Raw genomic sequence first — 140,669 nt, 5'->3', positions numbered from 1 at the left:
TTCAAAATGATCTGTCAAAGCCAGGTGAAAGAAAACAATACTGTTTAAAACTGAAAAATTATCTTGCGGCTTTGTGGCTTAGCATTACAAGGGAATTATTATCAGTAGTTTAGAATTGAATGTCAAATCGAAAGATACGTTTATGAGGATAAAATTTCGTTCTGATAGGCATGATATTGAATCTTAAGGCAGTAATAAAAAGAACAGACAGCAACAAAAGAAAAAAAACTATAAATGAGGGTACAAACGGCATTATTTGCATCGCATGCTATGGTAAATCTAAGATATTAAGTATGGAATGACAATTCCAAAAAGTACTTGATTCATGACAGTTAGAAACATCATATCAAAGTGCACAAAAGTCATGAGAGAACTAATGCTTAGCGAAAATTTTCGTTCTTCTTTATTATTTGTTAGTAAATACCCAAAACGTGTTCCTGACGAGGAGAAGCTTTCCTTTCTCTTGTTTATCAACCCTTTGTTACAGGCTGATTTTCGGGTGTAATCTGCTTATTTATTTTCCTAATAATTTACATAGCGAGGGCAAAGTTATAAAAATGCAACTGACTCTGTTTCTTTTATGTTCAGCTTGAACATGTAATCACCTTTCGGAAAATTCCATGGGTATGATAATAGTAAGGTTTAATCATGTGTTCTTCAATCTTTTCTGGACCATTCTGCGTTCCTTATTCTGTTGGGAACGATTGTAAGATCCAAACAGTATTTCATTATCACTTTTAGTTTTTTTTCACGGTTTTCCCTTAAGTGCGTTATTTCATTTAAGAATGTTGGTACTATTTTTTCCATCCCTGGTGTAGAATCTGTCAATATAAAAGTGTTGTAATATCTTCGCAATAGTTTTCCAAACTGAGATTCATCATTCGATGGAAGTAGTTTCTCGGTTTGTTCGTTTCGCTGGCTGAAGGTGGTATTTCGTTCTAGTAAATCGCAGCTCAAAATCGCAGTCTAAAGCAAACCAAGCAAATTAATAAGCGTCCTTCGTTAAGCTCACTCTTTCCTTTTCTCTAGTTTTATTTTGAAGTTTTGTGTTTCGCAACTTTCCATTTTAGTCTTTGACTACTGAACGGAGTCAAAGGATACCAGATAGGGCGAGTTAAAATTCCCTTCCGCCGCAGAGAGTATAGCTATAAACATCAACTGAAGGCTTTTACATCTGTGACACATAAAATTTGTATTTCCATGTTTACCTCGTATGTAGACGGGAAAGGGTCAGAAAGGGGAAGTTTAGTCCTCTTTAGAAAGCTAACTTGGTTAATTTTTTTTTTTATCTGTAAACAGTTGCTGAGACGAAGAGTATAAAGAGTAAGTTTTGAATGCATGTCACAGAGGCTTCAGGTAAATTCTATAAATAAGAGTTTGTCACTCAGAATCTTAGATCCGTGTCAGCTAACTGTTGTGTTTGTAAAATAAGGTAATGGTAAACATTGACTTATCTGGGAGGAAATATTAAAACGGCCTTCTAACGATGTTCGCTTAACGAGCATTGAATGGATAATTATTCATGCCTTGGAACCCGCAGGCACGATTTGACCGAATTAAAGAACTTATCACACGATAGATTAAAATCTTTAGTTTGACTTTCACTTTTTCATGATGAAATTTTAATAATATTCCCTATTACATGCGTCTGTTTCAAAATTTTTGCATTTTTCCTTCAGCTTTTAGTCAAGAAAACACCCGTTAAACACGAGTTGATTCTCCTTTGGTGATGATTCAGAACGAAACCTTCAATGAAAGAGTTGCATTATGTGTAATATTCGAAGGTCTGCTCTGTACGTAGAATAGAATGGTCATACGAGTCTGAATTATAACAGATCAATAGAGACTGGTCGTTAACTTTACCAAACAACTGCAGTGCTAGACAGGCAAATTGGTGACTATGCTTTGTATTGCTTTTTAATCTCTCACGATCTCAATTCTATCATGAGTTCTTAGGCTCGCAGATGCCCCAAGGTTATCGAATACGCTCATTATTAAGGTTATATGTCGCATCAGGATAGAGAAAATTAGAAGTATTGAGAACTCCCACTTAATTTGAATCTGAGTGACAGTGAATATATAATGAATGAGACCTGCGGTTGTGTTTAACTGGTCACGAAAATAGACTGACAGAGTTGCTTAATTAATTAAGTCTTAACAATAACATTAAGAAGAATAGGAATATAAACATGGACTGCATTTGCAAGCGGGATTGACGTTTATGGCATAACTGAAAAAGCTAATGTCAAAACTCCTCCGACTTTAATATCTTAATTTTTAATATACTGCGCAGATAAAAACATCATATGGAGATCACTGGAATCGAATTAGGAAACCTAGTGATGGTTTAGGCTATGTTGGATTAATTCTTATGCACCTGTTGAAAGCTGATATTCATTCAAAGTTTTGGCAGGGTTACAAAGCCTTAGTCGTTTGATGTAAATAGGATCAAGATGACGTAATAACAATAACCCGAGGCATCATTAGATGTCACGCCCTATTTAAACCCGTCTCATGTTTAAAGAAAAAAGAGCTTGAACCGCGAAGAATCCTCAAGGTTCCAAGCACTGAAGGTTTTCCCAAATCCAGCTTTCAAGCTGATTTCATAACTGTCAAAACACTTACAACTTCAGGGATCTGCGCATGACGACAGATATTTGATTCCCAAACTGTGAGGTAAGTTTTTTATATTCGTGTACATGAATCAGAGAGAACTAAGAATTCACGAGGGTGATACTAAAGTACAACGTATGTTTAGCATCACACTATCACGAGATAAAAGGAATTTTAAAGATCGTCAGCATTATCATCATCTTGAGACCTTCATGATTATCTGATAAAACAAAGACTCAGGTTACCGTGGTGGGTAGATGTATGTATATATATATATAGGTCTTTAAACAACGTATCTGAAAAATGTAGATTTAAAAGTGTCTTTGTTTCTCTATTTCTGGAGCGGTCTTATGTCTCCTCGCTACTTTCCTATAGTTTCTATGGCCATATTCTGCATACCTGCAAGCATACTCGTATTCAGTATTTGATTCTTTTGTGTGTGGATGACTTCATCTCTTCCGAGCAGATTGAATTAAATGCATCTAAAGAAAATTGGTTTTTAGTCAAGATTGCAAATACTTATTTTCGCGAAGGTAAAGTTTCTTAAGGCTTTGTGTACAACATTGTCTGAATTCATCTTTTGTTGATTTCGAAGAAATTTTTAATAGGATTTCACAAGCTGCCAGTTAAGTTCACCTGCTCACCTCAATACAATTAAATTTATGCCGAAAACAATACGGCGCTGAGTTGTATTTGTAAATTTGAATATCCGAAGATCCTTTTTAAATTACTGCAGAATAATATTTGAGCATTACGAACCAGGTGATTATTTCTTGAAATTGTATCGTTCGTGAGCTTTATGAAGCGTGTATTCTATTTTTATTAAGGGACCACTCAGTAATTATCGCCTGGGGGGATCGAATAAATTTTATGGGGGGTGGAGTCACATGGTTTTAAGAGGAAACGGAGGAGGGATCAGTTGTCGCTAGCAGAGTATAAAGGAGAGGGGGGGGGGGGCATAGAAAATTGACTGCTTATGTGGGGGATCATAAGAATACTACCGAACCTCAGAGGAGAAACAGTGTTAAGGAAAGGTTGAATGGTTTAGATCGCTACAAGGATCAAAATCCGAGATTCCCAGATCTCTATAACAGTAATTTTGTGGAAAAATTACAGGATCAAAATAATAAGCCAAAAATCTCTATATCTCGTTTATGGCGTGCACCCCTATTCTACTATTGTTTCTGCTGTGATAATGACTAAAATAAATTTGAAGGCTTTTTTATCGCAACTCAAACTGCAGGTAATCCTGACTGCAGTTAAGAACAGAAAATTATGTGATTCTAACGGAATCCACGTAAACTTTGGAAGATCAGAATGCAATCACTTTGTTCTTGACCATTTATTGTAAAAAAAAAGCTACACGTATTTGGAAAATATCCTCCCTATTTTAGGATTCTATGACATTCCCTGATATCACTGAGTGATCAATTATTAAAAATCTGTAAGAAATCCATAGCCGTCGTGTACTTACCATCATTTTATAAGCTGAATTATTCGCGTGTTTTGATTGGTTCTTACTCATGATCTTTTAGAAGGCAAACGCATAGATGACTTCACCATTAAAAAATTTTTCCTCTTTGTCTTATAATCGTAACGCAGCTAATTTAATCTTTATGAAATGCCATGGGCAAAAATCTCAGATCTTCGATCCATTTTCAACGTGGAAGCTGTAAATGAGGGTCTTAATGGGAATTGATACTCAGCCGTCAAAGAGCCTTTAAGCCATGGTTACCACGGGGCCAATCAGAACACAGAAAAAGTAACACGAGGAGGTCAAACAAGTTTAATTTATAAAAATAGTCACACAAGTAGTTGGATTTAATGACTACTTGAATGAACTAAAGAGCAAATCAATCGGCAAGGAAAAGTTGATAGATAAAACTCAAACTTGTAAACAGATACCTGGTAGTTACTCTAGGAGATTCAGTTTATTCTTAGACTCCTAAAATTGACCTTCTCTGTGGGTTCTCGTCGTAATACCAACGAAAATGTTGATTATTTATCCCCGAGATTCGTGCAAATGGCATCATCTTGCTGGCCTAAATTTGGAAAATATATGTTTGAAATCATTATCAATCTTCTCCATCACCACTCTTAGCAATTTTTCTTTTTTATAGTCTAACCTAAATTATGTAATATTATGTGGTTTTATTTAAAACAGCAACAACAACATTGTCGATTAGACAAATATGAATTACTGCGATTCATGCGCGAGAAAGAGTCAAGGGGAAACACATGCAGAGTCGAGCACGTATATCAAAACTTCCTAAAAAACCGCTAAGATCTCACGCAGGCATTGATCTAGAAGGTTCGCTTAATCTTCGTTCGGCATCCAGCTCAACTTATCAAACTTCTCCGAGCTCAGCTAACGCTAAAAAGACGCATGTTACAGGAGGCGACGGGACAAATGCTCCACTGGATTTAAGTTACACTGTCGTTATCATTATCAACAGCATTGCTTGTCTATTAAAATTTAAAACGTGGTATGGGAAAACTAACAAAAGAAGAATTTCCCATTTTTTAATTGAAATCTTTGTATGATTTCACCAAAACATTTACAACAATGACAAGACTTTCGAATTATCTTTTATGCTCGGGTAATCTTACTTTCTAATCGACTGGCAGCCAGGCAACTGCCATAATTATAATCGCTCTTAAGAGCCTAGTGCGCATTTCGACTGAGATTTGAAAAAAAAAAAAAAAAAAAAAAAAACTTTGACGGTGCCGAAGGTAAAAGAAAGGTATGAACTAACGAAAAAATGCAATTAAATGCTGGACGCAGTTCCAAAACGGTCAATTTATTTGACAGATATTTTTGAATTCAATACCTAGTTGACCATTTCAAAAGGTAGCATTTATAGATAACACTCGAACTAAAAAAAATGGACTACATATATCAGGTTGGCATTCACGCAATTAATTCCAGTTGATGCTAATGTAGCTGACTTTGCCAGCCTCAGTTTACCAAATTATGTCAGATTGTTGTTCGTACGCAGTGAAAATTCTCACTGTGTTCGCCCATTCCAACTCCCCCTGTTTTTTGGTTACTTAACTTTTCTTCTAGCCTAACTACACATATATTTTGTGATTTCCAAGAAAATTGACCACTCCTTTAATTGTACAATTAAGACTCGCTGCAAATCACGTACGAGAAAAAGACAAGTGATAACACTTGAAAACAAAAGTGGTTTTCCATCAAATCGCTCGAAAGAAGGTAAACTTTAAAGGGTCGGTCCATGAGACTGAATAGATCTTTATTAGGCATTAAAATCATCATGGCCAAAAAGGTGAAGATTTTTTTTTATGTATACAATTAGAAACTTTTGTGAGTCATGGCCAATAAAATTAACAACGGCAGTATTTTCACATTTAGAAACCACTGCAATTCATGCTTGAGAAAACGTCGAGCGGAAACAAATGCACACTTAAATAAAACGGGTCAGAGTCTTAGCCGGCAAAAAAGCACCTAAAATCCAAAAAAATTGATCTGAAAGGTTCAGTTGATCTGAACTCAACATATCAAACTTCTCCAAAATCAATTTCCGAACTCTACAAAGATGAATAGCAACGAGGGCGATAAAACACACGTCTCACTGGAGGTTAGTTATGTTATCTCTATCATCATCAACAGCATCGCTTCTCCCTTTACAGTTCTACTTAACGTGCTAGTGATAAGAGCCGTGAAAACTAGACCTCGACAGCTGCGAACCAACAGCAACATCTTGTTGGTCTGTTTAGCGGTGACTGACGCATCAACCGGTCTCTTTGGCCAAACGTCGTTTGTTTTGTGGACGATATTTCTTATAACTGACATCAGTAGAAGTGAAACAGTTGAAAATTTACATCAAAATGTTATGGCTACAGTTGCGGCTGCCTCGTGGCTTCATTTGATGTTGGTTACTTTCGAGAGGTTAATGGCCATCAAATTTACCATGCAATACTCAAACTTTATAACTGATAATAACCTGAAGATAGCAGTGGTAGCAATTTGGATCACTGCCTTCATATGCGGGACTATAAATGCGTTCAAAATTCATCTTCGAATACTAAATCATATAGGAAGTCTTATCACAATTCCATGTTTCTTGTTCGTTGCATCAGTTTATGCGATTTTGTATCACGAAACCCGTCGCCATCAAAAGAAGATAAGAGAAATCTATTGCCCCAAGAAGAGGTGAAAAGATTCAAGAAAGAGAACAAGGCTTTTAAGACAACTGTCTTTGTAGTTGGTGTTATCGTTGTTTGCGTTCTTCCAGTTAGTTTCTGTGTCCTCACATCAGCTACAGGTATTTATGATATTTTCCCCTTCAAAGAAACACTCTGGCAAACCTGTGTAATGTTGAACTCGCTGGTTAATCCACTAATCTACTGCTGGAGACAAAAAGAAATGAGGAAGCTCGTATTTAGGATAAGAACTCAGGCCGTGCATCCAGCCATCCAGTGAGAAAGGGGAATACCGCAAAAACCTTGATAAATATTTAGGTAAACCCTGCTTACGCATTTTACATTTACTTCATATGCAAACCCTCTAGTTATTTCTTTTTAAGACAATCGTATTTTTCAGCTGGAGAGTTGATTCAAAATCTGATTCTTCAAACGACTACTTGAAAATGTTATTTACTTAGTAGTTAGCCATACCCTTTTCTTACAAAGAAAGCTTTAGGCGACTCCTCAGTAATTAGGCAAATATGCGCGCGCACATTCCAAGAACGTCGCATCTCTCTTGAATCAATGGGCGAGGTAAAGAGGTACGATAGTATTTTGCTGTGAAACGAAAACGTTGACCTGTATTTTTAGTTGCATAATTTTGGTATATAAATCATCTCCTTGAATTCGAGAAGTTAAAAGAATATTTATGGTAAGGGAAAAAATACAACTCTAAGAGAGTAAGGAGCCGTTTGCTCGAGGATGCAAATTATGACCTTGAAAGCAACGACGTGAGGAATGTTTTGATCCGATTTCGTTAAAAATAATGTTATTTTTCCAAAAATTATATACTACATGATTCCGTTCGCTCGATAATTTCTACCCATCATGATTTATTTTTAGTTTTATTTTTGAAAGCTCTTGCTTCAGCTACCGCAAAATTTACCGTGAATCGATAAAATAACGCGCGTGAAATAGTACCAGTACAGGCATAAATGGGGTAAGATTGGCCCATCATATCTCTTCAGTAGGCACCGTGTCCAATCTCAGATTTTACTGTAGTTTTGCAAACAGACATTGATGGGAAAAAATTATGGAAAGTTAAAAAAACCTTCAATGAATTTTTTTTCTGAAAAATCACCTTCAAAGATTTGAATTCTCCAATGTAATTTATGAGCGAGGGCCAGAGTGTCCTAAAGTCCGTAAAGTGCTTGAAATACTAACGTAACAATCGAATAAAAGAGAATGCTAAAAGTCTACGAGATACTGGGGTAACAATGAAATGAACGAGAATATTAGAAGTGCGCAAGATATATAAGTGATAATGATAACCAGTGCAATTTCTTCAAATGTGATTGGTACATCATCTGCTTTATTTTCACAAATCAGTCAGTAGATTAGTAATCGGATAGTGTTATTGGCCAATCGGCTTACTATAAATTTTAGCTCATCGACAATTATCTAATAAACGTCAAACGTCAAAGGCCCAGCAAATTAAGTGTTAACCGTCAAAGCTACCCGAATTGGACTTAAATGTTTTTGATCTTTATGGCTAATTAATTTATAATGGTAATTGAACTGAGTGGAGTGCAATTTGAACGAGCAGCGCGAGTTCGATTTGAAATCACAAGTATGATTTCAGACCAAAATTGCACGACACGAGGTTCAATTACCACTTTATTACATCTATTTTGAAATCGCCCAAATACAGGATTTGGTCAATTGAAATATTTAAGTGATGCCGTACTGAGCGGGTTTTAATTTTAAATAAAAAGTGGAACCGCAAAACGCTTTTACATCTTATTTTGTATGCAAAACAGAAAGACTTCGACATCATGTGTCAAAAACTCAGTCAAGTGTAAAATGATGCGATTTAGAGCAAAAAATCGGTGCGATTAGGGAATAAATCGCACCAAATAGAGCCAATCAGATTACAGGGACCACCAGTGATTTCAAAATGGATGTAATAAAGAGCTAAATTAGTTCCTAAAACGAGAAGCGTCTCAGTCTGATAACGGATTGAAATCACTTGAGATATTTGCGGATAAACAAACAAACAAACAAATTTCGATAGTTCTTAAATTTCATTCAAAACCGAAACAACTTATCACACACTTCAAACGCGTCACATGCTTCGAATACAAACGTTCGCGTGCGCATTTCAAGCAGTTCTGACAGTTCATAGCTAACATCACGACATAACATTTTCTTGATAATGACCTTAAAAGCACGTCGATAACTCGAGCTTTGAAAAGCATAGATAAAAGGATTTATGGAACAATTTAGAAGTGTAAGATACTGAGAACCAATTTGAAGGTGCTCATATGTGTGGTTCACTTTACTCACTTTCAAGATAAGCAGCAGTACATACGGAATAAAAGCTATGTATAACACTACAGTCAGCAAAATAGGCAGTGTGACTAATCTTCTTTTCTTAATCGTTTCTTCCCGCGTCTCACATCTTTAACTGTTTCTCCCCAAAACTGTGTTTTTAAAGTACATGCCATAGACGATCTTTGAGTAACAAAATGCTATCACTGCAAATGGAATCAACGTGAGGATAACGATGAGGAAATCGACATAGATCATCATTGTACGCTCTGCTTCACCAAGAGAGCAATAACGCATATATGAATCCCAGTCGAAAGCTGCAAAGACGGGAGTTCCTAACGCTATGGCAAGCAACCAGATTCCAGCTATTACGTAAACAATGTTGTCCATGTTTAGTCTTTCAGACAGAGTCAGCGGATTCACCAGAGCGTGATATCTTTCAATAGCCAGCATTGTCAGCGTCAAGGCTGTTACGAGAAGCGTGACGATTGAAACAGTATTGGTGAGGATAAATTTGCAAAGAAAGGCTGCTAGTGTTCTAGAACGAATCGGGGTATTTGTGGTCAAAATTAAAAATAAGATTGCTGAAAAAAGCAGAGTGTTGACGTCTGCCACAGCCATGCTAACCAAGAGGTAGTTAGTGGTTGTTCGCATGCTGCTAAGTGTCTTCACAACGACAATTACCAGACAGTTACCCATAATACCAACAGTGATGATCAACCAAAACACTATAGTCGCTATCAATCTCCTGATACTTGCACCCTGGTCAAAGTGATCAGGCTCTTGCGTTTCTATTGTTATGTTAGCAACAGAGCTGTTGTTCCTTAGCGTGTCCATCTTTTGAACTTAGGAGGAGCTGTCGACTCGGCAAGACGACAGAGAAAAATGCAATCAGGTCGGCGCAGTAAGTTCTGCTTAAAAGAATAAACAAGTGGAGATGTCAAAATCCATTTTCATGTTCATCCCCACTGTCACGATTAAAATCCATGACCGTGAACAATTTTTGACTTTGTGACAAATTTTCAGGTTTTAAGATCAGTTCATCACACATCAGGGACCAGTCTTTAACTATCACGGAAGCGGGATGGGAGGGGTAGAAAGAATTAGGTGGTGTTATAACAAAATTTAACTGATCCCCTCTTAGGCTGTAGTCTTCTAATGATCCTCCCCCTTACTGGAAGTCAATTTACTTTAGTCCCCCATTTATAATCTGCTAGCGTCGACTGATTCCCCCTCCATTCGCCCTAAAAAGTCCTCCAAATTTTCCCTCTCCACACTATGGCAATGAGTAATGTTTGGTTCTTTCTGCCCCTCTTAGAAAGAAACAGAATGACCTGAGTAGGAGCGTGTTATGGGAATCGAGTGCGTAGTCAAGCTTGCGAGAGTTTTCGTAATGCGTCAAATTTTCCATCGTATGCATGTGATTGCCTCACGCATAGCATAAATCTTATTCAAGAATGTAATGACGACAGTACTTTACCAAGCACGTGAAAGCCACAGTACCAGCCAATATCCCAGATGAAATGAAAATGCTATTAATTTGATTCCCTTTATTTATATCACGACTCAGTTGTGATAAAATGAAAAATGCTATCAATCAAAATTGTAATTTGAAATAAAATAGAATTTTATCGAGTGAGCATAATATGCTTAAAACTATTTAAATGCTTTATTTGAATGCAAACTTCATTTTCAGCGTAAGGCAGAAAATAAACGAATTAATAAAAATACTAGCATGAATTATTTATCGTTTTGCAGTAGTGTGAAAATACATATCAAATACGTTTAGCGTCTTTTTCGACATTCGGTTCTTTTTTGGCTTGGAAACATTTTCAAGTCATGTACAATGAAACATCGGCTTTTAGAAGACACCTTAGGGATGTTGTCATGTACTTCGTGTTTGTTTGCCTAGATCTTCAATTATTTGTCACAGCTAGTCATACAAGAAAGGTTCTCGAGTCAGAAAAAGTTTCATTATTTTACAATTTAGGGAAACATAAGGAGACCTCTTTTAAAGTTAAAACAAACAGCAAACCCCGCCTGTCCAAGAAACCGAAAGAGCTATGACATGACACGGGATTTCATTAAAGGCAGAGTTGTGAGATCAGATAAAATAAACATTACGTCATAGTCATCAATGAACCTTCAATGCAATATTTAAGTCTTCACCGCCTTTATCTATGATTACTTCAAATATTGGCCATCAAGGGATAAAACCCAATCATCATAATACACTTTGAATTACACTGATTTTATTTTTTTCTTGTGCTTTGTTAGCATTTCTCGTGATTTGTTAGTATGTATTTTCAGAAAGACGATATGCGTTTAGAGGATGCAAACTTGTTAGCCATGAAATTTCATTGGTAACATGCGCAAAAAAAAAAAGCAACACCAATAATAACAACAACAAAATAACCACGGCAACAACAACAACAACAAAAGACATCTATTTGATTTTGGTAAAATCTTTATTGTCGAAAGATTTCTTTATTTAGCATATAGGCAAGGAGAAGAGAGGATATCCTCTCTCAGCATGGACTATCAGTATTTTTGCCTGATCGCAAGTTACGTTTAGTTTCTTTTGAGGAGCTCACGCCTTTTTTTAAGCCGCTGCGGTATGACGGCAGATGTTTCCAAGTGAGCGATTGTTAAGGGCCGGTAGATTATTAAGTGCCCTTCTGAACAGTTTTCCTCGAACCTTATTAAAACCCATTTCGAGATAGGTTGTTTATCAAGTCTTAATACAGATAAAGGTACATAAATCTCAGTTCTATAATGCTTGTTTTAACAGAGTTGTCTTTTCTAAATCTTAGTTCAGTCATTCATATTTGTCTACACAATTGATTGTCAATCTTATTATCTAACCATTGACAACCGTATTGATTTCTAGCCACATGGAGGGCAAGCACTGCCTACCTAACCTAAAATACAAGAACACTGGATTTAGACTTCATTGAACATTAGCTCCTTAATGCACTGACCGGCACAATGCAGTCACAGTTTGTACTGCGATAATGCGAAAGCGTTTCTCTGTATAAATGTGTTTAAGAAATAAAAAAGAACATGCAGTGCATATACCAAACGGAAAAAACACAAGCTGAGCGCCTCACGGTTTGTTGCTTTGAAATTACATAAAATTTGCAATGGTAAAACTAATTGAACAGAGTACCTGAATTCAAACAAAAAGGGATAAAAACAATTTGTTACTTACATGCAAGGTAGGAGGTCGAACAAGAAAATTTGGTTAGCTGAGGTACTTTCTTTGAAAAGATCCTGTTAAAAATGGTTTATAATGAAATCAGTCACAGCTTTTGATAAATCACCGATATTATTTTCAACCAAACACCATCAATGCATCAATCTTTCCTTTCACCCGAAAAAGCCTTTTTAAAACAGATGCACATCATGTTTTTGACAAGTAATATCCATGTTCATGCAGTTTAAAAGGACCCTTTCATCATTTGAATTTTAACTTAGAAAACAAAAGACTTTTAAAATCATTTTTTGTCTTAGAGAATCATGAAAGAATAATGATAATTAAAAAAACGTCACTAATAGCGATTAGCGGAAGATGTTAAGGCGAGATGTTAGGGACAAAAAAAATTTTTACGCCAGGATGCAAAGTGACATACCCATCACTTGGCTGTCATTGTTAGTTCACGCCGGACGTAAGATTTCAAATTTTCTTTTAATTCTGGCAAGCTTTATCCCTGAAAGTCATTAATTAAAGAAACGATCTTTGATAAATGCTATATCTTCAGAAGATATCCTTTTACAAAGTTGATTGTAGGAAGTGATCTAGAGTCAGAGGGGATATTTGCCAATCCATAATCCAAGGTATCAAGGTAAACATAATCAGCTCGATTTTTTTCCATGTCCAGCTTTGTCTTATCATTTAAGAGAAGGAAGGTTATTTTTTGTGTTGCAAAGACGTATGATCAAATGACTTCTTTACTTTTAATGTTACTGTCTCTGTCCTTGTTTGATAGATAATAATGAATAATATGGTACATTGATTTCGTTCATGGCAAGGAAAAAACTATACGTTATACTTCACTGCATTACTTTGCAGCCTTGGAAAAACTTTTACAATGCTTTGGCAATAGATTCAAGAAATACATATATTACGCTTTGCTTAATCTTTGAAATAAGTCGATGTCTGATGAAGCTGTAATTTGATAAAGCTGTAACCACTAATTTGGTTCCGAGTTGCAATGAATTTAAGGATGCAGGATGGTACGGCAATGCTGTATGACCAACTGCTTCCGCTGAGATAAAGAGTCGAAAATCAGGTACGACCGCAGGTTATGTGAAGGTTGTTAATTTATTTAGGAAGCTCATGTCATGTAGTGACATATGAATTGTCCACACTGTCAGATCTATTTTCCAAAGTAAATAATATTTTTCTCCCTGTGATTGTTTGAAAAGCGTGATAAAAGAGTATATCTTAGAAACAAGCATGTGACCTGAAAAATCTGAACAATATTTGTAGAATACGTAAGCACACGAATCTTCAGGTTTTTGCCTTCTGTTGGTAAAAATTTAACTTTAATAGTAAATGAATAACTGAGTTATACTTCACTTCTACAAAATAAAGAGGCAAAGGTAAAGGCAAAATATAACTCAGCAGATAATTTACTACTCTTGCCCCCTAAAAGTGACTGCATCTTATTTCTCCTTACAATATCAACTCTGAATCACACATTTGGGAGAATAAAGGATGTGATCACCAGCTAAAGAAGCAAATTCTCCTTGTCAGTGCCTAACGAAATTTATGGAGAACAATATGGAGAATGAGCACACGAATGTGAAGATGTAATTAAAAGGGTTAAGAAGAAGAAGAAAAAGTAAATTTCAAATGATGAGAGAAATACTGCAAATACACGAGACACTCGAACCAAAGAGGTTTTAATAATAGGGATAATAATAATAATAATAATTATAATAATAATAATAATAATAACATTTATATAGCCCAGACTTCTACATGGCTATATTCAGTTCTTTTCCCACCAATCACGTAGCTCCTTTTTCTGCCTTTAAAAGCACACACAACCCACAATTCCCCTATTCGCTCCGACGAAGGGCTAACGCTCGAAACGTCAGCTTTTATAATCGTAACGGTGGCCAATTTACCATTTCAACTTTGTTGATATATTCAAATTATATTCAGTTGCTCTTTACAATATTGTCAAAATATAATTATGTTAAAAGCAACTAAAAACATAAGAAACTATAAAATACTACAAATCCATATAAAATCAAAGGCAGCAATAGCCTAGTCATTAAAATAGTTAAAAGATAAGACATAAAAAAATTTATTTGGAGGCTAAATTAAAAAAAAGAGTTTTAACAGTAGTCTTGAAAGTTTCCAGTGTCTTCATGTTGCGAATTGTCGAAGGTAATACAATCCAAGTGTAATGTCGAGGGGTTCGAATAACCGGAGGAAACGTGTAAACGATACTGTAGAACTCAACGATTTAATTCAACATGTTGAACCGAGTGAAACACATGGCAAAGAGCGCTCAACTGAGCATGCGCTGACTACATGAATGATTCATGAGATATAACACTTAGGATAAGGTGCAGCTGACTGGAATGAACGATCACCAAGGGCTGGACGAGTCTTAGTACTAGTTATATAGTCCATGAATGAACCCAGAAGAAAATTACCAAAAAATCCTTTTTTTCCACCATTAAGGCAAAACGTTTTAAAATATTTTCCCTTTAGTGCACCAACGGCGCCAAGCAAACAGCACGAACGTAAAAACTTTACCTTCAGAAACCAGATGCTTACAAAGTTCACTTCTTTTAAAGCTCTAACAGAAATGTAGGCAGTTCTATACTTACCCTTAAGTTCTCCGTTCTAAGCTTAAGCTACAAGCACATTCAAGCTGTGGAAACTTATCAGCTTTCTTAAAATGATATCGTAAACTCAGTGTCTTCCTTTTCCTGTTCAAGCTTAACATGTTAGTGATTGATATCGCGCATGGGTGATACGACTGACCCTTATAAATCGAAAGATAAAAGTTTTATGGCATCCTCAGTCGGTGTTTTGGGAGAAATAAAAATAACAAAGCCGTCCATCACACCTTAATCTCTCAAACTACCTATTTATTCAAGATGGCACTCGGAAATGTGTTAAGGAGCTTTTAAAGACTTTTGCTTATCTTACTGATGTGGAAGAAGCCAAAACAAATCCTCAACCATGAAAAGCCTAGATAGCCTCTGAAAGTATTAAGTTTAAGTCTTTATACAAAAGGTTAATTTGATTCAGTATCATTCAGGTTTTAGAGTGTTTCCAATCAACGCGTTTTGCCGAAAACAACCTCTCGCAGGAATATGACTTTCATGAAAATTCGCACCTTAAACCATTGTTGTCGTAGTTGTTTTTTAACTCAACTGAACAAAAAGGGCGCATCCGGTCCAGAAGATAAAAAACGATATAGCTTACCTCTTTTTAACACTGAATACGGATTGATACCCTACACTAATGTATGAAGACATGATTGAGACCTGTTATTACGCGGATTGATTCCCTACACTAATGTATGAAGACATGATAAAGACCTCTTATTACACGGATGTTACCATATAAGATCTACAGCAACAATTTAAACGAGTCGTACTCATAGTTCAACTTCATTCCGTCATTCTTCTCTTGTAACTCAAGAACTACCGTTTAAAAAAATCCACTGCGGCCTCGGTATATAAGCGAAATTACTAGATAGTCACATACATATTGATTAAAATAATGTTTTTTTTAAAGTTCATAAGAAGTCGCGATGCAATTGAAGTGCTGTCATTTAATTGGTGAAAATCATTGGAAAGACTGATTTGGTTAGATTAAATCTTTCAAAGACAAGGTTATTGCGATTAAAAATGTTGAAAATAACTTATTAGTAGCTTGATTGGAACGAATAAAAAAGTACCCAAAACATTAACAGTGTAGAGAAGATTTCAAAGTAAGTAAGTAAGTAAAATCTTTATTTAAACACAGTGGGGATTAAGACTTGTGACGCCATGTTAGGGTCGTGTAGGGTCTTCAACAAATGGACATAAAGAGCCTTAAGTGATGTAACATACATAAGTATAGCAGGAACTGATCTTCCTTAAAAAAAGTTGTTAATCAACTCCTCTGAAATTTACATTCTGGCCGACTGATCAATATTCAGTACAAAAAAAGCCGGTCTCTGAACTAAGTATTGAATTGCGTAGGTATGAAACAAAGCATTTTGAGAGTTTTAACAGGTTTCGGCGTTGCATACTAGCTAGGTAAGTACTATGAGCATATAACTATCGAAGTCAACCTGTTGTCACCTTATGTTTCTGAAATGACCATAAACATTTTGGCCGTCCGAAAATTGACCATTTAGCTTTATGCATTGCGAAGATCGTCTGCTTTAAAACGATAACGACCTTTATGCGTCGAGAGTGAACTAAAGTGCACAAAGATGTTTGTCTTTGTTACATTAATATGCATCGTAAATTAATTAGAATTTCCTTAGGCCCACTTTTCTAAACGCACAGGACGATTCGCGTCTGCCAAAATAATTACAATCACCATACCTACGTTAGATCCTTTGACTGCTCAATAAGCTGAGAAGTTTCCTCAAGAGCTTTAATGAGTTGTCCTTCTTGCACCGTGAGTAACTGACGCTACATAGAACTATTTCAACTCTTTTAAGTGAATTTGTTGTGTGATTTAAGTTGATAACAGTTTTGTTCGTGATGGATAAATTACATCGCAGTAGTATTTACCAATTCAAGTTCTCTGTTATCGCAGTATCAGTCGCAAACACTTCAGAATAAAAGCAATCGGATAAGAGTGAATGTAGTTGTCATCTGATGAGTCACAATTGGAGGAACGTAAATTTATACGAGGATGTTTTGAAATCATATGTTGTTTCATAATTAACAAATGGTAAACACCACAGCGTACACTATTGAGTTATGGATGCACGCGGGAGGTTGCTAAGCACAAAAGAAGCGTAAGAGTCGCTCGAGGCGATAGCCGAGAGCGACTCTAGCTTCTTGAGTGCTTAGCAAACCTCCCAAGTGCATCCATAACTCAATAGTGTACGCTGTGGTGTTTACCATTTGTTTTATAACATAACATTGATACATTGTAGCTAAGGAGTTCCCTTTTATTTAACAAATCTTACGTGACCAGAAAAAACAAGCGCGCGCGGAAAAATAGTCTTTGCATTTGCTCACGTCAGCAGCGTACACCCCTGGGCAAATGGGGGACGCTAAATTGACCAATCAGAGCGCGCGCTTTACTTTGGTTATGTTATACATAATTTTCTTGCATGAAGAAGCTCTTAAGGAATACTTTTATGATTACTGGTGCGTAATTGTATCCGATTCCCTCCGTCAGTAAAAGAGAAAAAAAAAAAAAAAATTAAAGACTGATTTTTGCTTTGTATCAGGTGAAAGTGGTTATTCTGATCCTCTTTCGATTACTTCGTCAGATAAGACTTTTCTGGTCGTTTTCATCAAGTTACACGCATATCAATAATCAAGAGTAAAAATGGAATAGAATTCGTATAAATTTGCTGAAGTTTAATGCCGGTTTTTATAAAATGAAAGGTAAAGTACCTTTACTAAGACTGAATGATGAATGCCACACAAAATGCATAATAAATACATACGACATACACAGTGCTATCTAAATTTTTGATCTTCATGCCTGAGGCGAATGTTTAAGAAACTTTGATAGTACAGCTGAACAATTCAGCGAAAAAAGACGATCACTTCATGTTGCTTCTTGCTACTTTCTGTTTTAAAAAAAGAATTTTTTCGAAACTTTTTCTATATATATTTGAGCTCCGCTCACTATCATTGCCGTAATCATTTTGTCATTGCCGCTTAAGAAATAAGTATGCAGCCCGAAGTAATTATCATGATGAGATTCATTAAGATTAACTTCACCATGCCCAACTTGATGCTTGTTATTCCGTGTCCTCAAGAGAAAATTATGGGAAAGCCAGGAAAATCACAATGTTGGCCGGAATATATGAGGATTTCAGTTATTAGGCTATTTTTAGCTTCGGGTGGAAAGCATAGTGGTTTCCTAAGGTAGTTTCTTATCACCGCGAGTCAGTTTAGTGTCAAAAGAACCAATCTCATCGTTGTTCGCCAATATGTCAATCTCCTTCTCTTTCCTATAATGTTTGCCTAATGTCCTCACATAAGCGAAAGACCGAGCTGTAGCAACAAGGGATTCAGCTTTCAAACAGTCGATAACAATTACTTTAGATTATAAATAACTCTTCGTGATACCGTAACATAAAACAAGTAGTGTTAATCAATGCCGCTGTAAAACTTGAATCTATACCTTAGCCGAATTTAACGGTGACGGTCTTTTACAAATGAAGATCATAAACGAGATTCATTGTCTTGAGGTTTTTTATCGTTTTTGTTGCAACAAAAACTTTCTAACGAAAACGGATCTGTGTATTGTTACATTACTTTCCACTCAGGCGCCATTTACCAGCTTGCTAGTCAGTAAATCAAATATTTACCTGCTAGGTAATGTCTATTCTGATTGTCGGTATCTAAAACATTGATATTAGCAAGGACACAAGGAAATGTCCATAATTGTTTGAGATTTAAAAGTTATTGACAGTTTAGAATACTTCTTGATACAGCTTGGAATATTTCTTGATAGTTTAAAACACTTCGAATTCTATTCCAGATTTTCAAACGCATCGAGGGGATCTGGGATTCATTCTCTGAATAACTATGATGATTACAAAACACTCTTCCGCACGGAAGGCTAACCATGGCCGTATAAATTGAAAAATCTCATCAACGGAGAAATATAAAGATATGATCCTTTAATTATTTCCAACTTTTCGACTTGTTTGCGTTTTCATTACCCTTAAAATAAGACAAGAATGGACCCAATCTGCTTCTAAAACTCGTCTTCGTTATCGTAAAATGTAGATGTTGAACGAGGGCCAAGTCATTAAGAACAAGGGACTCAGTACAACAAAACAAAACATTGACAAATGAGATACAAGGAATATATGAAGTTCATATATTTTGAACTGCGGTATTAGATACGTATGATGCACGATCTTCGCAGTAGATAGCGCAGTAGATAGGGCTATCTACTGCGAGGATCGTGCATCATACGTAAAACATTGATAGCAACTTAAACGCATAATCACTTTGCAAAGAAATAGAATTAACAAAGACGACAAAACAAAAAAAAATTATGAATCAGTAACGGTAGACAGATTCTAATTTGTGTCTGCATATTTCTGTTTGTTTATAAAATCGTCTATGGCCTCCTGGCTTTCGTTTATGGTTGTCTCATTTGAAATACTACATCACAAGTAGCTTGGGTGGCTGGAGGTTTTATGCGCTCTTTATGGTTTTGTGTTCGCCAAGCGCTGAGCGACGAAATCGCAGGCGCCGGGTAATAAACGATGTTACTTCCCAATTCTCGCGCAACTTCGCAGCTCATCGCTTTACTAAGCACAAAACCGTCAGCTACGCAGGCTAAATCACAATTTTTCACATCTAAAGGATAAAGCAAGCTACGTTTCGCAAATGGTTCTTTTCATAAAATACAGATCTTTTTTTTGCGAAAGATGAGAGTATTTTTCATGATCAATTTCGCAGTTTCCGATGCTAATATTGTGCAAATATTATATAAAATTTACCGGCATTCGAAAACACAATATGCATGACTGATGATCGTTTCCGAGGAAGCGGTCTGTAGAGCTCCTTATCTTAATCAACTTTACTAACGGAGGTAATATTGGTCTGAAATCGAGTTTCGAATGATATTAGGAATGCTTTTGATCTTCGGTTTCGGCACATGAAAAAGACCTTATCTCTTTGCGTGATCTCTTGAAAACTTCAAAAACATGTTTTTAATTTGATGTGCGAGTTTTTGCCTCTCCTGTGTAGTTTACAGATAAGATCTGTTTTGTTTAAGCATAAAATTAAGTGAACAATAATGGCACAAATTTGGTAAAATGACTTGATCAGTTTAAAGTTCTTTACGCCAATATCTAAACACGGTTTCGTTTGAATTCTGACTAATTGGATCGTGTCTGAAATGTCTCCACCGAGTAGACAAATGTCTCTGGGTAATGATTCAATTTTAATTAAAAGATGATCCCCTATTGGACAACGACTGAGGTGCAATAAAGTGTACTTTGGAAAACAGCAATATATATTTCTTTGCAGCCAGACTTCAATTAATCATCACCGCCTCAGCCTGCAAAATAACTTTCCAATGCTTTTTCGAGGTCTTAGGTAAGTCACACAAATCAGTATTTTACATTAAAATAAATAACTAACTAGTAGAACTTCTTCTTACTGGGCGAAGATTTGAATTTATCTTCCTTGCACCTTGCAGAGGATAAACGTTTTAAAATATCTTGAGTTGCTTCTTAGCTTTATTTCAGGTATGATACCAAATAAAACACTACATGAGAGAGTTCAAATTAGCTTTTGTATGAGAAGAGACGCAGAGAAAAACATGGAATTCCAAGAAAACAACAACAACAAAAAAACAACAAAGTAACAGGGAAACACCTTGTTTTTGCTCTTTCCATTTCTTTAATTTTAGCACGACCTTTTCTCGAAGGATTTAAATAAGGATTTTTAATTATTGTCTTTAATAATCCTTCAAGTAGAAAAAGGAATATAGAAATCAGATCTGGGGTAATAGGAACATAACTCGAAAAGGGTTAGGAAAGACATTTTTTAAAATAAAAACGCAGAGCGTATTTCATTATAATCCAACTGCTCTCATCCCAAAGGAAATTAATGTATAATTTCTAAAAATGTCTGACTTAAATGACAACGTAAAATGGTCCATCAAGAAAATTAAAATCATACTTCATTCAAAATTGAGAAATACGAAGCAGAATTTATGTCGATTTAAATAAAAAACGGCTTATGCCGAAAAACATCTGTCAAGTTTATCAAACCATCATATATATAGATGGTTCAGTCTCTGCAAAATTTACAAATAGACTCAACAAGTACTTCACTATGTACACTGATGACAATTTTTCGCGAATATTCGAACCATCCAATTTTACCTCTTATTGTATCCCCTTCAAAGTTTGTCCTTCTTTAAACGGTGAACCTTTTTATATCACTCCAAAGCTGTAAGTTAACTCATGAAATATCACTACTAAATATTGTGAATTAACGCATGAAATATCAAACCCTAATGAAAACATGAATGTCAGTTAAGTAAAAGTCAATGTATTCTTTCATTTGGCTTTCTCGTAATTGCAAACAAAGGTAATTTTCCTTAGTGTCAACTTTATCTTATCTCTTTCTACCCGCGATTACCTTGAATACCCGAATCAGCGAGAACATCATATAAAAAATTAAAGGTCCTATGTTAGGTAGATGGATCTCTTTGATTGGTCGGACATACATGATTGCTTTTGCTTGGCGTTTTCTCTTATATTTATCAGTAGATACTGTAGAAATATTTCTTGATTAGTATTTCAGTCTAGATTTCGCCGCCTGCCTTTCTGGCAAGTTGATTTTACTAGAGATGAGAAAAGCTACTGGGAAAAACGGAATTTGTCTTCTTCTCTTTAAAGGAAAAATCGATGTTTCTTTATACCTAATAGGAAAATAACTTACCCGCACATTTAATTTGTTACGTTTTCCCGGGCAATGTGTTAAGGAATAAGAATAGCCTTTTATAGACTGGGTCGCAGTCTGGTGGTTTTCCAAGTGTGTTTCAATTCATAAAGCTTCAAGTTCTTAATGGGTAATGAAAACTTTTAGCGGACAGTGAAAAAACAAAATATTTTTAAAATCTCTCTTAAGTAAAAAAAAAAGGTTCGCTTTCTGTGACTAAAAGCAGGTTTTGCAAACCTGTCAATAATGAGGACACATGCTCGGAAATTATCTTAAAATAAACACGATCCGCAACAACATCGAAGGACGTAATTCCAAGATAGAGCAAGTCGGAAAATGCTTCTTTAAATGATTCGATTAAAGCATAAAAAAGTCTCCAATATTACTTTTTTTTTAATCTTAGTCTTTTCTCGTACCTATACCTTTTACATTTACAACTCTAATTAAAACAATAATTGGTAGGCCTCTTGCATTTTCTGATAATGTTTTATGAAGATTCAAAATGGTACGGGCAAGCAAAAATTGCAGTCTCGCGTTTTTTACAATGATGTGAGCATGAACAAAGCGAGATAAAAGAATTTTGGCCGCATGTTTGTTTTTTTTACAGCGCATTTCTCATCTTCTGTCCACGACAAATGAAAAAAAAGAGAAATTTGAAATTATTGATATCACTGCGTAATGGACAGAGGCAGATGGCATCTCTTTTTCACCTGTGTGATCATTGTGTAATACTCGTCTGATGTCGCTGACGTTTCATGTTAGTTATCACTATCAAGGTCAATATAAGAATCAGATTAAATCAACTGAAAATTTCCTCCATCGAGTCCATTATTCGAGAACTACATCTTTTGAAAACGTCGACCCCTTTAATCCTCATGAGTGAGTGATCAAGACGGAATTTCTCCTTACAATATCAGTAGAGTAGCGAGCAGACAAGTGATGAGAATATAGAAATATATCAATTAGGGGATTATTAGTTGATCCAGTACCAAACTCTCCGGAATAACATTATAAAAATTGTATAGCAGATGGTTTGCTATCTTAATCGTGAAATCTTGGGCGTAAAAGGTTAAGGAGACCGACACCAAATTTGCAGCTGAACACAAACTCGCTTTCATAAAACCTTACGTCAAATTTGGACACAATAAAATAGCTACAAGTACAAAGCTAAAAAGTAGATCTAAAGCTCGCGGATAGCGTTTTGAAAAATGAGTCCAGGATTCATCCCACCCACAACAAATTAAGATACAAACAGGTTTTACTTCATTGAGACGACTGCAACGGAAACCTAATAGTGACAGCTTCATTTTGACGATAATTTTTTTCATTTATGTCTGCGACAAAAGGTTTAAAATAGACCCCTGAACGTCTTTTAATCATTCTATATGCCTCCCAATCATTTTAATCTACGTCATAAACATCAGAACCGTTCAACAGATACACAAATCACTCTTTTTTTAGTTCTTTGAGGCTGTATGACTAGAAAGCGAGTTAGCTCAAGCCCAAGTGTTGTTGATAATTACGATTAGCGTATAAGATGTTATTCTAGGTTAACTTTAATACGTTTCCTCGGTAAACTGTAGAGGAGAAAGATTTACGACATCAACTCCACTATGGGGAGAGGGGAGGTGGCATGGCGTATGAAATACGACGTGAAATGGTCCAAAAAAAAAAATTGTAGAAGAGTTTGAAATATTCTCTCTTCGTGGCGCAGCAAAATGGAAAATTGGAAAATTTTACAAGGTAACCGACCTTTTACGTCCCTACACAACAAACAACTGAATAAATAAATTAGCATCCTTTTAAAATTTGTTAAAAGATCTTTATCGCGAGTTCATGGCTACCTTAAATTGTTGATAATTTGAGACAGCCCTTAGTCTATTGTGCAACTGAGTTTTTAATTGTAGTGATAAAAATATTATCGCAAACACGCCTCCACAACAGGATGCTTTTGCTTTCACCCTCTTCTTTTTTTCTACCAATTGGAATTGTCGTGTTACTAATGAAGAAAAACGAACAATTGAGATGGTAAGTCCCCGTCCCCCGCACGCACATGACATGTATATTTCATCTTTAGATCAGAAAACAAACAACGGTGGGATAGGATTTGTATCTACCTGGTTGCCAGGTGTATTTGTAAATTTGGATTAGAGCCTCGGCTCTAGACAAACATTTCAACTTTGCCTTTGATAGCACGTTTACTTTAAACTGTGTTAGCCTTAAAACCTTAGAGAGGGAGAGAGAAAAAACAACGAAATCATTTCGTAGGGTGCCACGCTGCAATTTCAGCCTTGTCAACGGATACAATGAAGAGTTATTGTAATATTAAGCTCTGATGTTATTTTGTTACAAACTTTATTAAAAACACACACTTTACAGCTTAATAACCGAACCTTACAGTTCTTAATAATCAATCGTATTGTTTTCTCGCTGAGTTGTGTTTCCGGGAATTTTGGACCTTAATTTTTGGATGAATAAACTGGTTAAAAGGAAAGCCCAAATGGCTCCATGACTCAATACTGATTTTGTACGGTATAAATTTGTACCACTCGACCTCGAAAATAGCTTACAACTTACCATTTCGATTCTAATTATAACGTAAAAGATATCCGACGGATGCTTTCAAGGAAGTAAATAATAATTTTTTACCTAAAAATTTCCTTGAAACGCTTGAGAATAATGACACGGTAACGTCACAGTTTAAAAGCCTTTTCCAAATCATTTGTCATTCTAATTATTTTTTTCCTTTAAATAAATGTCGTGCAAACATCATACCGGCACAGTTGTCTCTTTTGGGTGACTTGACTTTGCTTATAATGATGTGTTTGCTAAAGCAAATTTTGTTCGATGAGACGTGTTCGTGACACAGTTCGTGTTTCACTTTGAATCTCAAGTAGGCAACGGGTATTTTAATTTCTGTGTCGGCTTTCGCTGGGGCAGCGCTATTTGTAGAACTGAAAGCGTAAGTCTTGGGAACTCACTTCGTAACTTTTTAAATAGTCGTTGATACTATCGTAGCAAGCCTCGACCGTGAACTTTAATTGTGTCTTCTGTTGGTTATTTCAGGCTAAAATTAATTACATCCAACTCCGCTGCAATAATTATTTTCGGAAGGCGTTCGTGTTAGCCAAATACGAACAGCGGGTGAAGCCATGCTTCGTATTGCTGCATAAAACGGCAACTGATGAAAAACTGTTTTGATTTTCAGAAACTGAAACTATCAGTCCCTTTTGAATAGCACATTACCGCCATCCTCCAGTGGTATTGTGAGAACCACTAAAAATTTATCCGATGGCATAGACAAGTGAGGTGGTAAGTACTCATGCATTTTTCAGTGAATGTGTACACCAAACCGTAATTACCACGAAGTGACTGTAAGTATTGGTAATCAGTCGAGGTGCAAGCCAAAAAAAACCCTACCACTTTCTGTGAACAGTTGACATTATTAAAAGCATGTGTTCGCCAATTGCAAGTAAATCAATTTTATAAAATAATCAACATCACAAACATACCAAAGAAAATCATATTGAATGTTCAGTTTGATTATTTATGAGCTGGGTTAGTCGCCGAACCTTTAAAAATCCGGAGTAAGGAGACAAGTATTTTGCTCAACGAAAGATCCATAAGGATTATTTTTGGTTCAATGAAAGATCCACAAGAAAAGATGAAAAATTTTCTTTAAGAAAACTCCAGACAATGGATCAGAAACACGGGATAAGTCAAGTACTTGAAAGGGTTGAATAATTTAGAAAAGTAGTTGTCTAACGACTCTAGCGTAGTGAAAAGAAAGAGAGAGATGCCTCCATAAAGAGCACGATTTTGGTCTTAGAGGACGTCTCATTCATTATACCATGTTATAATTTTTATATCATAATTGCTGAATGAAAAAAGAGCGTTATTTCTCTTCCCAAAAATCTGCGAAGACCAAAACCAGGCTCTGTAATAAGGCATATCTTTATTTCTTGTGTTGAATAATCTGCCGATTAACCAGCAAGACTAGTACTCGTCTAAGATTCGTAAGTCGCTTTGGAAAGGGGGTAAATAAACCAGAAACCGCAGAAGAATCTTTTTACTTTCCCGCAATAAGCAAAGACGATTAATTCCTCCTTACAATGGAGTATTGACAAGATTGCCACCTGGCTCCAGGTTGTACCGGCATTGTATTCTATGGTTTTTATTGCCTGTAAAGAAAACAAGACATCTTTTTCCTTTATCGTACGTGAGACAGACCTTTTTCCTTTAATAAAAATAATTTTTTTTTTACTAAAGAACTTGTTGCTTTTGAGCAAACACGTTGCCATTTACGTCAGGTTTGCGTCTAAATTTGTCACCTAAACGGTTGAAAATTAATTGCGAACGTGCAAATAGAAACAATGATTCAAGGCTACTTATAGAAAACAATTTAGGTTAGAAACACTCCAGTCAAACGGTACTATCATCAAATACGTATTCTAATTTTTGATGTCTTTCCTAATTTTTTTTCCCGAAAACACGGCAAGTAAAACATCGACTCACCTCTTACACCTGCAAAATTCAATTAGTGAGGACCTAATCGCTATTGTGCGTGTTGTTGGAACTTATTTGCATAGCTGTGAACAAACTAAATGTTCCGCGACCACTAAGGGGAAGTCATATAAAATTTACAACCAGCATATCTAAAGACCACAGAAACAGCTGCTGTTGTATGTCGACTATTTTATAACGGCTACTAAACTTCCGTTGACACAACAGCCAATCCATAGCTTCACGGTTGTTCCTGTATCCCTAAAGTGCAAATTGCGATTATCAGTTTAACAATTCAAAGTAATATTTTGTTGAAAGATACATTATGTGAAAAAGGCACAAGTTCTCCTAAGCAAATTACAGTTGTAGGCCTCAAAAAGTTCTTTTATACTTTCTTGAGGGCCCTTACAAAAACCACTTTGGCGATTTGGGTTCATTATTATTATCATTCATTACTATCTTGAAATGTTCCTAGCAGCCCAACAACGAAGGAAACATTAAAAGACGAAATTAATAGAACTATCAAAAATAACCTTATTCCTTGAGCCTGAATTTGCTCCATCTGCTGTCATGTCCGTTATTAAGCCCTGAGGGGTGACTTAAACCGCGGTCCAATGGGTTCAGCTGATGAAAATTGCAGTTTTCAAGGAAAAAATGATCTGAAACGCCGTCTCGTGGCAAAATTAGTGATCCTAACTTACATCCGTTGTCACCTCCGTTATAATTTCCGTTTCAAGTTTTTGGCGACTTGGGCCCGACTGATGCATTGAAAGCGTAGAGCTTTATCAAAATAATGCTTACCACTTAAGAAAAATAGCAAACTCGAGTTTCTTTACGGTTAATAACGGTGCAATTAAAATCTGTTTTTTATTCCAAATGGAAAACTCGCGCGTGACTTGAATTGTTCAAAAATGCCTTATCATTTAAAACAGAAATAAGTGGGCTTCTACGAAAAGCGTGTGCTCACTGTTCATGAATGGGCACCAACGAAGCAAATTTCCGAAAAAAAACTATCAAGTTGAATCGCAATCTATCTATTTTTCATTTGTTTGTATGATGACGATTTCGGAGTCTATTTCGTTTTCATTATTCCATCGGATCCGATGTAAACAAACTTAAATGTGCCAGTGAATTTATTGTTCTATTCCATCGGCCTAGGAAACATATCGTAAAATCTAACTGTTTTTGGTTGACTTTTTTTCGCTTGCGTTGATATTTTCTGTTTGATACGACATAAGAAATCGGCGAAATATCAAACATGATTCAATTTCTTTTTTATAATTAAATTCATATCCAGCGTTAAAACGACTGCGGATGACAACGAAACTGTCATCCACACGTACTTCAACTGCGCTCACAAGACAGATGTCCCTCTACGTGATCCCGGATATGGATCCCAACGTGATCATTTGGAAAGTTCCTGGATGCCTGATGCTTATCATGCGTGACGATTTTTGTTTAACCAATTGTAGACCTTGCTTTTAATAAAGAGAAAGAGTGTTTTCTGTAGGGATGTTGACACCAGATACATCAAACCAGATATACGTGATTGGCATTCCAACTCGGCCGCTTTGTAAAAATGACATAAGGGTCTGACATTCTACACAATAGATTATAAAGAGTTCAACTTCATCTAAGCAAATACACTTCCTTTGGGACTAAGTATTACTGAATGCAGAAACATAGACGAAAATTCTGAAAGGATATCCTCGCGATTATTCAATGTACTGGGTCAAAATTCTTGATTCATAATAGCCAAATCGAGTTCTGCACTATTTTCAATTTTACCGCGTAATGTTTTAGGAAAGCGAGGCGGGAAGCCAACGTTTTTGTGAAAAAAGGTGATCATAGAAAGTGCATGGACCATATTCAAAGCTGGAGGATTTTCTTTGAATCCAGGTAAGCTTGTTCAATTTTGTTTTTTTTAACACTAATCGCGGTAAATAACCTTCTTCGGCTTAAAGTGAAATATCTCGAAGTGTTAACGTGTTCGTTCGATAACCTCTGCGAAATATGTGAGTGATTTTTCGTTGCAGTTTTAATACGGTGTTTGATATAATATTTAAGAGAAATTTCTCAGTAGATACTCAAAATACAACTAATTTCTCCTCTCAGAATGGAAAAAAGCGTTCGTGCTCAGCACTTTTGAGGCTCAGATAATCATTCAAAATGAAAATCTAATTCAACTTTGGTTACAAAGCAATTCTCCTCACCCACTTAGTACTTTTCTTAGCTTCTAGTTATGAGATTATCGCGTTACATCAAGTTTTCTATTGAGAGAGATCATGATGAAGTGATACTGGGATACAAATCGCATTGCAAAGAATTTAATCAGGCCCCTGTTTATCATTGCGGTTTGTATGTTTGTTTCTGTTCTTTTTTTGCTTTGCGAAGTAAGTATTACAACTTAATCAACTGCCACTACTACGAACTTACAGCTTTTTATTATTTTTTTCCTTTCGTTATCTGATTTAGAGATCATATCTAAGCCACGTTTTTGGATTTTGTAAAACCTTTCGTTCAATTTAAGAAAGAAACCTGCAACTCGCCATAATCGTCCGCGTTGTACTTAATCCTTTGATACGTCAGCAAACTGTTCTTCGACATTTTCTTCTTGCAATGTCAACTTTATTTTTGTTTTATGTCGGGAAAGAAAAGATGTTTATTTTTCTGTTAGAGTCTGCTCCTTATCTCAATATTTCGTTCAAAAGTGTTTGCCTATTACTGACTTCTAACGCCTATGGCTCTTCGGGTCCTCAGTTTGTCAAGGTCAGTTACGACAGCTAATTTAATTTTACACAAATAACTATTCTTGACTGACGGGTTTCAGTTTACGAAAGAAAAAAGAAAAAAAAAAAAAAAAAAAAAAAAGGCCAAAGACCTCGAGCAAAGATCTGAGCCTCATAATCGCTTCTTTCCATCCAGCGCCCTCTTTCGACTTGTATCACTACAGGTGAGTCCAAACATTTGTTAAGTCATGATTGACGTTTCCTGACGTTCAAAAAGAAGAGTGTGAAAACTGGATATTTGCTTTAAGATGTATAGGAAATAATCAAGCCCAGCTAAACGGTTTTAGCGGTCGACTGTTAAAATCTTACAGCATAAAGAAGGGCTAGTTTGGTTTACCTATTTGTTCAAATTGAAAACTTTTCTGTCGTCTCAATCGACCGTACAGTGATTTAACTTCCCATGAAGATATTTTTACTTATCAGGCAAATTCCTATAAATTCTCAACCGCTGCTTCTACCGCAGTGGTATGTCATTAGGGTGACAGTAACATAAACGAGTCTATACACAGCGGCGCTGGTTTAACCTACCATTGCATCTCATCAAGCGGGAGAATAACCTAAGTCGCCTAATGCTAAAGAAACCGGTTAAGCTCCGGCGCAAAAGGTCACTTTTCACGAGTGAAGTGAAGGCTTTATCAGATCGATTTCCATGCGCAGGTCTCCCGTTATCATAAACAATGTAGGCAACGAGAATATTTGCAATCATCGATGGTCGTTTGACTCTCAAGAATATCAGTCCAATATAACTGATTTGTAGCACTGAGTCCGTTGTGTACAGAGGGAAGATTAAAGAAAACTTTATCAGTTGTCTGATTGATCCGATCCTTTGCGCTTGAGACGAATTCATATTATCACTCTAAAACTTGTGTAAAATCTACGCTTAAGGCCAAGCTCAGTTTTATTTCTTCATCAAAATTTTATAACATTTAGATTTGAAAGCTTAAAAATGAAGCCTCACCCGCCTAATCTTTACTTTCTATTAAAGATCAAATCAAAGTCGTAGAGATATCAATGCTTCCGGCTCTAACAAGGTGAATTTTGTGGATATAAACAGACTTTACAGAGTATCTAAAGGTAAAAGTGAATTTAATTGTTTATATTCTCTTTTCTGGAACTCTCCGGAAACTACTCGTGTAAGTTTTCAGGAGAAAAATTACTGGATTTAAACCCGTGCTGGCATAATTACAAAAGAATTGTTTATGTTGGAGTTTAAACAATTCAAGCAATTTTCAATGTTAAAAGATCAATCAATATGTCTTCTCCGTTCCCTTTACCTACCGCTGTGTTCTTGCCTCGCAGAACTAGCTTCAATTTGAATTTACTGTGTGAAATAGTTTTTTAGTTTTCTTTAATTTTTGATCTGTCAAATTATATCAGGTTGAGATTTCTACTCGCTTTTAACATAAAAGTTGACCTAAATGTAAAATCTGACTTAACAAATTATTTTGGAAAAATAAGGATTTGGTTTTTTTCTTTCTTTTTTTTTTTTTTTTTTTTTTTTTTTTTTCTAGTAGACAATGGGGTTAGTTGGTTCGGTCTTCGCGTAAAAGCAAAGTATAATTGAAAGTTTCCTAGATTTGATCGGGGCACCTGAATCACTAATAACAAAATTGCTCTCAAAATGCAAATGTATTCTTTCAAGCGTTGTGTTTTCTATATAAAGAAAAGTAGAAGAAAGCAAACATAAGCGCATTAGTACGAATAAAAAAGCTTTTTTCTCTTTTATCTTATTTAATCTTATTGGTTCACAATCAAAGAGATCAAATACAGACCACATCTTAAATCTTCACTACCATGGTCTCATCGGATATCGATCAAGGTTGAGATACGTAGATGGTCACACAGAAATGCTACTATTCTATGGTTTCTTGAAATTCTTTCTTAAATATATAACTAAAAAACTAAAGATAGTAATTAGATGCGAAAGCCAGTCGTTTCGCCAACGTGTCATTTCGCCAACAACCAGTTGTATACATTGGATAGAGATTTTTGAGAGTGAAACTGAACGGACAATTTCGAACACCCATAATACACCAAAGGTAAAATTTTATTCCTCTGGTCATTTGTAAATACATTTCAAACCTTTTTCAAAAATTATTTTGGACGTTGGTGAACTGACATATAAGCTTTGGCGAACTGATCCAGGACATTGGCAAACCGACTTCATACGTTGGCGAACTGGTCGTTGGCGAATTGACACGTTGGGGAAACGACTGATTACCTTAAAATCAACTACTTCTGCGCATTTACAATTTTAAACTAAGAGTAAGTTTGCCGTCTGCATACAATCCTCGTTAATCTTTTGCATCATATCCATTCTCTTTCTATTTAAGTTAAGCACCTACTTCTGTATATTTCCTTCCACGCGTAGGTGTTCATATCACACCATGCATTTATAAAATGGTGCTTGTTCCTCCACAGTTTACAAGCATAGAGCAACAACAACAACAAGAACCCTCGTGTAATTTATTGCGCGGGTTTTTTTTGCGCCATATCAAGGATATACTCAGCCATCGAATAGGGAAATACTTAAATAATGGACAGTCAAGATTCAGTTTTCATCTAAAAATCGTTCTTAGCTTCGGAAAATCATGTACATATCTCGTCGGTTAGGGTGTCCAGTTTCTTTAAATGGATAGTATGAACAGCATCTGTTCTGAACATAGTCAAATCTTCGGAAAAAAATTCATCCATCAAATTGAAAGTTTATCAACAAAATTACATCTGATACTGTGACAAATAAAGGATCTTATTGAAAATTCGGGGAGTTTTCACTTCAAACAAAATTGCGAGATATCAAAATTATTTTACGGAAACCTGAGAATTAAATTTATCTTTTAAGATGAACAATTACCAGCAAAGAGGTAATTTCAGCCACAACAAGACAAGTTTTGTTTAACATTAAGAGCATTAATGCATTTCAAAAATGCTAATGAGCTTACGTGGAAAAAAACTCTTTGAAGAGTTACATTACGATTGAAGACATTATCTGCTGTGATGAAAGCACCGAGTGGTTGTCATGTGAAAATACATTAGAGGGAAGTAAGTTATTTATGATTTTAGGCTAATGTTTATGAATTCTTCTCCAAGTGTTGAAACTCTCTTGCCACGATCTAGGAGAGAATTACAAAAGCAAGGAAATTGTATTAAAAGCTGTGGACGAAAAGGCTGAAAATACAAATTCAAAAGTAATAAAGTAGTGGGATCCCTTAGCGCGTGATGGAGTCTTGTTTTCCAGGCTAACAAAAAAAAAACTCATTTTCCACAACTTCTCGTAATGATTCGGCAGCTTTAAAATTTCATCATAAATTGCGACCTGTCGGTACATGCTGAGTTGAAGACAGCAACCACGGGCAAATTTCATGAACATTTCCGCCAGATCTAATCATCTATATTTTCGGCCCATTTTGCTCGAGGCACTCAAATGGCAAAAATCTCTTTGTTTTCAGGAAACTTAAAGAATTAAAGTGACGGAGATTTTTTTTCCATTGGCTAATGCTCGGGAAATGCAGCTCAATATGTGCCGCTGCAGTAACTATGATTGCTCATAACGACAGAAGAGGCATCGGAACATTGACAAGTTGTCCCCTACTTCCTCCGTTAATTAAAACGCTAACATGTTAGAGAAAATTTTCATTTATATTGAAAGCAAGGGGATGGAATACGTCTCGCGCATGCAGATACGAACTTCGCAAGCTTTTGGTAAAACGAGATCTAGAGGTAACATTGACCCAGGTATTGTCTTGTTTTAATGGCATTGTCGCTAAAACAATTTGATTTAATTTAGGGATAGATCTTGAGACTCTAAGCAGATTCTAATAGAGCTGGAAGCAAAATGAAAGGCTTTATGACTGTGCGTCAGAGGAACTGTGCTCTTAACACTTAGAACTCGTTGAGTGATGAACTTTCTGATCTTATATTCTTTCACAAAAAGCTTTACAGAGTCCATTATTGAAATCAGGGATTATCGCCGATAGAATTTATGGATTTAACCTTGGTTTTTCACTTTGTACATGGCAATAAGCTAGCCAGAGGGGTTCGCTTTTCGATGGATACTCAGTTCAAGTCATGCGCCATAAAATGATTGTCACAAATATGAAAAATAAAAAAGAAAAAAAATTCACCTCTTTCATCAAACTTTTTAGTTTTTACGGTATTTTTGTCAATCGGATGTTATCATGTTTTGACCGTGTCGCCGTTATTGAAACCGTATGTGTGTAAGTACGATCCATTTGAATGCTATGTCCAATATATTTTTGCTATCTCAGTTCGTAATAGTAAATGCTTAAAAGATAATTACATTAACTGCCAGCAGATAAACTTCGGGTGAATACGAACGTGTTTATTTTGCACCACAAATCATGATACTTACCATTGTTTCTTTTTTAAAAACGAAAATAATCATTACTACTCAGCTTTACAGTGAGTAATGCGAGTAAGCGGTTCTAACTATCTTATGAATTTCACTCAGTTTTTTAAGCTCCTTTATTCAAAATGGATTAGCAAGTGTGTTTTTCACTCGCTTATTTTTATTTTTCGCGTTTATAAGTTAATTTTTTTTTGTGATTATCGAAGGTCAAGGTAGAATATGGATCTTCCAAACGTTTGTAGCTTGACCCTGAACAAGAAAACGGAAGGGCTCATTCAATAGCCCATTTCCGAATTATCCTTGGCCTCTTTTTCAAAACGAGGCCTGGTGCTCAACCATTCTTGTGAAAATGAGTTTCATTTGCATGTGAATGAAAAATTATTATTATCATATGAAAGGATGAGCACCAGGACTCGTTTTGAAAATGAGGCCAAACGGTAATTCGAAAATGGGCTATTTCCTCGGAAGTAACCCTTTAACTCCCAAGATCCGATTGTTGACTCTCCCCTCCTCTCCAGTTGCTATATATTTCCTTGAGAATGAATCACGAGAATTTGGTGTTAGATCAAGATAGCAACTTCTTCCTGATAAGTTTGATTATTCTCACTACCTGTTAGCTGGATAATGTAGGGATAGTAAAGGGAGAAGTTACAGGTTAATCACATCCGGGAGTCAAGGGTTAAAATAATTGCAGTATCATTGCATAGTATGTGGTACAGTAGCTTGATCATTCTTTAGTTAAAACTATAGATCTACCATTCATTGAAGAATACCTTTCCAATTCAGATTTTAAATGGAAATCTTCATTCCTGCTCAAATAATCTTTTAAATACCTGAAGGGTGTTGAGAGGTACATCTTCCAATTTTTTTCGAAAATTTTTATTTTTCGATGCAATAATTATAATTTTAAAATAAATATAAAATAAATTATTTTCGATGCAATAATTATCTCACGAGTTGCGCCGTATTTTGACGAGCCCATAGGACGAGCAAAAATACAAACAACGAGTAAAAATAATCAGCAATGCTACACAACAAAACATCTAATAAGAGATATATTATCCAACTCGCCAAATTGTTATTTCAGTGCGGGCGAATTTCGCGGAGATTTCTGGAGTACAAATATCGCGTAATATTTGTACTCGTTCCGCGCGTTACTTGTACTTTACGAAGGGCAGTTCGATAATAATGAGTTTTATTTATCAATAGAAACGACTCCAATTTTTGATCCATCCTCAAGCGAATAGCGTACGTCAACATACGCCACATTGTGCAACCTTTCTGGTCTCTCCTTCCCTCCCTTCCCAAGTATAGATTTTTCATGAAGGGATCTGTGATCATCTCGACTTGAAAAATTACAACATTCAGTGTTGAAGTCCTTTGAATGACCCGGATTCTAATTGATATGTTATTCCCCACTTTAGATTTTGCCGCTATGTAAGTCAAAGAATCCAATTGGCCAAGCCTTTAGAATTGTTCTGTGTCAATGTGAAGGCTAAACTAAGCATCCCTACGTACTGACTATCTTTACTTTCATGTTAACACTTTGTTCCAGATAAAACTCTTCGAATCCTCCGCCGCAGTAGAGAAGTGACAGCTGAAGGAACACAATGTCTTCCATATCAAATGACAGCTTCACGACAAACACAAACGTGTCAAAAGATCATTCGTACCCGTCAGGCCAGTCCACTGTAGACGTTGGTACGGTCATCTTCTGGTTGATCATCATAGTTGGTATTGCAGGCAACTCACTTGTCATAACAGTCATCAAAATGATACGCAGCATGCGAACAACTACTAATTTCCTTCTGGTAAATGTGGCAGCTGCTGACATCACTACGTTACTGTTTACGGCAATCCATGTTCTCGCCAGGAGAATTCGTCCCACCTCACCGAGGGCACTTCTCAGTTTTCATTGCGCGTTTATTATCAACAACACCATTGCCATTGTCACACTCTTAGTGAATTCATTGACTATGACTCTTCTAGCCATTGAAAGTTACAACGCTCTGGTGAAACCGCTCATCAACTCCACCAGGCTCACTAAAGGTAACGTTGCTTACGTCATTACTGCCATTTGGGTCGTTGCCACAGCATTGGTGACCCCGCTGTTCGCAAGCTTCTCTCATAATTCAATAACGAATGTTTGCAGTGCAAATTTAAAAAACTTGGAAATCTACGTCGATTTTCTCTTTATTGTTGTGACTTTAATTCCGTTCATCATTATCGCGTATTGTTATTCCAAAATTGTATACGGCCTCTACTTCAAGAAAACAATTTGCAGCAACAAAAGTGAACGAGCAGAAACCCTAGAGGAAACAAGAGAAAAGAGAAGATTAGTAATCCTGCTGATCTTGTTAACTGTGTTGTTTTTCACAGCTTTTATACCTTACGGACTTATGATCATACTGAATTTTAACAAGGTGAAGATTGCGTATCTAAAACAACTCCGGCATTTTGCACAGTATGTTACACTTCTCAGCTGTTCAGCAAATCCGTTTATCTACGGCTTTCGAAGCTCAAGTTACAGACGCAGTTATAAGTTCCTTGTTAGGAGATTGTTTCGCCGTGACACCGCAGTGGTCTCCTTAGAACTAATTCAAATGCGCTCTTGAACGTCTTTGAAAACTTTGTGATGGAAGTGACGAGTTTCTCGTCGCTGACTTTTTTAGATTTAGTTATAACCCCGGAAGTTCTATAATATTGCAATGATCCTTCCTCATTTCCCATTAATTTTCTATATTTTTCACTCTACGCTCTGTTAGCAAAGACTGATCCCCACTCCGCTCTCCTTAAAAACCGTGTAATCACCCCTAAAAAAATCCGACGCCCCACCCCCTCCCCCCACCCGCGATAAGAAAATGACTGGTTCCTTAGATTATTCACACTCGAATGAAAAGTACATTGATCACTATTGATACAATGGTCAGCACAATATTGGTACAATGTTTAGAACAATATTTATACAACGATCAGTAAATATTCGATGACGCTCCTCTGAAACAATTATGTAAAAGGGTCTCAAAGAGATAATGGTTAAAATGATTAAGATGGTTAAAATTTTGGCCAATTTACGGCTAACAGTTAATATCACTCCACTGTTGCCGCCAGAAACTGTTTTTTACGCTTAGCTTTTTTTACGACTGACAGTTAAATTTTTTTCAAATTCCACGCCTAACGAGTAATTTTTTCGTTCGTTTACGCGGGTTAACGGTTAACCTCATTGAGACCCATGAAACCTTACGGAGAGAGTGTTAACGACTTTGATTCATACTGCAGCTCGAAATATCGGTAAAACCCAGATTATAAGGGATAAACATTTAATGTGGAGTGCTACAGCAAAAAATCCAGGGTTCGTTGCTGTTGAATGCGTTGTCATTAGCCTATCAGACAATTTGTAAATACATTTATCTACGCAAGAAACCATGCTGAGGAAACAAAAGTGAAAGAGTCTAGTAAAGCAAGATTAAATTTGATCATTATTTTCTTGATGATAATACGTATGGTAATTATAGCATTAGTTATAATAGTTATAACAATGATGATAAATATACCAAATATGATAATACTAATGCATGTGTTCAATGGCAATCTTCTTTAGATTAAATCTACTACTCACTAACTGTTCATTGTATTGGAGGCATCAACTAAAATGGAAAAAAAAAATTACCCACATACTTAGAGTATTAGGACCACTCAAAATTGATTCATAATTTCAAAGAGTTTCTGTATCAAACTGCAAAACTCTCGCGGAGCCGTTTGTGGAAACAATGCATTTTCCATAGCATCTGTATGTTTACTCTCCTCCATATCTTGGTTTATGCGGCTGACATAACAATCCAAAGTCAAGAGCTTCAGGGAATTTGTTGGTTTTTCTTCAGACTGAGGAAAGACTTCCTGAAAATCAACCTTCAGCAAGGTTTCATAACGATTTTTATGGGACTTTTTAATTTGAAAATATTACTATTTCTAAGAATGTCCTCTTTTTACATTGTGTGACATCGTGATTACTATTAGGTTACCGTAGACCAAAGGGGTGTCTTCCGTAAAACATTCGCGCGCGCGTCGCGTGTGAGGTGTAAGGAATCATCATGATTCCTATCAGGCTTATGTAGACCGTACAGGCCTGATTTTTTTCAGGTCTGATTGTCGCTATTGCATAAATAGCGCTCTCTACTGCGAGGATCGTGCATCATACATATCTATAACCGCAGTTCAAAATATATGAACTTCATATATTCATCGTATCATGATTCCTATCAGGCTTACGTAGACCTGCAGGGGTGTCATGCAAAAAGTCGTACGTACGAGGGTCGCGTCCTTCGTAAAGCATATATCATCTACGATAATTTCATCGTATCTGATTTATCATCACGGGTTTATTACGAATCAATTTAACGGCCTGCTCCCAGTTGGCTTGTTAGCTCAATTGGTAGAGCGCTGCACTAGTATCGCAGAGGTCAGTGGTTCGAATCCCGTACAGGCCTGATTTTTTTCAGGTCTGATTGTCGCTATTGCATAAATAGCGCTCTCTACTGCGCGGATCGTGCATCATACATACATGTATCACCGTTTATAATAGCAATGTCTAATCATTAGAGGGAGTATTTTGGTGAATACATCCTCGCTTTTTGTGGGTAACTGATAATTTTCGTGGCTAGCTTGCAGACCATGAATAATTTGGCGAGCAAGTGCCTAGTATTTTCTTAGCAAAACATTATGGCCGTCATCTTTGATTTAATGGAAGCAGAAGGCTGGGGAGAGAAAGAAATATTTATCAAGGGGAGTGACAATAAAAAAGTAAGGAAGGGGTGCCATCAACTCTAACTCCACGATCGCGCACTTCTTTTAACTCGCCCTAATAAAACGCTTACACTGCAGGTTATTTCATGGCTAAACTAAAAACATCACGTTTGGTGGGGTGGCTTTAATGTCAAGCTCAGAAAACACCTGCGTCGGAAGGATTGTTGATATTTTTTTTATTTCTAAGAAAGAGCCTCATTTGTTTAGGAACAATTGCGAGGACTCACCTCTCCGAAATCGAGACCAATTAGCCATAATGCCCAATTAGCCATAACGCTCATAATTTGCCCAATTAGCCATAACGCTCGCGTTTAATTCTTGGGATTGCACTTCGAGGTTACGAGTTTAAAACAACGCAGGAAGATCAGCTTTTTATAGTTACAAGAGAACAGACCCTCGCTATGGCGTTGTGTGATTATGTTTTGCTGTACCAACGCTCGATACAGAGGAATTGATTGAATAATTGGAGCAAATAATCAAGCTTTACGTACAAAATTTACTACCAGACCTGAAGACGACGTTGAAGTACAAAGTTCACTCAATCTATTGAGCTTTATTTCAACAACAACAACAACAACAACAACAATAAAATTATTTACATGATAATGTGTTGAAATGGGAAGAATCCTCAAAAAGCGCCGCAGCACCATTCTAGGAGGAAACTCCAACCTATTTATAGACCTGCTAATGTACACACATAAAAGCTAAAAAAAAAAATCAAAAATGTATATACAGAAATTCAAAGATTTAAAAATGTAGAAACCTTCAACTTAAAATCTGCCACGGATGATGCTTCTCGAATATCAAGAGGGAGACTATTCCATTCCCCAACTATTCTCCTCATAAAGCTAAATTAAAATAAATTAGTCCTAGAAAAGCTGGTGAAAAGGTTTGGAGTATCCATACTTCTCAATACATATGTCAACATCCCTAGAGAACCGAACCCTAGAATCAATGGTCAGGCGAACATGATTACTAACCACCTTATAAAAGAAAACAACATCCGTAATAAATCTCCTATCCTCTAAGATAACAAGCGGAGTTCACGTAGGCTAACCAAATAATTGTCATAACTTTTAAGAATAAATTTGGTTGCCCTTCTTTGAATTGACTCTATACGACTAATGTTACTCTTCGTAGAGGGATTCCACACCTGAGAGGCATATTCAACCTTAGGCCTCACAAGACTACATTACAGAATCTTAAGAGTTGTGACATCATTGACATCCCGACATGTTCTTTTTATAAGGCCTAAAATACTATTTGCCTTAGCTGTAATATTGGTAATGTGGTAATTCCAAGAGAGAACATCACTAGTTAACAAGCCCAGGTCTATGCAAAGAAACCGAATCGAGCTTAGTCGCTTCAAGGAAGCAGTTTCGGTGCCCACAAGTCCATCGTTTTCACTACACATGACGAGCAATTCGTCTCTGTAGAGCTTGGTTTCACCAAGATTAAAGGTGCGAAGCGTACTTACCCAGTGAGGAGGAAAATTGACAAAGCGTTAAGGCCCAAGACATCGACGCCACTGGATTGAATTTAATTACCAATGCAGTCGCAGTGATGAAACATTTTGGAAAATATTTCAAGTTTTGCAAAAACTGCTAGAACTACTGTAACGTGTACACCGAGGTCACTGGATTAAAACAAGCCCGAAGCCTAACGGACGGGGATGAAGCGTCGATAGCGGCGTCGATTGCTGGCATCTGTCATTGTATTTCCCTCTGCCATTATGCGTTGACTTGATGCAATTGTCAAAACCGCCGCCGGCCTTACTTGCATTTCCCGACTTGTTTCTTTCATTGACTTTTGCATTGTTTTCACGATCTGTTATCATTTAATCTGTAACCATGAGCGAGTCGGAACTTTGTGATTATCATCATTAGGAACCTAGTTGAAACCGAAAGCGGAAACGGAAAAAGATGTAGATTCCACGCCGTTGCATATGTTCAAATTATCAGTAACTTAATTGTAATAACATAAATAAACTCAGTTTTTCATATAGTTCATTTTTCTAGTGAACCTGTGAATTGCTTATTTTCTTGTTATTCTCTGTTTGTAACCCTCATTGAGCAAACAAGACCTCCGGTCTTTTTCTCAAATCTTGTTTCCCTATCAGTTCATCAAAAAATATGTAGCTAGGAAGACGAACATTAAAATGCTTCAAAAAAAATTTATAATCAAACGTTGAGGAGTTCCTTTTTCCGTGTTCACAAAGCCATAGCTAAACATACAGCAGGGATAGGAGAATTTGAAACAGGTATAAAAAATTTCGATTGCGTCTCAGGTTTGCAGCAGACTGCGAACCGCGGCCTTTTGATAGTAATATGAGGAATGTTTCCAGTAACCAGTTTTATAAGAGCTTCAGGAGGCATCGGTAATGATTGTTGTTGATTGACAACTTCAAAGTACCGGTTGGTTCACAAAATCAATTCATTTTTCCCTACACTTGTCCTCACGGAAGACTGTTCAAAACGTCATACGTACAAACTCATCATCTCGGGCATATGGCGCCATGTCACTCACTTGACCCAAACTTTACCTGGATGTCCACGTATGTAACGCAAAGCATAAATAAACAAATACAGCGCTTACGCCACTCCAGATGTGGGAGGCACAATGGATGCATACTGGACGCTATGTGTCCCTTGGAAATTGGTGGTGTGGCTTGCTTGTCGAGAAAACAGAAAACAGAAAACATCTGCCTTACGACGATCATTGATATTTTCGTATTCTGAGCAAAGAGCCTCCTTTACTCAGAAACAATAGTAAGGATGAATTTCTCAGAAATTGAGACCCATCCAATCGCATCACACCAACTCGCCTAATTAGCATAACGCTCGCATTGAATTTCTGGGCTTTTTCTTAAGTTTAAAACGACGTGTTAAAACACTATTTTTAAAGTTCCAGGAGGACAGACTTTCGCCATGTCGAGCGGGTTGGATAATTTATTTGCTGAAGCAATGCTCGATCAAGACGAGCATTTGGAGATGTACAAACAGCAACTGACTAAACTAAAAGAACAGGGTTTACTACCAAACATGAGCGTGAGGTTGGAGTATAAAGTTTACTCGATAAAATCAAGCGGTTTTTGTGCCCACAAATCCATTGTTCTCACGACAACTGATCAGCATTTCGTCTCTGTAGAACTTGGCTTCATCATATTTGACGGTGTAAAGCATACTTGTCCAGTGGCGAAGAAAGTTGACGAAGCTAATAAGAGCAAGATGAAGTTTCTCGGACGAGTCTTCACCACTGGAGATGAGCTGATTGTTAAGGCCATAAAGGCGATGAAACGTTTTGGAAGGTATTTTAAGCTTTCCAACAACTTCCAGGACTACTGTAACATATACGCAGAGGAGATTGGATTAAAACCAGCCAAAACGGACAGGGATAAAGTGATAGCTGGAATCATGATCACCGTTATCATTGCAATTGTCTTTGCTTTTATATCGCCGTTTGGTGAAAAAAATCCCAAATGAATGCTGTGACAGACTGGAAACAAAAGCACCCAAAAAGTGCATATGGTGAGTTTAAAAGAAAGTTTCCGAAAAGTCACAGAGCGATACAAAACCGATGGTAACCTTCCGCACCACAGGCGGTCTAAAAAACCAGTACGAGATAATTATTCTGTCTGCATCAATTATTCTGTCTCTATCAATTTCCGTATGCAAATGTTTTCAAATTCAAATATGGCCTACCCAAATTATAGTATTTTCCATTCGTACATCATTTTTCATCCGATTGTTGCTCAGAATTTGCATCCTAACCGCATGATCTTTGTTTTCAGGTTTTTATCCAACTGGTAATGGGAAACAAACCCGGCTCTCAGTATTCTGCCTCAAGACGCAGAATTCATTTCTTGTGATCGCAATTTTTGTTTTAGAGTGAAATTAAAGATGTGGAGCAGCGAATTTTACGAATTATAATTTTAGAGAAGCATAGGATTATGGAACTTGAGAACTTGAGAACTTGAGACAGAAATTATGAACTGGACGCTGTTGATGCCCACAACTAGCGGAGCATGTTTTTAGTCATGTTTTTTACCTCTGTAAGTTTACTTCGCTGCGTAACAAGTAGTTTTATTTGCTCTCTAAACAAGACCTCCTCTAGCTTTATCGTTCTATTTGAGGGCCAGTCCAATGTAACATTGTCGAACGTACGAAACAAATGATAAAGATCATTATAAGTTCGCTTTCAATGCTCCGTCGATTAATGCCGCAAGGTGCACGCACGCACGCACGCACACACGCAAAATCGCAAAACGACCCAGCTGAGTCTCATTTTGTTGCTGATTCTCGTCTCCTTTTCCCGCAGTTCAAAATATTTCTCCACTTTTCCTTCTTAAATAAAAACCAACCATTCATATCTCAGTTCACCCTGGACTAGCTAGAACCTCACCACTTCCAGATACCACTTATGTTATCGTGGCAGTTTATTTTTCCACTTTATTTTAGGTGATTCCTCAGCATTGCACTGTGCATCCTGTACTGCGCATAAAAATCACGAATTCTGGCGAATAAGCGCGCGCGCATTCCGAGAACATGGTGGTGTTTTTTATTGATGGAATAGGTAAAGGTCCCACGGTCTTTCGCTCTTGAACGAGCACGGTGACATATAATTTTTTTTGCATAATTTTGCTGTACAAATTATCCCTAAAAATTGGAGAAGTTAAAAAAAATTCATCCAAGGAAAAGTATTCGATTAAGCTCCTCTGACCCAATTATGAAAGAGGGTCTCAAAGGGATGATGGTTAAAATGGTTATGAAACTTAAAAATTGGACGATTTACGGCTTACCGCTGATATCATTAAATTTATTATTGTAAGTGAGGTGGCTCTCCCATAAGCCTTGTGGCTTCTTGGGTCTCCTCGCCTTCTAACTGTTATCGCTGTAATTAACTATTTTTTAATTGTTAAAATAAAGCAAATAAAGATGATGATGATGATGATGATCGTTCCACTGTGGTCACCACAAAATTTCTTTTCATATAGTTAGCTTTTTTTACGACTAACAGTTAAAATTTTTCAATTCCTATACCTACCGTCTAAATTTTACGGTTTGAGACACGCATAATGGAGAAAATGTTAACGACTTTGATCGATACTGCAGGCTCGAAAAAATGATAAAATCTATAATATAAGTGATAAATATAAAATTTGGAGTGCTGTAGCATCAAAGAATTCAGTGATCATTGCAGTTGACTTTAATCTGCGTAGCCCAGTTAGCCTGCCAGACGATTTGAAAATACAGTTCAGTAATCTACTCGAAAAACCATGCCGAGGAAACAAAAGTGAAAGTGCCTTGTAAAACAAGAGTATTTTGATCATTCATATCTTGATGATAAAAGCTATGATAATAATAACGTTATATAAATCAGTTTCAATTATGATGATACTAATGAGTGTGTTCAGTGGCAATCTTCTTTAGATTATCACTGCCACCCTTATTTGAATTGGAGATATCAATTACAATAACAATAATTAAAAAAAAGATTGCCAACACACTTAGAGTATTAGGACTACTCAATATAAATTCATAATTTCTAAAAGTTTCGATTCTGTATCCAAATTGCAAACTCTCGCGGAACTGTTTGTGAAAACAATGCAATTTACCATAGCTTCTGTAAGTTTACTTTCCTCCAGATCTTGGTTTATGCGATTGATATAAAAATCCAAAGTCAAGAGCCTCAAGGAATTTGTTGGTTTTTCTTCAGACTAAGGAAAGATCTCCTTAAAAATTTTATGGGGCTTAATCGTTAAATAATGTTACTATTTACAATAATGTCCTATTTTTACATTGTATGATCACCGAACTAAACCCTTGTGTTTATTATTTGGTTACTGTAGACACTCAAGGGTGTCTTCCGGAAAAGTGTTCGTGCGCGCGTCGGTTGTGAAGTATAAAGGAATCATCATGATTCCCATTAGGCTGACGTGGACCTTCAGGGGTGTCATGCGGAAAATCGTTCGTAAGGGCGTCGCGTCCTTGGAAAAGCATATATCGCCGTAAATAATAGCAATGTCGAAGCATTAGAGGGAGTATTTTAGTAAATACATCCTACCTAGCTTTTTGGGTGGGTAACCGATAATTTTCGTGGCTAGCCTGCAGAGCAGGCGTAATTTTGGCGAGCGAGTGCTCAGTATTTTCTTAGCGAAAATTATGGCCGTCATTTTTTATTTCAATGTAAGTTAATGGCTGGGAAGAGAAACAAATTTGTACCAAGGGGGTGAGTGACACTTCTTTTAACTCGCCCCTGAATGAGACACCTGCACTGCAGACGATTTCATGGCTGAACTTAAAACATCACGTTTCATGATAACCGTACCATCAAAAGCTGATATTCTTAAGTAATGAAACTTCTTGGAAGTAAACAATATGTGTATGTTCCCCGGAAATTGGTGGGTGGCTTGCGTGTCGATCTCAGAAAACATCTGCGTCTGAAGGATTGTTGATATTTTCTTATTTCTAAGAAAGAGCCTCATTTGTTTAGGAACAATTGCGAGGACTCACTTCTCCGAAATCGAGACCATCCAATCGCATCGCACCAACTTGCCCAATTACCATAACGCTCGCATTGAATTTCTGGGATTGCACTCAGGTTACGAGGCTAAAACACGTATGAAGATCAGCTTTTTATAGTTAAAGGAGAACAGACCCTCGCTATGGCGTTGTGCGATGATGTATTTGCTGAACCAATGCTCGATACAGAGCAATATTTGGAGGAATACAAGCAGCAACTGATCAAGCTTGACAAAGAAAATCTTCTACCAGACTTGAACATGAAGTTGAAGTATAAAGTTTACTCGATTCGAGGAAGTGGATTTGGTGCCCACAAATCCATTGTTCTCACTACAAATGACGCGCAATTTGTCTCTGTAGAGCTTGGTTTCATCAAAATTGACGGTGTCAAGCATATTTATCCCGTGACGAAGAAAGTTGATAAAACTCTGAAGCCTAAGATGGAATATCTTGGGGAGATCGAAGACACTGGTCAGAATTTAATTGGCCAAGCAGTTGCAGTGATGAGACGTTTTGGAAACTATTTCAAGTTTTGCAACAACTGCCAGAACTTCTGCAACATGTACACCGAGGCTATTGGATTAAAACGAGCCCGGAGCCTAACGGACAGGGATAAAGTGGCGATAGCTGGAATGATCGGTGCCATTATTGCATTTCTCTTTGCCTTCATGCGTTAACTTGATGGAATTGTCAGAACCTCTGCAGATGTTACTTGTATTTCTAAGTTTGTTTCTTTCATTTACATTTTAAGATTTTAGCTGTAACAATTACGGAGTTGGAACTTTTTGAACCTAACCGAAACAGAAAGCGGAAACGGCCATTGAAGACGTTGATTCAACACCGTTGTTTGATTTCTAATGGTGAGCAAAGTTGTTGTAATAATATAATTAAACTCAGTTTTTCATAATTCTAATCAGAGAATGTTTAGAAATACATTTGATAATAAAAATTAACGGTAAAAAACTACGACGTTTCGAAGTCTGCATGACCTCATTATCAAGTAAAATGTTAAAACTGATGTAAAATTGTAGCTCAGAGATTATATACAAATAAAATGTGATAACTTCATTGGAATAATGAGCGTTCATTGTTATTGGTGTTTAGCATGTCCGATCGTGCAGTATATGTTTAAATAAATACTTTTGCACGTATTGAGTCAGACTGCGTGTTTAGCTTTGGTTTTTGTTCGCGAATGAATAGCATTTCGTGAATTAGGCAGTCCATTTTTCCGCGGCATTTCTTGAGAACGGAAAACATTTCCTCTAGGCTAGTGGACGCTACACCGTGGGCTTCTTTCAGATGCTTGCCAATGACGGAGGCTTTATGTTCTTGTATGCGTTGATGAAGATGGCGTGTGGTATAACCGATATAATCCGCATCGCACGAATCACATTTAAAAGTGTAAACAACGCATTGGTGGTTAATTAAAGCGGGCTTCTCTTCTTGTATCTTGAGCTTTCCCTCGATCTTACGACTCGTGAAAACTGGTTGTAGGTCAGTTCCGATTTTCCGGCCAAGATCTTTCAGCTGATGTCTTACTGTGTCGGCCGATTTTTGGTCTTTAAATGGTAAAGTTATTCTGACAGGTTTTTGTGTAGCCGCGTCAAGTTCAGTTGGGGTTTCGTGACGGCTTTGGATCGTAGAACTCGTGTACCAGGCGATAGCTGAGTTGATGAGTTTCACTGGGTACTCAAGCTTAGTAAACATCCGCTTGAGATGCTGGCATTCCTTCGTAAAAGATTCTTTCGTTGATGACAGGCGGTAAGCTCGGTTCAGCATTGTATTCAGCAGAGATCTTTTGTAACGCTGATCGACATGGCTCTGGTAAATGTAAGAGCAGTCCTGTATCAGTTGGTTTATGATATACGCTTGTTGTCAGGTGGCAACCGTTTTTCTCAATCATCATACCGAGGAATGGAAGCTTGTTGTTTTCAGCAATTTCCATTGTGAACTGTATGGCAGGATGGCATTCGTTCAATGTTGAAAGGAAGGCTGTTGCGGCTTGAATATTTGGCATCGTGGCTAATGTGTCGTCGACGTACCTTTTGTACAAACTTGGTAACTTGTTGTTGCGATCCAGTTGTTCTTCAATGGAGCACAGGAAAACGTTTGCCATAAGGGGTCCCAGGGGCGAGCCCATGGCCACACCGTCCACCTGCTCGTAAAGTTGACCGTCGAACTGAAATAGCTGATCTTTGGTTGCTATTCTTAAAAGTTCGGTAAGACCTGTCTTTGTGAGGTTGAGACCATGCGTTTCATTAAACCAGTTGTTTTTAAAGGCTTTTTCAGCGATGTTGCCACCTGACAACAAGCGTATATCATAAACCAACTGATACAGGACTGCTCTTACATTACCAGAGCCATGTCGATCTGCGTTACAAAAGATCTCTGCTGAATACAATGCTGAACCGAGCTTTCCGCCTGTCATCAACGAAAGAATCTTTTACGAAGGAATGCCAGCATCTCAAGCGGATGTTTACTAAGCTTAAGTACCCAGTGAAACTCATCAACTCAGCTATCGCCTGGTACACGAGTTCTACGATCCAAAGCCGTCACGAAACCCCAACTGAACTTGACGCGGCTACACAAAAACCTGTCAGAATAACTTTACCATTTAAAGACCAAAAATCGGCCGACACAGTAAGACATCAGCTGAAAGATCTTGGCCGGAAAATCGGAACTGACCTACAACCAGTTTTCACGAGTCGTAAGATCGAGGGAAAGCTCAAGATACAAGAAGAGAAGCCCGCTTTAATTAATCACCAATGCGTTGTTTACACTTTTAAATGTGATTCGTGCGATGCGGATTATATCGGTTATACCACACGCCATCTTCATCATAAAGCCTCCGTCATTGGCAAGCATCTGAAAGAAGCCCACGGTGTAGCGTCCACTAGCCTAGAGGAAATGTTTTCCGTTCTCAAGAAATGCCGCGGAAAAATGGACTGCCTAATTCACGAAATGCTATTCATTCGCGAACAAAAACCAAAGCTAAACACGCAGTCTGACTCAATACGTGCAAAAGTATTTATTTAAACATATACTGCACGATCGGACATGCTAAACACCAATAACAATGAACGCTCATTATTCCAATGAAGTTATCACATTTTATTTGTATATAATCTCTGAGCTACAATTTTACATCAGTTTTAACATTTTACTTGATAATGAGGTCATGCAGACTTCGAAACGTCGTAGTTTTTTACCGTTAATTTTTATTATCAAATGTTTTTCATAATTCATTTATCTAGTGAACCTGTGAATTATCTTTTTTTCTCTAGTCTTTCGTAGTTGTAGCCTTAGATCTATATTTCCTTCATTAATTAAGTAGACGAGATTTCCGGTACGTTTCTTATATTCTGGTTTTTCTATCAGTTTGTCACAAATTAAAACAAGATGAAGAATAAAGTGCTTCAAAAAATAATCATAATCAAGCAATAGCGGAATGTTTCTCCTTGTTTACTTTGCATTGGCTTACAAACATATAACGGGGAGGGGAGAATTCGAGGCAGTTATAGAAAACCTCACCGGAATGCGTCCCCGGTTTGCGTGACTGCGAATAATACAGTCAAAACTGAATTATCCGGCCGCTGCCACCTACTGGGGTATGGTGGATGCACAGGTTGAACGCTTGATACAAGTTCCACAGTTTAGGATGGATTCTCAATGGATCCCCAGAATCTTGCTCAATTGAAATACTTTGATCTTGGGAGAGAAACATGGATTAAAAATTACTTGAAAGATTATTCTTAGTTTTGTTTGAGTGGTTCAGCTTGAAATGACCGTTCAATAGAGGTGGAATACAATAAAAACAGGTCATTGAGGCCCAGTTAAGAATGACCGCGACCGCTCGCCGAGGCGACTGCTCAATAGAGTTGAAAATTACAGTGATTAAGGGGACACAAACACGGACTGTTTAATACAAGGTGACCGCTTAGTGCAGTGCCGCTTACCAGATTCGACTATAAGAGACAGCATTGGTGTAATGATTGACATATACCGGACGCTGTTAAGTCCACAACTTTTAAACTAAGGATCGTGTTTTAACATGATCAGAAACTGCTCCTCCCAAGGCCGTCGTATAGAAATTCAGTTACCTTGCGTAATAAATGGTTTAGTTCGTTCTTTTAGACCCATAGCTGTTTTGTCAAAATGCTCAATTTGTTTGTGATCTTGATCCTAACTCTCCTTCATCAATCTCATCTCACTTCATATCAGTTGATCTAGAAAAGTTCTAATGTGACAGTAATATACCATTTACGAATAGTGATCTGGCTAGATCTTCAGCGTAACGACCTAAATAAAGGTACGTGACTCATGTGAATCAAGGGCTTCAGAAGGAAATTATTTTCAACTAGGAATCTGCTCACGAATTTTTTTGCGTCTTTTAGTTTTGATCCTGGTGTTTGCCAGTAGCTCACAGAAACATAGCGTTAGCGCTTTAGATTATTAACTCCCTTTCGCACAAAGCTATGATGCATGGTAAAGATGAAAAATTTTCAGATTTCTGCCAACTTCCGGTAGAGTAGTTCGGCTTCCGGTTCCAGTCATAATCTCCCATAATACTTCTGATTATGCCAAACTTTCGCTACGTCATAGAAATCGAGGGACCACAACATCACGTGATCGACTAAGGACCTTATTTAGCGCCATTTTGTTGTGCTTTCGGAAGTAAAACGCGTATATTTTCTCCTTTGGTATCATATCAGGAAAACAGATAGCATTTGAAAGGTGCATCGATGAAGTGGGAATACAAAGAAGAGCACCCTTTTGAAAAACGGCGGGCTGAGGGAGAGAAAATTCGGAAGAAGTATCCGGACAGAGTTCCGGTAGGTATGGCTGGCTACTGATCAGGAAACTTACCGTTAGCTCATGATTTTTATTCCTGAGATCCGTCAAAGAGTATTACTTGAAGAGAAACCTTACGTACGCTCAGATGCTGTTTTATGAGCTGTGTAACTTTGTAGAAAGTGAAGTTGTCTCTCAAGCGAAAGTTTATTATCATTTGTAGAAATAAACATGGCGTCAGCGACACATCTTAATACGACGTCATGGTATTTCTATATGTCCACGTAGAAAAATGTTGTTATTTCCCTTTCTCAGAAAAGTCACTAAACGCCGTAGCTAAGTCACTGAGCTGTTGTATCTGAGATCATCAGATTTTGGTTGTGTAAGTCAAGTTTTGATGCTGTCTTCCTCATTTAAACTGAAATAGCTGACGACACACGTAAGCTTCTGTTTCTTCACTCGGTACCTTTGCCTGACAACTATTTAATCAAGTGATTTTTGTTAAAAATGCATTAGGATTGTGTTAGAAAGTTATTTGATTCGAATGATTTACTGACGCGTGTCAAGACTGTCTTCTAAATAAAAAAATCGCGAAACAATTCTCTGGGATATTCCTGATAAATTGTTAAGAGTATGGAAAAAGTTATTTATATCGACTAAGTAATAATGGTTGCAAACGTTGATGGCTGAACTTAAAATAGCATAAGGAGCCCTCAAAACTCTTAATCATATATTTATGAAATAACACTAGAAAGGCACGACGATATCTGTTAAAATAAAGTTATGAGTGGCCTCCTTTAAAGTGTGGGAGAATTTCGTGGATATTTATTTACGAGGAGTGCGTGACGGAAGTATGCAAAGCGGAGTGGAATTGGTGCGTTGCCATGTTGCTGTTTCTATTTTCTCCAATAAATGAAGAGATTTCCTGGTCGTCTAGCTGTTTTTCTTTGTTCGATTCATCTATTAAACTTGGATCTATATTTGCCAGCTATTCTGACTCTTCGTTGTCAGAAATATGATTCAAATTGTCTGCCATTTTTTATTCGTAACTACAGTCCAATTCTTTGCTTGCACAATGCGAGAAAACCTGTTTAACCAGAACTCTAGAGTACAAATACCGCGTGATATTTGTACTCGACTATGGCGTTATTTGTACTCTAGGAAATGTAGTTGGATAATAAATGTACTTATTGACTGAGAGGAAGGGCTGGATGGGAAAATGTTTGGCTTGTGGTCATGATGTACAGACCAAGTGTAACGAGGTCCCTGCCTCATGGCTGAAAGCCAAATATTTTTCTGTCCTGCCCAACCAAACTCAGGGAGCATTTTATTATATGACTGCTAATTGTTGAAAATTTCAACCAAATTAGGTGATAGACAGGCACATACAGCCATGCAAGCACAAAAGAATTTCTGCAATTAAAAATTTTCCTTTGTTTTTCAAATCAGAACAAGAAACTCCCAATTCCTGAAAAATGGGATTTTTTTTCTCACTCCTGTTTTCCTTTGAGTATTAGCAACAAAGCAAAGTTAGGGTAGCAAGGCCAGATGGCTTTTTGCTGATGGGCTCACGTCAACCTGTCTGACCCTGCACACCTCAGCTTTCACTATGGTTTTCTATGGGATTGTACAAGTGTGGCAGGAAGGGTCATGTGCACCAATGGTGAATTTCTTTGTAATTCTGTATGGGAGAATTTCAGTTGTTCATAAATAAGCTTAAATTATCAACTTATTTGAAATGCTTTTAGGCTGATACTAACCTTTGCATGCATTGGTACACAAATTTCCTCTGAACACATTGAGGATATTAATTTCACTCCAAATTCACCAGTCTTAGAGATTTGACAGTGTCAAATTTTTTTTTTCACACTTTTACTAGGTAATTGTTGAGAAAGCACCAAAAGCAAGGATAGGTGACTTGGATAAGAAGAAATATCTGGTTCCTTCTGATCTGACAGGTACGTTAATCATAATATTCAGTTTAAATTGGAATAAGTATGATTGTTGATTGACTTTTGTTCCTACTAAACATAATTATTTTTTTGATATGATTACCCTTATCAGCTTTAGTTATGATTACAGTTGTAGTTACTAAACAGTTCATAAGTTGGCAATATGGGAATTACTCTTTTTTTTTACTCTTGTGAAACCAAATCACACAAATTTGTGAAAGTTTCATGCATTACAAGTTACAATTGTGTGTGGGTGAAACTTGTTGACTAAGCAAAGTAAGATCCTTTAGTCAAGTTAGTCTGCTTAAGAAGGCATGTACTTAGTTGGGGTTAGCAGTTTTGGCCTGGAAGGACACAGGAAATAAACAGCTTGATTTGATGTTTCTTTCCAGATTACTAATGAACTAACACCAATCATGAGTCATGGAAAGTTATGTAATTCTGTGATGGGAAAAGTGGTCATATGAAAACTGATATTGATCTTTTTACTTTTTTCTTCCATAGTTGGACAGTTTTACTTCCTTATCCGGAAGAGAATTCATCTCAGACCTGAAGATGCCTTGTTCTTTTTTGTGAACAATGTCATTCCTCCCACAAGTGCCACAATGGGTCAGCTCTACCAAGAACATCATGAAGAAGACTTCTTCCTCTACATAGCATACAGTGATGAGAGTGTCTATGGAGCTCAGTAAAAAGAGAGATATTTGTGTAGTTAAACTTCTAATTGGTGTCAGTGAGACTGTGGATGAATTCTTTTAGCAGCTGTACTCAAGGTTATAAAATTATTTCAAGTATAGTAAATAGAAAAAGTAATATTCCTATTTTTTGTGGTTACTAATTTACTTGTTTTGGTCAGCTGCCATAGTGTTTAAAGTACATGTACATTTTTGTTGCAAGTGGGCTGTCATACTGAATTCAATCAATTGCCTCATTTTTCCAATGTGAGCATGATTACAGCAAGGATAGCTTAGTAGTCACAATTTGTAATCAATGTTGAAAACCTGATTAGTTATTTTCCCTTTGAAAGGTGCTTCAGTGTAACATTGCTTAATCCGTTTACTTCCCCCCACCTAATGTAAGGAATATTTAAATACTAATTGATTCTGGTTCTTTAGGTTAACTTTTGGGATCACTCATTGAGGAAACTGTTTCTCTGGCCAATCAGTTTCTTGCTTTATTATGGGTTGATGATAGTATAGTGCATTATCTTTGTCTAGGTAACCTTTTGATTCTGAGTGATCAATATTTAATTAACTTCTATTTGTAATACACTGTTAAGGTACAGATGACAAGAATATGGAAAATTATATAATACATAGAAGTTATTGTACTGAGGAGGAATAACCAGGTGCCCGAGGGCTCTTGTCTTTGAAATAAGGGGTTTCCAAAACAATAAGTGCCTGGGATGCCAGGCAAGACAGGAAAACAGCCCTTGAAGGGGTTCAACAATCAGTTTATTTCCTTGCACCATGCTTGTGAATATTCAAGTGTATGACCTTGAAAAGCTTACAGTGTGTGATGAATGATCTTTAATTTGTTTTTGGTTAATGTTCTACTTTTCTTGTTCATTTGCTGCCACTTTAAGAAGTTATTTAGAGGGAAAAATTTGTTGTGGTGCAGGTTATTTGTGGTAATTCTCTTTACAAGTATAATGGTGGTGTAAAAGTTATCCCTTCCCCTTGATGCATTTTATTTTGATGGTAATCAATAAACCAATCTGTTAACCAAAATAATTTTTCATGTTACTAAATAGTTTTTATCCTAAGATAGTTGAAGACAGTTGTGAGAATACAGGCTTCAAAATGTGTTAAGAAAATTGGACACTTTGTATCTGTCCATTTGAATTCTTAAAACCTCGAATAAAGAAATTTAACATCAACAAATCAAATAAGTGGCATCTTGTTGTTGTACAGAGCAGTCAATGATGAATTAAAAGATTAATTTTGGTTTTATCTACTTGAATTTCACCGAAAGTATTTCTATTGTTTCAGGTTATCGATAGATCTTTAGCACCTATACATAAGAGAAATAGGGTTATGAGCAGATTCTTTCTTGCCTGTTGGTGACTATACTATGGTACATTTTTAGAGCACACATGTCTTATAGAGAGGAAGAGGAAGAGAAAAATCTCCAAACTGGATTTCCGAAGTCAGGCTCCATACTGCGTTCCCTTACTTTCAGTAAAATATTTTCAGGTAATCAATAGAGCTTGCTAAGTAAGCATCTCTTTTATGTGGATGAGCTTTAGAAGTATACGAGAAGCGGCTTGGCAAATAAGTAACGCTAGAGGCAACCTGAGGCGTTAACGTGCTTCCCCCCCGCCTTCGCGTGCTTTGGTAACCGGTTTCTCGGGGAAGAAAAGTGGTGGGTCCACATATTGGGGAAAAGAAAACGTGTACTTCATCGACTTGAAAAAAAGGCAGTAAGTTTAAATAGCTTGGCTCGAGTACAAGGCTTTTGCTTATCATGGCCAAACTGGATGTGGTGCAATAAGGTCAAGTGTTATTTTACCCTCGAGACCCTTCTCTTCAGTACAGGAGAGGAGCGCTGGAAATGGGTAACAAAAGAATTGAGTTTTATATTTGAAACTGAGCCCCTGAGTATTGGAAGGGGAAACTTGGGTAAATAACTGAGGGCTTCCTATGGAATTGCAAAAACGAAGGGAACAGGTTGAGGATTTAAAAGGACTAAGACTAAGAGTGGCAAAAACCAACTAAATTCCTATAATTCATGATGCTGTTACATCACTTATATGAATCAGCTTCAAGCATTTCTTAATTTACGTTCTGTAATTCGAGAAAGGTCGGAGGATTTTTCAGGAGTGGAACGATGAAGGCTCAACTTGATAATTGTCACAAGGGTAAACCGTTCCGGTTTCGCTATCGGTTCGCACCATTGTTAAGTCTGGTACACTTTGCCGTTTAGTTTCCCCGAAATCATTACTGGGGCAAACTATTTCAGTTTCACTATGGGGTCGTGCCGTGGTCAGGTCTGGTACGCTTTCTCGTTTAGTTCCTCTTCCATCTGCGCTCTTTCTGTGAGATAGAGGCACCGAGACATGCGCAGTATTTCCTAGCCTTCGAGGGCTACGGCGGGCCTCCTTGTGTACATCATCGACGTGCCCACCAACCTGCCATTTTTCCCATGATTTTGTGCACAACGAGAAACCATCGTCTCGTTCTGCTTTTTTCTTTAAGAGTGCTGTCACCCTTTGCGTTACGTTTTCTCCGGTTTTCTCCCTATTCGTCCCCGTTATTTCTTCCACGTTCTTCTCTGTTGAAAACTTGTCATCTAAATCTTCAAGGAACTTATCACCGCTTGTGCTTTGTGTGACAGCTCCACCCTTGGGCTGAAAACTTGTGATATCCTCTTCGCCAACCGCCGAGCTGGGTAGAGCTTGAGGATTGCCATCTGGAAGGACAGCAAACGGGACAGATTTCCTGGAGATTATGGTATCAAGGCTATCGAATGTATCCCAACAATTGCTTTTCGTTGTTTTGAATTGAAAAAATGCAGTTTCAGTCCGTTTCGAGGTGCTTTCACTACCCTTGATTGTTTTTCCTTTCGTACATTGATTTAAAAATTCATCATTCTCGCCACTTGACTCTTTGGTGTCAATAGAATGAATATATTTCGCTTCAGCCGTTCGTTCTGATGAACGTGAAAGAGATACACCCATATCTTAACAAGAAAAAAAAACCCTTGCAACTTAGGTTGTGAGGAATTCCAGCTATCTCTTCTACAGTCTGTGCGACTTAGCGTCATAAACACGCAACTCAGTGACGCGAAATGCTACGTCACACTTTCAGCACGCACAAAACTCCAAGAAGCTTATGACATTACTCTGCATGTCTCCGGAACAAGTCGCAACCACAATTTTCTTTCGCGTCACATGGTCAGATAGGTTGCAAAAGATGTACGTTCCTTTATCATGGGATCAGAAAACGCACAACGAGAAACTATCGTCTCCTTCCGCTCTTTTCTTTACGGGTGTTGTCACCCTTTGCGTTTCGTTTACTCCGATTTTCCCCCTGCCCCCTGTTCGTCCCCGTTATTTCTTCAACGTACTCCTAAAAAGGGTGCTTAAGTTTGTTTTGTGCGAGGTTCACTGTAGTATAGGACAATCACTAATTATTTCTACTTCAGTAAAAGTAAAACGGTAACATTTGATTCTGACAAGTCATTTGGTTTACGGTCAAGTTGCATGGGAGTCATCTCGCCCAAAGTCATGTCGCCGAGAACCAATTTCATGTCGCTCAAAGGAAAAAATCAAGTCGCTTGACATTTTTATCACTTGCAAACACACTGAAGGTACCGATCGATCGAAACACCCTTATGGTGTATTTCAAATTTCAAGCGAGACATATACAAAGCGTTTGAGTCGTTACTTTAACATAATTATTCTAATTCTGACCATATGTTCGATTTTCTGTAGTTGAAGTCTTCAAGGTGTTGTCAGAAACCAAGATAAAGTTTCTCAAGCTTGCGAAACATCTGTGAGTACAAAACAAGTACCAAACGAAAAACGCCTGATTTTGTTGTTAGAAACGAACACTTCCCTTTGTTGTTAGAAATGAACAACGCTGTTAGATTAAGTTCCTCAAGTTTACAAAACGTCCGTGAGTACGAAACGAGTACATACCAAGAGAACAACGCTTCATTTTGTTGTGAGGAAAAAACAACGCTTTTAGAGTCGTCAGTAAAACATATTTCTTTTCTGTTCATCATTTTCAGGGTGCTGTCGGAAACATAGAGCGCTTTTATTTATGGTGATAGAGATTTCTCAACTTTATTATCTAAATCTAAATCTAATTTCGTTATTTTTAATCCTTATCAACAACAATTCAACAACAATTTAACATTTATATAGCGCAAACTACTATATGGATAATCAGTCTACTTATATCAGTCTTACTATATAGATAATCAGTCTACTTACAGTATGTAAGTCTGATCTTGAAAGCATTTTTTTTTTTTTGCAGGCGACATAACTAAAATTTCGGGCGAGAGGACTTTCAGGCGACTTGACCGGCTAACGGTCCTTTGAGTACTAACCGATCGCAAAAATGCTCCGCAGATGCAAGCAGTACTCAAACCACAAATTATCACTGGGATACTCAGGCTCCCCTCCACATATTGGGCCTCATCTACCATCGCTTCACGTTTGTCATACGATATTTATTCAAACTCCCGTTGAGAGTGAGAAAGGAAAAAAGGAAACGAAGGAAAACTTAAGGCAGAGTGCGTACGGTAAGCATCGAGCGACCTCGAGGTCCAAAAAGTTCAGCAGATGCAAGTAGTATTCAAACCACAAATTATTACTGTTGCTGTTTGCATTAAAGTTTTGTGACACATGCATAGACCTGATTGTTTTTTTTTTTTTTTTTTAGCTTTGGATTTTTTCCATAAATGTTACAAGTGTCCACATTATTCTCAGTCTTATATTAGTTTTAAATACTAGAAACTGTATGTAAAAAGACTTGTAATAAAAAAAAAAATAAGAGAAAGAGAGAATTTACAGCTGTCAGACAGGGTTCGTACACTTTTGACCTGTTAAAATTCCATGACTTTTTCCATAACCTTTTGAAAGATTCCATGACCTGTTTGCAAACATTCTCACAATGCGTGCTTCTGTTTATTCCTAATGAAATTAAATCTGATTTTTGGACTCATCAGTTAACTTTTCAACTTTTGGTCTTATTGCCTTTCACTTATAGAGAGCATAAATTATTGCTTTTCCATGACTTTCCATGACCCACACCAAAATTTCATGACTTTCCAGGCCTGGAAAATGAAATTTTGAAATTCCATGACTTTCCATGACCTGTACGAACCCTGGTCAGAGGAAAAAAGTAACCGTAAAATCTTTAGGTTTGGTGGTCACCAAAGCCTGAGGCTGTAGGTTTTCATTTTTTTTAGGGCAGCCACTTTCTACCCCAACATGCAAACTTCAAATACAAGGAAAACTATATCTCTTTGACATTAATTTTATAACATTTCCCAAAAAACACACAACTTGAGTCTAAACCCAGGAACAACCAGGGCTGTGTACTGCATTGTTCTCAACCATTAATGCTTAATATATGGTTGAACAATTCTGAATCAAAAGCAATGATCCAATCAAATTATTGAAAAAACATGTCAAATATTAAATAATAGTTAGCACAAATTAATAAACCTCAATGCCTTTGACTCTGTTGACCACTTTGGTTGTCAACATGTACAGTGGCAATCAAACAGCCAGAAGTCATGAATACATTAATAACAAGTAAAAGTTAAATTTTGCACTGGTTGATCACCTTTAACTACCTCCACACCAGAAAGGTTGTGTAACAACTTAGATTGGCCACATTTAGTGAGTCACTCTGTATCAATGTCCATTGGGAATTGGAATGGCTTGAAATGTTCTTGGCTTGATCATACATGGGATATGGGGTCATTTCATCAAAACCCCTGAGGTATTGGAGGTAGCACCTATTGGGAAAGTTTGTATCTGTTGTGAAAAAAAGTGTTGAATTTCTGTCCCAAGGTGACCGGGTTGGAAATTGTCATGGAACCTGTTGTGCTGTATTGCCAGTTATCTCTTGAATCCCTTGATCTGACCATAAAGCCCTGCAACCAGCCTGTGTAGTTATAATGAGATAACAAAAACACCTGGATACTGCAGTGTAGAGCAACTCTTTAGTGCATCCACTGATTCCTGAATCATCTTCATATGGAGGATTATACAAGATGATCACTTTAGATTCAAGGCCCTTGAGGTGGCTAATACTTTCCACCACAATCTCGTTGGCATTCTCTGCAACCAAACTGTCTGCAGTTTGGGTTTCAATGCTTATGTTGGAAAGTGTGTGTCTGATTGAGTTCTCTTTTCTACTGTTTCAACCAGAATACTAATGTCCCTTTCTTGAACAATTCTTGTAGATATTTCACAGGAGAGCTGATTGTGTTGGCACCTTAGTGGGTTGAGACCACTCTGCTTTCCAGAGAACTATCCCATTTAATTGCTAAGCTATCTTCTGAGTGTAATGCCATTTTCAGGAGTCATCAACGATTTAAAGTACTTTTCTGACAGCTCGAAAATCTCCCCTGTGTTACAAAGCCCTTCCTTGAGATTTGCGCTGTTTTGGAGATATCCAGAGGGCAATTTAAGCTGTTCTTTAGATACGTACAGGTACTGGTTTGTATCATACATAACCCAGAAGAACATATTAGGCTTCAAAAAATCTTCTAGCTCAGTCTCTTCATTGCAATGAGGTGTAAGAGAGCTCTTGTGCACCAGTTTAAAAAGCTCTGGCCACCTAACTCCAAATAAGTATTCACCTTCATCTACCAAGAATCAAGGTCAAGAGAGCGTCTAGGGCATGGCAAACAGCCATCTCTTTCTCGTCTGTTGATGAAGGAGCTTGGATTAATTGAAGAACATCAACAATAAGCTTAGAAAATGTTTTAACATAAAGGAAGTTACTGATCATACCTGTAAGACCAGGAAACCTTTCTGTTAAAAGGGTTTCAAACTCTTACTGTAACATAAATTTATTACATAACACGGAGTTGAAGCATACAATAAGAATTTTCTCATCTTTTTTTCTGCTCCAGAATGGAACTTACCAAAGATTCTTCCTTTCCCAGCAATTGAATTGTCTTACCACTTTCAGCTGATCCCCTGATCCACAGATTGGGAGGATAATGACCAACCAGCAACTTTACTTGTTCTTCTGTTTTGAAGATTAAAGTCTGTTCAATGCGGGCAACTCAGTGGCCAAGGAGTGGGCTGACATGGACCACGCCAGCAAATCCTCTTCTTTTTTACTCAAGAGTTTGCTTTAACCGCTTTCTGAGGACGTGAAGCGCTTAAACACGAAGGCGCGCTATATAAGGAAGTCTTCCCTGGGAAGACCTAGGCTCATTTGTCACTCACCGTTGACGTGTGCGGTTCAAATTTAAATGCTGGTAGACGAACAAAAGGAGCTAATGAGATATCTATTGTTTCCTTCCACCAGCATGGTGGCATGAGGTAACGTCCAAACCACCTACTTCGATCTCAAATTTACCGCCACAAATACACACAGTTTCTATTGGAGAAAGGAAATAAAAATCTCAAAAATTCTTGCATTGTGATGAAGACATAAAACAATTTTGAGGAATGCGCCCGCTGTTCACTGCTTTGGAGTAGCTGTAGCTCAAGCTGACTTGACTCTAAGAGTTCTACATCACACGACGGTTGATTGACAAGTGGTCCAGTGGGACCTAAGGCTCATTTTATAGGGCGCCTTCGTGTTTAAGTAACAACCGAATAATCAGTTACAATAAAAGCTCACCTTTTCCACAGAAGAACTCTCAAACTTTCCCGCTAGTTCATGGGTGATGCTATGTCGAAGGCGCTCGTCGAGAGTCGAACACACAAATTTATAGTACAGCGGTTAAATATAAATTATGTCATGTAAGCTGTACCACTTATTCCCAACGAAAAGTTCAAACCCGAAATGTGTAAGATCGCACTGAACAAAGTATAAAGATATACAAAAACTAATACAAATGTTTTCAGTGTGTTTGAGCTAATTTACAAGGTTGTCAATGCGCTAATAAACCTAACAGTAACGTTTGAATTTTAGACGGTAGCTTCATCTCTTAAAAAGTAAAGTTTGAGAGAGATCCTCCTTGGAGCGCTAAGTCAATTTTTTTAGTAATGTAGTACGAAAAACTTGTCAACACTGAAACATCAAATGATTCGTAAAATAACGGACAAGATTTTCAGGAATTGTACACAGCCTAGCCTAGTCTCAAGTCAGTCCCACACTAGGAAGAATCTTCTCCAATATCAATTTACGTCACTAATCTGCAACGATTTTGTAAAATGAACTAAAATCTAGAATTAGGGTTCTAGATTTGCCATTCACCTTTCTCTTTTCTGTATAGTTTTAGATATGCTTTTACTTATCAGATTATTAGACTTTGAATCTGTTCAGATTTGACTCCGTTATTTATAGTTTTCCAGACGCTTTGACAAAAAAAAAAAAAGGAGTAGATGTGAGCCGAAAGGAAGTTATTTTGGATCGTTTTTTACGCTGTTAATATTTTGTATTGTAGAGGATTTTATGGAAATTATTGCTAAATAAAATTACTCCTAATAGGGCAGACAAAGAAGTTAGAGAGAGTCTCTGAGAAATCCACTTTTATGCAGCTTGCGTGTGATTTAACTCCTTTGAGTGCAATGCCTTCTTTACAAAGCATGTGGAACTTAAAAGGAGAAACCTCTCGAGCATATCCTCGAACTCATCTCTTTTCCCATCGAAATAACCCAAAAAGTACTGGTTTTTAACAGAACAATTTTCAAGGTTTTCCTCAAGGAACTTAATCTCCGATTTGTTTAAAGACGATTGAATAGTCGCCGCCATGATTACGCATTTTAGTGTCTCACTGAAAAACTGTTTTCAGTTTTAAATGTCATCCTTTCGCGGGCTTTCTCAAATATTCGCGGGTTTCATAATTTCCCCGCTGACCAAACTTACCGTTTACTCTTACCCTCGACGAGCGCCTTCGATATAGCATCACCCCTAGTTCATCATGCAAGCTGATTGCGCTTGCGTACTTGGAAACGAGGTCGAAATATCTCCAGGCTGTCTCCAAACTCTGACATTAAAATAACTTATATCTTTTAGTCGGAGCAGATAAAAGGGTGATAGATCTCGTAAGATGGGGGAGGAATCGGTTGATATAAGCATCATAGAATACTTTAAAACTGGAGAATCACTGGATAAGAAGAAGAAAAAGAAAATTCTTGACTTGTTCAAGTTTTTAGCGGGAGGAGAAAGCCCAACCGAAGCGGTAGAATTGACTGTTCGTCGAAATTGGAATCTTCGCGAAGCACAGCTGAAGGCCATATATGAAATGGTAAAGCTTGTTGAAAACCCACCGAGTTTGGTAAGTTTTAAGAGGAAAATATTTCGAAGGTTCTCTCATCAATAAGTGAGTTCTTAAATTATCTTTCTCTGCGATACCGGGTGGTGGATTTCAGAATTCTAGGAAATCCAAGATTGTGCTAAATTAAAATATGATCCAATGGATTCAACGTGCGACCCTTGTAAACAACACGAATGTAAAATCACTAAGGAACTTCAGATCTGTTATCCCATACTATGCTGTGGTTTTGATAGATTTATGTCGATTTTGTTCCTTTAGGGAGGGCGTGCATTTATTGAAAGAAGAAAACGCAAAATTCTTTTTCGTACCGATCAACCAGCAGTGGTCTAGAAAGCCAAAAATATATTCATAATCATAAGCTTCCAATTGAAGATATTTGAACAATAAGGAGAAAATGTTTTGCGTTCCTTTTTAGACTGAATGCGGAAACTGAAATGGCAAACCATTCATGCTAGCATGTGTGATCTTATTTCGAAAATGACGTACTGTAAATTGTTTTAAACACATGTACAAATTGCATCACAAATTACAAGAAATTGGTTTCAGCCTTACGGTGGCTGTAATATTGTTACAATGCATAATGTACCCATACATAACCCAAACTTGAAGAAAAATTTTAAAATAGATCACCAAAGGTAACTTTCGTGTCAAAGAGCCCTTTCATAGAAGAGCTTGAATAATTAAGGCACAACGAAAAAGCATCAAGGGATGACGTGTCTGGTTGCCTTGTCGAGCCTCGTTAAATTTTCCATTAACCAAGAGATCCAATCTGATGAGGCTTCAATATAATAATTAGGTACATACACTTTAAATAATTAATTGAGCTCTGAGGGTTCAAGATGTGAAGTATACATGTATATTTCAATATATTGTAATTATCAAGGTGAAATGATAGTATTGTGAAACATTGATTTTGTTACCAAAAAAAATGTTTGAACCCTAAAGTAACAATCTGATCATGTAAACTTGGTGTTAGTCTGGTCTGCGAAAAATTTCATTCCACAAAGTGTACAACCAATACAAGAAATACACTCACCTGCACAATCATGCTACAATTATGGTAAAAATTTGAACAATTCTATGGAAAGGGTTTTAATAACTTTTCATAAGTGGCTGTTAAAGGTGTGACTTGTAGCTGTGCCCTGAAAATGTCAATAAGGCACCTTTGTCCCAAGGGGATCTAGAGGCATGTAATTTTCCTGCATTCTTGGTACTAAAGATCTCATAAGATTCCTGCATTCTTGGTACCTAAATAGATCTCGTAAGATGGGCGAGAAATCGGTTGATATAAGCATCATAGAATACTTTAAAACTGGAGAATCACTGGATAAGAAGAAGAAAAAGAAAATTCTTGACTTGTTCAACTTTTTAGCGGGAGGAGAAAGCCCTACTGAAGTGGTAGAATTGACTGTTCGTTGAAATTGGAATCTTCGCGAAGCACAGCTGAAGGCTGTATATGAAATGGTAAAGCTTGTTGAAAACCCACCATTGACTGCAGAATTTCCATTCCATTGACCACAGAATATGACCCACCATTGACTGCAGAATATGCCTTTTTGAACAACCTATTCATTTTTTGACGGACAGAGGTGGACTTTCAGTACCCTCCCATCCTAATATCTATTTTATCATTCTTTCAGAAATAATAAAGCAAGAGCTTTGCTTTTATGAAAAAGAGATTAACACAAAAAATCTCTCAACTATCATGGTTGCAAAACCAAACCTCAGATCTTCTTATTACTTCTCCTAGAGTTTCTAATTTACCTATTAATTAAGTAATCTTTAATGAACAGCTACAGTATACAGTATGTAATTAGAAAAGAAGAACAATTGGTTGTATGTTATAGGTATATATGATGCTAGTTGCATGCTAAACAGATGGCAGTAGAATGCTGGTAACCAGCTTTTGTTTGAACCCCTGCTCAGTATTGATGTCTTACTTTTTTTAATCTTTCCTCCCATTTTCAGAAAACTGGAAGTCCTGAGAAAAAATTGGTTCTGAGTGTCCTTATTAGCTCCAATCTCCTTAGCTTTGTAGTTAGACTTCTTTGGATACGCGTTCCTAATGAGTTCACAGAGAACAGCGAACCTTGGAATGCGGGATATTTCAACAGCCTGGTAGTCTTAAAACACATTTTGACTCTTCCTCAATATACTCAAACAAACCGATCACTAATTGGAGAACTGAATACAGTGGAAGCTGTGTTGGACTTCTGTGATGCTGATCTTGATCTTCTAGCTTGTTATCCAGCAGTCTGTGCATTAAAAACTTTGAGTTGCTTGCACCGTGAAACTTGTGACAAAATCATCTCATTAAATGCACTCCCAAAGCTTGGAAACTTGATTTCAAAAGATAATTGTCAAAAAATGGTTGTCAAAGCCTATAGGCGTGGAGTACGGCCATATGAAAAACGTGTTTTAGATGATCGATATGATCAGTCTGAAGAAAACTTCAAAGATTTCACTGTTCCTTCCATTGCTGATAGAGCACTGAATGTTTTACGATCCTGGAGCTGGAAAATGCAGATGTCATGTTCTGTAGTAATTTTACAGGTAGGAGTATTTAATTGGATAGCTTTGTAATTATAATAATTTTTTTTTTTAACTTTTTAAGCTACATGTATCCTCTGTTCTGGAAGTGCTTCAAACCTGGTGATAACAATCAAATTTGGAAAACCTTTTCAGATTAGCCATGATAGTGATGAAATACGTATGATGCACGATCCTCGCAGTAGATATATGTAAATATATCTACAGTAAATATATGAACTTCATATATTCATTGTATCTCATAGTGATGAAATGTTGCACAATAACATTACCACCAACTTAACAAAGCTGATGTTCAGCAAGTCTCGCTTTACAATTATTAAAGTTCAACCACTGTAAATAAACAATATGGAACAATGATTGTCTTGATTGCACCATATGTGGAAGTCAACGTTCACTGTGATTCACCAACGCAAGTTCATAATACCAAACACTCACATTATTGTATTCAAATACTGGCATTGTATTTCACAACAATTCAAGCCATTGATACTTGCATTGCAAGAAACGAGAAAAGACGTGAACTGAGGAGACGAGAGGTACAGTATCTTGAGAGAAACTGTCATCTTGAGAGAAATGAGGTATCTCTCATGACAGTGGTAACTTACATTAAATGGTACTGTGGTTTCAAAACTCAAATTTGCAAAGTGTTGGAAACAATTTTTTTGTTGAACATGCATACTCAAAGAACACTCGCCGAGCTTCTTTAGTACTCTGGTGCTATATAATATTCAACTTTTCATACATACATGTATCTTAAATGATCCTGAGGTTGACTCAAATTCTGAGCAAAATGGTGTAGTTTACTTCATGTTGCTAGAAGTAACTGAACTAGTGAATGGTCATGACAAACTTTTTGTTATGTAAACATACCAAAATATACTCTTGATTTATTAATTTTCATTGAAGATTGCAGAACAGAGTGATAAATACAGAAAACTTGTTTATAAAGAAAAAACAATACTAAAGGTAAGTTGGAATACAGTGAAAATTAATACTAGGGAGAAGTAAGAACTTTTAAATCTTTTTGAAGAATTGTGTGTATGGAATTACACAAGTTGCAGTCAGTTTTACTACAGCTGCACGGGTACATGTAGGGGTCTGTGCATGGAAATGTCCCAGCTACTTGTAGAAGTATGGGTTATCAGAAACATTATAGAAGTGTAAAGAACTTACTGAAGTGGATAGCTATTTCATCTCAATAGTAGTAGACACCGCAGTAGCCATACCAGTAGACACAGCCAAGGGTTTTGCGAAGTACCCTGAGAATACACAGTTGTACTCCACATCTGAATAAAAGTATAATTAACAATTATTCCACGAGCGTGCGTTGGATATGAGATGATAGATAGCCAACGAGGAGCATAGCACCGAGTTAGCTGTAATCATCTCATATCCAACAAGCGTGAGTGGAATAATTGTTTTATTAAAAAAAACGCCCCCCAAGATATCAGACAAAACTTCTTGACTTATTTTGTAAGAAGAAACGGGCTGTTACAATGTGCAGATATTAGATTATGGTATATTGGCTCATATACCATGTACTGGCTAAGCCAATAAAAAGTCTTGAATTGCATTATCCTATGATCCAGTTTTTAATCATTATAATTAAACATGTAAGGCCAGGTGGATAAATCTTTGAAGTATTCAGAGAGTGAGCACTGACTGACCTCTACCAAACACTCTGTCTTAGGAAGATTATTACCAGCACTTGTCATCCAATTGGATTGGTTTGCTATCATCGGGCATTGGTGCAAATTTCTGGATTTGTTTGTCTTTTAGGCCTTGATAAAGCGGTTTAAAACTCCGGCAATAACTGCAAACGATTGCAACATGAGTGCAATGAGCGTGAAGGTTGTTGGCATGTTGAGCTTGAGTGAGGAGTTATGTTGGCAGTTGATGGATGGGAACAATATCATTAAATACCTGGAAGATGGAAGTATGTCTAATAAATAGAATTATAACATGCCAAAGTAAAGCGGGCGCTCTGATTGGTCAATTTAGCGTCTCCCATTTACCCATGGGTGTACGCTGCTGACGTGAACAAATGCAAAGACTATTTTTCCGCGCGCGCTTGTTTTTTCTGGTCACGTAAGATTTGTTAAATAAAAGGGAACTCTTCAGCTACAATGTATCAATGTTATGTTATAAAACAAATGGTAAACACCACAGCGTACACTATTGAGTTATGGATGCGCTTAGGAGGTTTGCTAAGCACTCAAGAAGCTAGAGTCACTCTCGGCTATCGTCTCGAGTGACTCTTATGCTTCCTTTGTGCTTAGCAACCTCCCGCATGCATCCATAACTCAATAGTGGACGCTGTGGTGTTTACCATTTGTTAATTGTTTTCATTTTTAAAATGAGTGAGAATAGTTGTAAATTGCTAGTCATTCATGTAAAATTTGTATTCATGTGGTAGCCATGCATCCTATTTATTATTAGAGACAGGGAAACATGTAAAATTTAACCATCCCTTCCTTTTCAAGTAGATCACAACTTGATACTGCACATGAGTCATCAGTGTGTGTGAATAAAGGGTAAAACTCCTCTTTGACAGGCCCAGAATAATCCCTTAGATGGAGAATCTTATCTTGTTTCAGTAAATTTCCCGGGGGAATTTAATAATGTTACTGGGAGGTTGAGGGAGGGGGGAGGGGGGGAGGGGGGATGGAAAGGCAAGCAGCATTCCTTGCAGAAGGAGCACCAATACTTCCAGATGCCTGATTCCCTGAATTTGGAAATGGCGGTTATGGTAAAAGGATCATCAGAGATTTTGTTTGCACTAAGAATGATTTTCAGATAATAAAAGTATATCTGAGAATGATAATGTAATGTCAATTGCCAGTTGCAATCTCTACCCAAAAGAAATTTACAAATGCTAATGACCCTCCTGTATCATTGTCATTAGTTTTGATTATTTAATGAAATATGACAGTAAATTATGTAATCTGCCATGGTTGAGATTGTTCTTATGTGTACATCATAATCCTAATAGAGAGGGGTTTTCTCAACTGATAAAATACTGTAATTTTTCTTCCTTCAAAATTTCCATAGTCCTTTTGCCGGACAATGGACCACTAAATTCTTACTTGGAAACAATAATGCAACTGTCCTCACACAGCGGCCGCTGCAGGAACAAAATACTGGAGAGTGAGGTTTGTGGGAAGCTAAATCATTCATGTACATGTAAGCAACTGCTTGTAGATAACATAAACGTGAAAAGCTTAAGACTGCACTTGTTCATGAACAAGTCAATGAAGATTTCACCTTGTTGTTGTTATACTTAATATTTAATTTTTTTCTTCCATGTGCATATCTTTAACTTAATGATTGTGCTCCATTTTCTCAATCATTCTGTGTTCTGCAGCATTTTTGTAGCTGTTATTTTAACTGTGTTCATATCTTTTGTAAAATCATTGTAGGAAATTGTCCAAGCACTTGCAAGATATATGTTCTCTTTCCACAAAGAGGTAAGCATTAGGAATATTCTTTTTGTTCTTCCTTTGTTTTTTAATTTTTTTTGTTCTTAGCCTTGATTGTTCTCGAACAATCAGTGCTTTCTGGAGACACACTTGTAAACCAGATAATTCTACTTTTGCTACACTGGTATTCTCTTAATTTTGAAGAACCTCCATTCAAGTTTTATATTTGGGAACTTTACATTTCCCAAGCAGCCAACACTAGTTGTTTCAGACAGCATCCTCTTCAAAATTTGGTTAACCTTTTACCTGCACACCTTAACACCAATATGCTAGTTTCTTTACTGTTCCCATTTTTATTTCCTATGGTACTTACGAGGATGATTTGCCTGCAAATCAAGCACTTCTTGCGTTTGCAATCATTTCCCTTTTTCAATGACCTCATTGTTTGATTTAGGGCTAATACCTGTTGCAATAAATGAGATGCTTATCACTCTAAGGGCTGAATGAATGAGCTTTTACTGTGCTTCATTTTGAATAAGGAATAGCATATCTGTGAGTGAAAAGTGGCTTGCATTGTACTCTAATTTGTCTCATGCAATGCAGATTCAAGGCCCAGCTCTACGTACCATTGCAAACCTGGCAGAGTCCGAAGACCTGGCGAAGAACTTAATAAAGTGTGGTGTAACTCCAAAAAGCATCTCCATAGTCATCAGTTACCATCAGGTACCAGCACTGGAATTTCCGTCATTTATCGATTCTCAAAATTCTCAAAAGATGAAAATTCTCAAAGATGACGAAAATTCTCAAAGATGATTTATCAGCAGCAGCCAAATTTGAGGAAAATGTACATGTATGTGTCTTGCATATAAATGGACAGTGTAGTGGAGCAGATGACCCATCATGCTTGTGTTATTGGTCAAAATGCGTTTGTTACCCTTGATGTCGTATAGACCACATGTATGTGCTTAGTTTGACATGTAAAAACTATCAAATTTGACTGTTTTTTTTTTATTGCAGCGTTCCTCTGTCCAACATGCTAAAAAGATAGAAAAAACACTGCAGCGTACCTGTGAAAAGTAAGTCAAGATATAGATTGCAGCAGTCTTCATATGACTGTAGCACTTCGTATACCCTATTTAAGAAATCGTTATAGTAAGCCTCATCCCTAACTTACAGGAGTAGCAGTACTTCCAGTCGCTTAATGATACAGAAATGTGCGATATGACAAGGAGATGTGAGCCACTCGATTCAGGGATATAACGTCGTGGTAGAGAGGTAAATATCTTTTTGTAATTAACAGTGTTCCGTTTGAAAATCTCTTTATAGAGAGTGGAAGGAAGAGGAAGTAGCATTTGGAAAAGAGCGTTTTGAATTCTTCTCACGTCTGGACGAAGATCAGGCGCAAATTCTGAAGGACCAAGGCAACAAGAATTTCAAACTGGGCTTATTCGACGAAGCAGTGAAACTTTACAGTGAGGCATTAAACTTAGTCCCCTACTGCTTGGAAGTGAACAATGCGAGAAAAGATGGATCACGTTGGTAAAGAAAACTTTAAATTTTTCCAACGCGGGGAGAAACTAAGAATCTTAATAGTTTTCGTTTTGGGATCTTGAGGTACATGTCCAAGTCTGCCCTGGACAGCAGTGGTCACAGCAGTACGTTGCGTTCCTAAACACAACTTTTAAAATTATCATAATCCACTTGTCAACCCAAGTAGTGTACATTTAGGCGGCAAACTTGACAAAATTTAGTTTATACATTAAGCTTGGAGCATATCCTACATGGTGCTGTTTACTTAAGCTAAACTCTTAAATCCCCTAATGACGGAGTCTAAAGCATGAATGATTGACAGTGAGGGAAACCTGATGTAATACTGTGTGTGTTGGGGAGGGGGAGCATGGAAGTACGGGGTCGTCAGGCCATCAGATCATGTAGTCTCATCGTCTGGGTGAGACAATTGAAGCAAAAGTCATAACCTGAGTTAAGAGAATCAAATAACTCCAATGATCACTTCCGCTTAGATGAACGAATTACGTGTAGATGTTTTTGGGACCACAAGATTACCTGTCCTCCTGAGTTGAAGCTACACATGCATTTTACTTGAATATTTAATTATTTATCGACTTTTGCAGGTGACTCAAAACAACTGAGCTAGAGAGCTACATGCAAACTCGGCAGTCATTGGTTATCATTTTTTTTTTGTTTTTTTTCATTCCAGGTGGGTTTTACCAGCCGTGTTGTACAGTAACCGTGCGCAGTGCCACCTGAATAACGCTGACTGGGAGAGTGCTTTGAAGGATTGTAACGAAGCAATGGCAAGATGCCTGGAAGGTTTGTTGATTATCGACTTAAGTACAGTTTTACACGCGTGCATGGGCAAATAAGTTGGCTTGTTTGTTTCTTTTCTTGACATCTTGAATTTCTTTCTTTTCTTTTCTTTTTTTTTTTCCTGCTCGTTTTTCGTTCTTACTCTTGCTTGCTCTTTACTTTAGCCATAATCCTGCGAGTGCTTTAGGACTAAAAAGATTCCTCCCTTTGGTGAATAATTACCACTGACAGTAAATCATCGTCGATTAAATGTATGAATTCAATTGACATTAAAATTCCTCAAAACTTTTGTTTTCAGACAACGAGGAGTCCGAAAAAATACTTCTAAAAACTATGTTCCGTCGCTCTAGAGCATGGATGGAGTTAGGCCAGCTCTTCAGAGCACTAAATGATATTTCTCACTGTCTGAGAAACCAAACGCCCGGTGAAAGTAATTTCCAATCATATTACTGGGAGGTGAGGATGATAAATATGCATTTTAATATGTACGAAAGATACACTATAGCAATGTCTTGGCAGTTTAGCAAGGATTTTGTAGCGGTAGTCAACAGGACAGGTGTGACCCGCAAGACTGGTGGGACCTTTATAATTCAGCGGTGACATTGCATGGAGAATTAGCAGGACGGGTGTGGCCAGCCGGACTGCTGTGATCTTTAAGATTTAGGAGTGACATTGTAGGAGAATTAGCAGGACGGGTGTGGCCAGCAGGACTGCTGTGACCTTTATGATTTAGGGGTGCATTGTAGGAGAATTAGGCGTTGGTCACTGGTATGAGTCAAAAGGTTTCTACAACAAGGGAACACATCATGATTTGTGCGGTTTTTCTGTTATTTCTTCCTGTCTTTGTTCGGTGAAATGGCAACGCTTATGTTTATGCATATATTCCAGATCATGGTAAAGTACCGTACTGCATGTGGCATAGAACCTATCCGTCGCTGTGGCAACTGTGTCGGTGGAGAAGGAGACAAATTAAAAAGATGTGGAAACTGTGACGAGGTTTACTGCAGCCGTGAGTGCCAAGTGTTTGCTTGGGAACTGGGCCATAAGACCTATTGCAGAAAATAAGGAAACCGGGAAAAAAGACAAAGATTTCCGCTAAATACTGAAAACTATAATACTTTGAGAAAAACTATCGTGGTTAACCACCGAAAAATTGTTATGTTTGGGGGATCTACTTCCCTTTGGTGTCTAAACAATCCTCAAACTCAAAGAGGATAAACTTTTTTTTTAGGTTTAGTTTAGGATAAGGGATAAAACTTTAAAAGGTCAAACTTGGCCGAAGAATCTACTCTTTACTGTTACCGGCGAACTTTAAGAAGGTTTGGCCATATCACTTAAGTAAACAAGAGCGCGCGAGGTTAATTCCATAGGCATGCTTTAAGGGTCAGTGATGTGGCGGTTGCTAGAGGATACTAGCTCTGGCAACTGAAAGTTAGCCAGTGTGAGTCTTATCCTGTTCCAGGTACTGTATATTGGTTGTAAACAGACGCAATAGGTCTCGGAAGGGAAGGACTTTGGTTTAAACTGTGGTCGGTTCATTTAGCAATGTAGCATTTGGCATTTAGCATGTAGTATTCAGCATTTGCCATTTGGCATCTAGCATTTAGAATGTAGCAAATAGTATATAGCACTTAGCATTTTGCACTTAGCATTTGGCATTTTAGCACTTAGCATTTGGGCGTCGTATGTCCATATTTCCTTAATAATTTCAGTTGTTTGAGGGTTTTTTGTAAATACATTTAGCCCTCGATGTGTAGCTAACAATCTAATCTGCTAGAACTTATGTAATTGCAGAAGACTGGGCCACGTTGGTAGAAATACGGGGAGGGGTGCTGGTTGGCTTTGAAGCTGACAGTATCCCCTTTCTAATACTTTTCTTTCCTCTCGTCACCTTTGGGGTTGAGATTCTATTGATATTGTTCGAAGAATCTACTGATTGGTTGCCCCCACGGAGTAAAATGGTCAAGTACCCTCCTTCCCTCTTAGGAATGCATACAATAACTTTGCGTTACCACGTAAGTGAACTCTTACTGGAACAACTGTTTCTACGAGCCACTCGGTCCTACGCTTTAAGTATGATTGAAGTATTTTGTTGTAGTGTAGATTTGAGTATCGTTGTTAACAGGCTAGGCGTAGTGTTCTATGATAAGTTGGGATTGAACTGAAACACGTAAGTTCGTGTACCAAATCGGTTAACCCATTAGACCCTAAGAGTAACCAGTGTCTAATTTCTTCTAATGGTCGTACTGCTGAATCATGCATGAAGATCATGGAAACAAAGGAAATGATCGCCAACCCCAGAAGCGTTGATTAATAAACGAATTCTTCTTAAAAATACCAAAGAAGATGACCCTTGCTTGCCATAGAGTCTCTTTGGCTCAGCGGTAAAGCATCGAAGCGCGGGGTACGGGGGTCTGGGGTTCGATTTCTCGTGGGGGCTCGGACTTTTTTCCTTGTCCAGCGCTCGTGACTAGACGAAAACACATCTCTCTACCAAAGAGAATGTGTTGAGAAAAATATGGAGAACATGGTGTTAGGGTGCAGAGGGTTTTAAAAAGCTTGTTTTAACGACTTATGCCTAAAATTGTCAGACTTAGTATAAAGAGTCAATAAATGGATTTCAAGAACAAAGGCAGTATTTGAAGACAACCTCGACCCCGTTTGTATTCGACTGACCAGGTACATTTCTTTGGTGGTGGTTTTGAAATACTCTATGCTAAGTAAGCCATAAGGTAACAAGATTTTCCTTCTAAAAAGAGAATACAAGGTCCAATATCAAGTAATACCAATCAGTGTAAAACAAAAAAATTTTAACATGCATTTTATTAAGTGAATTCACATTTCACTGTCGTGACTTGATATTCATGGATTATCCTGAAAGACAAAAAATGTCTAAGTAAAGGAATGACGGTTTTGAAATTTTCTAACATCATCAATACAGCCAGTAACTGTTGAAGAAATTATTGTGAGCAACGTTGTTGAGTAGCGAGATATCAATGACTTTTTTTGTTACAATATATAGTAAAAAACAGTATTGTAGACTAATTAGGCTTCTTGCATAACAGAAAGTCGTCAAGCTCCCTGAGTTATTGATATTCTCACTTTATTTTTTTGTGAAGTTAAACCTGACAACATTAGAGTTGTTTACAACTGAGTGTCTAAAACCCTAAACCAAAATAATCCCGGTGACCAATTAGAACAAATGCTGCATTATTATAAGCCAATGAGAACTCAAAATGAAAATAAGTGAGCCACTTGCAATAAAAGCGCGGGAAAATGCTGGTGAGCAAGTCGTCATTGTTTTCACTTTTGTATCTGATTGGTTGAGATGATAGCGCGGGGTTTCTGGACCAATCACAGAGCGAAGTTAATTAAAACCAAAGCAATCCGGGATTACTTTCAATGCTTTGAAACTTGCCCTAAGATCTATTGAAGTAAACATCTAAGTTATCGATACAGGGTTTACTCTTACTAGAGAAGCGAAAACATTTCCCCAGTCACTGGCTTGCACTTAAAGAGTTTTCAACTTACCATAGAGCGACCTTATTCCATCAATGTCGTCCTGATGCAGCTTAGGAGTACCTCGGCTCGCTGTCGGCCACATCACTGTGCCCTTCACGTCAGAATGTCTTAGTCCCAAGGCGTGGCCAATCTCGTGCACAGCAACATAAATGAGGCTCTGTGATCCATTCCACCATGAACCATTCTCAGTGAAGTATTCATCGTCATCAAAATGCAGTCGGCCGTCTTGTGGATAAAAAGCGTGGGCCAGAACATTGCCCTTACCATCAAAGTCGGAATAACACTTCCTTTCGCCCGCGACACCAGAGTGCTTTCTTTTGCCAAAACTGCAAATGAATTATAATTTAGAATGACTTACCGGTCAGGTTTAGTAGCCGGCAACACAGAAGTAACCAAAACGCTTGTAACCAGTAACCGAAGCACCAACAAGCAAATTGTTGCTCATGGTAACAATCAGTCAAAACGTAGAAAGAAGAAAATGGCGAAACAAACCTTACTCAATCGAAACAGTGCAGAGTGGAGAAAACAGAACGGAGGGGCATACGAAGCGTTACCAAAGAACAATGGCGAGACGGCTGGATGAAAGAATGAACAAGCGAGTGGCTGCCTGAACAAACTGACTGACTAAGGCCTAGTTTATACGTCGCGCTACAGTCGAATTCAATTCAGTTAATTCCATTAAATTCGTCGTTCCGTCGACGAAAACCATGGCGTGGTTTTATACGTCGAAATCAATACGATCGAATTTAATTCTCTTACCAAATGCAGTGCCTCGGGTCGCTGCGGGCTCGCCAAAATAAATTGAAATGCATTAAGAAATGTATGCATTTCATTCGACGCGGCGCTAGTGCGACGTTAAAACTGAAGACGCGTTACCGATATTTTATCCGTCTTACCAAGACGGATGAAACGTCAAGGACGAATTTAATTTACCAGACGAATTTAATTCGTTTTAGACGTCGCGCTATCGTCGAATTCAATTGCTTGTGGGACCTTGAATTAAATTCGACTGTAGCGCGACGTATAAACTAGGCCTAACCGATCGACTGACCGTCTGGCTGACCGACTGAATCACTTACTGACTGACTGGCTGACTGACTGGCTGACTGACTGGCTGACTGACTGGTTGACTGACTGGCTGACTGACTGGCTGACTAACTGGCTGACTGACTGATTGACCGATTGGAGGATCAGCCGATGGGCCGATCGACTGATTGTTTGTCTGTTTGTTTGTCTGATTGACTGATTGACTGATTGACTGACTGACCGACTGAATTGGCTGAATTTATTAACTAAGTGGCCGTCTGACTGAATGAAAGATCGATTGATCGATCGACTCGGTGAATCATGAATAGTGAAGGAAAGGAAGGAAAAGACAGTAAAGGAAAGGAAGGAAGAGAGATTGAATGAATAAACAATAAGATAAATGGATGGATAAATAACTGCACGGATGAACTTAAATTAATGACAGAAAACCTGATTTTGAAGTCTGCATTCGAAACTGAAAGAGTTCTGGTAAACTTTAGCTTAGGTGCCGCGGCGCTCCACATTTGAAATGCCTGTGCCATGACTCTAGCCTGATCCACCTCTGACATATCTTCGCCGAAAGACAGGTAGTACTTGAGATCTGTTCTACGCCACTTTAATTCCCCCATGTACTGAATCGTTTAACACGCAAACGCCCGCCATTTTCATCAACATCAGGGACCCCACATCGTGGTTTCTTCATTTGGTATAAAGTTTCTTCGTCTAATTCGCCTGTCACAGGCAGACCAAAGAATTTCTGGAAGTTCTTTAGCGCGGTTTTTACGTCATGGTTGCCTGATCTCGTTGGCGAGAGGTAGTGATAGTCTGATAGATATTTCTGAAAGGCGGAGCGCATCAGGCAAACAACGTCCATATTACTCTTCATGATTTCAAAGGCGTAGTCGGAATTTTCTATTCTCAATAGTTCTCTCATTGAATAACACTCATTTAGGGAATAAAACAGATCGAGAACTAAAAGGAATGTGAAGGTTTTGTTGGTTTGAGGGAGATCCTTGGGAGTGACCATAATGTCTTCGATACTTATTCTTTTTTTTTTTTGCGATGTTGGTTTTTCAAAGCATGCGCTTTTACTATATTGTCTGTAGTGAGTGATATCTCTGGTCGGCTATATGCGTTTGAAAAACTATATCAAGCCAATTCCTTCAACAATGATAAAGTAAATTTAATTTCATTAGCAGTCGCAGGAAGTTGAATTTCAATTTCAAAAAAAAAGTGACCGACCCAAGTGAGAACACTGGTCGAAAGGAAAAGGACGAGGGAATAATTATAGAGCTGCTTTCACGGTGAATAGTTTTTGGCATTAGCAAATATCTTAAGACTACAGCACTTAGATTTGAAACGGGGTTGCATTGTGTTTTTGGAGTTCTTCTAGTCTTACCATTGCAAATTCACCATCAGGTACTTCTTCTTCACAAGAGACGCCATCAATGATGATATAAATCAGAAATAACACCATATGAAACCACATGATTACCAGTAAGTTCCACTCGGTTTGAGGAAAGCGATAGAACACAGCGCGTTATAACTTCGCGTAATGGAAACGTTCTGATTTCAGCTTTCAGGTGCTGCAACTCAGCTTTTTTGCAAAATAAATAAGCGGTCTTATTGGTTATGAAAAAAATTGTTGTAATATTCTTCTTATTGATTAATTCGACAAGCAGAGGCAAACGAGGCGTATTTGTGATTCAATTTTCCCAGACAAAACTGGCACATGTTTATTCAGCATGGATCTAAAGAAATAGGACTAAATAACTGAATAAAACTGGTGACTTATTAAAAAAGTATTGCAGAAAGTAAATTGTTTGATTTTTCGTATTCATCTAAGATTCTTGGGTCCCGTTCGTGGATCTCCCGTTTAAGAAAACCGGAATAAAGAAAAGATTATCAGATTGTGTAAATATATCTTATTAACCAAGCGCGAGGGCCGTACCGGGAGAATATCGGCCCTAGGTCTTGACAGTACGGACCGAGCGCAGCGAGGTCCGTACAAAAAAGACCGAGGGCCGATATTCTTCCAGTACGGTCCCGAGCAAGCTTGGTTAATAAGAGATTTATTATACGACTGAAGTTCAAAGGGACACAAGTGCGGTATCATTCGGGACTATTCGGGACAGTGCCCGGTCCAATACTGAGGAAATATTGACCGGCAATAGAGCATTTTGATTGGTTGATTTTAGTTATTGGCCCTCTGACTGCCCAGAGTTAATAGAGGGAATTAACTCTGGACTGCCCGAGTCGTGTAATAATCTCATTTAGTATAATTTCAGAGCTGAACAAAGAGCTTCCAGCAATCTGATTGGTCGAGCGGTTCCTTATAGGACGCTATATAAACCACTCCGCGCGGTTTATATAAAATGTTAAACTAAAATGTTAATAAATGTTACTAAAATGTTATGATTTTAGAAATTTCTCTGTTATTCAGCTCTGAAGTTATACTAAAACAATTATTCGCCTCAGGCTCGGTGAATATTGTCGAATAATCCCCTCGACTTCGTCTCGGGGATTATTCGACGATATTCACCGAACCTGAGGCGAATAATTGTTAATTATTAAAATGGTCTTGGCTTGGAGGAGACTGAGTAGAAACGCTTATATCAATTGTTTCATTAACATTACATTTACACTTCTTTTCTCTCTTTTCCGCCTCGTTTTCTATCTGTTTTTCAAAAAGGAAAAATGTGAATCATTTCGGGTTTCTATTTCACAAAGAAATCCTTTACGGTATGTATAATTTGATTCAAGCGGTTGCCGGGAAAATTCATCCAATTTCGATCTAATTTGATCTATTGATTGATTGATTGATCCATAGTTCAGTTGTCGGGCTCTTTCCACAACCTCCGCTGGGCAAACTGATGATTAAAGAGCGTATACTCAAATGTCTTATATTACGAGACAATGGTAGTCAGAGTGGCACTGACCTAAATGAAATAACCTGGTTGCTTACAACAATTTGCGTCGGTAATAAGCTTTGTTAATTGAATAAAGGAGATAAGTGTTTAGAGAAACTGTGCAAGTGCTGTGTCGGTGATGCGGATGAGGCGTATCACAAGATCATTTGGTTTTAACAACTGTGTTGATGATGTAAATTGGTCAACGTAAAGAATTTCTAAAGCTGACGTCTCGAGGCGTTAGCGATGCATTTGTCATTTGCTCTGACGTTGGGCTAACGCTCGAAACGTCAGATTTGCTAATTGTGTTGTTGATATCTTGTTACTTAAAGTAGTGTTTGTGATTATAAATAGAATTGAGACTCATTACAATCACGTGCCTAATCACATGTATGTTCTTGTAATCTGTTGCTCCTTGCACACTCAAATTCCCCTCGAGAATAACGTACGAGACACAAAAACGTTTTGGCTTCATCATTGATATTACTGACATATGGAAATATCACAAAATTCTCGAACGTGATTGGTTATCACCAGCCCGATTTAAGCACTAATAGGACAGTGTATTTATCATGCCTGCATAATTGGACAGTACGTGTCATATACGCGCGCTGTTGTCGCGGATTTCGCCGAGATGGCTATAATTTGTTTAAAATTTTGTCATACAGTTTTGAATAATTGGCAAAAAGACTTCATGTCCTTCGATTCTGTCTGTAATCGTACTCGTAGTTCAAAATTCCGTGCTCCTACTACGTGCTCGTCCGATTTTGATAATCACTCATTGATTATGGACCGAATATGACCTCCTTGTTGATCTTGTTGGCATTGTACAATTATATATAATTGAAAAATATGTTCAATCATCCATGTTTTTATCTCCGTACACTTTTAACTTAAGAAAAGGGAAAAAGATCTAATGCTGCATTAAAAAAAAAAAACAAAAAAAAAAAAAACGAGTGACTCGGAAGAATAAAATAAAATCATGAAAATAAAATGAATTAACAATTATATAGTAATAATACAAGAGATTAAAATTTCGCAGGAGATTAAGAGAATTAATAATATTATTTTGATTGTAACAAATTAAATTAGAAATTCATTGATAAATCTTTACAATTGATATTTAGTTTAAAAAGAATTTTCATTAAAATGTTGTCATCATTTCGTCAGTGTTTTTGAAACAGAAAGATTAACGAAAACCCCAGATAATCTGCTTTGTACTTACCATAATTTCTGCCCCACATTTGTTTTATTTGTAAAATCTGTTTCATATAGACAAACGATTACAAATATCCGCGAGAACGCTGAAACGCTAAGATACCATGCACGCCGCAGAAAGGCGGCTGCCAGTCAACGGTAAAATATGTATTTCCTGTGAGATGGTGATTGGTTTTACTGAAACAAAATCCCGACCACTTTTCTTTAAAACAAAAATTCGATGTAAAAATGCAAGTTCGTGACTAATCAGCCTTGTTTTACGTGTAAAAGACGTTCATTCAGTTTACAATATGTCACTCTTTGAGTTAAATTCAAACAAAAGATTTATGAAACGTAATCTAAACTGCACTGACAAGATCACGTACTACAAAATTGTAGATAAGCCTCAGGTACCAGTACACGAAGATAATACAAGAAACAAGCAAAAAATTTCTTTAAACATAGCGTATATGGCATGAAACTTCCAATTGCAAGAAGCTTTCCTCCCTTTTTCCCCGGGCAAAGAATCATTGCAAAAAGTTAGTATTTTGGCTTGGTCATCAAGCACTTTATATTTTGGAGTTCGTGCAACAAGTGGCAAAAATGAGTAAAAAAGAATCCTTCTTGCAAAAGTCAATAGAGAATGTCCTAAAAAATGGCATCATAAAAGTTTTGTTTAAAGAAAATAATAAGGTGGACGCAAGAAGTGAGAAACATGAATACACGTGGAATAAGAGTGTCGAATAGTGCTTTTGATGTTACAGAAGGACCCGCTTTTGTGTCATTGAAAGAAGTAGAACCCAAGTTGCATCTCTCACCAAATCTCACACAAAAGACTTATTTGAGTAGCTGTAACAGGAACTTATACAGACATTTTATTTTTATGTTAAGGTAAACATTAGCTGGAACTCTTGCTTGTTAAGCTGGTCGGAGAGAATTATTTGATACGAGCAATATACAACAAGAAATGTAGTTTGAAGTGCGGCTTTAAAAAATATTATTGAAAATTATTGTTGTAGTTAATTTCTATCTCCATTTTTATGACATTTTCAAGGTTCTCTCTTTGTAGTATGCTCTATAAAATAAGCTAGGCACTTTCGAAATGCTCACTGTTTTTAGTGATTTAGAAAATTTTCGCGCTTAGTTGCAGAGATGTTGTTTATCGTGCTTCTATTAGCTTTTTTTATTCAAGTTGGTGTTGCTGATGAAGATGATCAAACTATGGCCTTGGTAAGCTTCAAATCTAACGGAATTTTTAAGACGTAAGCAGGAGATCATGCTGGACCTAATCATGCACAGGGGGTATTTTCTCTCAGCTCTTGTTCCTCTTCTTGTTCATCTCTGACTCCTCGCCGGACAGTTTGGGTATCAAAGAACGTTTGAAACGGTCTATTATAAAATAAATTATTAGAGCTCCCTAAGAACCAAATTTTGGTACGAAGATTGTGTTTTTGTCAGTTCCTCCGCTTAAGGCGTTTATTTTATTTCTTCAAAGAAGATGTATAAAACATCAAGTTGTTTGCTTAGTAAAAATCAGATTACGATCTGTGGTATTCCTTCACTGCTCATTTCCTCAGCTTCTCATTTATTCAGCAAATCGGGTGTTCAGTTATTTTGGTGCCCATTAAGTGTTTACTTCAAGTTTATCGTGACTCGTCAAATTAGCGCGCCATAATTATGATAAAAGGGGCGCTTAATGAATGGGCAACACTTACATAATTTTTTTCTAAATCGAGGCAAAGCGAAAAAAATGAAAGAAACGGAAACAAGGTAAAAAGCTCCTTAAAACATTCCATTTTCTTTCTCATTCAAGAATTACCTCAACCAATATGGGTACATATCACGTACGCGAAGTGGAAACCATGATGTACCCACCGCCATCAGAAGTTTTCAGGAGTACTTTGGCCTTCCAGCCAGTGGTAAACTCGATGACTCGACAGTCAGACTCATGAAGAAACCGCGCTGCGGAATGCCTGATCCAACTGAAGAATCTCGAAAGCGAAGATATGTCACCAGAAGCAAATGGCACAAGACTGAGTTAACGTATTACGTGCAACCTGGCCTGGACCTACCAGCTGTAAGTAACATCTGCTCTGGGCGAGGCTGGAATTTCCATGAGGTTATAGAAAGAAAGAAACAAAACCGCGCAACGAAAATTTTTGAGCGCGATTTAGTGTAGATGGTAATTCGAGATTTCGTTACATTTGCTTAAATTTCCTTTTTGATTGATCAAGAAAATTCTCGCTTTCCTAGATACCTAATTTTCTCCTTACAATATCACCCCTGAATCAAACTTAAAGGTAAATGATTGAAGCTAAAGGGAATGATGAACAAGTAAAGAAGCTCTTGATTGTTATACAAATTATCGTTGTCAGCACCATAGGAAATGTATTGAGAACAGTATGGAGAATATGAATACCGATGTTAGGATGTTGGGAGTTAACTAAACATCGTTTACGTTTCCCGCGATTTCTTCTCTTTGAATCCTCATCGGTCCCTTATATGCTCCTTGTCATGTTTCCTTTCTTCTGATTGGCTGTTGTGATTATTTTGGTCGGTTTGGCTTTTCGACATTCATCGGAAGGTAATAAGCTTAATGGGCCATATTTATAAGTTATAAGTTCATTAACCTGTCAAGAAACAGGCATCAGCCAAGGGGAACAACAACAACAACAACAACAAAAGTACAAAAACTAAAAAGACAAACAAAAAAAAAACAAACTGAAAATAACACACCAACTGATTAAAAGAGGAAAGAACAAACAGAAATGGGAAATACACATAGCTTGTACAGAATATTTTGGAAGGAAATACAACATAAATGTTATTTGAATTCACGACTTTTAAAACAGTGAATGTTCTTACAATGCTTTGTGATTACTCCATGACTAATAAAGTAACCTGAAGCCAACAGCCCTTAAATAATGTTTTAAAACATCCTGTCATATTTATGAATCAAAAAGAACTCAGACATCGCCATTCTTTATCGGCACAGAAACAACAAAAAGAAATATTTGCAAAGGCGTTGCAGTACTGGGCCGACGTTTCCAAGTTATCATTCAAAGCAGTTGAAAGTCCCAGTGAAGCTGACATCAAAATAAGGTAATCCAGAAACGAGTCTGACTGATCATAATGAATAAAGGCTGATAGTTTCGAAAGAAACTGTTTGGGGCTGCGTCGGTGGGAGTAACGAAATAATTTGGATATATCAACAAAGTTGAAATGGTAGATTAGCCACCGTAACGATTACAAAAGCTGACGTTTCGAGCGTTAGCCCTTCGTCGGAGCGAATAGAGGAATTGTGGGTTGTGTGTGCTTTTAAAGGTGGAAAATGGAGCAACGTGATTGGTGGAACATGGCAACGAGATCATACATTAGTTAGATACGAAGGCGACTTACAGTATCAGTATCTGATGGTTAACCTCCACATACATAAGGAGAACTTTAGTATCCAACCAAAATAAGAGTGTGCAGGCGGTGTATGTTAAATTATATGTCTTCCAATCTGGAGAAAAATGGACTAATTTTCAGATATATGTTTACCCAGTAATGAAGATATGAAACCACAGTGTAGGTGAAACTTACCGTTAACGCTTATAGGAAAAGAACTCATCAAAGGTGTTAACCATAACTGGAGCGTAGGTTTCAGTCTACGGATTACGAAATATGGAGATATTTTTCTCGAAATAGCTTTGGAAGGTACAGCCACAATGGTACAGTTGGCGAGAATATGTGCCCTTATCCGTTCAGAGGCCCCGGAGGTGTGTTGGCGCATGCTTATTACCCTCGAGATGGTAGAGCCCATTTTGACGAGGATGAAAGCTACACACACGACACTGAATATGGCGTTAATCTTCTGTGGGTGGCGACGCACGAGTTTGGGCATTCCCTTGGCCTTGACCACACAAATGTCAACGGTGCGATAATGTATCCCTTCTACACAGGCTACGTACCAGATATGAAGCTTCATTCAGACGACATTGCCGGGATACGATATCTGTACGGTAAGAATTACAATTACAATTAGTCGAATTCTGAATTTTTCTACTTTCCAATGGTAACGAGCTTGGATTATTCAACAATATTTACTGAGTCTAAAGCGCATAATTGTTAAACAATAATAACAACAGTAACAAATATAATTACGAGAATGGTGAAATCGATGATGATGATGTCAATGACGATAAGTGTGATATTGATGATGATGTTTATGGTAATTACTTTCAAAATGTAATATGATATATATCATTAAATAAATCCTAATGATTTTCAAATGTAACGAATTCCCAATTACCGTGTACAGATAGAAAATTTCAAGTATGTATGTCTACAACTCATACCTGACCTAATTACAATTGATTGGATAAAATTTCTATGAGGGTAATCATGCAAAAGTTAAAATGATCTCACAAGGTTATCATGAACCCCTATGGCTAAAACTATTACGCAAGGAATTAGTTCCAAATTAAACGAGTCTTTAAGTGAGGATTTGAAAATTGTCAATGACCGAGGCTTCCAAATGTACATGTCAATTTGTAATATTGTAATAATGACGATGTTCTTGATGTTAATAACGCTGATGATGATTGTGGTCATGAAGATTAATTTAGCAAAATTTTCTATTCTGAAACTGAAATTTCCAGAAGGGTGGCTATCATGATCCTTGTGCTTAAACAAGTTATAGTCCTTTAAGATGCAAGTTTTGTAGTTAGATTCTAATACGCTTCACTGACCTATGTTCTTTGCAGGTTCAAACGATGGGACTGATACTGGTGGTGGCGGCCGGACCCCTGCTCCACCTTGTAAGTTATTAAAACAATGGAGATATTTGTTAAAATTCTCAGCTTCGCATATTGCATTTGTAGAATTCTGATTGGTTCATTCAGTACGAGTTATCAGCTCATATACCGTCGTATGTTTTAAATGGCTATTTTTCCAGCGTTTGGCGGTCGGAAGTAGCATCGACTTTCGGTCATTCAGATGTGAAAAATTTGATTGTGCCGTTAAATTTGGTAAGCGTGCCCAGCATTGACGAAACTTAAAGAATTTGAAAACACAATCATCCATTCGCACTTATTAGATACGAGATATCATCTAACATCCAAAGCATACTTATACAATGAGTATTTGATAAATTCACATCGATTTTGCATAGTGGATACGATGAGTGCATATGATGCGACCATGAAACTATTATGTGCTTTATTTCCGGCAGATTTAAACAAAGTCTGCGTTATATCTGGGGAGGCTAAGAGTTAGTTTTGGTTAAAGATAACATCACGAAACTGAGCAACTACTGTTTAAAGTATCGCAAGGGAGTAGCGGAGCTAGTTAGGTTGGTTAATGCTTGTTAATCAAGTAATGACTGAAATTTTTTTAATACCTTTTTTCGCCAATGAAGCGAACTGCGATGACAGGTTGGCCTCATCTTGCGAACCGTATGTCGATGCTGGTTATTGCGACGCGTATCCTGCCAATATGGAGTACTGGTGCGCAAAATCGTGTTCTAAATGTGAGTATGTTTGCTAAATGTGTTATTCATGAGCACACCTGTATGCATTTACAAGGAAAACAGGGCTTTCATTTTTTTTTAGCCTTTATGTACCTGAATTTTTATATTCTTTTGGATTCCAAGAAACCTATTCAAACCAATGTATTAACAGCAGTAGCTGCACAGTCAAGCTAGTGCCTCAAAACAACAACAACAAAACAAAAAAACAAAAAAGGAAAGAAGAAAAAAAGAAATAAGGAAACCTGATTAGGGTGAAGATGATCACTAACCAACTTGGCAATTAATGAATTAAATACAGTAGTACCCCCCATGATAAACAAGCGATGAGTATCGTTCTAAGAATGCCACAAAATCAGAGTTGTAAATGCAATTTATAAAGCATTTCATCATTATATTCTGCCCTCATTCTCATTCTTTTCCTCTCTTTCATTACAGGTCCGTAAAATGCATAGGCAGTGAAATCAGAAAGTTTTCCGATACTCCAAGCCTTCCTTTGTCATTGTGCCAAAAGTAACTTAGCAATGAACTAAGAAATAAAGGCTGAGATCGTAAACGATTTGGTAGTCCTCGGTTATCTCTGAACGGGGCTTGTCTTAGCGTTCTACATGTAAAGGTCACAGAAGAAAATCTTTCACTTTCACAATTACAGGAATATGAGTGGAGATATTCATTGCCTGCTCTTTCTTAGTCAGCTACATCGTTTTCGCCAAAAACATCATTCGCACGCATTTATATGATATACAGGAAACTTCAAGCCACATGTCACATCCTTTTGACATTTGAGGCTTTGCCTACGTATAAGCCTTTTTGCTTTTTGTCAAGAAGGGAGAGTCACGCAAGGTAACAATCTCATTATCTCTCATGGGAGCTTTTGTTGCCTCTCAGTCGTCTTTACAGTGCTTTCACTTGCCTCTCGCTCTTGACTCTTTAGTTTAAGTGTGATAAGCTTCTAATTTCTTCTAACAACATCACCCATCACCCCTCAGGGCCGTAGCCAGACTTCAGAACAAGACGAGGCAAGTTTCGGGTCTGGCATGCCTCCCCCAGAAAATTTTGAAATCTAGAGGCTCAGAAATGCTCTTTCAAGCATTTTCCGTGGCACTTTTCTTTAGAAAAGTCAATCTTGGGCAAGTGTGGAAGTTCACTTTTTTATTGCCAAGCGATACTGGTGCAAAAAAAAAAAAAAAAGGAAAAGGCCAAAATCAAGAAGAGGCAATTGCTTCGTCTTACCTCATGCTAGCTACGGCCCTGCCCCTGAATCACAAATCAAGGTCATGAGAATACAGGATCCGGAATGATAACGACTAAGTAAAGAAGTTCTTAATTGTTAAAAAATTTCTCCTTGTCAGCACCTTAGGAAATGTATGGAGAACAGTAAATGAAGAATGCCCATTGATGTTTGGTGTAAACGTTGAAAAGACCAGTATCCCTCAGAGTTTCTGGTTTTCGTTTTTCTATGTTTCTTTTTTTCAAAAGGAATGAATGGAAAAAGGTCTGAACTTCAGGGGATTTCAGGCGCAGACACGTCTTATCTGTACAAAAACAAACAACAAAGATTCGTGCTCATGGTTGTTTCTTTTTAATGCATGAACAGCTGAAAAAAGGAGGAAAGAGGTTTAATTGTTGCTGTTCGCCGTTTGCCACAGGCGTCACTCTAAAGCTCCTTATCTTTATTCAGATAGTTACTCACCGTCATTGTGTTCGCAATCCAAGACAATAGCGCTTTATTCATTTCTATAGAAAGATGACATGAAGTTTAAACAAGACTTGGAACATGAGACTCCCGAGGAACACTCCAGAGCAAAAAAAAAACAAAAAACATTTAAACAGGTGTATCACCAACCCGCCCTTAACTGAGTATTTTTTACAACATTGTACTACTTCCTTGAGTAGCGTTAACGCATATCAGGGAACACCTTCCCTAAAACAAGACTGAAGGTGATGGCTTTGTATTGTCTTTGTTGAGTGGGCGATAAACGAATGTCTCTATTGCACCGGTCATTATTTATTGCCGGGAGGAGGGTGGAGGCGTTTAAAGGATTTTGGTTGTGTCAAGATAAAATTAACCCCCTAAAAAAATCTTCCTTGGCGTAAGTCGTAAGGGCGAATTCACGATGATTTTTAGCTGCCAATAAAATTAAAGAAGCTCGTCGAAGACCAACCTAAGTGAAAACTTAAAAAAAAGACTGATAAAATGTCTCGAGAGAGTGAGAAAATGTAAATGACGAAGTCACGGCTGGTTTTAGTTTTTCAAATCATCGATCATCGGCCAATTTTGCGCACATTTCAGGCAACATATCCCGGTGCGTAGGATGCGCACTGAATGTAGTCTTCCATATCTCAAACTACTTACACTCTCTACTGAAAATCGTTATAAACATACACGTACTTAAAAAATAAATCGTGGCAGAAATTGATAAGTTTGAGCTACATGTTTACATCAACACGCAGCAAAGGCAACAATGCGGCAAGTGTGGTGTGATCGTCTGGGTGTGTTTAGTCCTGAGAAGGACTGGTGTCGATGGTGGTGACTGACGTTTCGACAACCTATGCGGAAGTCATCATCAGAGTCACTTAACTCTGATGATGACTTCCGCACCGTTTGTCGACACGTTAGTCACCACCACCGACTGCAGTCCTTCTCAGGACTACACTCACCCGGATGATCACACTACACTTGCACATGTTACCCCCGGGTTCAAACCATTTACTGCAAAAGCAACGATGGAACGCTGCTTAATTTTGGTTTCGTGTAGAAAACTAGCATACAATCTCGTGCTCAAAACTAGAGCAAAAATTTTCTTTAAACAATGAAAACAGCTGAAAAGAGATGGCAGGAAAATGAATTTTTGCAATTGCCCTTTTCCTTACGCCGCAAACGTAAATAAGATAAATGGTCTCTATTATTATATCAAGTAACTTTCTTTCAAATATTCATGCGGAGTAAACACCGTTATTAGTTAAGCTGCAGGAACATTTTGCAAAGCAAGGAACTGAGTACATATTCATAAACAATAGTGTTGCGTTTATTTCAATAGTAAGCTAAAGAAAGGTTTGAAGAAGACCTGGAAAACGAGAACCCCAGGAGAGCCCCAAACAAAAACATTCATTTAAACAGTTGTATTAGCAGTTCTTCTGAACCTTAGTTCTTTGATTAGCTGACACAACAGACTATGAAATCTGTTTTTATAAGTCGTATAAAGTAAAAGATTCTTTGTTGAAAATTCAAAACATTTTTCAGATAGTGCCTGTTTCTGTTGTCTCGTTGGTGAGACATCTGCCTTCGATATAGATACATAAACCACATTGCAAGAGGCTCATTTCTGTTGGAAACATCTCAAAGAGTGTTCACGACAATGTTGGTTTTAGCATTACTGCTATCTTTTCTCGTTTATTTTGTAACTTGCGAAGATGACCAAACTATTGCCTTGGTATGTATGTATAAAGATTCATTTTGTTGGTAGGAATTGACTCATTTGTCGATCGCGAAAAAAGAAACCTAAAGTAATCCTCGATAACTCAGCGTAAAATGTTTGAATATAGGCTTACAAGTACGTACCACGTCATGTCATGTCATTTTACAGCTTATTTCGAAGTTTAAACGGCTTATTACCATGCAATCGCGATCTAAAGATTTAAGGGGCAAATATCCCTCAAAATGACTCTAACTTTTTCGTTGGGTATGAAAAGAAAATTTTTTTGCTCTAATGCTGTGCTTCAAATCAAGAGATTGGACTTCACCTGGGGTGGAACAGTCTCGTATATACTTTCATCCTAGAATCGTCTGGTATACTCCAGCTCAAACACAAGGAGAGAAGATCACTGAAAGATATCTGCTAATAACCCCTCGTGGTTCGCAGAGCTGAACTGGGTTCCAGGTTCACGGCTGGGGCGAGGAGGACTATAAGTTATATCCTTCCTCGCATCACATAGGTGCATCATGGTTATTATTTGCGAGCTGGCAATGCTCGAGTAGATCGGATTAGGGGGACCAAAGACAGACTCAATAATTTTGTTACTGTTCGTTATCAATAAGACGTATTTTTAATGTAGTATCTATGTAATACTGACCCATACTGTAATTCAGCCTTTGCTGCGAGAGTATGCAATTAAACGATCATCATCATCATCATCATCATCATTTCAAAACCTACTTTACGTTGATGTTTTAATGAAAGGGGCCTTTTGAACAGCTGAAGCTCCTCGGATGCTGGATTTTTACTTACTTCTTGTTTCAATGGCGTGCAAGAAATTTGATTGTACAGTATTGACACTCATGAGTCGACCGTGATCAAACAATCGCTAACGGTTCCAGTATTGAATTGCACACCTTACTAACTACAAAATCTCCCTATGAACACAAATTAAAATTCATATTTTGCAATTAAATTTATCATTTTTGTTAAGTGTCTAAATATTTCTGATTTTTTTTGGTTAACATTGTATTTGTATGATACTTCGTCTAAGATGGGGAGAAATTGGATAGGCATTCAATTACTTCACAAGAAATAAATCTTGCATTTGTTACATAACGTCTGCATATTTCCCTTATTGTTGCTCTCAGTCGAAAAGCAAACATTTTCCACATTCAAGGGTAAGAATTACATTTATACAATGTAATTGCTTTCAATAAATTTCATATCTTAGAAATTTCTTGGCCATTATGGATACATCTCATCCGCACGAAGTGGTAACCACGATGTGGCGACCGCAATCCGAGGGTTTCAGAAGTTCTATGGTCTCCCAGCGAGTGGCAAGCTCGATGAAGCAACAATTAGCCTCATGAAGAAGCCTCGATGTGGTATGGCGGACCCTGTTGAAGACGGCAAACGCGTGCGAAGGTACACTATTAATGGAGAGTGGAAAAAGAAGCATTTGACGTATTTTGTGCAGCACGGCTACGATCTGCCCAATGTAAGTCATAACCCCCTACATCCTAAAATCAGTATACATATTCTCCAAACTATTTTAGACGCATTTTCTATGGTTACTAACAAGGAGAATTTGTTGAACAATCAAAAGCTTCTCAGGTTGACGGTAATTTCTGTTATTTTCATGAACTTCATGTTTGATTCAGGGGAAAATGTGTAAGAGAAATGAGATTTTAGTTGTTAATGAAGTGATATATACAATAACGATCACGATGAGGTAACAGTACTTTTGTCTACTTAGCCGAATGAACGAAAAAATATAAAATTACGAGCACATTATCAACCAAACGAGAAAAATAATAACAGATGAAACCCAGCTTTAATTACTCTAATTTATTACCATAAAATGATGTATGTACATACCATGTTTTGCCATAGTCTGTTTAAAACGGTTTTGTAATGCTAGATAAAGAAGTGTAATTTCAGACAACTAACTTTACCTACGAAACTCGTGCATTCTTTGTATGTATGAATAAGTTTGTGCTTAATGTATGACAATCTTCCCATCTCTCCTAGGATCAACAAACGGTCATCTTTGGTCGAGCATTTCAGTTCTGGGCTGATGTTTCCGGGTTGTCATTTAGCGAGGTTAACGATGCTAGGAACGCTGACATAAAGATAAGGTGCATTGATGTACACTTTTATCGTTAAGTAGGAGTCATGATCGAGACAAACAGACCACAGCTAAAATTGTATGCCTTAGGTTAAGTTTAGAAATTTGGTTTTATCAACTAAGTTGAAATTGTAAATTGGCCTCCGTAAACAGTTAAAAGCTGACGTTTCGAGCGTTAGCTCGTCGTCAGAGCGAAAGCTCATTTTATGTTAGCTAAGTATGTTTCATTCATACAATTACTATGTAGCAGACACACTACAAGCGCACATGAGAAAACAGACTCTCGCATAAAAATAAATGCTAAGACATCGAAAAAGGTGAAAAGCAGTGATACTTACATAGGCATTCAATAGATAGACATTTAAGAATAAACACTAGCGAGAAAAACACACAACGTTTCGATGACTCCATGTCATCATTCTCAAGTGAGAAGAGAATAAAAATGAATAGTTAATTTATACCGTACGAAGGTGGCAAACGTAAAAAGTTTAAAATATTTAAAATATTTAAATAAATAATTGCGCGTGTTAAGTTCATAAATGTAAACTATTAAATAAATAGTTTCGCGCGTATGGAATCCGATTGTTTGTTCAAAGAGGGCTTCATCTTCTTTATGAAAAGCATTTCATGAACGAAACAGTCCAGTTTCCCGGTGCACTTTTTAAGTACGTTGAAATGCTTGGTCAGGTCGCCGATGGTTTGTAGGCCGTGGTCGTTCTTTAGATGTTTGCCGATGGCCGAATTACGGTGCTCATTAATACGTTGATGTAAATGCCGGCTGGTGTACCCGACGTACTCTGCATCACACAGATCACATTTATAATTATATACAACGCATTGTTGGCTAACTATAGGAGGTTTAGGCTCACGTACTCTGAGATCTTCACAGATTTTGCGACTCTTGAACACGGGATGAAGGGTGTGATCGATTTTGTTGCTTAGATCTGATAATTGCCTTTTCACTGCGTCAGCTGACTTTTGATCTTTAAAAGGCAAAACCACTCGGTGAACAGCATTTTCGTTGACGGATAATTGAGCTTGCACTACAGGGTTTTCCGACCTAACTGAGGTGACAAAGTGAGAGATGGTGGAATTGATGAGGTGGTCGGGATACTTGAGGTTTGTAAACATCATCTTTAGATGATCACATTCAGATTGGAAGGACTCCCATGTGGACGACAGGCGGAATGCACGATTCAACATGGTCTTAAGTAGTGATTTCTTGTACCTTTTATCGACGTGGCTCTGGTGATGAAGCAATAGGCCTGTGTTTGTTGGTTTCCGATAAACACTAGTTTCTAGTTTACAGCCTTTCTTGAGCACTTCCATACCGACAAAAGGTAACTTGTTTCCAGATGCTAGCTCCATGGTGAAGTGTATGGACGGATGGCAGTTATTTAGCGTTGATAATAAATCTTCTGCCGCTGGTACACTTGTGACAATAGCAAACGTGTCATCCACGTACCTTCTGTAAAATTCAGGGAGCTTGTTGTCTTGATCTAGTTTCTCTTCGATAGGACAAAGAAATGCGTTTGCCATAAGTGGGCCCAATGGAGAACCCATGGCCACACCGTCGGTCTGCTCGTAAAGATTGCCATCAAATTGGAATAGTTGATTCATAGTTGCAACTTCTAGAAGTTGAACCAGTTCAGGCTTTGTAATGCTGAGGTCGTGTGTAGTATTAAACCAGTTGTCAGCGAACGCCTTCTCAGCGATGATTTCGATCATTTCTTGAAGCGGCACATTAGTGAATAGTGACGTGACGTCATAGGATACCAGAATGTCCTTCTCGTCGATGACTAGGTTTTGAATCTCATCGGCGAAGGAGAAGGTATCTGATATTGTGTAGCGATTGCTTGACAGGGGCTTCACTTTGTCATCAAGCCACTTGGCGAGGGCATAGTTGTAAGTGCCGGTGGCAGATAGGATAGGTCTCATCGATAGATTCTCTTTGTGTGTCTTAGGGAGTCCATAAAGATGGGCAAGGCGTGAGCCAGCCTGGCAAACACAGTCGGCAATCTGCTTTGGTAAGATCTTCCGTACAACAGATGCAAGGTGCTTTTCCTTCTCCAATAGAGGGTGGTAATGCTTTACTGGGCGGCCTCTCGTTTTTGGTCTCTGCAGGCTGACAGGTGTGAACTTCGATGTATCATTGATAGATGCCTGGCTCAGCAGGTTAATATAATCAGATTTGTTCATGATGACTACACCAGTACCTTTATCTGGCTTCGTGACGACGATGTTGTCAAGTCGTTTCAACTGCTTTATAGCCCTTTGAAGTGGTTTTGGCGGCTTCGGTGATTTGCACTCGATGTAATTAAGTGCAATAGAACGGAGGGTTGCGGCAGTTAACTCTTTCTTGTCATCAGCAAGTGTCCGCTCCAGTTTCCAGTAGAGTTTTTCAAAACTAGCTTTGATCTCGATGGCAGATATGCGTTGTGGAAGGGAGAACTTTAAACCTCGGGAGAGAACAAGCTTTTGGAAAAATGAGAGCTTGTGTGACGAGATGTTGTGGATGTGTTTGTCGACATCATGATCCTTGTTCAATAGCCTTATTATCTTGTTGGTATGATTGGCCATTACACTCTCGATGTGTTTCTTCCGTAGGTTTGCCATAGTTCTTACGATGTACATGTATTGGAGCGGCGAGCAGTTGAGACGTATTTCGTCATAAATCGCGTTGATCTCATCTTTCAAGGTATCCTTCTGCTTGAGCTTTGATCCGAGTTCCTCTCTGATGACATTCGCACTAAACTGCTCTTGGAGAAGGAAAAGCACCTTGCATCTGTTGTACGGAAGATCTTACCAAAGCAGATTGCCGACTGTGTTTGCCAGGCTGGCTCACGCCTTGCCCATCTTTATGGACTCCCTAAGACACACAAAGAGAATCTATCGATGAGACCTATCCTATCTGCCACCGGCACTTACAACTATGCCCTCGCCAAGTGGCTTGATGACAAAGTGAAGCCCCTGTCAAGCAATCGCTACACAATATCAGATACCTTCTCCTTCGCCGATGAGATTCAAAACCTAGTCATCGACGAGAAGGACATTCTGGTATCCTATGACGTCACGTCACTATTCACTAATGTGCCGCTTCAAGAAATGATCGAAATCATCGCTGAGAAGGCGTTCGCTGACAACTGGTTTAATACTACACACGACCTCAGCATTACAAAGCCTGAACTGGTTCAACTTCTAGAAGTTGCAACTATGAATCAACTATTCCAATTTGATGGCAATCTTTACGAGCAGACCGACGGTGTGGCCATGGGTTCTCCATTGGGCCCACTTATGGCAAACGCATTTCTTTGTCCTATCGAAGAGAAACTAGATCAAGACAACAAGCTCCCTGAATTTTACAGAAGGTACGTGGATGACACGTTTGCTATTGTCACAAGTGTACCAGCGGCAGAAGATTTATTATCAACGCTAAATAACTGCCATCCGTCCATACACTTCACCATGGAGCTAGCATCTGGAAACAAGTTACCTTTTGTCGGTATGGAAGTGCTCAAAAAAGGCTGTAAACTAGAAACTAGTGTTTATCGGAAACCAACAAACACAGGCCTATTGCTTCATCACCAGAGCCACGTCGATAAAAGGTACAAGAAATCACTACTTAAGACCATGTTGAATCGTGCATTCCGCCTGTCGTCCACATGGGAGTCCTTCCAATCTGAATGTGATCATCTAAAGATGATGTTTACAAACCTCAAGTATCCCGACCACCTCATCAATTCCACCATCTCTCACTTTGTCACCTCAGTTAGGTCGGAAAACCCTGTAGTGCAAGCTCAATTATCCGTCAACGAAAATGCTGTTCACCGAGTGGTTTTGCCTTTTAAAGATCAAAAGTCAGCTGACGCAGTGAAAAGGCAATTATCAGATCTAAGCAACAAAATCGATCACACCCTTCATCCCGTGTTCAAGAGTCGCAAAATCTGTGAAGATCTCAGAGTACGTGAGCCTAAACCTCCTATAGTTAGCCAACAATGCGTTGTATATAATTATAAATGTGATCTGTGTGATGCAGAGTACGTCGGGTACACCAGCCGGCATTTACATCAACGTATTAATGAGCACCGTAATTCGGCCATCGGCAAACATCTAAAGAACGACCACGGCCTACAAACCATCGGCGACCTGATCAAGCATTTCAACGTACTTAAAAAGTGCACCGGGAAACTGGACTGTTTCGTTCATGAAATGCTTTTCATAAAGAAGATGAAGCCCTCTTTGAACAAACAATCGGATTCCATACGCGCGAAACTATTTATTTAATAGTTTACATTTATGAACTTAACACGCGCAATTATTTATTTAAATATTTTAAATATTTTAAACTTTTTACGTTTGCCACCTTCGTACGGTATAAATTAACTATTCATTTTTATTCTCTTCTCACTTGAGAATGATGACATGGAGTCATCGAAACGTTGTGTGTTTTTCTCGCTAGTGTTTATTCTTAAATGTCTAACAAAATCTAATGTCATTCAATAGATAGCAAGATAAACTGTCTCAACCAGTTGCCTCCAAGGCAAAAGCAAAGAGCAAATTGGGTACTCTCAATAATCATAGACATGTTTCTCTTTTATAAACAACTTTTACACAAACAGTACACTCCTTTTATCTCTTAGTTTTGGACGCTACAGTCACGGAGGGACTGGTGTAGAACGAACTTGTCCATATCCCTTTGACGGATCCGGTGGTACTCTAGCGCATGCGTACTATCCTACCGACGGACGAGCTCATTTTGATGAGGATGAAACCTTTACTCACGACACATCAAGTGGTACCAACCTTCTATGGGTGGCAACACACGAGTTTGGTCATTCCTTGGGACTAGCTCACTCTAACGTCCGTGGTGCCATCATGTACCCCTACTATACAGGCTATGTACCAAACATGCAACTTCATTCTGACGACATTGCAGGCATACAGTATTTGTACGGTTAGTACAAAAAGATTTTGGTTTTGAACACTATTTCGTGACATGGATTTATGAGATGACCGTACGGTGAGAAAGATGGACACTGTCGCATCTCATGGCTCAATGAAACTGCGTTAGCCATTTACTTCCAAAGAGTTCTCTACTGTATACTAAAGAAACTATGGTGGGTGATTGGGTTAACATCTATTCAATAGTTGGTCGACATACATGTAAAAGCTTTCCTCACTGTTGAGGAGCATACGTGCTTGTGATATCCACTCAGAAGAGTAATTTGCAGGGTCCCCTACAAACGTCAAGGTTTAAGTACACTGTCTTAAAACTTTCTTGTCCTTTTCCTTCCAAACAGGTCCTAACACTGGCGGCGGCGGTGGAGTACAGACTCCTGCTCCCAACCCTGCTCCCACGGATTCAGGTAAGTGACTGTGCTTACAAAAACATATTGTTTAGTAAGTGAACAAAACGGGTTAATAAGCAATTATTGGATGAGGTTGAGCATGATATCAGGCGAAACTAAAATTCAATTATTATCTGCATGACACGACACTTCTCTCCAAGTTTGTAAGAGTTTGAGAACACTACACGGACAAGCTTAAGGGTCTTGGAGCCTAGACATAATAACCTAATATCTGCTACAGATCTTGGGTTATCGTGTCAACTTCACACTCTGTTGTATATTGACTGTACGCTCTCGGCCAATCAGAGTTTTCATTGTAAGTCTAATATGTTCATATCATATGATTGAATTCATTATCCGAAAACCTGAGAGTCATTATAAATGCATTGAAATTGAGTATTTAAATCTAGGATCTATTGCATGTGCTTATAGAAGTATTAAGGTACTCAAAAATATTTTCATTTAATAGTATGATGACCATCCGGTCAGGCTATTCACTGATCTAAATCAAACGAATGTTAAAAGACATTGTAAGCGAAAGCTGCCCGAAAAAGGTTTTTGATAACACAACATGCTTTTCACCAACCAACACTGCATCCACGCATCGAAACTGTTAATATAACTCGTGAACAGCTGCTTATTTATTGATAAACCCCTTCAGGCTGCTGGCATATCGACTGATAATGTATCCGATTGAGATATTGTCCAAAAAATTAATACTGATTTGGTAGAGAAGCCAAGCTTCGAGGGCAAATGCAAAATTTTGAGGAGAGTCTCTCAGCCAAACTTAGAGACCAGTTTTTTCGATGTCACTGCCAGTGGACTTCTGCAAACGAGAAAGGTGAAAAATGAAACTATTGACATGGCTTTTTTTCCGCTGGCTTTGTTTTATCTCTGCTGAAATAATCGGAGGGTAGAAATTGACGTAAATAGGGGTTATTGCAAGATAACTGTTCGTTGATTTTGAGCCACGTGACGTAAAATAGCCAATAGAATCGCGCGAAAAATAATGGGTGGGTTCTAACGAGGGATATTTACACGTTCGATTTGGACTTGTAACTTATGTGAATTGTATGATAACAAACCATGCAGGTAATTGCAACGACAGAATGGAATGTAAACCTTATGTGGATGCTGATTATTGTCAAATATACCCCGACAATATGAAGTACTGGTGCCCCAAGTCCTGTTTCAATTGTAAGTTACATAATTTAGAAGAGCAATTTCACCCATCTGTCATTAATCAGTTATTAAATTTCTCCATTCAATCATTTATTCGTTCCCTCTTTCTTTCTCTATTTCTATCTTTCTTTATTTCTTTTTTATTCTTTCAGTCATTTATCAGATTGATTACTTTGCAAATTACAGGAGCTTTTTGTTGGTTGCAGGTAACGTGTAAACGCCGAAGCTAAGTGTCCCTTGAGACGGCGTCTTTCAAGTTACTTGATGTAGAAGTACTTTAGATACAATGCAATAAAGAATACAGTGCTGCATTTGGTAGTTTTAGTGTTTGTACCCAATTTACAGAGGGGCTATTTTTTAATGTTTGACCGATCCTCGGCGTATTTTTGGTAAATGAGAGGAAGGTAATAAATTCGTGTTTGTTGCAAAGTTCTGCTTTAATAAGCAGACCAATCAAGGAAATTTATAACTAAATCACAGTTAGCATGTGCGAAATAAAAGGAAGAAAATTATTTGAGCAGTTATAACTGTTTCGACCATTTGCAAATCAAAGAAATTTAAACCTGATTGTTCCGTGAAATATGTCAAATTTGTGTAACATGCACTTCATGTTTCGGCTCGATCTTAAGAGAGCCGAGGTGACGACAATTTTAAACCTACTCTGGGATCTAAAGCCGCCATAACTTTAGGCGACTAAAGTCAAATTTCGCCAAAGAGGAGAAAAAACATGTGAATTGAGGCTGCTTTATAAACAGACGTGGGTGAATGAAAATGACCAGGGTCCCAGCTTAGACTTGATGGTGATCAGTTGAAATCGGCACCCGACCGCAGGATATATTTTGATAAGGCACAGGCTCTCGCGCCTTCATTTCGAACCTCGAGCCAGGCCCTTTTTCGTTATCTTTGATCGAAGACCCTCCACGGACTCGTTATATGAAAGGCTTCCCTTGTTTTAGTGAGTAGATATATTTTGTTAAAATGGGGATGAGCCACAGATTAACTAAAAGAGAAACAATGAACATATTGACTTAATTCGATGTTAAAGAAATTCGTAGCTCAATGTCAAAACTCTTCAGGGGTTGAAATTATTTTTCTGTAGGTCATATACCAATCGCGACTTTTTCGCCTGCATTTCACTAGTGCAATTTTCACGAGATTGGAATTCTCGCTTTTCCTTGATTTTTTTTCTAATTGGCTGTTGGATTAACTTTGGTTTTGTTTCGAAACTCATTCGAAAAGCACTCTGCATAGCGGGACATTGGAGTTTGCGTTATAGACCACTTTCATAAATGGCTGCCGGATTAATGTTCTTTTGTTTAAATTTAAATTAGCCCTTCTGGCCTCGCTTGAGATAATGTATTCTTTTGAATTTTGTACTGGAGAACGAGGTAAGAAGGGCTAATTTAAATTCAAACAAAAGAACATTAATCCGGCAGCCATTTATGAAAGTGGTCTATTGGTGGTATTGGACAGTTTTCTCTTGGTATTGAATAATTTTGATCTGGAATTGAAGTATTGCCCTATATTCTGAACCTGCGGGATGCCGGAGATTTTTAGCAGTCTGAACGGTATCAAGAATTATCCCCTAAGTCCTCCACAGCCTTTCGAGCTTTTTCCAGTTTCCTATTCTTTCGGAACTGAACAGGCTGAAATCGAAAAAAAAAAAAGAGTGACTGAACGTTCATTACAAATTCTTAATTTTGGTTTCCGTGTTTTTTTTTTTTGCTCTAAACGTAACATACGGAGTAGTGGTTTCAGCATAACATCGAGTCTCGACTCGATATTGAAGTACTGCGGTATTTGGTAATTTTTTTGCGACGCTTTGGAGTTTTCCGAATTGCTTTGCGGTATTATTGGTGTTAAAAACACCCTAATGTCCCATTTTTGACTGTTGTCTGGTGGCTTGTACCATGACTGGCTGGTTCAAAAAGAAATTTCTCCGTAACGTGAAGGCACTTTCTATCCTTTCCTAGACTATAACAGGAGGATCAACATCAAAATTTAAGCCAATCAATGCAAAGTACTCAGGACCTATTGAGTTCGTTTGATGAATAATCCATTTAATCAATCCTTCGTTTGTTTAAGCTATACAACTACTCGTGGTCAAAGCTAACAATTTTTATGATTTTTAAAGATGCTCCAGACGTCGTACCTTTCAAAATGCCAGTAGTTTGGATGCGAGTACCTATATGATCGCGACAAAATGAAGAAATTAAAAAATGAAATAGATTCTAATAGTCTACTAAATGCATAAACAATAAAATGGCAATAATGAAAAAAACATTCGGCGAAACTTTATATCCTGTACTAGTCGAGAACAAAATTTCAACGTTTGTCCGTCATCCTAAATGCATGTAATTTCACTGCGCTACCAAAATTTACAAAATTAGGCAAATAAGCCAATCAGCAGAGCAAAGCCAAGCCAATAAGCAGAGCATTTAGAAAAAGCCATGAAAAAACGATACAATTGAGATATTGTATAAATTCAGCAAAAAAAGGCTCAAAGAGAAAAGTGAATTAAAGAAAAATAACGGCGAAAATCTAATGCTTTGTTCTTGATTAGTCCCATTACTTTCTTTTGTATAACTTAACTCAAACGTAAAGGAAATTTTTGATTCAATTATTGTTTTTATTATGATTTCCATAATAGACAAAGTCGCTGATTAGATGAGTACATCAAACACAGCGGAAACAGGAAAACAGAACAAACTTTGACTTTCAGGAGAAAGATCTGGTGAGAAAAGACCGTGAACAGCCAATAAAAAATTGGAAGGTTTTTTATGCTCTTTTTGAATCAGTTATATCTTAATCTTGCTGCAGCACTTAACTCCCTTCAGACCACAGCCTTAATCATCACATTTCATTTACCTTCTGCGCCCAAAAATGATTATGGTATCTCCTGTTTGGAACAGAAAAAAAGGGTTGATTTTCCGAAATAAAAAAACGCAATTCCTAGAACGATGCCGGCAAACTACAGAAAAAGCTGCGAAAAATTTTTCAATGTATGCAAACCTTTTTCATTCAACCTAGATAATTCATTTTTAAGACTCGGAATTTTGTCGTCATCGGCGATATTGAACAAACTCTAACTTCGCGGATTATTATTGATGTCGTTTGCTAAATGCTGAAAATGAGCTGTTGGGTTTATTATCCTTCTTCTAGTTGACTAATAGTTTCTTTGTAACCGGTAATTACAGTAGCTTTTTCAGAGATAGTGCGATTCTCAATAATTGCTCTTCATTATAAGTACATTTTCCTACCAACGCAAATGATTCATCGTCCTCTGCTTGGACGACTCCTAGTGCCAGGATTGTGGCAAGGAACGGCAGCGACCACATGTTGTCGACTTCGAATTCTTCTTCGAGCAGACCTTCTAGTCTTGTTGTACACTTTTATGCCTTACATACGCTTTGAGTTGAATCTCTGTTCAAACAAATCAAAATGGCCGCTCCTCAGGGGCACAGATGCGTAAAGCTGTTAGATTAAAACTTGAGGTTTTTATTAAATCTTGTTATTGTATACGATATCAGCTGGTTCGACTCAAGGACAGAAACGCGAGAATGCTATGAAGTGATTAAATTATGTCAGGTTGCCTTCCTACAAAAGCTCAGTTGTGTAAAGAAATTGAAATTAAAACTTCACATTCGTATGGATATTTTTTGTACCAACATAAAGCTGTTAGAATAAAACTGCAACTTCTAAAAGCTGTTGAAACTCACTCTTCAAATCATATCAAACTTCGTGAATTTAATACCAACATAAAGCTATTGCAATAAAAAAAGCAAATACTGAAAATTGTTAAAAACTCTTCAATTCATAGAAAATTTCGTTTTTAAATTGCCAGAGGTATTCTGTCTTGTAAAAACACTTTCTAAGGGAGATTTAATCTCTGGATAGTTCCTCCTTAATGAGTGCTATAGAAATCCGGGAAACGTTAAGAGAAGGAATCTGTTACAAAATGCAAATCTGCCTATTTAGTATTCAGTGTCGTATTATTGTAAAAAAAAATATAAATTATCTTTGTTTGCATCACACCTTGACAAGACATGCTCACTCCTACATGAAACGACAATGTATCTTTGGCGATATATTATGTTGTAGCATATGCTAAAACAGTGGTGAGCGTTGAATGCGTTCTCTGATTAGCAACCCAAACTCCGATTATACCATTACTAGTGTTCTGATTGTTCACTCAACTCCGGTTATCAACTCATATCCTGGGTCGCCTTATATGGAAATGCTTTGCGCCAACTGTTGTGGAGCTGGATTTAGCTTCAGATATCCACAGGTTAAGGATTTTATGAAATTTAATAAAAAATAATTCCATCCGCGGTTGTTGGATAAGAGATTGGTTATATAGCCAACTTATATCCAATGCGCGCTCGTTGAATAATCGTTAACTATTCACCTTCGGGCAACTCGTGCAGAGTTTGCACCCGAAAATATTGTAATCGTTGCAGGATAAGTGAGTTAAATGATATTTCTGTGCTATGTTATCGCACTGTCTTAGTATATAGTAAAACAACTATTTACCTCAACGTCGGTGGCAAGAGGTGGATATTTACATCGCCATTTAGCAGCTCAGTAAACACCCACCACTAGCCACCTCCACTTCGGTGAACAAATTCAAGGAGGGTGGGGCTACTGTCTACGCTGTACCACACCAAGTGATTAAACTATGTGCCAGGTTGATATCTTGATATTTCATATAACAGCAGATATTTTTCAATAATTACTCTTTTAAAACAATTGCAGGAAAGGAAATAATGATAAAACACCCTTTTTTGGAAAAACATGCACACGTCACCATACTTTAAAATACTGGAATGCGCAGCTCTCTTCTTGAAACAAACATCTTGAAAATTGCTAACAACATTCATCCCCGATTCACTGCTTGTATAAAAACACACAAGTAAATGAAATTTAGAAAACATTCAGTTGTGCAAACATCAGTTTGAGCTGTTCTTCCTTCTGATGCAAACATAGAAATTACTTTTACCTCGAAAGCTTACATCACCTTTAAAGTGAGCAAATTCAGGCCCAATTGCAAAAACGCAATTTAAATTTTCTTAAGCCTGTATTATCATAGCTGTTTACGAAATAAAATTCAGTGACATAAAAATGACTCAGGAAAAAAAACCAATGCATAAAAAAGGAATCGCCAACATCTTCGAGATTACTCGAACACCATGCTTTGGCTTTTAGTTCTCGCCTTTGGGGCGCTGGCCTCAACTCACGCTGAAGATGAAGCTACAGAGGCTCTGGTAAGGGTTCTTGTTTTTGCATTTATATATGATAAGAGAGGAAAGGTATGTGATTCTAAGTTGTTTAGCCACCTGAGCTTCAATTTAACAGTTCATGGGTATATTCATCTGAGTGAGATTTGTGTGCTTTGTACGTTACTCCTAAGTGTTTTGTTAGGCATCGCTGTTACCCATTAATACTCCTGAATGAATAAAATGCGCTGTGAAGATATAGTACCCTGCCCAAAATCAAGACACTATAATTGGGGTCTTCAATCCCTTGCTGCGCGGCTCAGTAACCAGTCCGTGTCTACCACGGGTGGTGAGGAAGATGAAATATGTATCTGTACACAATATACCATTATGTTCTGTTATCACTCGGAAATTCAATTCGACTTTTTGAAATTCGACAGCAAATTAACGGTGCACTCGAAGTGTTCCCGCTTTGAAAGTGCTTTCATTTTCGCATTGCATGTTTGACAAGATGATGGGAAGGACAAACTCGGTTGGTAGACAAAATGTAACAGCGCTGGACTCGAATGATTCGCCTGAGATTCCAAGAAACATCGCCAGCATCTGACGAGTATTGTTCACCTTTTTTACTAAAACAAAAACTACCATAACTGTTTCTTGGTCCATTCAGGATCGTAGTTTCATTCCAAAAAAATATACACTGAAATTTCCCGGCTTAACCGCCCCTAATGCTAGAAATGAATACTATTTTCAGTTATTTGACCACATTTTTTTACCGATACGAATCATTGACTCACAGCTGAAGTTACGCCTTTATGTAATATCTTCATTCTTGTCCTCCCATTTTGTTTCGTTTATAACACACCGTCTCTCATCAATTTTTCCTTGTTACAGAATTTTCTAAACCAGTACCACTACCTTTCGACCTCAAGATCTGGAAACCACGATGTTAATACAGCAATCAAGAACTTCCAGCGTTTCGCGGGGCTGAAAGTCACCGGCCGACTCGATCGTGCAACAGTAACGCTGATGAAAAAACCGAGATGTGGAATGCCTGATGACGTGGCAGCCAGGGGTCGAGTGAGACGTTACAGTACTGGCTCAAAGTGGAGGAAAACGCATTTAACGTATTTTATTCAGCATGGTCGAGACCTACCTCACTCGCAACAAGACCGCATCTTCCAAAGAGCTTTACAATACTGGGCTGATGTCTCAGGCTTGTCCTTTTCCAGATCCTCCAGTTCTAGAGCCGATCTTAAAATAAGGTAGGGTGCTGTAAGAGTAAAAATGACGATTTTGGTATCAGTGACGACAATCTTCAGAATCAGTCACTATTTATCGTCGGGGAGGGGGGTAGGGATTTTAGAGATCTCATGCGATATGGTTTTTAGGGGGAACGGAGGGGGATGATCAGTCGTCGCCAACAGATTATAAGGGGGGTAAGGGGGAAGGCAATAGAAGATTGACTGCGAGTGAAATGCCTACGATGGGGGGGGGGGGGGGATGATGCGAATATTGTAGAGACTTAAGGAGAAAGAGGTAAAATTTTGTAGTGACACAACCAAATTCTTCCAACCCCTTCCCTCCTCCTGACGAATAAAATGTTGTCGCAGGTCAGAAATTCAAGAAAGGAAAATAAGTTAAAGAGCCTGTTAAGTTACGTATAATAACCAGGGGAATTAAGCGATAGAACAAATTTTTCCGCACTCTATAACGTGATAAAGCCACGCGAGATGTTGGGAGAACACTCGCACAGATTATACATTACGAGCCGAAGGCATACATAATATAAGGGAAATAAGGCCCTGCAAAAGCTAAATGAAAACTTCAAAAGAAGGTAAGCATTTTCACGTTTTAGTCTTTTGAGCGTCCATAGTACTTTACCTCTAACTGTAACTACACCTCTTTATTTCCAAAGTTTCGGATACAGATCTCATGGAGGTGTATACGGTGAAAGGAGATGCAATTATCCATTTGACGGGCCGGGTAAGGTCTTGGCACATGCGTTCTTTCCATCAGATGGCCGCGCCCATTTTGACGAAGATGAAACGTACACAGACGGGCAATCAAGTGGAACAAATTTGTTGTGGGTTGCCACCCATGAATTCGGTCACGCACTGGGTCTTGAACATTCTAATGTGCGTGGTGCAATTATGTATCCTTATTATACGGGATACGTTGCAAACATGCAACTCCATTCTGACGACATCAACGGCATTCGATCCCTCTATGGTACTGTCTGGTTTTGACTGTCGATGCTACTGTTCATGTTTGGTGTTGTTTGTTTTTCATCTTACTTGGCTTAATACGTTATTTAGTGTAGTCTGTTAGTGTTGGGGTTAGGAGATCTACAAGCCCTGGGCATAGTACAGATTTCTTTGTTTTATGCCAATACGTTAAGTCATTTGGCCTTTACCGTGGACACCGTTTGACCGTTTAACTCCTCAGCAAGATCTGATTATTAATTCTTCCCATCTGGCTGCTACACATTTCCTTGGAAATTAGCGACGATCAAGTGGTATTAGATCAAGATAACAAATTCCACCTAATTCCTTTGAGTATTCTCAATACCTATTTACTGAATTAAGTAGGGATATTATGAGAAATTACTTGTTAATCAACTCCGGGAGTTAAGGCGTTGATAGCTTTTAATCGTATTAAACCCACTGACCAATTGTAAATTCCCATACATTTATTCAGACTGAGGGCTGAGTCATCATGATCTCTTCCCTGTTTTCCAGTCCTAAAAACAAACGGTCGCCATACCTGCACTGATTACTTATTCCCTCCTTTTCAGGTTTTGGCGGGGGTGGAGGGGGCGGGGGTGGAGGTGGCGGTGGCTGTAAGTATAAATTTTGTTCTAATCGAAACATATTTTCAGATTATTTATCATTGGACCGTCCATCACCGACATTTTGTCATGTCGAAACAAATAGATTGTAAAAGCAAGCAAACAAACGACAAATGATATAATAACAATTAAAGGTAAAAAAAGTCAAAAGCTTTTCACTACTACGGTTGTGTGTGATCCTTGAATATGACAACTAATTTCGCATTTCTCAAAATAATGAGCCCCAAGCCGTAAACAAGTAATTACTGCGCTAACTAAAGCGATAATCATTGAATAAAATTGTAGCGTGTACGTTCTTTTTCATTAGCTTGTAGAGATGGAAACCCAGAATGTCACCTCTGGAAGTATCTTTGCCGCAAGCATGACTACGTGATAAGAAACTGCCTCAAAACATGTGGTCGGTGCTAAAGGTTAGTTTAGGCTAATGCTTAGAAATATTGATAGGGCATGCTACCCTCTTACTCTACTCCGTTTAAAGCGAAAAGATATATTCACTTTCAGTATAAACGAGAACCAAACATATCGATACTAAAGAACTACTTTGGAGTACAGCACTGTCCGTACTTAGAAAGCAGGACACAATAGATGTGGGCCATACTTTCTGGCGCCGCACACAGCTTAAGAAGCATGGGTAGAACTCCTGCGACGGAATCTTCATCACAAGTTAATTGTGGGATGCAGCCTGATAAAACAATTTATGTGCGGAATTTCCCTCATCGTGCGAGGCTCAAATTTTCTTGAAAAAGATATCTCAGGAAGATCGTTGATAAGGATTTCTATATTACTTAAACTAGTCCTTTGGTTTATGTCAATTCATTTCTTTTTTTCTATCATGTTACAGCTTCTTGGTGGGTATTCTTCAATGTGATGCCCAGAAAGGATTGATCTGCTCTATATCAATGATACAAGTGGTGGGTGAACTGAATAAAATATGTGCTTCTGTGAAAAAGGAGTTGTTTTCAATGTACATCATATTTAGTGACCTGATGCTCTGGTTGCCGTTTTTCAAGTTAGGTCGATACATGTCATTACATAGTGACTAAAGTAGGGAGGGGAGGGTACGGAAGTGATACTACCCCTGATTTGCAAAAGTAACAATAAATGAAAACTAAAAGATTCTGGTACGGTATGCCACTAAATTCCACGAAGACGTTTAGACACTAAGAAGAAGACGACTCAGGGGAGTCTTCTACTGGAAACTCCTTCTTCTGAATACTCCTACTAATGGCTCTTAAAAGCGAACAACATGCTCAGAACAAGAGACACTATAAATAGTTGTCTGAAAGCTGAACAAGCACTCGCTGCACCACACTTCTGAGAAAAATACTTCATCGTTCCTATCTTTTCATTGAAGTCAGTTTGGACATTCGGGAAATCATCTTACCGGAGCTGAGATGCTCAGATACTTAAGACACAGTTTAGATACATGAGAGCCGAATAAGTTAATAGATGTCGCTGTTTTTTATATGATCTTCGATCCATTTCACGAAAGAACTGACGCGGGCGAAAACCGAATAATGTCTTCCGCCTGGACATCCTGGTATCCCCCAGCTCACAGCACCCCTCAGAACAAATTTTCCATCCTCCTCGCATACTAACGGTCCACCACTATCACCATTACATCCACTAATGGTTTTTCCTTCACCGAAACCGGCGCAAAGCATCGTTTCGTCGTCGATAGGCTGGAAAAAGGAATTTCCAATCCAACATGTTGAATAATTGACCGTTGGTAACCGAGCTTGCTGCAGTTTTGGGGTTTTTTCGCTAGATCCAGGTTTCGAAACTCCCCATCCTAAGAATGATTAGAAATTAATATTTATTCATGTGCAATATGTCTGAATTTTAACTTTACGACAGAGGAAAGGCCAAATAGTTTTTGCGTGACTGAGGTTTAAAAAAGGGCTACATGTATAAGGGAACTCTCCAAACTATGAGCTCAGCCCTTGCATTAGAGACATTAACTTAACGATATCACCAAAAGATGAATAAAGAAAAACAAAGTCCAACAAAGAAAATGAAAGAGCCTATCCAGAAAGAAAGGAAACACAAATTACAAAAGGGCATTTCCAAGCTTAACGTGACGTGACGTGACAGGCGTCGTTTGAGAAAGCAGTTGAGAGGAGAAACACGTCTTGTTTGAAAGACTTTCGAAAATTCTCTCAACACGCCTAGTTTTAAAATGAGGCAATGTATACACGGGAAAATTCTCTTAATGCATTCATGAACTATTTCTGGAAAACACAGAGAGCGCAAAGTCACAACCGTGTTCAGTGGCCCCTTATTTTGGGTGAAAAAATAAACGCAAAAGGAAGGAAAGCCGGCAGGTATACGCATAAAAAACCACCTCCCCTCCCCCCTCTGGATCCGCTACCTACTTTCATTTGAACTCATCTATCAACCAATGAGAGCGCACGTAGTACCTTAAATATTCTATAAATCCTATGACAGATAATGTTACAAGGGTACCTGTCAAGTAACACATCTTGCCAATAGCAACTCTGTTGTTCTGCTTCGGAAGGCACACAAGATTCACATCTTTATTAAGAATCGCTGGTCTTGACAGTTTAATAAGTGCAATGTCGTGACCATATCCTGATATCGTTTGATAAAACCTGTTTACGTACAACTGCGAAACCTCGAAACACTGCTCTGAAGGTTCCTTTTCCGCCCAATCATGATCTCCTATCAATTAATCAGTAAATGAAAAGTCAGTCACATATTCATCTAATTATAGACTATGTTTCAACTGTAATATCATTTCGCTGACAGAGTTTGGGATCTACTGGGGGGGAAGTCTTGCGTGGGAGTAACGTGGCAACGGTGAAACTCCAGATCGAGGAAGATTGCCAGTAAGATGAAAAGCCTATGGACTTTAAAGGGTTCCAGTGACTATTTTGTAACTTAAACGCGTCTTCTGTAATTCATTTGTTATCTGAGCTAGATACATATTGGGGAGCCACCAGGAAAATGGCATTTTTGACTGTATCACTGATTGTAACTTCGACTATCAATTAAAGCGTTTTAAAAAACGCATTTCTGTAATAAACGAGTCATGAAGGCGACCACTCTATCAAGTGAACCGAAAAAGATAATTCTTGTTCCTCACCCAAAGAAAAAAAGCTATGTTTTCCCGAAGAAATACAGGTGATAGTCGAGTTTCCATAAAGAGCTTCTTTAGGAGCCCTTTAGCGGTAAACAGTGAAAAAGCGGAGAAATAATATACGCTTCATGTATGGTCCCGAAGAAACATTTAGTTTTGTTTTCCCGAGAGTCCCGAATCAACCAATTGCAGTGCTCGTATTGTCGAGGGAAAGTCTAGGTATATAACAATGGTCATTGTAGCTTCGCAAAGTCCTGGAAACCTGTTTCACTGAAAAAGGAAACAATACAGCACAGAATTTTAGGGACAGCTTGAGCCGTAAACCTTATACCTAACCACGAAGAGTGCGTATTGTTAGATAGTGGATCGTCTTTCTTGTAGAGCAAACGCAGGATGCCCTGGCGTTGCGATGCCGAGAGAAAACCGCCACGGAAGGAAAAATCAAAAAATCGTGCCATCCGTTCAGTGGTGCATCATTTGTTTGACACCCCTATTAAGACAAACCTAAAATGACGCCGTATATTCTTGGATCCGGGTGGAAGGCCAAACAATGGGCTGCAGTGACGATCCATTCTGGATGAATCAGGGACGCACCACACTTGTGATTCCACTTTCCATTTTTGTCCTGGAGGATGATCCTGGCTTGCCATGGCCAAGAGTGAGGTATAGCTTCGTCACCTCCAATCACTCGTGGTAGAGGAGGTCTCCGACCACAGTCTGCGGTGAGAAAATACCTCCTTTAAGTAAAGCACTTTCTTATTGCTCATGCCTTCAGTATTACGCAGAGTGATTGTCTATATTCCCTGCTTATCACATTCAAGTGAACTTTCCTTGACTCGACGGCTTTATTTTAAACTTTTATTTCCCAGAGGTGAATACCACGCAACTTCTCATTAAAATTCCAATAAGTTTTCTTGCAAACAGGTTATGAGAACAGCTTATAGCTCATCAGCTAGGGGGTGTTGTTTTGGAAGAAGACCAAATTCCCAAGTCTAATTTACAAGGGATAGTATGGCAGTAAGCAGGGAGAATTACTTATTGGATCTTGGAAGTTTAAAACGCTCGTGGCTAAGACAACGCGTTGCGTGACAAAACCAAAAGGCCGCGAGGGAGACTGAATAGGTGGCTTGCAACCAATCTCTAGAGACACAGGTAACAATGGTGAAAAGAACAAATGCTGGTGGACGAGCAAAAGGAGCTAATGAGATATCTATTGTTTACGTCCACCAACACGGCGGCAATGACGTAACGAACAAACCCGCAAAAGATAATTATTTAAACAATATTCCCCACTTAGATTGAATTCAAATACAACTTACACGTAATAATTAAATAACAGGTTCCTGTTATAAAAAAAAAAAGAAAATTTGACGATTGTTTCGTGCGCAAATTTGTGTAACTAATAAGAGTAAAGGGTGACGAGAGTCTTTGGTGTTTAGCTACGTGCAAATTTGTGTCATGCAAAACATCACGACTGTTTAATGAGTCAACACGTCGACTAGGAACATAGTCGGTTGATGAAAAAGTAGACAGTAAAAATTTCTTTGTGGAGATTTCGTTTTCACAATATATCGATAGCAAGGAATGATCCGATTTAATTCCAATATTAAAGTAAATACACAATTCAATTGCATTGTAATATTTCAAATTCCTGTTATCTTAAATTCATCGATCCAACGGCAGTTCGATCGATACTCACTACAGAGATAGCACGATCTAAGCAAACTCTTTTGCTTTCATTTCTGTGAAAATGAAAAGCTCAGAACTTCAAAGAAGAGCCAATGAATTTAAGAAAGATGTATTCGAAGAGAGAATCGAGTTAACAAAGATTAATCAAACAATTGATGATACTGAATCAATAGAAATAACAAGTCACAAACCTTCTAAGCCAAGACACGACAAAACCAAGAGGAGCAAGATAACTGCTATCTGAAGTATGGTGTAACTCGTTCTCTCCATATGTAGATGCATGCAGTTGGCGGTAGTAATTACAGTACGGTAACGGCTCTGACTGCCGCCATAAATGCAAGCGGAAACTGGAGAATCAGATCACTCAGAAGTGCCATTCAATATGTCAGTTCGCATTCCGATAGCGTGACATTGAAAACACTAGACCCTCTGAGGAGCCATAACTCAGGCTCAGCGAGCCGAACAGTTCCAACGAATTCTAGAAAACGTGCTCTTGGGTGTGAGCAGTGCTAATCTGAGACTTGAGTTACAGAATGTGGGCCATTAAACCAGGTGAATAAACGCCTTGTCGGGTACTTAACACGAAAAACATCCTCGAGGCCAAGTTGTTCCGTCAGTGCATGCAAATCGGGAATTCCCTTGTCCCCGAGGCTGTCATCGCCACCTTATTTATCCACCTGAGTGTTAGGAACACAATTAAAATCACTTGCGAGGATAATATCGGTGTTGTGGTTGGCGTAACGCCACAAATTTGCAAAAAATGTAATGGTCGGTGTAATTGTTAGGGGCGTAAATATTTACAATTTGGACCGAGTGACTATTTTCTTGAATAGTAGCTGCAACAACACGGCCGGCCATGTCGGTAGAAAAGTTTTCGATTTTAATTGTGCTCCTGGGGTGGACAAGCAGGTCCACTCCGGCCGAACGTGTAGTGCCCGGAGACCAGCGCGCGTGACCGCCCCATTGTTTTGCCCAAAGATCGCCTGTTGCGAGATCTGGTAAATGCGTCTCCTGTAGGAGACAGTTGTCGAAATGGCTGTTTTGTAAGAAATTGAAAACTTTTTCCCATTTGAGGGAATCGGCAATGCCACTGACGTTAAGCGTACAAATGGACACCGCCATTTAGAAAAGAAAAAAATTCTATTTATTATATATATATATATATATATATATATATATATATATATATATATACATATATATATATATTATGAGAGGAAAAAAGGACGTAACTACATTTCCCGACAAGCCTGTTTCGTGAATCGCTTCACTCTTCAGGGGTTTAAACCCCTGAAGAGTGAAGCGATTCACGAAACAGGCTTTTCGGGAAATGTAGTTACGTCCTTTTTTCCTCTCATAATATTTATTCTGCTCTGCTTCAACGTATTGAGCACTGTTCCACGCGAAAATCGACTTGCAGACTTCCTATATATATATATATATATATGCAGTTAGTTATATATATATATATATATATACATAGGAAGTCTGCAAGTCGATTTTCGCGTGGAACAGTGCTCAATACGTTGAAGCAGAGCAGAATAAATATTATGAGAGGAAAAAAGGACGTAACTACATTTCCCGACAAGCCTGTTTCGTGAATCGCTTCACTCTGTTTCCGTTATCTATCCATGGAGGTCTTGGCTTGCGTCTAAGCTTCATGTTTGGTACATGTTGATTGACTGCCGCGAGAACAAGATCTTGGAAATTCGCCGTACCTGAGTCAATATCCTCACAGGATATGTAGGAATCCCATAAAATGTGAGAGAATGTATTTCTTAGACCATCAATGTCAGCTTTATCATATCGGTAAACTAATCTTTGACTGTTTTTCGGCCTGTTGAACTTTTTCTTGATCGCGAAACAGACTGGGAAATGATCTGAATCAAATCCATTTGGGTGCACAGTAGTTCCTTCGATGAGTGATTCATGATTCGTCAACACAAGGTCTAAGATGTTACCAGATGATAAGGTATTAGTGGCACTGGGACGAGTGATATATGGGTTTGTTTGGGTGAGAAAATGGTCATCCAGGATTTCACAAAAAGTTTCAGTCAAATTGTCTAAAATAGTTGGTGATCCAGTAGACCAATCGACACAGGGAAAATTAAAATCGCCAGTGATAATTAAATCAGCGATTCCTGTACCAGAAGCTTTATTGAGAAATCTCCTGAATTCATCCAAGAACGTCTCTTCAGCGTCTGGTGGTCTGTAAAAAACTGCAAATAATAGACATCGTGTATTACTGGTCTTTAGTTCACAGGCTAGCATCTCCGCATTTACCTCAAGATCGTATCTCCGTACACATGGCAGGTGTGATTTAGTTGCGAGCAACACTCCTCCACCACGCCTACCACGTCTATCCCGACGAAGGATACTATAACCCTCAAGATGTAGATCACGGTCATCAAATTCATGGTCTAACCAAGTCTCCGTCAAGGCAACAATGTCAAAGGAGTCCATTAATAACAAAGCATTTAGGTCGTTGATCTTGTTTCGAATACTCCTCGTATTTAATAATAAGCACTTGGAGAAGCCATTAGCAGAGTGAGGGGAAGATTCCACAGAGACATCAGAGCTTAAGCTTACATTCTGCCCAGTTGAGAAGGACGACTCAAAGAATGAATCAGTGAAGTTAAAAGGCCACCCACAATTTTTGTCACAGAACCACTGCTCATCAGAAGACCCCAAGTCAATATAAGCCTGTAGATCCATGGTAATGCACTTTAGATGGAACCATTTGTTACAACCATCGCAGAGAATCCCTTTCTGATTGGAGCGAACAGACTTCGTACATACATCACAAGGGCACTTCCAAAGAGGTTTTTTGCGAGTTGTGGATAATCCCGGAGATAATGACTGTTCTGGTCCAGGGTTTATTTCGATGTCTCCACATTGTACCAATCTTGAGATATTAAATGTAGAAACAGAATTGGGATATCGAGTCAGGTCTGTACCAAAATATCCCTTCGCACGTGTTCCAAGATGGCGGACTCGCGATGTCAATGCAACAAAGAAGTTTCGAGTCGTCTCCAAGTCTATGACGCCTCCAACAAGATGCAGACGAGTCTTGGGATGAGATAGTCGTATTTTGAGGAAAGTAAAACTATTACAGGCTAAGAAACAAACTAAAAAAGCGGTAAAAACAGGAGAGAGGGAAAACTTACAACCAGCCGCCATGACTACCGCTGATGAAAAACTGTCCGAAAAATAAACGAGCCACAGCACCCGTCCGCCCACCCCCCGACACCCGGCTCCACCCGAACCAGCAGATCCTCTCGGCCCTACCTTAGACCCTGAGGCCAAAATGACCGCCGAAAACGCTTTCACTGGCAACTGGGGTGATAGTGAGGAGCCTTTTACGCCGTCCTCTTACGCAGAAGCCGCTGGCTCCACACAGGACCCCTCCGACATGTACCGCCAGTAGTGACGAAGAGCTTACGGTGCCTTCGAAACACTTTGTCTCCACACCGGCCCCGAGTCCAGAAAACTCCCCGCAAGAGAGTGGGCCTACACAGGCAACTACTACTGACAATCCGCCCCCTTCAGAAACTAATTCCCTCGAATTTTCCCTCGATAATTCCACCCAGGAAATTTCACGGCCGACCGCGACCATCACATCTGGCGTCAAGGCTTTCCTGGACGCTCTCGACCAACAAGGGCCTAACAGAAAAGCGTTCATGGCCGCTGCTCCTGACCCTATCTTTTACAAATGCAGGGGCTATTTTCTCTTCCACAGGCTGGGAAACTACACCAAGGCGAAGGGACGCCTATATAAACTCGCCCCAGTCACACCGGCAACCTGGCGCAACCTCAACGATACCATCAAACAGGATGCCTTCGCCAAACTGTTAGAATTCCACAGGGAGGCCCAACAGGCCTATGAACTTTTTCTGGACGCATCACAATGTTTAATTTAAATTTTCCCGTTTTTCTTTTCTTAATGGCGGTGTCCATTTGTACGCTTAACGTCAATGGCATCGCCGATTCCCTCAAATGGGAAAAAGTTTTCAATTTCTTACAAAACAGCCATTTCGACATCTGTCTCCTACAGGAGACGCATTTACCAGATCTCGCGATCTTTGGGCGAAACAATGGGGCGGTCACGCGCGCTGGTCTCCGGGCACTACACGTTCGGCCGGAGTGGACCTGCTTGTCCACCCCAGGAGCACAATTAAAATCGAAAACTTTTCTACCGACACGGCCGGCCGTGTCGTTGCAGCTATTATTCAAGAAAATAGTCGCTCGGTCCAAATTGTAAATATTTACGCCCCTAACAATTACACCGACCATTACATTTTTCGCAAATTTGTGGCGTTACGCCAACCACAACACCGATATTATCCTCGCAGGCGATTTTAATTGTGTTCCTAACACTCAGGTGGATAAATGGGGTGGCGATGACAGCCTCGGGGACAAGGGAATTCCCGATTTGCATGCACTGACGGAACAACTTGGCCTCGAGGATGTTTTTCGTGTTAAGTATCCGACACGGTGTTTATTCACCTGGTTTAATGGCCCACATTCGGTCGGTTGTCGCTTGGATCGCTTTTACACTCCAAGCGCGTGGAGATCGGAAGTGCGTGACCACAAAAGCGAAGTTTTCCCCTACTCCAACCATCACCTGGTTTCAATTAATGTACAATTGGGGAATTCAAACCCCCGAGGCCGAGGCATATGGAAATTTAACACGAAACTTTTAAAATCGGACGAGTTCTGTACAGAAGTGGAATCTTTCTGGTCTCAATGCAAACTCAAAACAAAAAAAATCCCTTTTCACCGACCCCAGAGTTTGGTGGGATGCGGGTAAATTTCAACTTAAGGAAATTGCAATTTCCCACGGTGTCAAAGCCGCGACCACACGCCGATGCGAGCGAGCCGCTCTCTCGAGAGCATTTAGGGATTGACAATCCCGGGCTGATGCGAACAACGCCGATCATCGTCATCAATTGCTCGAGATTAAAGATCGGTTGAGAGAAATGGACGACGAACGAATTTCGGGGTGCATTCTCCGTAGTAAAGAAGATTGGACCAAGCTGGGGGAAAAACTCACGCGGTATTTTTACCAGCTCGAACAATCCCGCCAGCTACGTAATGCAATTCACGAATTGCGTGTGACTAACCATACAACGGAAAAATCTTGCCGTGGCATTCTCCAGGAATGTCGGGCCTTCTATAAGGCACTTTACACTGAGGAACCGTTAGACTCTGCGAACCAGGACTGGCTCATAAAGCAGCTGGATTCCACTTTGACATCCGAAGATGAAAAATTGAGCGAAGGCGAGTTGACACACGACGAGTGTCACGCAGCGCTTTCAAAAATTGTATCGGCTAAATCGCCGGGAGCAGACGGCTTTCCAGCCGAATTCTATTCCAGGTTTTGGGGATCTATTGGGCCGGACCTTGTGCAGACGCTCAAGTTTTCCTTCCGTGGCGGTTTTCTCTCGGTATCGCAACGCCAGGGCATCCTGCGTTTGCTCTACAGGAAAGACGATCCACTATCTTTAAAAAAATTGGCACCCAATTTCGCTGTTGAACCTCGATTATAAGATTTCGACAAAGGCTTTGTCCAATAGAATGAGAAAGGTTCTCCCTAACATTCTTAACGAAGATCAAACTTGTGGCGTCCCCGGCCGTAGTATTTTTGAAAATCCATTTCTTTTACGCGCTACGATCGATCGCGGGGCATAAACAGCGGTCGGCAGCTGTTGTTAGCCTCGACCAAGAGAAGGCTTTCGATCGCGTAAATCACCAGTTCTTACAACGTGTGCTGCATCGCTTTAATTTTGGGCCCGACTTTCGCAGATGGGTACAGGTTACCTACACGGATATTACCTCCCGGGTGATTAACAACGGCTGGCTTTCCTCGTCGTTTCCCCTCCAGCGAGGGGTACGACAAGGTTGCCCCCTATTCCCTCTGTTGTACTGCCTCATAGTGCCGGGAAACGCTAGGGCAAGCGATCCGCCGCGATCCTCTTATTGAGGGCATCCCCATCCCGGGCTCCTCTAACAAAATCTGTGAGGTCTCTCAGTACGCTGATGACACGACATTAATCCTCGCTAATGATTTTTCCATAATCCGCGCTTTCAGCCTAATCCAGACCTTCGAGCGTGGCTCTGGGTCCCGCCTTAACCCCAAGAAGACCGAGGGTTTATGGATTGGCTCCCAGGCAGGAAGAACTACAGGCCCCGTTAACATCACTTGGGTTGCCGATTAACTTAAAATCCTCGGCATTTTCCTTGGTAATACTAACCTTGACTGTGCTAACTGGGCGGATCGGGTTAAAAAATTCGAGAACCGCCTTAATCACTGGCGCACCCGGACCCTTTCTCTAAAAGGCAAGGCCATGATTATTAATACGCTAGAAGCTTCGGGCCTGTGGTACAAAGCCACGGTGGTTAAAATGCCGGAATGGGTTTACACCCAGATTACTAAATCGATTTGGGAGTTCTTATGGAACAGAAAAACAGAACCCATTAAACGAGACCTCTGTCGTTTACCATGGCAACAGGGAGGTTTATCCGTGATAGATCCCCTGGGAAAGTCCCACGCCCTTAAACTCCGGTGGCTTCCCCCGGTGGGCGACGAGACTTACGAGGCCAAATGGGTCTATTCTGCGCAATATTGGATCGGCTTTTAATCACTGGCGCACTCGGACCCTCTCTCTGAAAGGCAAGGCCATGATTATTAATACGCTAGGAGCTTCGGGCCTGTGGTACAAAGCCACGGTGGTTAAAATGCCGGAATGGGTTTACACCCGAAATACCAAAGCGATTTGGGAGTTCTTATGGAACAGAAAAACAGAACCCGTTAAACGAGACCTCTGTCGTTTACCATGGCAACAGGGAGGTTTATCCGTGATAGATCCCCTGGAAAAGTCCCGCGCCCTTAAACTCCGGTGGCTTCCCCCGGTGGGCGACGAGACTTACGAGGCCAAATGGGTCTATTTTACGCGATATTGGATCGGCTTTTGATCACTGGCGCACTCGGACCCTCTCTCTGAAAGGCAAGGCCATGATTATTAATACGCTAGGAGCTTCGGGCCTATGGTACAAAGCCACGGTGGTTAAAATGCCGGAATGGGTTTACACCCAGATTACTAAATCGATTTGGGAGTTCTTATGGAACAGAAAAACAGAACCCATTAAACGAGACCTCTGTCGTTTACCATGGCAACAGGGAGGTTTATCCGTGATAGATCCCCTGGGAAAGTCCCGCGCCCTTAAACTCCGGTGGCTTCCCCCGGTGGGCGACGAGACTTACGAGGCCAAATGGGTCTATTCTGCGCGATATTGGATCGGCTTTTAATCACTGGCGCACTCGGACCCTCTCTCTGAAAGGCAAGGCCATGATTATCAATACGCTAGGAGCTTCGGGCCTATGGTACAAAGCCACGGTGGTTAAAATGCCGGAATGGGTTTACACCCAGATTACCAAATCGATTTGGGAGTTCTTATGGAACAGAAAAACAGAACCCATTAAACGAGACCTCTGTCGTTGAACATGGCAACAGGGAGGTTTATCCGTGATAGATCCCCTGGGAAAGTCCCGCGCCCTTAAACTCCGGTGGCTTCCCCCGGTGGGCGACGAGACTTACGAGGCCAAATGGGTCTATTCTGCGCGATATTGGATCGGCTTTTAATCACTGGCGTACTCGGACCCTCTCTCTAAAAGGCAAGGCCATGATTATTAATACGCTAGGAGCTTCGAGCCTGTGGTACACAGCCACGGTGGTTAAAATGCCGGAATGGGTTTACGCCCAAATTACGAAATCGATTTGGGAGTTCTTATGGAACGGAAAAACAGAACCCGTCAAACGAGACCTCTGTCGTTGAACATGGCAACAGGGAGGTTTATCCGTGATAGGTCCCCCGGAAAAGTCCCTCGCCCTTAAACTCCAGTGGCTTCCCCCGATGGGCGACGGGACTTACGGGGCCAAATGGGTCTATTTTGCGCGATATATGATCGGCTTTTCGCTGAGCCATGGAATTAAAAGTTGGTCGTTTCTCCGGTCCAATGGCGTTCCCAAGTATTTGGGGGATGTACAACCCCCCATTTATCGGGCTGCTCTCGCTTTGGTCGACCGGCTGGGGGTGGGTTTTGACTCTCTCACGGACCTCAGTGTGAAGACCTATTATTCAAGGCTAACCCCCCCCCATGCCCCCCTGCGGCTCCCTTCCGTCGGGCAGTGGGAAAACCGCTTGGCCAATTAATTTAACTGGGCACATGTCTGGAAAGAAATCTTTGGTGCTGGTCTGAGTACCAATTGGTAGAGCGAAATTGCGTGGCGGATCGCTCACGGCGTGGTTAAAACCAGGGCTTACCTCAAGTCCTGGCGAGGCCTCGGCGTGAGTGATCATTGCGAGGGCTGTGGAGACCGCGAAACCATCACCCACGCGTTTTGCTCGTAGTAGATGAATAAAATATTTACCGTATGATGTAATACAAAAGCGGGTACTAATTACAACGTGACACCAAACATCAAAGGTGTGAACTAAAACGCCAGAAAAGGGTTATAATGCTGTAATTGTTTGTTAAGTTCAGGTTTAGTCTTATTTATACTTTGAGTTTTAAATTAATTGAGTTGGTAGCAGAATCCAGAATACTAAGCAAGAAAGGGAGTATTTGTTCTTACAAGAAGGAGATGCGTTGAAATGCTTAAAAATATGCGAGTTTTTATCGTTTTCTGTATGCTCCTTTATAGAGAAGTGGTCACTAGTTTCGCCTATATAACGGGAATTGCAACCCGCACAAAAAAATTGATTAACTACCATGGATTTTAGAGCATCAGGAGTACGATCTTTAACACTGAACATGTTTTTAATTTTAAAAGAAGTGAAAACCTGTTTGATATTCAAGTCCGATTTGCAAAAGCGCTTAGTGAGTTGTCGGAGTTTAAGGTCCGCTATTTTAGAATAATAGCCGACAAAGGGGAGTTTAAAGTAACGTGTATTATTGTCATCAATGTTCCGGCTATTTTGAGAGGAGGACCCGTCAAGATACCGCTTGAAAGTTCTGTTGAGATAAGGGAGCACACGGAAAGCGATAAAAACTCGCATATTTTTAAGCATTTCAACACATCTCCTTCTTGTAAGAACAAATACTCCCTTTCTTGCTTTAGTATTCTGGATTCTGCTAACAACTTAATTGATTGAAAACTTAAAGAAGCTTTTTATATAGATAAATAAGATCAAACCTGAACTTAACAAACAATTATAGCATTAAAACACTTTACTAGCGTTTTAGTTCACACCTTTGATGTTTGGTGTCACGTTGTAATTAGTACCCGCTTTTATATTACATCATACTGTAAATATTTTATTCATCTACTTGTCTGTTATATAATTACTCACGTTCAGTTACTTATTGATTGAAGATGGCATAAGAATGCCGAAACATGTCTCTCAAAAAAGTTGTGTATTTCTTACAAAATCTATCATACTTGCTACTACTACGACCTTGTGGAAATAATAATAATAATAATAATGATAATAATAATAATAATGATAATAATAATAATAATGATAATAATAATAGTAATGATAATAATAATAATAATGATAATAATAATAATAATGATAATAATAATAATAATAATAATTTAATATTTATATCGTGCAAATTAACACGTGGATATGATTTGGCCGGACTGCATCAGCAGTTTACAAACAATCGAAGGAAACTTATTTGAAGATGCCCCCTCCCCTCTAATTCCCAGTAAACAGGCCAGACCACATCACAGTAATCTAGTGAGTGGGTTCTTTAACGTCCCCTGCCTAACCAAATTAACTAATGAATAGATGCAGGAGACGGGACCTACGGTTTATTCGTCCAAGAAGACTAGATTGTCTATCCATTTCTTGATATTATAGAAAGGTAGCGCATTCTCCGCAGTTATTTTAAGACCTTGAGTGTTGGTCGAACCATCGACCTTCACCTACTGCACAAGAGCCCAGTGCTATAACCAATTGAGCTATAAATTATTTGATTACAAACACAACAAATGAAATAGAGACCTCCCCTCATTCTACAATTAAAATATATAATACATGTATCTAGGTTATTTTTTGCTTCTTGGTGTGGTTTTTTTTGTTTTGTTTTGTTTTTTTATTAATTTTGTCTCTTTTTTTTATTGCATCCATTTTTTAAAATCTTGTTTCAATGTTTTCTATGTACATTCTCTTTGCAATTGGTTCCATGGTGTCATAGTTATATTTTTCCTATGGTTTTGTATAATTTTTCTCCTTACATTTTTAGACATTTCACTTGAACAGCATACAAATTGTATGTCATATTTTGACTCACTCTGTATTCTATTCTGAATGAAATTAATAATTGCATCTACAGTGTATGTATGCCATTGATGTGTTTAATATGCTTTATTGCAGGTGTACAACTGTATATCAGTAGATAAAACAAATGCTTCATTCTGGTACTTTGTTGATGAATACAAGTCTGGAAAGTCACATTAAAAATCCAGTATTTTGATCATGGTTTTGTAAATATAAGTTTTCTAAGCTTGTCCTTCTTTGAGCTTAGTTACATGATAACTTGCCTTTATATATGCTATTCATTAATACATTAACCTCAGCACCACAAATAGCAACACTATTAAGAACATCAGAAGGTGTGACATGGGTGTTCATGCCCAGTTTATTATAAAGATGACTTCCATTTTGTATGGTTGCTCAGTGTAAAATATTTGATTTCCAGTAACTGCATGGAGAAATGACAGAGTAACATAATGAATAAAGTGCTATTGTAGAACACAGCCTATTGTCACAGTTTTATTGATTGCAATATATAGTGTGACTTTCTTTCTCATTTTCCCTCGTTATGTTAGATTTGGTAATATGTACCCCTTTGAGTTCAAACACAACAGGAGATCGATATAAATTCTAAGTTGTGCACAGATGGCAAATATAATGGTACACATGTCCCTTGAGGATGGTTGTTGCCATAAACATCCCTTGCACTAGAGTCAAACACTTTGAAATTACCATTATCAGCACAGTAAATAATAACAACAGCCTTACATTGTACCGTTAAAATGAATGATGTGTATTGTTGTGATATCAGTGATTTGAAAGCTCTCTCCAGGGACACACAGTACTGATATCCCTCAATTGCAACCTCACCTTGTACATTACCAGTGTTGCTAATTTCACTATATTCAAAGTTGTAATTTTCTTCTAACACTGTAAACATTGTTGGCAATCTGTTAGCATAAAAAAAGACTGTCTGGCTAATTGTGACAAACTTGAATATAGTTGATTTCCAATATTCATAATTTGTATCAAATCATCAGGATAGCTTATCCCCTTCATATTAGAGTACACGAACTTTTTCCAGCAAAGTTACCTTGACTGTATGGTGTTACAATTGTTTTCGTACGTTCAACATTGTGCTGATCAGGACCAGGGTTTTACACGGTGTATATCAGCGCAGAGCTTTTACCTGGTACAATTACCTATGTGAGATCCATTCCGTCATGTATTCAGTCACTGGCAAATTACATGAAAAAAACTGCAAGTATTTGACATCCTTCTTTGCATGTACAGTTGTAGTCCAACATCTTTTGTGACTGAACTTCATTAAATATACCGTTTTTCAATGTGTTTCTTTCTTACTTTTCGTACAATCCTAACTTGGAGTTAATTCATTTTCTTGCATATTTTCTAAAGCGATGATTTATTTTGGACGACGTCGGTGTGTTTTTACTTATACAGGTCCAAAAAAAGACTTTGTAGTTTTCTGCTTTTCTCAGATACACGTCCAAATCTTTTCAGTGGTGTTCTGCTTTGTTCACGATTTTGTCTAAAACCGTGGCATTCACATGCAACACGAGTTCAATTACAATACGCATACGTTACATAAAGGGATCTGAATTCTTGCACATTGATCGTCACCATAACATCATTATGCTTTTGTACATCAGTTTGATAGATAACTTTGTCAAGTATGTTACATTCCTCAAGACTATTTAAGCTTTAAATGCTTTCTAATGAGTATAAAGAGCTCGTAAAATCTAAGCCTACACCAATATTGACGAACACATGTAAAATGCTTACTGTGATTTTAAACGCAATGTCGCATTTTACTTTACAAACAACTAACACGACAAAAAGAAGCAAAGAAATCAGAATATTCAGCGAGAAAGTTACATACACGAAATAAGTACTTTTCCGGTTCTTTCGTAGACTACCTTTTGCTTCATCCAATTGATGGCGACTTGGTTGTTGTTGTTTGTATCGTCCAAGCTCTGCTCATCAAGATACTTGTTTTCGTTGACATCAGAGTAGTTCAGTTTGGGAAAGATTTCCATATAACCCCATCATTATATTAATTGTGCATTCCATTTCATGAAGACTAAATAAAAACGTTTCTTTGCAACATTCTATGCCTAAGTGATGTACGGGGTTATATGGAAATCTTGCCCAGTTTAGTCTCAGAGATTGTTAGGAGCAAGTCAATGGTCAAAGTTTTGTCATTTCGCTCATATTTTGTGCTCATGCATTTTTCATTTGGTATCTTACATGGTATCTCGTAAGAATCTCGTTTGAACTCATTTGATTTCACTATAAGTTCAGGACCGATCCTTTCCGAAAACGCTCGACATCTTTTATAGTAGGTCTATCGCGAACGGTATGCGGATCTGTGTGACCTGAACGTATTGACAGAAATCGCCATAATTTTTTCTTCTCCCTTAACCACAACACGTCAAAAATACGTACATCACCACTAAACCGCCGAAACGACATGTAATCGAAAAACTCTGAGTCCTCGCTCCACTAAGCGGAAGCACCTGTGCATTAGTGGATAATTGCGGATTTGACGTACAAACACAGACAGCATTTTCTGACTCAGGGCCGAGCCCGAGTACTAAGGTAACTATATGCAGCAATCATCACTGTTAGGATTGTGAGTGCGAGGAAAATGAGTGGCGAGCGCGTGGGGCGAGACATGCGCGAGGAGAGAGGCGCGGAAAACATATTGCACATCCACACGTATTTATTATGATGGGCTATTCCTTTCCGGCTGTTAGGATGGCGAACCTGACGAAGGAACAGTCCCGACCACTTTCATTTGTCTGAATTTGTGTATGTCCAGCATAACGTCAGTTATTTTTTTAATGTTCTCTTAATGCACGTACTCGTGCAAGATGATAATGTGTGAATAGTTCGCATTTACTGATACGCTATTTTAAAGATGCCACGTATGAAAGAATTTAAGTTTTAACTTTCCCCATAGAATAAACTTTGATTCAGCCATTTTGAAGAGGAGTTTATGTGCATGTAAATACAGATCAAGCTCAATTTTTTAATTTTATTTTCAGTTCTGAGGGGCTGGACAAAGAGAGTCAGTAGCCGGACGTAGGAGCTGATGATTTTTCGTCACTTCATTGCAATTTTCCGTTTTCATGTGTTTTACATTGCACTTAACTAGATGAACCGTTATTAAAAGTAGTTGCCTCTCACAATATATCTGCGTTTCCATGTTTACAACCTAAAAAAATCAATTCAAACGTAATTAAAACAAGAAGGGTATCACTTAGGCTTAAGGCCCACCCAGAACAATTCTAAAGGAAAATAAGTGTCTCTTCATTGATTCCGTGACAGAGCAAATCATGAAAGTTACATACAGGACCTTCTAAACGTGGCACACACCTTTGCGAGAGCTGAAGGTTCAGTCGGTACAATGTTCGCAGCTCTTGCGACAGAATAACTTCATGTAGTTCCCATACCATAGGTTTCCACAAAACTTGGCCAGGGACCACTTCTTACAATGCGGTAAGTCATCCCTGCAAGACTCGCCTATGGCTGTAAAAAAATATTCTCATTTCTTGAATAAAGAAAAGAAAACGGCACGACGATACCAAGCTCGAAGATAGTGATGCAGTTGAGAAGTTACTAAAAATCTTTACTGACTGAGATGTTTTTGTGAAATCGTATACGGAGTCAATTAACTTAATCTACGTACAAATATACCTCGGTGAGGCAACAAAATCTATGGAGAAAAAAGGAGGGTAGCTATGGTAGGTCCAAGTTAATCATTAACAGTTTTATGTCGATTTGCAGAATGTAATATGTAAATAACTTACTATTCCCATCGGATCCTTTCGCAATTATTAAGAATAAATTTGAAATGCTCAGTTCTTGATATTCGTGACACTCTCTTTCAAACATTCTCCATCAAGTCTTATTTTAAAGGACGAAGAATGAATTAAAAAGATCTTGCTTATCTTACCAATGCTTTGCTCTGGTTTCACTTTAGTGGCGGAGATCCAATCCACAAATGAGCTGATTCGTGCAAAAACAGAGAATGTCGAACCACCTCTACACCGATCGTCTCCCCAGCTTACAGCTCCTCTTAAAACCCAACGTCTGTTCTCCTGACAGACGAAAGGTCCCCCACTATCACCATGGCAACCACTGATCACGCTACTTCCACCGTAACCAGCACACAGCATGGTGTCATCGTCCACTTGGGCGTAAGGTAAAATGGCATTTCCATCTGCACAGGTCTGGTAATCTACAACTGGCATCTTGGCTTCTTGAAGAACTTTCGAGAAGTAAGAGGTCAAGTTTGACGATGTTTTTCCCCAGCCTTAGGCAAATTTAAAAGAGCAAAGTTAGGGTTCATAGAGCGTGAACAGTATTCAGTATGGATACTTCTACTTCCTAGATCTTTAATAGCTTATTTAGATTTCTGGGAATTGTCCTCAAGACTACTCCATCCAAGGACACACCACCGACCAGCTTGCTTTCTAGTTGGAGCGACTGGCTACCATACGGGAAATGTGCGGTGGGGGGAAAGAGAGATGGAAGCCGAGGATCCTAAGTTCCAAGCTTCAGTGTAAAAATAATTAAGGTGTATGTGCCACTGGATCACCGAGTAGGACGGAAGGGATCTCGTAAGTTCGAGCCATAGCTTTGAAATAACTCAGGGAAGCGATCTGTTCCTGAAGTGAGATGGGGGGGGGGGGGGGGGGGAGAGGGGAAGGTTGTCTCTTCTAGGCTGTCGGATGGGCAAGCTTCGAGGTGTACACCTTTGACAGGTGTTTTAAGTCTGGTATTTATATTTTGCGCTGTCATATTAATCTGATGAGCAAGGCTTGCAGATATTTGTTATAATGAATCTGTTTTATGAACTCGAGGGAAAATAAGGTTTGAGAAACTTCATGTCACATGCCTCACTAATTCACATTTGCTCTTGATCAACATCTCCACTTAACGCCTTATCGTTTTGTTTACAAATAAATACAACTGCTTTAACTTCATTAATTATAAATTATGCGAAATTTATTTTTATTTTATTTATTTTTTCACTAACTGTGATCCGGAGTGAAGTGGTACGTCTTTTTTTAGGTAGTTTTGGCCGACATATTTGCACCCTGAGACTTACCAGTGATGTAACATAATTCTCCAATCGACACCCGGTTTCCTTGTTCAGGAAGGCATGCTGGCCAGACTTTACCAGCCTCTAACATGACTGGTCTTGCTAGCTTTACCAACGCAACATCAAAACCGTAGCCACGAGTCATATATTCTTCGTGGATCCTTACGCTTGTAACATTGTAGATGTATCTGTTCTCGGGCTCTTTCACTTCAGCCCGATGTATCTGTCCTGTTAAAATATGATCCTGTCATTAGCTGCCCATACACGAGCCGCCAGATGAGGTGGCTTTACTGCTCTTTAGAGTGTGCAGATTAATTTATTTTGGTACACGAATGGCATTGGGCCCTTTCTTAACAACTCAAAAGTCCTGGCCAAAGAAGACTAACATACTCTCATACATCATTTCACAGAAGAGGAAACGAGGCCTACAATTAAGGGGTGGAAGAATCACATGGAGTCAGAAACTGCGTAACAGCTAATCACGAGGAGGATATGAATGCATAATTCTAAACATAAATGATATCGAACGCCTGACTACGAAGAGAAGGAATAGGAGGAGCTTTGTCACCTATCACTATGAGCTATAACGTTTACCTACCTACGACAACTTTATAATGTTCTGGGGTTGGGAACATGAACACACAATGAGCAGCTGTCACCACCCACTGAAGATCAATCAAGGTGCCTCCGCAACGATGAACGAATGATTTCAAGTCAGGTGATCGCGAAATCAGGAGTTCTATTTGCCAGGGCCAGGAACCCTGTTGGGCTTGTGATCCTCCAACAACGCGAGACGACGGACTTCTTTGTCCACAACTGCCAAATGAGGAAACTGTTACCCAAAAAAAAAAAAAATGAAAAAAAAAATTAAATAAGTAGAGCATCATAAGACAAATAAAACTCAGGAATGATGAGAAAGAAGCAAGCACAAACGAATATGAAATATTTGCTAGCGAATAGGATTTTTATGCTCCTTATAACTTCCTCACTTGTTGTAGTTCTTAAGTTGCTATGAAAGCAGAGACACTTCACCATTCACATAGCAACCGTCACTAGGCCCAAACCGAGCATGCGCTCTCAGCCTTGGTCATTCCAGATTACGTGAACGGTCTTGTGGGTCCAGTTGCCCCAAAACTTGCTTACAGAGAGTTAATGTTTTAATTACATTTGACAACTTTATATTGTATACTTTAACTTCACTTTCTAGCAAGAGCAGATGTGAGTTATGTGTTAATTACAGTTTACAACTTTATATTGTATATTTTAACTTCGACTTCTAGCAAGGGCAGAAGTGAGTTATGTGTTATTTACAGTTGACAACTTTATATTGTATAATTCAGCTTCACTCTCTGGCAAGGGCAGAAGTGAGTTATATGCTTATATCTTGTAACTTATCCTGTATATTTTTTATCAGATGCTTTTACTTTCAATGAGACACTTACACACGCCTCCCAGGGGCAGCTGATTTCAATTGTCCCATCCCATAGTTTTCAGTATTATAAGGCTGGTTTTCATTCTGCTTTTGCCTGGGGTGGGGCTGCATCTCCCTTCCAGATGCATTTGGGGTTTGTTGTTTCCCTCATCTTTCCTGGGCCGAATTCAAGCAACTCAAGCGTCTCAAGTCACGTGTAGCAGGCTCTAGTTTGAAGTTGCAAGCAAATAGAACAGCTATCAAGCAAGTTGTACATCAGAAACTGCTTGGGGTTACAACTGATCAAGAACTAACTTTTAAGGAGCATGTAGATAAACTTTGTAAGAAGCTTAGTAAAAAAGTTTGGTCTTCTGAAAAAGATGCGTACTTATTTGCCAATTGACGAAAGACGACTTTTTTTATAATGCCCTTATTAAGCCGGTCATGATGTATGATAGTTTAGTTTGGACTTATTGTTCTGATGAGGACCTCAAGAGAGTGTTTCGGTTGCAGAAACGTGCAGCGCGAGAAATATTTGGCGCAGGTATCAGATCAAGAACAGTGGAAAAGTTTAAAAAACTAAATTGGAGTCTCATTCTACGATGAAGTTGAGATAAGAAAGTGCGTACTAGTTTATAAGGCGCTGCATGGGGAATCCCCTATCTTATATTGAGAGTTCTTTAACTACAAATTACTCACTACACGGTAGAGAGACCAGACATGGCCAATATAATTTAATCTGTCCTAAGTTTCGTAATATTACTGAAGCTGGAAGGTCTTTTCAATTTAGTAGCGCCAAGTTATGGAACAGTTTGCCAAATGAGCTTAAGAAGAAACGCAGCACTTCCTCTTTCAAAAATGATTTGAGAAATTATTTTATTGATTCTTATAGAGAAATTGATTCTTTTGAGGCTATATTGTAATATATATTTTATTCCATATATTCTATTTATATTCGTTTTTAATAGTTAGTTTGTTAGGCTAGTTCCAATTTTAATTCTAGACTTGCATGTATTACTTACTAATCCTTAGTTTTGAGGGCCACTGGTTTGTCAGCGCAAGCTATTATGTGTATACCCTCTTTAAATAAAGTTGACTTACTTACTTACTTACTCAATGTTAACGTTGTTACTGGATTGAATTTATTTTACTTATTAAACTGGCTTTAAGCGGGTAGTTATAAGATGAGCGTAAATGAAATATTTGTTAGCGAATAGGATTTTTATGCAATCGTCACTAGGCCCAAATCGAGCATGCACTCTCAGCCTTGGCCATCCCAGATTACGTGAACAATCTTGTGGGTCCAGCTGCCCCAAAACTTGCTTACAGAGAGTTTCAATATTTTCCCCTCGCAGCCCTGCCCGGTTGTACATGTGTTTGGCGTTTGTTGTTGCCCTCACCTTTCCTCGGCCAAATTCAAGCAATTTCATTTCTTAATGTTGTTACTGGATTGAACTTATTTTACTTATTAAATTGGCTTTGAGTTTTTACCCACAGTCCTTTACGTTCAACCTTGGCTTGCTTATTGACCCGTGGCCCAGCAAACAGAGCTCAGAGAAAGCAGCATGACCAGCACTTACTTTCAAGCGGGTAGTTATAAGATGAGCATAAATTAAGTAACGAGGGATGGAAATAAAGTAGGAAATAAAGTAATTGGAACCAAGATAAAGAAAAATAAAAAAGAAAAATAACACTCCAAAGAAATTAGGAAAGAACCTGATAATAACTTAATTAAAGCAAATTTAAAAGGGCTCTTCCCAATAAAAGAAAATCTTTCTGACAATTTGGCATTTAGACATTCATATAAGCTACAAACTTTAGATTCTAAATTGGCCACTTTTTTTTTAATGCACAACTTGAACGTTCTTCAATGAAACGCTTAGTTTAGGAGTTCGATGACAGATCAAATGGCTACGACAATATTTGCATTTTGGTGATAAATGAGGCATTGAAATAGTTTTGTAACTAAGATTGTCGGTTTAAGATAGCAGTTTCATCCATTAAAAGGAACACCTTTCATAAAGAAGAAAGAAAGGCGAAACAGCATCAATTTTTAATTATCATTACCTTCAAGTTTAGATCGTCAAAATTCTATCGAGTGTAGGGCAATTCCACAGTTCTCTAAAACAGTTTGTTTCATGTCGCTTTTCTCGATGTTCTTTGTAACTTTTTCTTTTTTTAACGCTATCACGCGTCAGGGGGAAAAGGAATAAATAAACCACTCGATTGGAAGGTGGAGTCCTTTTCTTCTTTCCAATGAAGTTAAAGGATAGAACCAGTCACATGCATATGACGAGTAAACGTGGCATGTGACGAATTTGCACTTAAAAAAAATGTGCCATTCCCTGCATATGTTCTTTGATCAAGTAACAAAAGTAAAGTTACAGAGACGTCTCACCTTGATTGGGCTGTAATAAGCAAATTGCCAGAAAAACGACCACCGCAGCTACCATTTTGCTGATTCAAAACGCTGCTTCTAGTGGGGTTGCTACGTGTTTCAGTAAAATTAAAGAATCCTTTCAAATGAAAATTGCTTAAGGCTCTATATCAACATCATTCACTCTGAGTGATCATTGTAACACGAATTTTCTTTGTCGTTCCTAGGGAGTTGTTCAAACAAATAAGGCCGATATAATAGCTATAATGCGGATATTAATGATTGGAAAAGAGCGAATGGAATTGTTCTCGACACATACTGTTTTCGTACGGAAAAATTAATTAGTACGTAGGTGTCAAAATCCTTCTAATTTTTGTTTCCGTTTAAACCTCTCAACCTACGAATGCAGGTTCTTTTGACTTATGTAGACTGCGAGGAGTTTCAATTATTAGATGTCACACCACATGTTTGGACAGCTTGGTTCTTTCCATTACACAAATGCACAGTACTCTAAAAATTGCCTTTACGGGTGGTAAAAGCGTCATTTAAAGTGGCACACGGCCTTAATTTCAATCAAATGTCCATACATTTTTTAGCATGACAAAGTAAACATTTACATGGAAATGATTGACGATGATCATAAAATTATTCTTGGATGCCATTTGAGGTCGGACATTCAAAATTAGTTCGCAGTAGGGGGATACGCATGAAATAATCAACGCCGAAAATTAACTAAGCATGATTATACTCAAGAAAGTTTGAAGCAGTTTATAATGGCTTTCCACGCTGATGGTAAATGATTGGCGTCAATAATATCTTCCTTTTAAAATCACCGAGCCCGCTCAAAAAGTTTGCCTGTTTATTCAGTTGTCTGGTGACACTTTCCAATTTGTTGATAGTCGCAAAGGTTTAAAGTTCTAGTCTTCGTAGCTCAGATTTCTTTCTTTGCTCTTCGCTTGTAATTTCATTCCTCAACTATTCGCCTCTATATTGTCATCGTACTTGTGTACTTAAAGGGCATTACATTACCAAAGCGACTCCCAGAGGTGAGTTTCGACCATGTGAACTGGTTTCAGTCTGGGTGCGGTTGTGGCTGCGCACAGGCGGTAACGTCTCGAGGAAAACTAACACATTGGCTTCTGGCAGTTGTAAAGCCTTCAACGACTTACAATTTCGTTATCATCCACTCAAGACTTGCAATTTTTGAAGCAATAAGATACTTTTTTTTTTTAACTGGAGGCCATGGGTTCTTGTTTTAATATATACTTAGTACATATATTAAAAGAGAATATACTTTAAAATTATAATTGGGAATACCTAAAATATTAAATGGAAAGATTGCATAAACAATGTCAGATTTCTTATCCTTTTGTGCATATCGTTACTACACGCTAAGTGATAGACAATTAGGTATTCGTCTTGATTTTCCCTGCATAACCTTTCTGTTTATTGTCATAGTATAACTCGGAATACAAAGAAACATGAACCAAAAGCAAAATAAAATAAAATCCTTTCGGAAACATCTTTCGTCAAAAGTTGAACATGCCTGAGTGGACGTAACTGTAATCCAAATAAAACAAGAATAAAATGTTTGTGAGTCGAAAATGTTTTCAATAATCAGATTATACCAGTTACTTAATCCATTAATTAATTCCGTTATGACGACTGAAATTTTCCACTTGTAGGATACCACGTTTTGTGGCAACTAACCTTAATATTTGGGCAGTCAGTTTTATAAATACTGTAATTTTCCGCGTTGGAAATAGAGGGAATGTTGGATTCACTCATCAACACAGTTGGGCCTAACTTAGTTCGTGAGAAGGTCGCTAGCCTGAAAGTTTGGTTTCCAGTCTCCCTCAAATTGATAGGGCACAAAACATAACGCCTGGGATATTTTCTGTGTGGAAGTTATTAATTTCTTTTTGCCCTTGGTACCAAGTGACGACCATTATGCGGCACTCTTTTGAACACGAGAAACAACATAAAATTGAACCTCAAAAGCAAGCCGATTTTGATGTCAAATATCTTAAAATTTTGCAAAGATAAAGACTAATGTCGGAACTTACCAATCGGATAGAAAGTAAGGTATGTAGTGCTCGTACACGAGAGATGATATGCAACGAAATTAGTAACACGAATCAGGAAAGATGTTTCAAGCCACTACTGCGCGTGTTGATTCGACAATTCCAGCGATGTGGAATCCAAAATCCACTACATGCTGAATCATTGTTTTTAAAAACTGATGTTTACCTCATCAGCAGGCATTGCAGGTCTTCTTGCAATAAAAGGTTTTCAGCATATTGCCAAAGTAGGAGTTTTCACAGAAGTTGTATTTGTCCCAAGTGCTGCAGTAGTCATGAGTGTCTACACATCCTAGTGCTAGAAAAATGTTTTAGTTAACATCAATACGAAATTATTGGATAAGGTTTAACATGGTGTCATGGATTATCAATGCAGAGGTCTAAGTTATCAGCCAAAGCTGAAAGCTGAGGGAGATAACACAGACACAAGGAGAGATAATTCATGATATTATGTGAAAAGCAAATCCAATAACTGTTTTATCAGACACTTTAAAATAATCTGCAAAATAAAGATTTTGCTCTCTGAGTTTGCATTTAAGTTTGAGAACACTACATAGTAAAGGGACTTGGAAACTAGCAGACTTTGAAATTTTGAAGCCCAATATCTGCTGCAGATATTGGGTTATATTATCAAGTCAGCTACATGTGCTATTGTATTCTGACTGTATGCTCTCTACCATTCAGAGTTTTCATATGATAGTAAGTCCAATGTATAATGACATCAATTATTGTAGCATTGGACAATTAATTAATAATTCATTATGCTCTTATTGTTCATGAAAACCAGGCTTAAGATAGGTGGACTGATTTCTATTTATTTATGATTCAAAAAGCCTTATCAAATTTTTCAGGTGAATGGATGAGTAACTGTTCCTGTACTTTTCAGTAAACATATTTAATTTCTGTTGGTTATTTCAAGTTAAAAACCTTGCATTTAGCAAAAATTGTAATGGAACTAAGTTTTATCATTCACCGAGGTCATTCCAGTTTTTGTGTATGTCTTGGTGTGAACCAATGGATATGTGGACATGTGTATAATTGTTGACTAAGAGAGCCATCTTTCTGAACGTAAAATAATTTTTTTATTTTGTTTTCTTTTAAACTTACGTGGTTGCAGAGGTTGTGAAGTCATCTTCCATTTGATCCACTCGACATAACTATTGATTCTTACAAACACAGAGTAGGTTGGGCCTCCTTTGCAATAATGATCCCCCCAGCTGACTGTACCCCGAAGAGTCCATAGACCAGATTCATCCTGACAAACTAGAGGCCCACCACTGTCTCCATGGCAACCACTGACTTTGCTGTTCCCACCATACCCTGCACACACCATCAGCAAATCCACAACTTCACCCAGAGGTTGGTTGGCTTTAGCACATGTATCATACTCAACAATGGGCAACTTAGCTTGCATAAGGATTTGAGATTTGCTGCCTTGGAAAGTAGAACTACCCCATCCTGGATAAAGAACAAGACAAGTCTAATCTTAAGAAAGAATTTCACAATACTTTGAGTTAGAAAAATGTAACCCACACTGAGTGTTTGTTATTAAGGGATGGAATGAAATGAATGAAATGAAAAACAAATAGCAAATAATAAACCAACCCCTAAAGACAACTATCTTAAATCCAATTGCTGAATGCTCGGGTTAAAAAATTGCCTTGTAATGAAAATCATCCATCAGGATGATTTATACAAGTGCATGTTGAGAATTCTTGCTTTACTGGATTGGAAACATATCTATATCATCAATACAATATTACATTGTGGTAGTAATGTATTGCACCTTAGGGAAGGTCCTTCAAATTGATTTTTGGGCCTAATTAAAGCAGCAAGAAAGAATGTAAAGACAGCGGAGTGACAATAACTCTCAAAAAAGAAACAAGAACTTTGAGTTTAAATTTACTAGACATCGCTCAGACTAAGTTAAGACAGCTACTCAGACTAAGTTAAGACAACTACTCAAACGTTATTGCATGTAGAGCTGATTTAGATGTTAAGTTAGTTTTCAGTACGTTTAAACTCAGAAACATGTTCAGTGTGAAAGATTCAGTACCGCTAGGTCTACGTTCGCATGTCATATATAAATTTTCATGTGCTGGCTGTAATGTCAGTTATATTGGTGAGACCACTCGCCACATTTGTACACGAGTTCGTGAGCACCTCTTGTCGGACAAAACTTCGCATATTTACAAGCACCTGCAATCATCAAGGGCTTGTCTTGACTCTTGTGATACTGAATGTTTCACGATCTTAGATTCTGCCGCTTCAAAATACCAAATTAAGATCAAAGAGGCATTGCATATTAAGTGGGAAAAACCTATCCTTAATCAGCAATTGAAATGTCTAGAATTGTCTCTTTCCTTTTAATTATGTTGTTCATTGGTCTTTTAATTCATTTTTATTATTTATTTATTTATTTGTATTTTGATCTAGTCAAGCGCACGCTATTTACATTTTTCGCATTTTTAACATTCAAATGTAACATAAGCCCTGACACGTAGTTTGTAACGTACCTTAATATAAATTCAAATGTGCAACAGTTAAATGCTCATTTGCAACTGAAGATGACATGAGAATGTCGAAACATGTCTTGTAAATTTAAACTCAAAGTTGTTGTTTGTTTTTCAAGAAAGAATACCGGTAAGTAACAAATAAAATATTAATGAAAATACTTATAATAACCCTTCACATCCTAACAAGGGTATGAATATTTTTCTCCAAATTTTGTTTATCTATACAATCTCTATGATACATGTACTGACAAGGCAAATCTATAAGACCAATCAGGACCTTCTTTTGTAAAGGCCATCATTTCCTTTTCTACATCAAATAACTTAAACATTTGACTCAGAAGAAGGGCTCTACGCTAACTTTTCAACTTCGTAGCCAAGTAGCTAGGAACAACTTTAAGCTGTTACAACAACAATTTCAGTTTGCTTACTGGCCAAACTGGCTAGTGGAAATCAAAAACCACTAGTCAAAACTGAATTTCTATCTGTCTGTGGCTAGTTGGCTACTCAGTTAGTGTTGAGCCCAGCTGAGAAGTGAAACCATATCCAGGAATATGATGCTAGTTATGCTCAGTAATCAGGGTTAAGATTAACCATGACAAAACGCTTGCCCACTGGGTATGCATGGCAAGGATCTTGATAAGAACCCTTTACACCTGAAGCTCAGGGGTGTAGTGACTGATTTCCTATAATTAGAATGATGATATTAATTATAATAATAGTTAAGTAATAAGAAAATAATTGTTTCTAACCAGTCCTTCCTTTGACTTAACGAGACTACTAACATGCACTAGACTCAGTGTTTACATGTACCTGTGATATAGCACATTGTGCCTGGCTTAACATGGTCTGTCTTTTTTCCACTTGGCATACAAGCCAGACCAACTCTTGCATTAAGAGCTGCTGGACGAGAGAGCTTTAATAGTGCAATATCATTGCCGTACCCCTTTGTCATGGCTAATTTGTTGATGTGAATCTCTGAGACACTTATACTCTGCACTTGATCTGACACTGAACGATCGTGAACACCTGTTAAAGATAATTTGAATACAACACAATATTGGTTAATGAGTTGCTAGCTTATGTATTATCTTGACTTCTGAATAATTTAAGAAGCAGAGCAATGGTTTCCTAACTCTTTTAAGTCCTCTTGTGTGATCACCTCATATCATCTTGTTTAAGCTGTGTATATTTTTTAATAGGATTACTTAATGATGCGGTTTTGGTTCTGGGATACAAGCAATACCCCATTACAAATAGTTCTTTAATTTTAGTCTAATTGAAAATCAATTGAAATTCCACCTACATGTGCATGTTTTGAAACATCCCTTTGTTTTCATATAATTAAACAAAAGATTCTGTCAAAGACTGTTAAAACTCATTTGTACCCAAATCCAAAACTGAGATTTAAAAAAAGACATCATGAAAAAGCTAAATCGGTCATTTTAATGTTTGAAAGTTTGTGACAGACTTAAATATAAAGAAGAAACAGACAGTCAGGGATATTTTGTTGGAGCTGTTTAATCTTAACTTTAACAAAGATTTACATAACAGCACTATAATAATTTTATCTATGATAAGTGAGGCAAAGGGGAGAAAAAAATTTTTTATGAATGAAGATAAGGCTCCAATTGAATGAACACAGTTTTCAAAAGTTGTCTTACCGAGTCGAACTTCATATGATTCTGGAAAGGGAACACCAAAAACACAATGGGCAGCTGTCACAATGAAGAAAGGTGTAATCAGTGTCCCACCACATTTAAAGATGAACTGTCCGCTAGCTTTATCCTTGATAAGAAGTTCTACCTGCCAAGGCCACGAGTGTGGAATGGCACTTTCACCTGCCACGATCCTTGACATCTGCCTCGTACCGCAACGAAGGTTTTCAAAGGGAGAACCTGCTTTAAAGGAAGCAAACAGAATGACCGTAATTACAGCTTTATCTAATTTATCTTTAGCTTTAATTAACCGATAAACATGTAACCTCTCTCTTCAGTCAGCAGCTGAGTGTAAGATTAGACAAACATACCAACAAAAAAGAGTACTATCTTAGTTAAAATACAGGGAAATGAAGTCAACTTCATATAATTTGTTTTGTAACGCTTTAATTAAAATGGCCGCTGTGCATCTTCCGAGAGAAAAAGTTTTTTTTAAAACCTTCATGCAGAGCACCACGCCATTGCTATTTTAACGTGTCTGTAATACATACAGTAGCTTTGCTTTCGGCCAGTCCGCGGTTGCATACAGAGGACATGTTAAAAGTACGTGTAGTCAACAGCTGCAACATTTTGACTCATAAAATCTCTTTTATCTTCGATCTTCGAAATGTCCCGCACAAAGCTCAATGGCCTGGGAAGCTTGAGTTCTAGTCCTTCCCAGTCTAAAACACAGAACAGAACGCCTGGGATTTTTTGCTGGATAGCGGGCATTTTAAGAGTGAAGGAGTTACTTTCCTTGCCATAACCCGGGAGTGTTAATCCTACTGTCTTACTTTTCTGAACACGAGTAAGTGCATAAATAGACCCTCAAACCAAGCAGACCTTGGGAATAAAAATGAGACTATTTTGCTCTCATAAACAACGAATAATGCTGGAACTAGAAAGTAAGCACGTTTGTAGCGCTTGTAAACAAGTAGGAAAGAAAAAATTAAATCTGCTTCTACAGAGACCTTCGACTTACTTACATACATATGCATGTGTCTTTTTTGTATCACATAGTGTCGTTGAATCAATTTCCACATTATCCGTAAACCGAACTGCATTCAATAGTTTCCACTGGGTACGAAAGTCGGGTTCTGTCCTCGTGTACTGGTTCACAAGAGCCGTTACAAAAGACCGAACAATACACAACAGTTAACCAATGACTCCTAAACAAAGAAAGAACAATGGTAATTCCCTTGTGAACCGGTACACGAGGACAAAACCGAAAGTCGCAACAACGGGCAGAAAGTCGTGACATCCACAGACAGCAGTAAAAATTCTAAAATGTTTCGCTCTCCGTGAAAACTTTAAGTCCTTCCCCTATGTTTTCTACGACGAAATGAATATCAGAAGTTTCGGAAGTTAATAGATGTAGAGCCACTACTAAACATGTCGATTCGCCTTTTCTGACGCCGGGTTTAAAAAGAAAACCTCTCAAAAAGAATAAGAACAGTTAACTAAGTTTTACACCGAATCGGTGTGGACCATCTCCTGAAAAAGTGTTTCAAGAATATGTAATCATAGATAACCGAAGGAATAACAGTTCTCAAAAAAAAATAAAAGAAATTGTGATCGCGGAATATTGCAAATAACGACCAGCTTGAGGCGTATTCGGAAAAAAAAAAAAAAAAAATAACGCTCTATTAGAATTGACATCCGTTGTTAAAACTAATAAACGTTTTGTTGAACATTACATGTCCATGTTTTGTTCTTTTTATTACAAGTTTGACAGCTTTGCCCACGTTTTCATGCCTTTGTTTTGTATCCTTTATTGTTTCGAAATACCTCCGTGAAGTTGGAATTTATAACGAACAACTTCCCGCTGAATTCCAGTAAACAGTGACACCCGTCTAATTTATCGCTATCCGTGTTGTATTTTGCTTCAGAAAATTTTTCTCATTTATGAATTGCTATTTCCAGAATTGAAATGAATTGATTTAAGTTGACGAATGAAACTGACACAGCGCGTGATATCCTAGGAGTTATATTTGTCAGTTCTATCAAGGAATGCGTCTTAAAGTTTCCATTCAACTCTAGTCACAAGTTTCCGCTAAAGTTTAATTTTCCGACAATGTCATAGAACCCGTCCAAGTTTTAAATCTACGTTCTACGATTTGCTTATAACTTCCCTCCTATAATGAACTTTATATTGACAGATTGAAAATTAAAAAAAATATATTAAAACTAACAAAGGGAAACAGTAATCATTACTGTAAACATCACAAAGTTCTTTGATCTTTTCTGCTCCAAGTGCATAATGTCTTAGCTCACTTGGATAAAAAACAATGAAATCGTTCGCACAAAGATGAATGTACTCGAGATCCGAAAGGAAGAATATAGAACACCCTCAATTGTTGGAAAAAAAAATCATCATTTGAATATTACTTCGTCTTGAAGTTCAGTATTTCACCGACAGTAGTTATGCATTCTATAGGTTCGTTACTAACTTGAGGATCAGTTGAATTTTTAACTCTAATTGTAGCGCTGATTTCAGTGCGTTTCATATTTTAAAATGAACCCTACTTTCCGCTGTTTTTTGAAAGTTAGTGTTAATCAGATCATCAGCAAGCAAATTATTTTTGTTCGCAAAAGCTTTCTTACTTTGAAAAGCGTATAAATAATCATACCTCCTAAACAGCTGAAAGAAAATAGGGCGATACAAACAAGTTTCAGAAATGTCGAAGCAGCCATATTTCACATGCAGCTTCCAAGCTCTTTTTGCTAGGTAGAAGCACTCTTTCCTTCTCATGACGTTACCTCAAACAGCGGCGTTTTCATAAAAACGAGGTTTGGATACAAGCACCAATCATGTCTGACTTTTGCCTTGATGATTGACATTTAAAGTAATTAAAAAATACGAAAAGGCCACCTATCATTTCCCGAAAATACCCGTTATTTTGAAAACTTTATATTTTTATTTAAAAGAAATGTCAATCTCGCCTTTAACGTGGAGTTCTTTACGAAAGGAGGGAATAAGACAGTCAAGCGTTAGCTGTAAGAATTTACATCGAAATCCTTGGTTTAAGCTAGTTTCAATCTCAATGAAATGGATTGCAGTTATTGTCTTCCTAGTTCAATATTTGCTTATACTTCATCGCAATGTTCTTAATTTGGTTCATAACATAAAAACCATCATACTTTTACTAGTATGACTTAAAATAAATTAACATGATACTCTTTAAGCATAGTTCTCAAGGAAATAAAGTCAGACATGCTTCATATGTAAATTTATTACAACACGCCGATTGACGCCGGCCTCGTTTATAGATTTGCAAGTTGTCATTTACAAAGAAATAGGGTGAAATAATTATGATACTTCCTTCTCTCCCTTGAGTGTGAGTCAAGATAGTATTTCGCATATCCTCTCAATTTTTAACAAACAAATTTATAGTAACGATAGTATTAGAACAATTCTGTTTCGGGAGATTGATAGGATTCGAGTTGTCATTAGAAATAGCCAACGATATGTGCGAATTACAATTTCAGTGTTTTCCAGAGATTTTCGCATTTTTTAGTGAATTAAAATTTCCGTGTTGCCGAGAAATTTGTTTAAGGCGAACAAAATAAATCTTTGAGAGATTTTCGATTGTTACTTGATCTTTCAACGATAATAAAATGTTACCTGACTTTACTCTTACGTTAAAAATGACTGAGAAATGCTTTGCTGACTTACAGAAGTCACGGAGGGGATCTTTCGGTTTCGTGAAAAATGTTGTTGTATGTGCGTATTGCGACTGATCATCTATGCCGTAAAGATTTGATAATGATAATCATGTTGACAATTTTTGTTCTTTCTTTGCAGTGTGAAATGTCGTGTCGAACATGGTGTTGTTTTAAGATTAATAAGCAATGAGCACTCAAGTTAAAGTGCCTATAACCCCCAAAAATGTTTTTGGCCATATTAAACTACTCTATTGCACTGAGCAAAATGCCGCAAAAATTTTTGTGTTTGGTTAAAACCGCGATCTTTTATGAATTTTCAAAGTCGTGGAAAATCGCATTTTTTCAAAACACGACCGAGACACGGAATTATCAAGATGCGTCTGGGTCGAGCACAGTTTGTGACGTCATTCCAGGCTTTCTAATGAGTTTGCTTCAAGGAATGGATGAAGTATCTTGACGGATATGCCTGATAAGTGCGTTGTTTTAGGGTGTAGCAACACTCCCACAAAGAAAAAAGAATAGCACTTCATCCAATACCTTTTTATGGGGCAGATGACCCGGAAAAAAAAAAAAGAAAAGAAAGAAGTTGGTTGACCTTGTGCAATTGAAGCGTGCACATTGGAAGCCCACAAAATACTCGGCACCGTGTGTTCCAACCACTTCCGAGAAGAAGACTATTCAGTCATGTCTTCTGCTCTGACTAGCGAGACCATGCGACGAAGGTTGCGAAAAGATGGAGTTGGAATTTGCGTCTTTCTTATTGTTCACGCGTGGAATGTTGAGGAAACGAAATCAGCTGAAAGCGAGCGAAGTAAGAGAAAGGTGAGAAAAATTTACCAGATCAGGCTTTAGCGAAGGTTGGGAACGTATAATATTGACTGAGATTGGATCGGAGCGCCACTGCCGATGGCCTGGAATGACGTCACTAGTCCCAGTCTCTGGTTCACTCGGTCGTTCCAAAAATAAACCCGACTTTGAAAAATCATAAAAAATCGCGGTTTTAACCAAACACAAAAATTATTGCGGCATTTTGCTCAGTGCAATAGAGAGATTTAATATGGTCAAAAATTGTTTTGGGGGTTATAGGCATTAGGTTTTCATTGAAAACAAATCATGTAACGAATTATCTTTTATAGCCAAGATTATGCACTTTATTATTCCCCTTAAGAGATGATTGCTAAAGATCTTCTAATCCTCGTAAGATTTTAGCTTTATGTCACAAAAAGAAGCTGTTGAACGGTTGTCGGGCCGCCAGAAATATCTAAATTATTTGCATTTCAAGACAATGAATATTGCTGTTAAAGGAAACTTCGTCAGTAAGCATAAAAACTTGGCCGTCTTGAGTCAGACAGTTTAAGAGCACAGATCCTTACCTAAATTGGTTCCTTTAAGATGTTTGGACACCGTGCTATTACCTTGGAAAGGATTAGAAAAGGTTAAACTAATGATAAATGATGTATGAAACATTTGGCCACGGTGGAACATACTCCATAACGATTTCAGTTTGAAAATGGAGGAAATTGTCAGCGAATAAGCCTTTATCCGATTCACGACAACTGCGGTGAAAATGAGGAGCAAACCCCTCATCTAGCTGTGAAAAACGTTTAATGGCTTATAAACATCGTGAAGAAATACAAAAGTGTAAAAACCACATAGTTTAGTGAAGGGCTTGACCTCCACTCATTTATACAGTGACAACAGAAACGTTAAGCCGTCTTAAGCGGTACAGCTAAGAAACGCAGACCATTACTTTAAGTGCCTCTGTAGTGTTGTTTGTACAAACTGATGATAACTTGACGTGTTCCTTTTAGCCTGATAAACGAAAGTGCCCCATTATTGTCCTAAAACTACGATATATCCAGTAAGAGTGTGTTCTAAATAAACAAAACCTTGTTGAATTTTTTCTAAGCCTGGCTTCCAGAACATTTTATTTTATATAGTATTATATTACAAACTATACCTATGAACAATAAAAAAAATACAGAATATATGTGAGAATTCTCAATATTTTGGCGGTGAAATTTTTTATGTATTTAAACACCATCGTCAACAACTAAAATATTAAGTTGGATTTGATTTTTTAAGCTTGACTCGGGTGTATAGACAACGTAAACGCCCTGCCACACCGAACGAAATAGATCAAAAGAACGTAATAGTGTACTCAAAGTGCTTTCCTAATGATATTTGGACACCTTGAAATTTCCAGACTTGTGAACACGTATAAATGAACTCTGTGAGAAAGAGACCTGCTCAATAACCAGAGGCAACTTTCCACGAAGATGAAATTCAAGTTACAAGTGGTTGTGGCAGCTTTTTTCGTACATTTGGCTCTCTCCCAAGGTATAATTCCCAAGAATGTGTAATTAAGTCCAATTTTAATCTGTTTTTACTCTAATCACAGCTAATGTATCATTTAAGAACACTTGATCACAATTATTGCATTCCCTATTCCACATCGAACTCAATTTGCTCCTCTCCAGAGTGCGGTAAACGACACTTTCTCTCTCGAGTTGTGGGTGGTGAGGATGCACCAAAGCATTCTTGGCCTTGGCAAGTGTCCCTTCGAATCCCCGGCCGCGAAGGGAATCCGGTGCACATTTGTGGCGGCTCTTTGATCGGGAACGAGTGGGTGGTGACTGCGGCACATTGTGTTGTGGACCAATGTGACAGACCTCGGGATCCTGCTCAGTTGACCGTTGTTCTCGGTAAGGAAAAGCGGCATGTACAATTTATAGTAACCCCTTTCGGGA

The 140,669-nt window shown here is 38.2% G+C and overlaps 14 protein-coding genes, 4 long non-coding RNA genes and 4 pseudogenes across 25 annotated transcripts in view; 12 read left to right on the top strand and 10 right to left on the bottom strand.

The window, feature by feature from the left end:
* Positions 1-6,155: 6,155 nt before the first annotated feature.
* On the top strand, positions 6,156-7,060 carry LOC148725417 (melanocortin receptor 4-like; annotated as a pseudogene).
* A 909-nt stretch (positions 7,061-7,969) lies between these two features.
* Positions 7,970-10,001, bottom strand: LOC111324576 (galanin receptor type 1-like; annotated as a pseudogene).
* Positions 10,002-25,551: 15,550 nt separating this feature from the next.
* LOC148725416 (uncharacterized) lies at positions 25,552-27,151 on the bottom strand. Its single transcript, XR_015990256.1, has 2 exons — positions 26,763-27,151; positions 25,552-26,490 (listed from the first exon to the last, which is right to left on the bottom strand). It is a non-coding gene; the product is annotated as an uncharacterized LOC148725416 (long non-coding RNA).
* A 608-nt stretch (positions 27,152-27,759) lies between these two features.
* On the top strand, positions 27,760-37,021 carry LOC111324632 (galanin receptor type 1-like). Of its 2 annotated transcripts, XM_088729302.1 has the most exons (3): positions 27,760-28,128; positions 34,943-35,436; positions 35,767-37,021. In XM_088729302.1, exons 2-3 carry the CDS (start codon positions 34,998-35,000, stop codon positions 36,000-36,002), a joined length of 675 nt encoding a protein of 224 aa, XP_088585428.1. In that variant the 5' UTR covers positions 27,760-28,128; positions 34,943-34,997; the 3' UTR covers positions 36,003-37,021. The 2 variants fall into 2 exon arrangements, with proteins under 2 accessions (XP_088585428.1, XP_088585427.1); XM_088729301.1 differs by having other exon boundaries at positions 27,761-28,128; positions 34,943-37,021.
* A 4,049-nt stretch (positions 37,022-41,070) lies between these two features.
* On the top strand, positions 41,071-43,140 carry LOC111324619 (uncharacterized). The gene is made up of 2 exons (XM_088729303.1): positions 41,071-41,717; positions 41,981-43,140. Exon 1 carries the CDS (start codon positions 41,118-41,120, stop codon positions 41,670-41,672), a length of 555 nt encoding a protein of 184 aa, XP_088585429.1. The 5' UTR covers positions 41,071-41,117; the 3' UTR covers positions 41,673-41,717; positions 41,981-43,140.
* A 1,622-nt stretch (positions 43,141-44,762) lies between these two features.
* On the top strand, positions 44,763-45,620 carry LOC111324617 (uncharacterized). The gene has a single exon (XM_022928228.2). It carries the CDS (start codon positions 44,855-44,857, stop codon positions 45,386-45,388), a length of 534 nt encoding a protein of 177 aa, XP_022783963.2. The 5' UTR covers positions 44,763-44,854; the 3' UTR covers positions 45,389-45,620.
* Positions 45,621-47,798: 2,178 nt separating this feature from the next.
* Positions 47,799-49,182, bottom strand: LOC148725415 (uncharacterized). The gene is made up of 2 exons (XR_015990257.1): positions 48,812-49,182; positions 47,799-48,419 (listed from the first exon to the last, which is right to left on the bottom strand). It is a non-coding gene; the product is annotated as an uncharacterized LOC148725415 (long non-coding RNA).
* A 143-nt stretch (positions 49,183-49,325) lies between these two features.
* On the top strand, positions 49,326-53,406 carry LOC111324589 (gamma-aminobutyric acid receptor-associated protein). Its single transcript, XM_022928187.2, has 3 exons — positions 49,326-49,543; positions 51,382-51,460; positions 51,959-53,406. Exons 1-3 carry the CDS (start codon positions 49,454-49,456, stop codon positions 52,144-52,146), a joined length of 357 nt encoding a protein of 118 aa, XP_022783922.1. The 5' UTR covers positions 49,326-49,453; the 3' UTR covers positions 52,147-53,406.
* Positions 53,407-56,611: 3,205 nt separating this feature from the next.
* On the bottom strand, positions 56,612-60,852 carry LOC111324590 (uncharacterized; annotated as a pseudogene). The gene is made up of 4 exons (XR_015991105.1): positions 60,682-60,852; positions 59,776-59,791; positions 59,104-59,172; positions 56,612-58,844 (listed from the first exon to the last, which is right to left on the bottom strand). The product of XR_015991105.1 is annotated as an uncharacterized LOC111324590 (transcript).
* A 235-nt stretch (positions 60,853-61,087) lies between these two features.
* On the top strand, positions 61,088-72,639 carry LOC111324552 (uncharacterized). Its single transcript, XM_022928150.2, has 12 exons — positions 61,088-61,378; positions 63,347-63,931; positions 64,838-64,897; positions 65,711-65,867; positions 66,983-67,083; positions 67,351-67,398; positions 67,954-68,073; positions 68,368-68,426; positions 68,677-68,889; positions 69,569-69,681; positions 69,977-70,134; positions 70,567-72,639. Exons 1-12 carry the CDS (start codon positions 61,151-61,153, stop codon positions 70,741-70,743), a joined length of 2,019 nt encoding a protein of 672 aa, XP_022783885.2. The 5' UTR covers positions 61,088-61,150; the 3' UTR covers positions 70,744-72,639.
* On the bottom strand, positions 72,487-76,080 carry LOC111324558 (neutrophil collagenase-like; annotated as a pseudogene). Its single transcript, XR_015990255.1, has 4 exons — positions 75,626-76,080; positions 74,677-75,064; positions 73,210-73,526; positions 72,487-72,552 (listed from the first exon to the last, which is right to left on the bottom strand). The product of XR_015990255.1 is annotated as a neutrophil collagenase-like (transcript).
* Positions 76,081-79,404: 3,324 nt separating this feature from the next.
* On the top strand, positions 79,405-84,400 carry LOC111324553 (matrilysin). Its single transcript, XM_022928151.2, has 7 exons — positions 79,405-79,562; positions 80,146-80,409; positions 81,328-81,434; positions 82,023-82,336; positions 83,081-83,134; positions 83,734-83,844; positions 84,280-84,400. Exons 1-7 carry the CDS (start codon positions 79,485-79,487, stop codon positions 84,285-84,287), a joined length of 936 nt encoding a protein of 311 aa, XP_022783886.2. The 5' UTR covers positions 79,405-79,484; the 3' UTR covers positions 84,288-84,400.
* A 2,664-nt stretch (positions 84,401-87,064) lies between these two features.
* Positions 87,065-96,229, top strand: LOC111324557 (hatching enzyme-like). Its single transcript, XM_022928154.2, has 7 exons — positions 87,065-87,275; positions 88,492-88,758; positions 89,292-89,398; positions 94,029-94,342; positions 94,689-94,754; positions 95,829-95,933; positions 96,125-96,229. Exons 1-7 carry the CDS (start codon positions 87,201-87,203, stop codon positions 96,133-96,135), a joined length of 945 nt encoding a protein of 314 aa, XP_022783889.2. The 5' UTR covers positions 87,065-87,200; the 3' UTR covers positions 96,136-96,229.
* Positions 89,423-92,130, bottom strand: LOC148725414 (uncharacterized). Its single transcript, XM_088731898.1, has one exon. The coding sequence runs from the start codon at positions 92,020-92,022 to the stop codon at positions 89,938-89,940; it is 2,085 nt and encodes a 694-aa protein (XP_088588024.1). The 5' UTR covers positions 92,023-92,130; the 3' UTR covers positions 89,423-89,937.
* On the top strand, positions 92,145-93,903 carry LOC148725413 (uncharacterized). Its single transcript, XM_088731900.1, has one exon. It carries the CDS (start codon positions 92,284-92,286, stop codon positions 93,670-93,672), a length of 1,389 nt encoding a protein of 462 aa, XP_088588026.1. The 5' UTR covers positions 92,145-92,283; the 3' UTR covers positions 93,673-93,903.
* A 1,728-nt stretch (positions 96,230-97,957) lies between the features above and the next one.
* On the bottom strand, positions 97,958-99,688 carry LOC148725412 (uncharacterized). Its single transcript, XR_015991248.1, has 2 exons — positions 99,179-99,688; positions 97,958-98,103 (listed from the first exon to the last, which is right to left on the bottom strand). It is a non-coding gene; the product is annotated as an uncharacterized LOC148725412 (long non-coding RNA).
* Positions 99,689-101,031: 1,343 nt separating this feature from the next.
* LOC111324555 (matrilysin) lies at positions 101,032-104,934 on the top strand. The gene is made up of 6 exons (XM_022928152.2): positions 101,032-101,182; positions 102,029-102,399; positions 103,053-103,366; positions 103,932-103,976; positions 104,293-104,395; positions 104,827-104,934. The coding sequence occupies exons 1-5, from the start codon at positions 101,108-101,110 to the stop codon at positions 104,391-104,393; spliced, it is 906 nt and encodes a 301-aa protein (XP_022783887.1). The 5' UTR covers positions 101,032-101,107; the 3' UTR covers positions 104,394-104,395; positions 104,827-104,934.
* LOC111324556 (elastase-1) lies at positions 104,089-109,256 on the bottom strand. The gene is made up of 4 exons (XM_022928153.2): positions 108,966-109,256; positions 107,590-107,802; positions 106,452-106,667; positions 104,089-105,777 (listed from the first exon to the last, which is right to left on the bottom strand). Exons 1-4 carry the CDS (start codon positions 109,054-109,056, stop codon positions 105,428-105,430), a joined length of 870 nt encoding a protein of 289 aa, XP_022783888.2. The 5' UTR covers positions 109,057-109,256; the 3' UTR covers positions 104,089-105,427.
* Positions 109,257-122,081: 12,825 nt separating this feature from the next.
* Positions 122,082-128,187, bottom strand: LOC111324545 (chymotrypsin-like elastase family member 2A). Its single transcript, XM_022928132.2, has 6 exons — positions 127,984-128,187; positions 124,773-125,006; positions 124,181-124,402; positions 123,023-123,382; positions 122,443-122,595; positions 122,082-122,281 (listed from the first exon to the last, which is right to left on the bottom strand). Exons 1-5 carry the CDS (start codon positions 128,036-128,038, stop codon positions 122,462-122,464), a joined length of 1,005 nt encoding a protein of 334 aa, XP_022783867.2. The 5' UTR covers positions 128,039-128,187; the 3' UTR covers positions 122,082-122,281; positions 122,443-122,461.
* Positions 128,188-129,385: 1,198 nt separating this feature from the next.
* LOC111324616 (chymotrypsinogen A) lies at positions 129,386-137,003 on the bottom strand. 5 transcript variants are annotated; one of them, XR_015991243.1, is made up of 6 exons: positions 136,884-137,003; positions 134,221-134,457; positions 133,370-133,585; positions 131,151-131,501; positions 130,029-130,341; positions 129,386-129,522 (listed from the first exon to the last, which is right to left on the bottom strand). XR_015991243.1 is itself a non-coding variant. In XM_022928224.2 (6 exons), the coding sequence occupies exons 1-5, from the start codon at positions 136,945-136,947 to the stop codon at positions 130,217-130,219; spliced, it is 993 nt and encodes a 330-aa protein (XP_022783959.1). In that variant the 5' UTR covers positions 136,948-137,003; the 3' UTR covers positions 129,386-129,522; positions 130,213-130,216. The 5 variants fall into 5 exon arrangements, 4 of the variants coding, with proteins under 4 accessions (XP_022783959.1, XP_022783960.1, XP_022783962.1 ...); XM_022928224.2 differs by having other exon boundaries at positions 130,213-130,341; XM_022928225.2 differs by having other exon boundaries at positions 130,213-130,341; positions 134,221-134,454; positions 136,884-136,998.
* LOC148725411 (uncharacterized) lies at positions 129,861-133,307 on the top strand. The gene is made up of 2 exons (XR_015991249.1): positions 129,861-130,047; positions 131,161-133,307. It is a non-coding gene; the product is annotated as an uncharacterized LOC148725411 (long non-coding RNA).
* A 3,059-nt stretch (positions 137,004-140,062) lies between the features above and the next one.
* LOC111324577 (transmembrane protease serine 9) overlaps positions 140,063-140,669 on the top strand; it is a 6,244-nt gene continuing 5,637 nt past the window's right edge. The window contains exons 1-2 of the mRNA XM_088731902.1: positions 140,063-140,259; positions 140,400-140,624. Of these exons, the coding sequence (XP_088588028.1) occupies positions 140,199-140,259; positions 140,400-140,624 (286 nt within the window). The 5' untranslated portion in view covers positions 140,063-140,198. The remainder of the gene's footprint in view (positions 140,260-140,399; positions 140,625-140,669) is intronic.

Source organism: Stylophora pistillata, chromosome 8 (assembly GCF_964205215.1).
Source record: "Stylophora pistillata chromosome 8, jaStyPist1.2, whole genome shotgun sequence".
NCBI lineage: Eukaryota > Metazoa > Cnidaria > Anthozoa > Scleractinia > Pocilloporidae > Stylophora > Stylophora pistillata.
Note: the sequence above shows the minus strand (reverse complement) of the source record. Positions and strands in the feature narration are given on the sequence as shown.

Bases quoted from the DNA above. Each gene is read 5' to 3' on its own strand.
- LOC111324616 (XM_022928224.2), bottom strand. From the start codon at position 136,947: ATGGCTGCTTCGACATTTCTGAAACTTGTTTGTATCGCCCTATTTTCT. The intron at 134,458-136,883 runs GTATGATTATTT...CTTCCTTTAAAG, and splicing joins TTCTTTCAGCTGTTTAGGAG to CAGGTTCTCCCTTTGAAAAC. The intron at 133,586-134,220 runs GTAAGACAACTT...TATCTTTAACAG, and splicing joins ATCATATGAAGTTCGACTCG to GTGTTCACGATCGTTCAGTG.
- LOC111324552 (XM_022928150.2), top strand. From the start codon at position 61,151: ATGGGGGAGGAATCGGTTGATATAAGCATCATAGAATACTTTAAAACT. The intron at 68,890-69,568 runs GTAAAGAAAACT...TTTTCATTCCAG, and splicing joins AGAAAAGATGGATCACGTTG to GTGGGTTTTACCAGCCGTGT. The intron at 69,682-69,976 runs GTTTGTTGATTA...TTTTGTTTTCAG, and splicing joins AATGGCAAGATGCCTGGAAG to ACAACGAGGAGTCCGAAAAA.
- LOC111324553 (XM_022928151.2), top strand. From the start codon at position 79,485: ATGTTGTTTATCGTGCTTCTATTAGCTTTTTTTATTCAAGTTGGTGTT. The intron at 81,435-82,022 runs GTAATCCAGAAA...TTCTCGAAATAG, and splicing joins GAAGCTGACATCAAAATAAG to CTTTGGAAGGTACAGCCACA. The intron at 82,337-83,080 runs GTAAGAATTACA...TGTTCTTTGCAG, and splicing joins CGGGATACGATATCTGTACG to GTTCAAACGATGGGACTGAT.
- LOC148725414 (XM_088731898.1), bottom strand. From the start codon at position 92,022: ATGTACATCGTAAGAACTATGGCAAACCTACGGAAGAAACACATCGAG.
- LOC111324617 (XM_022928228.2), top strand. From the start codon at position 44,855: ATGGCGTTGTGCGATGATGTATTTGCTGAACCAATGCTCGATACAGAG.
- LOC148725413 (XM_088731900.1), top strand. From the start codon at position 92,284: ATGAGACCTATCCTATCTGCCACCGGCACTTACAACTATGCCCTCGCC.
- LOC111324555 (XM_022928152.2), top strand. From the start codon at position 101,108: ATGCTTTGGCTTTTAGTTCTCGCCTTTGGGGCGCTGGCCTCAACTCAC. The intron at 103,367-103,931 runs GTACTGTCTGGT...CCTCCTTTTCAG, and splicing joins CGGCATTCGATCCCTCTATG to GTTTTGGCGGGGGTGGAGGG. The intron at 103,977-104,292 runs GTAAGTATAAAT...CTTTTTCATTAG, and splicing joins GGGTGGAGGTGGCGGTGGCT to CTTGTAGAGATGGAAACCCA.
- LOC111324619 (XM_088729303.1), top strand. From the start codon at position 41,118: ATGTCGAGCGGGTTGGATAATTTATTTGCTGAAGCAATGCTCGATCAA.
- LOC111324545 (XM_022928132.2), bottom strand. From the start codon at position 128,038: ATGGTAGCTGCGGTGGTCGTTTTTCTGGCAATTTGCTTATTACAGCCC. The intron at 124,403-124,772 runs GTAGGTAAACGT...ATATTTTAACAG, and splicing joins ACATTATAAAGTTGTCGTAG to GACAGATACATCGGGCTGAA. The intron at 122,596-123,022 runs GTAAGATAAGCA...ATTTTTTTACAG, and splicing joins GAAACCAGAGCAAAGCATTG to CCATAGGCGAGTCTTGCAGG.
- LOC111324557 (XM_022928154.2), top strand. From the start codon at position 87,201: ATGTTGGTTTTAGCATTACTGCTATCTTTTCTCGTTTATTTTGTAACT. The intron at 87,276-88,491 runs GTATGTATGTAT...TTCATATCTTAG, and splicing joins ATGACCAAACTATTGCCTTG to AAATTTCTTGGCCATTATGG. The intron at 94,343-94,688 runs GTTAGTACAAAA...CCTTCCAAACAG, and splicing joins AGGCATACAGTATTTGTACG to GTCCTAACACTGGCGGCGGC.
- LOC111324632 (XM_088729301.1), top strand. From the start codon at position 34,998: ATGTCTTCCATATCAAATGACAGCTTCACGACAAACACAAACGTGTCA.
- LOC111324556 (XM_022928153.2), bottom strand. From the start codon at position 109,056: ATGCATCTACATATGGAGAGAACGAGTTACACCATACTTCAGATAGCA. The intron at 106,668-107,589 runs GTTTGTCTTAAT...ATTAATTGATAG, and splicing joins AATATACGGCGTCATTTTAG to GAGATCATGATTGGGCGGAA. The intron at 105,778-106,451 runs GTACCCTTGTAA...AATCATTCTTAG, and splicing joins CAAGATGTGTTACTTGACAG to GATGGGGAGTTTCGAAACCT.
- LOC111324589 (XM_022928187.2), top strand. From the start codon at position 49,454: ATGAAGTGGGAATACAAAGAAGAGCACCCTTTTGAAAAACGGCGGGCT. The intron at 49,544-51,381 runs GTAGGTATGGCT...CACTTTTACTAG, and splicing joins AGTATCCGGACAGAGTTCCG to GTAATTGTTGAGAAAGCACC. The intron at 51,461-51,958 runs GTACGTTAATCA...TTTCTTCCATAG, and splicing joins GGTTCCTTCTGATCTGACAG to TTGGACAGTTTTACTTCCTT.